General features: G+C 41.0%; 1 protein-coding gene and 1 long non-coding RNA gene across 2 annotated transcripts; one reads left to right on the top strand and one right to left on the bottom strand.

The window, feature by feature from the left end:
* Positions 1 to 30660: 30660 nt before the first annotated feature.
* On the bottom strand, positions 30661 to 103558 carry LOC131239571 (uncharacterized). The gene is made up of 3 exons (XR_009168271.1): positions 102853 to 103558; positions 102423 to 102669; positions 30661 to 30774 (listed from the first exon to the last, which is right to left on the bottom strand). It is a non-coding gene; the product is annotated as an uncharacterized LOC131239571 (long non-coding RNA).
* An 11779-nt stretch (positions 103559 to 115337) lies between these two features.
* LOC131238811 (uncharacterized) lies at positions 115338 to 116769 on the top strand. Its single transcript, XM_058236407.1, has 3 exons — positions 115338 to 115356; positions 115439 to 115896; positions 116056 to 116769. Exons 1-3 carry the CDS (start codon positions 115338 to 115340, stop codon positions 116767 to 116769), a joined length of 1191 nt encoding a protein of 396 aa, XP_058092390.1.
* Positions 116770 to 144179: the final 27410 nt, after the last annotated feature.

The raw sequence follows: 144179 nt of genomic DNA, 5'->3' as shown, positions 1-144179 counted from the left end.
GACTTGATGTAGGGTCCACTGGGGCTTAAATTTGATCCCAAGGTGTGCAAGATTATGGTAAAACTTGTGATGATCTTCATTATTGTGTTCGACAAGTTTTAAAGGGACAAAATGAAAAAACAACCTAGACCACTGAATCCTCCCTTATATGTTTCCTGGTTGAGGTGAAGCCATAGAGCACAAAATTGGTGATCAGGAGGAACCACAAGGGAGAAAGATGATAATACCCACACAAACCAATACGAATTTTGGACCTTTAATAAATAATATGAAAGGAGGGATGATTAAAAAGGTGAGGGTACTAATTGAGAGATGCAAGCTCAGAAGAGAGAAGAAAAAGAAAGAGACTTGGTTAGCCAGGATAAAAATGACTCTTGAGGTATTTCGACCTTAAATCTTTTTAAATAAAATGAAGTAAGAGGTATTTCAACGAAAGTTCCATAGTGGTGATTGTTGATGGACAACACACAAACCACTATCTGCATTGAAACAGCACACACATGTGAGCAAATATTGCAATAGACACACACACACACACACACACACAGAGACAGAGAGAGAGAGAGAGAGAGAGAGAGAGAGAGAGAGAATGTGTGTGTGTGTGTGAGTGAGGGTGAGAGAGAGTCAAATTGAAAATGGCATTGTGCCCATTTCTAAATTCAATATAAAAACAACCTTTCCTAAAACTCATAGTAATAAAGGCCACTGTGATCGTAAGCCTTTCCCAAATCAATTTTTAAAACCATGCCATCTAATACTCATTTTTAGCAAGAAATTAATCAAATATTTCACGATTAGAAATGATTCCTCTTTTACTCGAGCCTTTAAAATAGTTAAAGATGCACATCATAAGGGACAAAGCTTAAATTTTATTTTTTTTAAATCAAAAGAGATATAGGATGAAATTTTTTTTGTACACCTATATGCATTTACATGAGAGAGAATCTAGTGCTACAAATACTATTTGAGTTAGCTATCATGCGTCAATTATTTGTACATGAGGTATAAATTTAATTCAGACCTTTCATCTGTTGGGCCATATCATCGAAGGGTCAAACCCCAAAAAGACACCAATATCATCGAAGGGTTAGACCCCAAAAAGACCAATAACGTTATCCTAGGCATGAAAAGGAACAATATTGAATATCAAAGATGTGCAGTTTGAAACGTCCAAGTAACAAACAACAATCAGCGGGTTAAAATCTTCTGCAAGATGGCTATGATCATTTGATTGTACAATTTGTAGCATGTTTCCTATTCTGACTGGAGTAAATTTAATGAATAGTCCAGATCTTGTACATATGTGCCATTATGTACAAAAACCGAAGCCTGATACCTAACTTAGATAGCATTTAAGGGTGCTTCTCTTTGTATATATGATCTTTCAAACTTGTTGTCGAACACTCAAGTTTCAAATGGAAAAATCATCTTGCTAAGAATAATAATGCTTAGGAGCCCCCTTCTTACTAGTAAAGTTGGCTAGTGCACAAAATCTACAAGGGACTACCGAACATTTGAAGATCTAATGTATAGCATCAACATAGTTTGAAGGTTAGGGTAGGGATTTTGTATGTTTATTTGGCCATTTTGTTGAGGTTGTGTTAATCATCGGGTGGGGGGCTCAAAAAGATTCGTGCCTCACCTATCATAAACTCTACTAAGGAAAACCTTTACAAGTTGAACCAATAAAACCACCTCAAATTGTACAATCAAATGATCATAGCCATCTTGCGGAGGATTTTAACCCACTAAATGTTGTCTGTTGGTTGGATGTTTCAAACTGTACATCTCTGATTTTCAATATTGTTCCATTTCATGGATACGATAATACCCGCACAAACCAGTAGTAATATAGCAGACAAGTTCCCTTCATAATGATGAGCTTGGTTATCATTATGGAAATTCCTAGAGGAGGAGTTTGGATAAATGCATGGCCATGCATGGCCACATAGAAACACCCTTCAAAAGAAGTCCCATTATGGATTGCTTTTCTTTCTACCCTACTTGTGCCCAAGTCCAAGGGCTATAATTGGTACAGTTGTATCTAGTTGAGAAGAGAAGGTGCATCTAGTAAAGGTTATGAGCTCATAGGCTCAACTGTTCCAATGATAGACAATAAAATATGAGAACAAACTATAAATTGGAATCAAACACTCAATTTTATGAGTGTATAGAGGTAGGAAGGTTAAAGATGAAGAAAGTACGAAGATAATTACAGAAGTGGGTCTTCATAAATCTTGAAAGGTTAATAGTTCTAAAGATTCCTCTCCCCCATTAAAGGGTGGGGGTTAGTGGAAGTGACATCTCCATTGGATGTGAGTTCTCTGAACAATTCAATGACACTCAGTCTAAAGCAGCCAAGTTGTATGCAACTGATGGGGACATCCCTTGATCTACAAATGGTTATGAGTTTACGCTCGATCCAACGAGAGGCAAGATTCCCTCATAATGCATCGGCACATTAAGATCTTTTCGGGCCGTGGAGGGAACAAAATAAGAAACAAAGCTTTCAAAAAGGTAATGCGTGGCCTGTAGCAAAGCTACTTAGATTACTCACTACATACGCCATCATAGACTTGTAAGATTTCTACATGGATAGAGAATGGATGCAAGTCCTTCTAAGGCCTAAGAATCATTATAAGCACAACCATGATAGAAATAATATGAAGGGAGCGAAGATTAAAAAGGTGAGGGTACTAATTGAGAGAAGCAGGCCTAGAAGAGAGAAGTACAAGAAAGAGACTTGGTTAGCCAGGATGAAAATGACTCTAGAGGTATTTCAACATTAAAGCTTCTTTAAGAAAATGAAGCAATAGGTATTTCAATGAAAGTTCCATAAAGGTGATTGGTGATGGACACTGCACAAACAACTATCTGCATTGAAACCGCACACACATGAAAGCAAAGATTGTAAGAGAGAGAGAGAGAGAGAGAGAGAGAGAGAGAGAGAGAGAGAGAGAGAGAGTCAAATTGAAAATGGTCATTGCATTCAATCTAAAAACAACCGTTCCTAAAACTCACAATAATAAAGGCCACTGTCATCATATGCCTTTCCCAAGTCCTTTGTGATTCATACTGTGGTTTTCCTCAACGAGTTACTCAAGGAAATCATGCTTCCCCTAGTTGTTGGCTTTCCTGCTCTTGAACACTTGTTGGGTGCCAAAACCTCACCCGAAAGACGTTGAATTGTGCATAGAAACTCATTAATTTTGGAGTTTGCTTATTTATCGATGACTTTTTCATTGTTCTCGCTTCATTTGCCGACATCCTGTCTATCTCGACATACCAATCCCGACGCAAGGTATTTAATAACAGTAACAACCAATGTAACAGCCAAAATTTAAAAAAATAAAAAATAAAAAATAAAATAAAAAGGAGAAAAAAATACAAGAAAAAATCACTAAAATGAGATAAGGTTTCAACTGTGTAATTTTTTCTGGTTTTGAACATGTTTATGATGGTGTAATAAGCCATTCTTTTGTAAGAATACTATCTCAGAATGCCTGATGATATTATTAACCTAAGTGGCTTAAACTAACTTCAAAACTCCCATATAATATTATAAATATCTAACATCAATGATTCAATGTAAATTGGAGAAAAAAAAAAGAGTCAAAAACTAAATTCAAATGAATGGTGTCAGGCCGATTTGGATACATACTCGAATGCCCCAAGAAGGTTTGAAATTCATGCAATATATGAGTTTTGAGGAAGAATTTCGTCAACGCATATCCCTAACAATTGACAACATTTTCCAAAATTTTTTAAGAAAAAGAATTAATATTAAATTTGGATGAATAGTGATGGGCTAATTTTGGACCCACTTGAATGCCCTGGAAATGGGCCAATATTCATGCAATCCAAAGGATTCATCACACTATTGAAAATTCTTAAGCATTTGACATCATTCACCTAAAAAAAAGTTGGAAAATGAATTTTTAAAAATCCCACTATTTAACTAAACAAACACCTGAATTTTTTTATTTTTTATTTTTAAAAAGAAGAAACAAAAAGACAAAACATAGAAATGCATGCATACATCTAAACTTTGTACATGTATTTGAACAATCTTCAATCCAAGTATTTTACAAAATACTAGATAAGGTGGGGCTGGGGGCGATCAGAGGGGTTTAGAGTAGTTTTGGTGTCGGTTAATGTTTGCTTGGCCGGTTCTTTGGTTTTCCTTTTGTGATATGATAGGCTTCCCCAGGTCCTTTTTCTCCTGGGGATGCCCGAAATCAGGCCTTCTGTAATTACCTTTTCACATCAATGAATCCGCACTAAAAAAAATAAAATTACAAAATAAATGAAAATTACCGAAAATTGTATAAAACTCGAAAATGTACAAAAAATGATAAATTATATTGGCAGGGCCAAATCGACCACAAATCTAGAAAGATTTGGTAGATTTGGTAATATATTGTTGAATCAATACATTTGCAATAATAAAAAATAAAAAAAATAAAAAATAAAAAGAAATTTTCCTTCATCTTTTTTCCCGAATTCAACACTGGATCAATCTTGTATATTCATCTTTACAAAATGCACAAATCTATTCCAAAAAGAAGGAAAGTTTGGGGAGAAATTTTTTAAAAGAAAAAAAAAGATAAAAAAAGGGACTTATATGCATAACAACCTTGAGCCATTAGGCATGGCCATAACAATCATTATGGGCACATAATGCCCAATACTGTCCATCCCATTACTACCCTATATCGCGTAACAGCCTATGTGGTTACCGTTATGTAACATACGGTACATAACCATTTTTGTGCACCTTGACCCTGATGGTCTACATCATTTTGAATCATGTAGTCTTATATAGTAAAGAGAATTCTAGAATAGTCTAGACTATGATATAGTGGTGTACAGATCTCTAGGAGGTTTCGGTTTCTCAATTGAATTTTGGTAGCAATGAGAAATGTCTAAAAGTCTAGAAAGATTCTAAAGGATTTTTTACCAATGGATGAATGCTGCATAGCACCATCATACTCATTAATGTCTGGTTGTAAAGATTTCATAAATTTATGTATAGGGGAGTCATCCTCATTTAGGATTCACTCATAGTTGCCATCTTCCCTCTTTAGTGAAATGCAATCCTTTTCCCATGCACTTTCTTACATTCTCTTGCATATCATACTATGCCCTTACGTTTACTTGGGGGTGTAAGTGGGGGTTGAGTTGTCTTGAATAGTGATGAGGACGTGGACTACCTAATGTTGATGGATCGGTAGATTTACTTACCGAGGAGTTTTGGTATGGATTAAAGTGTGGGAAAGGGCACAAATGTCATGCAAACCTGTAAACCCATTAATGGACCACGCATTATGGTACTCATGGTGCACTTTTGGGTCCACAAAAGTGTTTTGTTGGTATTTTCCTTTAGTTACGAGTTTTTCTTTGTTTTTGGATGAATTTTAGTTTATTTACCTTTGTTTGTCACAATTTACTTCCCTTTCCTTAAGTTAAAGCTCGACTTGGAGAAGGCAAATGACAGTGTCCACTGAAAATTCCTCCAAGCAATATTACAGAAATTTGGGTTTAGTGAGCAGTGGATCTCACTTGTGGAAACGTGTTGGGCTAATAATTGGTTCTCGATTTTGATTAATGGAGAAGCATGTGGAATTTTCAAGTCTTCTTGTGGCCTTCGCCAAGGTGACCTGATCTCCCCATCATTGTTCATCATGGTTGTTGAGGCCTTCAGCAGAGGGTTTAGGTAGCTTGTGGAGACTGGTGCTTGCAGGCCATTTTGCCTTTGGTGAGGCTGCCCGCTCATAACACACTTACTCTATGCAGATGACACAGTGATTTTTACCAATGGTATGACCAGTTTGCTAAATGTAGTCACAAACTTCTTGCAGAGTTATAAGGTCATCTCAAGTCTGAAGGTTAGCAAATAGAAGAGTAGAATCTACACTGCCTCTTACCAGCCGGTGGTTAGAATTCGTACTACGGAGAAAGTGTTGGGAATCCCCCATTCTCACTCGACTCTACACTATATTGGAGTTCCCATTTTCAGAGGGAGGGCTACGAGCGTCTCTTTCATGCTACTAGTGGACAAGATTAAGAATCGAAAGGCTGGTTGGAAGGGAAGACGGGTTGGCCACACGGGCAAATTGGTGTTACTCAACCATATTCTTACAAGTATCACAGTGCATACCTTAGCGGTGGCTGATGTTCCTTCAAGTATGCTGCATTTTTTGTACAAGATCCTCGAAAAAATTTCTGGGTTTGGCAGGATGGGAGGAGGAAATGCAATTGGACCTACTGGCATCGGGTTTTTAAGCCAAGGTCCGAAGGGGGCTTGGTAGTGAGACTGCTCAAGGACATCATAAAGATCTTCAACATCAAATTAGATTAGGTGGTTAGATACGGTTCCAGTAAAAGTGTCTAGGCATCATTCATGCATCTGAAATACAATAGGGACATGACTTCTTCAGGCACTATGCATCCCAACTTTTTCTTCTCGCCTTTCTAGAACAAAATTAGAAAATTCTTCCCGCTAATTGACATGAATTCTCGCTGCCTAATTGGTGAAGGGAGAGGTGATTTCTGGAGTATGGACTAGACAAGGTTGGGTCCTATGTTGGCCTGGAGGCTTCAAAATACTCTAGATAGTATGATCAACATCATGATGAAAGATGTGATCGGCCTAGATGGAGTGTTAATGGAAGCCCAACTCGAGTCGTTTCTTTTGCAGGTGGTGATTGCACATATAAGGGAGGAGGGGTTGTGCAATGCAATGGGGGAAAGAAGGATATGGATGGGCTCATCGACAGGCAAATTCATGGTCAGTTCTGCGTGGAAGATTTGTAGAACTCCATGAGAAAGAAAAGAGTGCGCTGACTGGGTTTGGTACAACAAGCTGTTATCGAAGATCGAATTACTTACCTGGAATGTGCTTCATTATTGTCCCGGTTGATCAAAGGGTGCAATCAAGGGGAATTCAGATGGCTTCAAAATGTTGTTACTGTGGCCCAACTTTGGGTTCTGCTTTTGACGAAGAAACGTTGTGTAAGTGCTATTATATTAAGCACACATAGATTGTCAAATTTCGTAAGACAAAAGAGCTTCAAGGTAGAAACATAAGTATGGAATCACAACTACTTTACATGCCTAAAGATCAGCTCAAAATTGACTTATGATCAAGTCAAGATCGACACATCTTCTTAAAGAAATCGTCGCCCGTATTCAAGACAAAGTCAAGTCAAAGTTCAAGACAAGGTGACTTAGATATTTGCTAAAACACAGGTGGTATAACCCTAGAAAGACCTTAGGAATATGTGTATTCAAAATTTCATTATATTAATTGGGTTTTTATATGTATTTTTGCCCTGGAATTCGGCCAGCCTATCTTCTGGTTCGGCCAGCCTAACTCCTTAGCAAGCCCAACTTTAAGCTCGAGCAAAATAACCAATTCTGTTGTAAATTCGGTTAGCCTAAGTTTTGGTTCGGCTAGCTTAAGCTTGAAATTCGGCTAGCCTGAGAAAGTTTGGGTGAAATTCCAGCAACACAAATCTTTGGATTTTGCAAGAATTCGGCCAGCCGAGTAGCAATTTCAGCCAGTTGAATTTCAGATAAATCTTATCTCGCACAATCCGAGAGTTGTTGGATCGAATCCGGTGAACTCCGGCCAGTTGAATCCAGTCTTAGGCAAGCCGAAGATTCAACCTTCTTGCCCATAAATTGAAGCTCTCTCATCCAAATTCCTTCTGTAAAAGAGAGAAGCTCAAGTCCTCAGCAAAGCTATAAGTGTGGTATTTATAAAATTTATTTTATAGCTTATTCAATTCCCTTATCTCTAGATCATTTTAATCGTATTCTAAGAGGGTAAACTATACTCTTCTTTGAGATCTAAGAGAATTGAATCAAGTAGCGTTTGGGTTTTCCATTTTTAAAATCTATAGAATCTTAGACTCTTTCTGTCTGATTGAACACCGTGACATCTACGTTCAAGAAAGAAGTTCTTCTGCTACAAGCATCTGCCACATCTTGTACATTTGTAGATAAATACATTTACTGTTTTCTTATTTAGGTTTTTTTGAGATAGCCTATGAAAATCTCAGTGAGGTTTTATCTGAGATAGCCTATGAAAATCTCATAGGTGTTTCTATTTGTGATAGCCCGTGAAAATCACAAAAGGGGTTTTTATTATGACCCTGTGAAAACCTTATTATAGTGAAAGCCAAAATTACGAGGGGAGTAATTTTAAGAGTAAAATAGGTGTGGTTGTTTTAACTTCTTGTGCCATGTGGTAAATACTTTATTCTTTTTGGTGATTGGATGCTATTTATTATTTCATTCCTCTGGTGAATGTTGTATTATTTTTATATTCTCTTGCTAGTTTGAAAGATTGATTTTAAAAACATTCGTTAAATAAGGTTGTCCTGCCTAATATTTTAGGTGAAGGTTGTCCTACGAATTATTTCGAATCAAGGTTTCAATATTCAAGCGATTGAGATTTTTGTAATATTTACATATTATACATTTATTTCGATTATTTCGCATTGTCCTATCCCCCCCCCCCCAGGACATCGCTAGCTCTCCATTTTTTTGGTATCATAAAAATGAAAGCAGTGCAAATGCAAAAGCCTTAAATGCAATAACTTACACTCTATCGCTAGATGAATTTAAAAGAATCATTTCGTATGATACAACTAAACAAGCATGAGATATTCTTGAAATGACACATGAAGGAACTATTGTTGCTAAAAAATCTAAAATCCAAATCCTCACAACTAAATTTCAAAAACTTTGTATGGAAGAAAATGAGTCTTTTATGGACATCGCTAGCTCTCAATTTTTTTGGTATCAGAAAAGTGAAAGAAGTACAAATGCAATAACTTACGCTCTATTGCCAAATGAATTCAAAAGAATCGTTTCGTACGATACAACTAAATAAGCATGGGATATTCTCGAAATGACACATGAAGGAACAACTATTGCTAAAAAATCTAAAATCCAAATCCTCACAACTAAATTTGAGGAAATTCGTATGGAAGTAAATGAGTCTTTTATGGACTTCTATACGAAACTGAATGATATAGTAAATTCCATGTGAAATCTTGGAAATAAAATCCGTATTTATTTCGATTACTGTAATCTTTACATATTCCGCATTTATTTTGATTATTTGGCATTGTCCTATTCACCCCCCTTCGAGGACATCGCTAGCTCTCCATTTTCACGTTGCACCACCTATTCTCGAAGGGAGCACTAACGAACCAAGTATGAGTCCATTTTAGCACTCTGTTTGAATTTCTTGTGGGTGAAGGCCCATCAATGGTGGATGAGAGCCTCCAATACTGACTCTTTCAAGATTCTTTGGGGATTCGCCCCTTGTCTGATCATTTGGTAGGTTTGGGGTGGGCGGGACGGAAATCGGTATGAGGGGAAGGATGTAAATGTTGCTAGCGTTATATTCAAAGTCTATATCTGGATGAAGAAGATTGGGACTCCCCTCCCACCTCCAAATCACGTGAAAGTGGCAGGGCATATTACCCTTCAAGCAATAAGGATTGCAACTAGCCACCAAATGAAACACACCTTGATGATAGTCAAGTGGTAGAGGCCCAGCGAGGGTTGGGTTAAGATGAATGTCGATTGCTCATCTCGGGATAACCCGGGGCTATCAAGGGGTGGGAGTGTTTACAGGGATCATGAGGGAAGATATATGTTTACGTTTTCCTCATGATACGGGTTTAGCACTAACAACTAGGCCGGAATCAAAGCATTGGTGGAGGGACTATCTACCTGTGTGACTAGGGGCTACTCCAAAGTGGAAGTGGAAAGTGATTCTTCTTTAGTGCTGGACATGATAAATAGAGTGTGGTCGTCCATGTGGAAGATGTGGTACTAGTGTCGCCGAGTAGATTTAATCAGGACACGTATCTAGGTTAAAGTCAGTGCAGTTCCAAGAGAGGTTAATATGGTGGTGAATGGCCAGGAGAGATTGGGCAGTGACTCCAAGTCAACCATCTCATCCACTCTTAGACTAACCTCCCTCCTCAGATTAGAGGGATTCTCCTTCCAGACAGAGCAGGAGTGGGTAATTTGAGGGAGAGAAGAGGAGGTTAATGCAGATAGTAGCTTTATGATAGGCGGGCCCCGCTCTTTGGTCTGTAGGAGTCCTACCCGAATGAGTCTACGTTATATTAAAATTTTATTTTGTTTTAAAAAAGAGAGTAGATAGTGTATTTTAGTCTTTTCCTTTTAAAATATGATTGTAGGGTTGAGATTATAACATCCAACCCATAGTTTATGCTTGATATAAGGCTAAATTTAATTCCAAGACTTTTCTTTTGTTCCCTTTCATATAAAACTCAATACACAAAATTGTCTAACAACTTACGTAGACATTTTTCTTCTCTTTTCTGCAACACTTAGCTAGGGTTTTTGCAATTGCATGTTTGCACCTGTGAGGCATATGATCCAGGCCACCAAAACTGGTGATAGCTGGAACAATATTGGGCGATATCATTGATAGTTTATACCCTAAAATGACACCAGTCAAGTTATCCTAGCGCGAACTGGAACAATATTGAAAATTTAAAAAAATGTGCAATTTGAAACGTCCAACCAACAATCAACATTTGGTGGGTGAAAATCCTCCACACGATAGCTAAGAACGTTTGATTGATACAATTTTTAGCATGTGTCCTATTCAAATTAGTATAAAATTTATGAATAGTCTGGATTTTGTGCATGCGTGCGATTATGTTTGGAGACTAAAGCTATGTATGGAGACTGAAGCTTGATACCTAACTTAGATAATAGCATTTTGGAGTGCTTCTCTTTGTATATATGATCTTTTGAACTGGAGTCGTGGTCAGGTCAGGATTGGGCATGCCTTTAGGGAGGCGAACGCCCCGGCAGACGCACTGGCCCACCTTGGTAGTGATTCCCAAATCAGCCGAATTTTTGAGTTGCTTGCTGATCTCCCTATCCTTGTGAAAGGGCTGATCTTTCTTGATAAAACGGGTCTCGGGGCTATAAGGGGCAAAAGTTAACGTCTCCCAGCTTTGTATAATTTTCGTCGTTTCCGTTTTTCCTTTTACGATAGGTCTGCCCAGCCTTTTTCCTGGGCAGGCCCGAATGTAATTTGATCCCATTGATGAATGAATTTTAAGGTTCAGTGCCTCTTTTGGTAAAAAAAAAAACTAGTTTCAAATGAAAAAATAATCTTAATGAGAAAAACAAACTTCAAGAGTATTCTTCTCACTTGTAAAGCAGGTTAGTGCACACAATCTATAGGGGAAGACCGGGCTTAAATCCCACTTGAAATTCATTGATTTATACGGGAATGTGGGAAGGGAGAAGAGAGGAGGATTTCCCATAATGTAAAAAAAGACTATTGATTTACTGTTGTCATCTCTAACAAGTTCTTGATAGTGGTACAATCCTCCTTTGCTAGGGGAGCATCTGGACAATGGAATAAGAAGACTTGTAAAATTAGAAATTTTTAGTTGAATAAGAGATGCATTGATTAAGATGGAGGGCAACAAGGGGGTGGAAAAATTGAACATAACACACCACATACTTGTTAGACAGGCCACATGCCTTGTATAGCCGATTCTATAGATTTTGTATTTATCATTTTACCTTATATAGTCGGTGTAAAACTCTATATATTCAACCCTTCAGGGTTGTCTCAAATACACAGAAAAGCAAAGGAGAATCATTTTCCTTAAAGCCTTCATTGTTTTTGCTTTCTGACATGGTGTCAGAGTAATACCGATCCTAATCCGGCATCTTCTTCATCTCCGGCGCTTCCCTATTAGATCCGGCTACTCCCCTGTCAGATCTGGCCCTGCCCTTTCAGATCCGGCCCTCACCAAGATCTGTCCGATCGTCCCAAGCTCTGCACGCCCATGCTCATCCGGTCGTCCCCTGTGCACGCCCCTTTTACACATCAGATCGTCCCCTGCGCACGCCCCTGCTACACATCCCATCCTCCCCTGCACACGCACCTACGCTTGCTGCATCATCTCCTCCTACATCCGATCCTTACTCCCTCTTCTTGTCCTACTGCATCTGCATCATCTCCTGCTGCATCTGATCCCTGCTGCATCATTTCCTGCTACATCCGATCCCTACCTGCTAGTTGTTGTTCTGATCTGTGGCTATAAGGTACTTTCTTCTTTCGCATTGTTCTTATCTTGTCCTCTCTATGGATAAAGACTCTCGTACAAAGGCCCCACGATGTAGTTTCGATGACACTAACTACAATCAATGGGCCATCCATTTTCAAAGTTTTCTCAAGGGTCGAGGTTTGCGGGGACTAATTGATGGATCTGTTACTATCCCCGCTTCCATCGATGCCGACAAAATGGTTGATTGAGAAATGAAAAATGGATGGATTATTACTTGGATTCTTGATTCAGTTGATCGATCAATAGCTGTTGGCCTCACGCTGCATCGTACTACTAAGGCTATGTGGGATCATCTCCAGACAATATATCAACAGAGTAATGCGGCTCCGTTATGCCGTCTGGAACAAGATCTGGTACACATTACTCAGGGTGACAAAAGTATTCAATCTTTCTACTCTACGATGGTTACAATTTGGACAAAGATGGCTATGATGGATCCAGAATTCCTAAATGACTTTAAAATATTTCACACAATGCGCGAGAGTGCGCAAGTTAGACAGTTTCTTACGAAACTCTGTTCAAAATTTGAGCATTGCAGGGCTGCTCTTCTGAACCATAGCCCAACTTCTTAAATGAATTCGGTTATTAATGATTTATTACCTGAGGAACAATGACTGCAGGCCCTCTCTCAGGGGACATCTCAGGGACCATCTGACCTGGCACTTACTGTATCCACCTCTGCACCAAACCGTGGTTCCACTACTTTAACTTGTCGCGGCTGTAACAAAGTAGGACATGTCGTCGCTCAGTGCAAAGATTGGTGTGCGTATTGTCGAAGGACTGGTCATGGTATTTAGGACTATCGTTCATGTGCTTACGTATCCTCATTTGGCCGTGGACGTGGTGGTCGAGGTCGTGGCCGTGGTCGTGCTCTTTCTGCTACTTCAACGACTACTTCTTTCGAGCCTTCTGTTAGTGATACTGCATCCACTGGTTCTGTTGAAGGTCTTTCCTCACCTCTGACTCCTGCGATGCTCTAACAGATTGTGCAGGCCCTTTCTGCGGCCGGTATGTTAGGTACCACCTCATCTTCTCTATGGTTCTTCGATTCTGATGCTTCAAATCATATGACTGGTGATGTATCACATCTCCACAATACTCGTCCCTATACTAGCAATCAGGCTATTTCTACTGCAGATGGTACTAAACTACCCATTCAGTCCATTGGTTCCTTGACTTTCTCTCCTTCTGACCATTGTCAGTTTACCCTTCGTGATGTGTTCATGTCCCTAAACTCTCCTCAAATTTAATTTCTGTTGGTCAACTTACATCCAATAACTACTTGGTCATCTTTCTTCCCAATTGTTGTTTTGTGCAGGATCTGGCAACGGGGAAGGTACTTGGGAAGGGTAGGCGGTATGGATGTTTGTACGTGCTGGACTTTCACACATCCGTTACTCCAGCTCGTCGTTTCTTCTCTCCATCTTCCTCGGATATTTGTTCAGCAAATAAAATGTGGAAACTTTGACATTTTCGCCTGGGTCATTCACATTCTGATCGTTTGATTCAGCTTTGTTCTTCTGGCATGTTAGGGAACATTTATTTTAATAAACGTGATTTGGATTATTCTTGTTCTACCTGTTGCCTTTCAAAAAGTAAGTGTATTCCCTTTCCTCTCAGTACTACGAAATCATCATCTATATTTGAACTGGTGCATACGGATGTCTGGGGTCCTTCCCCAATTATGTCTCTATCTGGACTACGATATTATGTTATATTCATTGATGATTTCACCCGTTACACCTGGATTTACTTTCTTGCTTTCTAACAATACCAACTTCTTAGATCCCTGCTGACACCACAATGGAGCAACATTCAAGAACAACACATAATGACAAGTAATTTTTTTTAAAAAAAGAAGACCAAATAGAGATACATTCATGAGTAGAAAACCAGTCCTTATGATCCCTTAATCCATACAGTCAATAGGGGCTAACACTTTTGGGTATGGCAACCTTTCTATGCTCACTTTTTTTTTCAACAATTCTCTACTTACCTTAACTGTTAGGAAAGCAGCTGTATGTGCAGTTGTACGTAGGCTAGATACATTAACTAGATCATATACATGCGCATTCTACATGTATTGCTCATGTATATTACTTATAAAGTGACATCCTATAAGTAAAGGAGTCAATAGGTTCCCCTTTTACACTAGCACAAATGGTCTTAAAAACATCCATTATAATCACATTTATCTTTTATTGCTTCTCACCTAAGAGATCATCTCCAAATTCACCAACAGTTGAAGTACAAAAGTCGAATAAAGATTAAAAAAATAAAATCAAACATTGGTCAATTACTAGCTATTAGACACATTAATGTTTGATCAAGAATTGATGGCGAGGAGCAACACAAAGGGAGTCGTTGAGAGAGGACTAGACTGAAATGTACATTCTGATCCTCACCATAACCAACCAGATTTTTTCAACTCACTCGAATGAGTCATTGTGTCAAAATCCAATCCAATCAAGGGCGTGTGTTAGGATGTTTGATCAAGAATTTGACAAATCTTGAGTGGACTTGTTTAGTTTTTAAACCTTGACATTAATGATGCTTTCTCTCTCTTTCCACCATTAATGGTCCTCTCAACAACCCTTCACCTTCTTCTTGTAGCACTATGGTTAAGGTTAGGATTTTCACCACTTCTACTTATCATCGTGGTGCCACCAACTCTTGTGAGAATATCCATGGCTTAGATGCAAACTACATGTGCACAAGATCCCATCTACAATTTACATAGGACACACTATACTAACTTGCAAGTCAACTTGGCCAAGTTGCCAATCCACTCGACTCTCCAAGATTTCAAAATTCCAACAATTCCAATGTTTTAAATACTGCTCAAGATACTAGGAAAATTTTAATTTGAGCAATATACTGGAATGATCTAATAGTCTTATTGCATGGGAAAATTCCCTTACATTTAAGCACTGGGGCCTACCGCGTGTGAGTGAGAACTAAACTGTGCATCAGAAATACCCTTTCATGTTGGTCAAGAAGCTCAAAAATCAACAGTCAAAAACTCAATTGGGCCACACTACAAGGAATAATGTAGAATAGTGCATAAACCTCTACATATTGTTAAAAGTATCGATATCACTACAAGTTTTGTTTGTCGGAATTTCAGAAACAATATCGATATTGTCGATAATAACGTCGATAACTAGAAATGCGGAGAAACATTGGGGAAACATGGAGAAATCGGTAGAACTTTTCAGTGAAACTTAAGAACATGCTAAAATACACATATTTGTATATTTAATAATAAAAAATTTTGCAAAAAGAATGCATACAAAATAAATCTCCATTTAATGGGGGCCTAAAAGCATGTATTATCATAAGAAATTAGTCCAACCATCTAAACTTCCATACAAACACCCATCAATATTTCAGAATATCGACAACACATGATATTTCATCGAAAAATTGTCAATAACTAGAAAGAAAATGAAAGATTGTGGTCCCATGTTGCAATAATGATAATATCGTGATATTATCATTGACAATTTGAACATTGCATACAACCATGTGCCCATAAAAAAATTGAACTGGAATTTTTTTTTAAAATTATTTAAATGAGCAGATTTTTTATGATAATGATACATTGGCGATATGATCAAAATATTGTTGATACATTGGCGATAGAAGTGACACCTGGAATTTGCTTAATAAAAACATTGTCGATACATTAGCGATATAGATACATTGGCAGTACATTGCCAATACCTTGAATTTTTGATATTACCAGTGTTATCAGTATCGCCAATCTAGAGATACAGATAATATTGGGGATACTATGATCAACCACTATGTTCAGGTGGTGTAGCCCACCTGATTTTAGGTCAAGCTAATTTTGAAGGCCATATTTAATTTTAGAAGTATAAGATATGTAATGTTGGTAATTTATGACTCTTGGATTCAGTTATCTGTTAGATTTCATAGTTAAGTCGAATTGTTAATACATGATTAGAAGTTTTAAAAATTGATTAAGTCCTGATTTCACATGTCACATCTAGCTTACACATTAAGGTTTCAATTCGATATTAAATTGTTAACCTGGAAGTCACTAGACATGGAAGGTGCCAACCTAGGGAATTTGTCCGTTCAAAGAAAAAAATAATACCTAGGTAAAAAAAAAAAAAAAACAGTTATCTTCGGAAAGAGTTGGGCGAATAGTTTTCACCATGGGTTTGCTCCCTATAGGTGAGGGCTTGTTTCCCCTCCTTGACTTTACCTTTAAAAGTTTGACATATCGTGAAAGCCATCAATGTAAAAAATCAAAAGCTTGAAGAATGAAAAGTTGAACTGTAAGTCAAGTTTTGGTTTAGGTTATGGTTGTCTTGAATGCTCTTGTGATTATCAATGTTATCATGAAAATAAAGAATTGAACCCTTTGATTGTGATGAGTTTAGGTTTCACTATACACCCATGGAACTCAATGTTTAGAATTTTTCTAATCAATGGATTAATACTTTGAACTTGACTATGAAGTTTACCGTGCACTTAAGTCCAGGAGAAAGTAATGCCCAACATTCGTGAATCTTAGAATTCTATTGACTGGATTGTTGTTCAAAAATCACTCGAGTTTATAGAAAATATCCTATAGTTCTCAACTTATTTTTCGCATACTTTATTCGGGACTCCAAAATGTTGGTTGGGGATTATGTTGAGGGTCAAATATTGCATATCAGACCCCAGTTATTACCTGAATTTACGAACATAATACTGTTTAACGGCCCATTTTAATCGTGTTTGTGAGATTGAAAAAGGGTACTAAAAGCATGGAATTAACACTCATAAATCACCAAGGCAAGGGATGGACCCCAAGGGACCAAGATCAAAGAATTTACACACCAGAGATCCGAGAAAATCATGCCACTCACATTAAACAGGCCTGAAAATCGTCCAGAATGCAAGATCATAAGGTTCCCACCATCCGTTCAGCTCGAAACTTTATACATGACTTGAGGACCATAAATTAACCGTAGACGTCAAGTTTTAGACATTAGATTCTTGTGGAAGTGGCCCAACGGACAGATCAGCCACTAAAATCCAGATTTGGGGTCCGTCGGCCGTTTTTGGCTTGTGGGCCCCACCCATCATGCATCTTGATTTCTACAAGTGGATCCTTGGCACCCTAGTGGCCCATATTTGAAATTTCCAAATTTTAGTTAATTAAATTCACAATTATTCCCTTAATTTTCTTTGATTTAGTTTACATCTCCGCCTAGCTCTAATTCTAGTTACTTTCAGATTACGTACAAGGTTCAGCCCTTGCGGATTCGACCTCGGTCTTACCGAGATTATTACTACATCGCAACCCTATACTTGGGGTGTGAACACTTCCACATATAGGAATGCTTAAAACCAATTTCCAAATTCTCCCTTTACTTTCTTCTTTTCCTTCATTACTACCAATAAAAGCTCTTAAACTGAGAGCGGACAAAGTTCCAAAAAAAGTAAATCTAGATTTATCTCAATCTAGGATCCTAGGAATTTAGAGTCTCTTTGGAACTAAAGAAAACTCAAATAAGGCCTTTGGCCACCACTAAAGAAATTGTCAGTAATTTATCAGCTTTGTTGTTCCATCTTTTTTTTTTTTTTGGAAAACCTATATGCATATATATCATTCTGAACAAATCTTACATTTCGGGTCTTCCCAGGAAAAAAAGGACCTGTAAAAGACCTATTGTAAAAACATCCGGGCTAATCGGATATGAAAACCAAAAAAATCAAGCACACAGCTAAAAGGAAACCTGAAAATCACTACCTCTCCCTGATGTTTCCTAGACCCACCCTGTTTAAGAAAATAAGCACATGCACCTACTGGGCTCAGCCCATGAATTGAGTGAGTCTCAAGTCTCAAGTGGAAGAGTTTTATAACCTTGGTTTCAACTAGGTTTGGAGAGCTACCTTGGTCGGGTTAGTTTAAAACTAATAGAGCATGTGAATTAACTAATACTTGATGCAAAGCCTATTAAACTATCTACATCCATTGCACAAAATAATCAAATTGGGTATGTTAGCAGCATGGTAGTAGAGGTGCAGGCTATTCTTGATGATATTAAACATTAAAAAAAAAAAAAAAAAAAACCTTGCCTATAGAATGTTATTGTGGAGTCGGACTCTAATGTGATGACAGAATGCCAAAAGATGCCTACCCGTTGCCATCCTAGCAAAGTCTAATACGAACTAGGGAAATCAAAAGAGAGCTAGCTAGCATGAAAAATCAACTATTGTCTAATTCAGTGGATGATGGCTTGGCCAATGTAGGAGGTAATATTGTCTAAGAGAAGAGCCAACCTCCCTAGAGAGGGTTTGCCTGACAATGGATGATGCAAGGATTGGAATCATGCATTGCAATTAATCGGATCCCTGAAGCAAGGAGAGGATCAAGTTTTCCTTCCATTTTGTGAATCCAGGCTTGATTTATAGTTGTGGTGTTTCTTTTGAAATTCACTTGTCATGATTGGATGTATAAATTTGGTTTCATATCAATAAAATTGCAAGTGATTTGCTCTAATCTTTCTGCACAAACAAGGGGATGGAAGAAAGGTACTAACGGAGCACGTTGTCCATACTTCATTGATGAAAGAACAACATTTAGGTGCTGTCTAATGTCTTAAATTTGTCCGTAATGGAGTATGTTGATGTCATCAACAGACAACACTCGATCTCATTGAGCAGATGTCGATGCCATCGACAGATCCTTGATCCCATCGAGAAAAAAAAATCCTAGTTGATTGATGGACAGTTTTAAAGGTTGCTACTCGACGGCATCGAAGGATCTTTGATGTCATTGACTGGTCCTTCATGGCCGTCAATGTCATCGAAGGAGCACTGAAAATTGCATAAGAGTGCTATATATTTGTTTCCTATTCCGATTGGGTAGTATATATAGTGGATGTAATCGGGATTAGGGATTTCTAAGTTGTTCTAAAGGGTTCAAGGGAATAGCTAGCGATTCAAAGGAGATTCGAGGGTTGTTCGAATTGGTAAGATCATCTATCTCTTCTAATATTGCTTTCATAGTGCATTACTTGTCGCTTTGTGCTGTGGGTTTTTCTCACAAGGATTTTTCCACATAAAATTCAAATTGCCTTCTTATTGGGTTTGTTTGTGCAATTGTGATTACTTTGCTTGATTGCCTACCCATTTCCGTCCTGGCAAAGTCTCATACGAACTGGGGGAAATAGGAGCTAGCTAGCATGAAAATTCAACTACTGTCTAACTCAGTAGATGATGACTTGGCCAGTGTAGGAGGCAATATTGTCTAAGAGAAGAGACAACCTATCTAGAGAGAGATGCTTGACAATGGACAATGCGGGGATTGGAATCATGCATTGGAATTAGCTAGGTCCCTAAAGCAAGGAGATCGGGTTGAGGTTTCCCAGCATTTTGTAGATCCTGGCTTGAATGTACGGTTGTGGTGTTTCTTTTGAAATTCACTTGTCATGCTTAGATGTAAAAATTTGGTTTCATATTAATAAATTTATAGGTGATGTGCTTCGATCTTTCTGCATAAATAAGGGGAGGGAAGAAAGGTACTAACGAAGCATGTTGACTGCATGCACTTCATTGATGAAAGAACAACTTTTACAATAATGGTAGAAGCCTATCCCCCTTTCAACCTCTCAAAAGTCTATGTAGAAGATTCATTAAGAGACTAGGCAAAACAACGAAATAAACTGACCACAATAGGGTACCAAAAAACCCCAGCCTAAAGATTATCTTCCCAGAATATTGCCAATGCATGACCGATCCACGACCATGAACCCTGGTGATCATTGAACACAAGTTCAATTTTTCTAGGGAGCATCTTGACAACAAATAAGGGTGTAAAACAACATAATATTCTCAAAGGAAAAGAAAGAAAGAGGATCGTAGGGTAATTCATTGATCTATATGGGAAAGTAGGAAGGGAGAAGAGAGGAGGATATACTTAAATGTAAAAATTAAAAAATTAAAAGACTATTGACTTACTGTTATCATCTCTAACAAGTTCTTGATGGTTGTACGATCTTAAATTGCTAGGGGAGCATTTTGATAGTGGAATAAAAAGAAGTGCAAAAAATTAGACAATTTTACTTGAATAAGAGAGACATTGCTTAAGATGGAGGGCAACAAGGAGTTGGCAAAATTAAACATATCACACCACATACAATAGCAACACATTATGATAAATACTAAACAAAGACCAAATAGACATACATTCATGAGTAGAAAACCAGTCTTTATAATCCCTTAGTACACACTATCGGTTGGGGCCAACACTTTTGGGAATGGCAACCTTTCTCTGCTTACCTTTATATATATATATATCTGCTTATCTTAACTGTTGGGATAGCAGCTGTATTCGCAGTTGTACATAGGCTAGATAAATTACCAAGATTATCTACACCTGCATTCTACAGTTATTGCTCTTGTATATTACTTAATTATGAAGTGACACCCTCTATGGGAAAAGTCGGGAGGACTCCTTTTACACTTACATAAATGGTCTTAACAAGCATCCATTAAAATCACATTTATCTTTTATTCCTTCTCATCTAACAGTTAAAGTTCAGTCAAATAGTATACACAGAAGTTGAATTAAGAGTTAAAAATAAAATAATCAAACATTGGTCAATTACTATCTATTAGTAATATATTAAGGTGAACAGTCATAGCAAAATCAAACTAGTGGTCAAATTTCCCTTTTTCTTTGTAAATATTGCAATCTCTTTATGTTTCTAGATCCAGATTTTCTAGAATTATTATTGGAGTGCATGAGGTTTTTTTTTTTTTTTTGGTGCATGAGGTTTAATCAAGTACCATTTTACAAGTTCAAATATGTAAAGAAATGTGATGAGCTGATCATTCTCAGCAAGTTGCCCATTATACAGAGGTCAACAATTTAAAGGGAAAATAATAAGAAAAATATCAAGCTTAAAAATATTTAGAAAGGTTGAAGAAATTTCAAAGACAGTAAAAAATGCTTTATAAACAATTGCACAATAATAATCCCAAAAGCTTGTCAGATCTACTGGGAAAAAGATGGAGTTTCATTGTCTGATACAATGAAAATACACACACAATAAAATCAACAGTCTCACTCAACGATCAAATCCCTAAACTGGTTAGCCTACAGTGAATTAACCATACACCAAGCTCTAAAAACTGAAATTTGAGTTATACAGCCATAGCCCTCAAGACAGTTTTTCAAATTTAGCAAACCATAATTATTTATCATTGGAATGAATGTGCAAGACACACACAAAAAAAAATAAAAAAAAATAAATAAATAAAATAAAAAATCACAAAGATTTAAGTTCATCATGCCTTCTTTTTTTCTTTTAAGGGATAGGTATATCATCACCACCAGCAGTATATTGGATGAAACTTCCAAAGTACATTATTTAGCCAGAGTAAGGCACATTGGCACAAGCCTGCCCCTCACTGCAGGACTGTCCATATACTGGAGGAATAGATACAAAATTCCCTTTGAAGGTCAAAAACTGAAACATGCCCAAAATCAAGAATAACAAAAGTATACAAGGCCTAGTCTATCCACTATCAATCTGTCTCTAGCTTCTCTAGGAAGCTCATTCAAGGACCAATAGATGTGATGAAGATCCACTTCCTTTCCTAGCCACCAATCTGCAAGCTATCTCTGAGCAAATGCCTTGCTTCCACATTCAGCTCCCTAAGAAGCAGCATTCCACTCCACCAACATGACGACACCAAGAGGCCACTAGAGCCAGATTGAATTCCATGGATAACCATTTGGGAATTGCTTTCCACAACCATATCACATAAGCCCATGTTCTTGCAAATTTTGAGTCTATCCGGGACTTCCCAGACCATTGCCACTATGTTAGTTCATATGCCATAGATATGATGGAATGTGAATAATAACCTCCCCTCCCAAGAATTGTTGATCTCATAATGTCAAGGTAGAAGCATGTCATACAACTGCTGATCTGATACCATAAATCGTGGGTGGGAACTATCCACATATAACTATATATTGAGTTAGCAGAACCATGACTTCCAAATTTTTGAGTGAATTCTGGTAAGACCTCCAAGCCCAAATGGTTTTCTTCTTTTTCTTCTTTTTGGTCCTTTGTCTTTGATGACTTTAGCCTATTACAACATATAGAGAAAATACGCAACACCATTGGAGAAAGTAACTAATGGGCTAGCATTCGGTCCCAAATCGCTGGACAATAACAGAAAACACAGAATTTTGCTTATCAAATGGAAAACTATCTTCTTCCTGATGGAACATGGTTTCTGTAAGTATTCTTATGACTTTTGATCTACTCTATACTGGAGGTCTGCTTGGTGTTAGTCAATTGGTAATGACATGATCTCATAGTGTATTTCTTCCATTCTACCTTATGAGCATCTAGAAGGAATCAAAATCTGAAACTTGTGTTGGCTTCATTATGCATTCAAGAGTGTGGTTAAAACCCAATTCTAAAGAAAGCAATTTTCAAGTGGGATGATACGTAGAGCTTGATTTAGTGGAGCGGCTTTTAATGATTAATGTGACATTGTGCCAGCAAATTCACGTCCAGCTTGTAACCTTCATGCAATTGAAACTGAAACCTTGGCATAGAGAAAGATTTCCAATTGCACACCTCTTCCATTGATATGGAATATTGAAGGATATGGCTCTTAGCAACCTGTTGCTTAGGAAAGGAGTCTCGACCTCCTTGGCATTCTTTGCAGACATATCGAGCTTTTTGGGTGATCCTAATGCATGTCATATTTTTCAATTCAAATGGAAGAAAACTTGAATGTTGATTGATCAAGAAATTATGGTGTTTCTTCTAAGAGTTTAGGATATGTTTGGATATCACAGTTTGAAATGTTTGGATAGCGAACAACAGCGAGGATTCCACAAAACTATTATTGCACTTGCCCATAGTTTGGATTCTTTGGCACAAGAAACTAGGTGACCGGTGTCTCAGAAATATGAGAATTCCACTTGTTATCTAAACGAGACCACCAAAAATGGAATCAATATGTCACAAGTGATCATGGAAATAATCTTTGCATAAAGAGCAACATTGGCATTAAACAGTGGAAAGTAAAATTTCATAGCATAATGATAAAGAACAACAAAGAGGTTGAGACTTCCATCGTGTCAACAGATTGCTAAGAATGGGTCTCCTTTTTATGCCTCCAACAAATTCTGCCATTCTGGTAACCCTCTAGATTTGACTCCTGAAACCTACAACCAACTGGATCTACTGGCGGATACCTCTCCATTTTTGTCAAATCTGCCCATCTTTGTGTGCTCGCAACACATCGAAGAACCGTTGTTGGCACATCACCAAACAACCCATCTTTGATTACAGCGTCATTAAAGCCCCATTCCTGCGAAGTATGGATCTCTCGAGGAAGAATTACTAGGAATTTGTTGTCTACATTCCTCAAAAGTTTGGAGATGTCAAGGATCATGCTTGGGATCCTTTTGTAAAGTGTTTCGCGTCTCATTTAAAAGTAAATAAATAAATAAACTAACTAGAGAATGAGGATACTCAACTTTCCTTGGCTGGATCACTCACATAAAGTTTACAGTAGTTAACTTTCTAATATTGTTATTCTTTGTAAAATTATATTAGTAAATTTTTCTAACATTGTTTTTCTTTGTAAAATTCCAACTTTTATAGCTTTCAATTCAAATACTTAACATGTGACATTCTTTGAATTGGAAACTCACATGTTAAAATGGTCAATCAAGTAAATTGGGAGGATGGATATAAATTGAAAAACAAGTAGAGGCTTTGCTATAAGTTCGAAAGTGTTTAACATAACTTTTTTTGCAGAATAATGGAGGGTTAATAATGCTTCATAAGATTTTTGACTTCAAATCTAAAGTCCAAGTCTGATAAAAGAGGCAAACGATCTTCAATGGTGGTTGGGACACCATATGGATTTTCCATGTTGAATAATTGGAAGCCAATCCTTGATTTCTTCACAGGTGGCTTGAGATATATGATTCACTTTGAGTGGAATATTTTCTTATTATTTGATAAGGAATGCATTGTCCCATGATATTCCTTTTAGCTATTCATTCTCCATTTGCAATTAGGAGAGCACTGGATCGATATGCCATAACGAGTAGCTATATTAACTTTATGGGTCTCGGGTTTTGTAGTCCTTGACTAGACATATTGGTTTCTTGTGCCATTGCTTCCAAGCAACCAGTTTTAGGTTTTAAAAAATAAAAATAAAAATTATGGAACATTTAGATACTATCGTGCGTGTGAACATACAAGTTTCTCTATCAGATCTTTTAACTCTCTAATGACCTTTAAATAGCCTTTTTTTTTTTTCCCATCACTCTGGCACCCAGCAATATTCATGGCGGGATGTAATTCTCTTGTGCTATTTAAGAACATATAGTTCTTACATTGATTGAATCATTGTGCAAGGACAATATCCTATAATTGATTTTGCTCTTAGCATTGATTTAGAAGAATCAAGTTCCATTTTCTCGTGAGTGTCATTTGGGTGACACGTATATGGATATTTTTCCTTTAGTTGCTTAACGTAGTTATTAATTTTTTACTTTACATCTTTTGGTGAAGGGAAGGGCCCTACCATTCTCTAAAGGAATTATACTGAAAATTCAAAAGAACAATGCCTTTGCAACAAAACGGGCGAAGGGATAGAAAATCCGATATCGCTGGCACGAGTTTTGAAAACAATATCGATATCGCTGATAATATCATCGATAATCGAAAATGCAGAGAAACATTGGGGAAACAAGGGGAAATCGGGGGAATTTTTCAGTGAAACTTCAAGAGATGCTAAAATACACATATTTGCGTATTTAGGAACATACATACATACATACATACATACATACATACATACATACATACATACACACACATACATACACACACATACATACACACACACATACACACAGACATACATACAGACATACATACAGACATACACACACACATACACACAGACATACATACAGACATACATACAGACATACATATAGACGTACATACATACATACATACATACATACAATACATACATACATACATACATACATACATACATACATACATACATACATACATACATACACACATACATACATACATACATACATACACACATACATACATACATACATACATACATACATACATACACACATACATACACACATACATACATACATACAGACATACATACATACATACATACATACACACATACATACATACATACATACATACATACATACATACATACATACATACATACATACATACATACATACATACATACATACATACATACATACATACATACATACATACATACATACATACATACATACATACATACATACATACATACATACATACATACATACATACATACATACATACATACATACATACATACATACATACATACATACATACATACATACATACATACATACATACATACATACATACATACATACATACATACATACATACATTTTGCATTCATAAAAAGTTTCCATTAAATAGGTCCATAAAAACATGCGTTGTTGTAAGAAATCAGTCCAACTGTATCATTAATCCCATCTATTCATCCAACCATCCAAACATCCATCAATATTATAGAATATTTACAATCGAAAAAATTATCGATACATTTGCATTACATTGTCAATACCTAGAATTTATGATACCACCAGTGTTACCAGTATCGTCAAGCTAGAGATACGTATAATATTGGGGATACTCCGAACAATACCTCTACATGCATGTGGTGTGGCCCACCTGAATTCAGGTCAAGCTGATTTTTGGGATGTCCCTTCATCCTAATTAGGTACACTTAATGAATGGTTTGCACAGAATATGCACAACACGATGGGGCTGAATAACACAAGTTTCAATGATGGGCACCAACCTCCCCATTATTACCTTGCTCGTGGCCAACAAGCTTTCTGGCCATTCACTCCGTTTGGAAATTTCTCGATCAAGTCGGCTTGGGGCCTTAGTAGATCAAGCCAATCCTGTAAGAGTTGGGCCAGATGGGTGTGGCACATCTCTCTCCCTCCAAAAATCTCCGTGCTGGTGTGGAAAATCCTGATCAAAGCCAAACCTGTCGAAGCTCGTATTCAATGCAGGGGTGTTCATCTAGCTTCGAGGTGTGTGTGTTGCATGACTGATCCGGCCTTGGTGAGTCCCGATTATGTTATTGAATCAATTAACCATCTTTTCCTTACTGGTAGTTTGGCATCGGCGGCTTGGGAATTTCTGGGGAGGAAGTTCCAAATTCAGATTCAACAGTCTGCTTCCTTGGAGCATAGGCTTCTTCAGTGGTGGTCTGGGTCGGCAGCAGGTCACCCCAATTCTACTACCAAAAATCTAGCCCCTTGTTTTCTTCTATGGGAAATTTGGATTGCAAGAAATGCAGCAATGTTTAACGGGTCGATGCCTTCGAAGCCCAAAGTTAATGCACGAATTGAGTGGTGGATCGCCTTCTACCTCTCCAGCCGAATGCGATCTAAGTCTCGGCCAATGACTTCGGTGGGACCTTTGCCTGGTCATTCTGATTCCCATGACCACTCAACTCCATCTCTCTGCTCGGTGGTGAAATGGAATCGGCCCCCTACTGGTTAGGTCAAGGTCAACGTTGACGGATCAGCCTTAGGGAACCCAGGTCCATCTGGTGGTGGGGGCATTTGCAGAGGAGATTCAGGAAATTTTATTTTCGCCTTCTCTGAAGGTTATGAGTTTGGGTCTAATATTCATGCGAAGCTTAGAGCCATTCATGATCGTATTCAGAGGTGTCTTGACAAGGGGTTGAACAAGATTATTATTAAATCTGATTCTCAACTCATGGTCAGTTTTTTGCAAGGTCATTCGGATCCTAGCTGGAAATGGAGTTATTGGCTAGCTAGGATTCGACTGATGATCGGTTCTGGGCAAATGGTGTTCTCTCATATTCTCAGAGAGGGCAACGCCCCGGCGGATGGGATGGCTAGGATGGGAAGTGGAAATTAAGATTCAACTATCTTTTCCAATTTCAGCGATCTGCCTCAGCAAGTCAGGGGTCTTCTTTTTCTGGACAAGCTGGGATTAGGCTCCATCAGAAACTGTTCAAGACATACAGATAAGCCGATTGCTCTCCTCTTCTCATTTTTTCTTTGGTTTTCGTTTGCTTTTCGATAGTGGTTGAGAGTTATTTTTGTATTTTTGTTGGCTCTCAGTCTCAGTCCCGGTTTTTTGTCCCCGGGGTTGGGTGTAAATTTTGGCAGATATATACAAAGATCAATATTTTTGGTTTAAAAAAAAAGTTTTGGTTTAGGCTGATTTTTGTGCTCTTGTAATTATCTCAGGGTTCCGAATATGTGGAGTTGTGTGTGGGCACTCTATATGCGGTTGAGTTGTGGGGGGCTCACTATGATGTGTGTGTAAAACATCCAAACCAGGCATCAGGTGTGCCCCTTGTGAAAATGGGAGGCCCTAGAAATATGGCTGGTGCAAGACTCTAGTGGGCTACATTAAAGAAAATTAATGCCACACCATGGCGCTAGCAACCTACAGATTTTAGTTGTGGAGCCCGCCTGATGAATATGTTGGCCTGATTTTTGGGGGTCATGTTTTCATGGTGGGTGCACCACTTGGATGTTTGGATGCCAAAAAATGCATACAATGGATGTCAGCATAAAATAGAGCTTTCAAGTGGTTGTCTTTGTGTGGCCCACCTAATGATTGCATTGGCTAATTTTTGGGACATCCCCAACTAATGATTGGAACTACTTGCAGGCAGGTTGGATGGCATACACACAGAAAGGTGGGCTCCACATGTTGATTGTCCCAACTCGCTATATGTATACATATGTGTGTACATATATGCATAAATACATAAACAAAAATAGGAAAAATTAGAACTAGATCAAATTTATCGTTTTCTTCCTTTCTCCTTCCATAGGAAAGCTTAAAACCAATTTGCAAATTCTCCCTTTACTTTCTTCTTTTCCTTTGTCACTACCAATAAAAGCTGCTAAGCTGAGAGTGGAAAAAGTTCCAAAAAAATCTAGATTTATCTCAATCTAGAAACCCAAGAATTTGGAGTGTCTTTGGAATTAAAGAAAAACCAAACATGGTTTTTAGACACCCCTAAAGAAATTACAAGTAATTTATCGGCATTGTTGTTCCATCTTCCAACATCAATCAATGATGTAGTCACCAATGGTTGTTCTTACATTTTTTTTTCTCCAATATTTTTTTAAGGAATGAAGATTTTAGTAAAAAGGAAACAGATGTACATCCTACAACTTCGGGCATAACCCACATAAAAACACCAGGTCTAGCCTATCATATAACCCCACTGTACAACCCACCTAAAGAAAGACACGAAACCAAAAGCCACAACCTTATGACTTAAGCATCCTAATTGTTCCTAACCCAGCCGCATCCATAGTCAATAGGCTACAAATGTGATGAGGAAGATCCGCTCAGCTATAATAAATGCGATTGGGATAACCCTGACTGCCCATCTTAGCTAACGCATCTACTATCACATTACCTTCATGGAGCGTACAAGAGACTTTGAAATTGATAGCGGATTTTATTTGGATGATTTTACCCAAACAATACCAAATGCTCCATGATGTCACCCCTTTTAAGTTGGAAATCGCTTCAGCGACAACCTTAGAATCCGATTCAATCCAGATATTAGTCAGACCCATTTCAATGCTTATCTCCAACCCATACACCACAAGGTCAACTCAATTATGTTGGAATTGAATTATGGAGAGGGTGAGATAGCATTTCACATTGGTAAGCTTGTCGATTGACAACAAGGTCAACTCAATTATGTTGGAACTCTAGGGTCGAGCTTTGGGCTGTTTACAATGGCATGTGCCTTTGTTTGCAAATGGGCTTCCATCGTATTGAGATCAAGTCAGACTCCACGTTGGTGGTGTCAATTTTGAAAGGTACTTCCAAGCCGAACTGGCATTGCAAATACTGGTTACGGAGGATTCATAGGTTACGTATGAGGGTCGTTGTGTCCATTGCTCACATTCTCAGGGAAGGTAACAGACCGGCGGATAGGATGGCCCGTAGAGGTTCGGAAGTTCAAGATTTCTTCTTCTCTTCCTCTTCTGGAGACTCCCCTCAGAGATTAGGGGTATTTTGTTCCTGGATAAGGTTGGGTTGGGAGATTTTAGGTAGGCCCATTCACGTGGGTGTGGAGGGTAGGTGGTTTTTTGTAAGTATTACGATAGGCCGTTGTCCTTGGGTCCTTTTTTTTCCCAAGCGGGCCTGAATTGTGGGTGTGTTGTATAGTTCATTTCTGAAATGAATATATCTTCACTTAAAGAAAAAAAAAAACTCGATTATGTTGGAATTGGTCAATAAAACACAACAGAACAACTAGAATGAGTCTCCTTTCAACTCAAGAGATTCACCAAATGAAAAAACATGATGAAACTCGGTTTGAGTCAAGTCCTTTGTGTGTGTGTGCGCGCGCGCGCGAGTGCATTGAGAACATCCTCTCAACATCCCTCCGCTTTAGTTATAAATGGAACCACTTGAGTGTATCTAATGCGGAAGAATTTTATAACATTGGTTTGAACTAGGTTTTCAAAGCCACTTTCTTCGGGTTAATTCGTAACTAATAGAGCATGGGAATTAACTAAGACTTGATGCAAAGGCTATCAAACTATCTACATGTATTGGACAAAATAATCAAATTGGGCATGTTAGCAGCACAGTATAGCAGAGGTGAAGGCAATACTTGATGGTATTAAATATAACAAAAACCTTGCCTACAGAATATTGTTGTGGAGTTAGACTCTAAGGTGGTGAAGGAATGCCTAAAGATGTCTACCCCTTGCCATCCTAGCAAGGTCTAATATGAAATGTGGGAAATCGAAAGAGAGCTAGCTAGCATGAAAAATTAGCTATTGTCTAACTCGGTAACTAATGGCTTGGCTAGTGTAGGAGGTAATATTGTCCAGGAGAAGAGCCAACCTCCCTAGAGAGGGGTTACCCGACAATGGACAATGCAAGGACATGAATCATGCGTTGGAATTAGCTGGGTCCCTAGAACAAAGAGACGGTCAAGCTTTGCATCCATTTTGTAGATACTAGCTTGATTGTATAGTTTTGGTGTTACTTTTAAAATTCACTTGCCATGCTTGGATGTATAAATTTGGTTTCATATCAAAAAAATTATAGGTCATGTGCTTTACAGGGGGGAGGAGCTACTAATGGAGCACACTGCCTATAATTGATTTATGAAAGAACAACATTCATAGAGATAGAGAGGGGTGGGGAAGATGAAAGAGGCCTTCCGGCCTCTTGTCTGTTTGGATTGCTTTCTATATGTTTCAATTCAATTTTGTTCTTTTGATAAAAAGAAAAAAGAAAAAGAAGAAAAAGGAAGAACAACATTCACACTAATGGTAGAGGCATGCATGTATCCACCATTCAACCTTCCAAAAGCCTATACACATGATCTATCAAGAGACTAGGCAAAGCAACAAAACAAACTGACCTCAATGGGGTGCCAAAAAACCCCCGGGTGAAAGATTATCTTGCTCGGATATTGCAAATGCATGAACTATCCACGGCCATGCACCCTGGTGATCAATGAACGTAGTTTGGATTTTTTTAGGGAGCATCTTGACAACAAATAAGGGTGTAAAACAACACGATATTCTCAAAGGAAAAGAAAGAAAGAAAATGGATAATAGGGAAAGTCATTGATCTATATTGGAGTGTAGGATGGGAGAAGAGAGGAGGTTGTTATCATTGCTAACAAGTTCTTAATAGTTGTATGATCCTACTTTGCTAATGGAACATTTTGATAGTGAAATAAAAAGAGGTGCAAAATTAGACATTTTTTAGTTGAATAAGAGATGCCTTGATTAAGATGGAGGGCAATAAGGAATTGGCAAAATTGAAAATAACACACCACATACCAACTTCTTAGATCCCCGCTGACACCCCAATTGAGCAACATTCAAGAGCAACACATTATGATAGTAATAAACAAAGACCGAATAGAGTTACAATCATGAGTAAAAAACCAGTCCTTATGATCCCTTCAATCCACACAGTTAGCTGGGGCCAACACTTTTGGGTATGGAAACCTTTCTCTGCTTACCTTTTTTTTTAATTGTTCATTGTTTAGTTTAAATGTTAGTCTGCTCCTCACTGTGGGACAATACGTAGACCGGAGGAATAGCTACAAAATTCCCTTTGAAGGCCAAAAAATTAAAGAAGTCCAATATCAATAATAGCCAAATATTTACAAGGCCTAGTCTATCCACTATCAATTTGCTTCTACCTTAATAAGGGAGCTCATTTGAGAACCAATAGATGTAAAAGATCCCCTACATTCCCTATCCTCACCAACCAATCCACAAACCCATTTCTCTCTCTAATCTATGCTAGAGGGAAATTCTGGAGGTGGGGGAATCTGTAGAGGAGATGGGTGAATTTATTTTCGCTTTTTCTTCAGGCTATGGCGAGGGTTCGAACACCTTTGCTTAGCTGCGAGCCATCCATGACGGTCTTTCCCACTGTCTTCAAAAATGTTTCTACAATGTCGTTGTAGAATTGGATTCACGGCTGGTTATTAATGTTCTGAATGGGGACTCACAACCAGGCTGGAAATGGAGCTACTGGCTCAACAGAATCAACAGGCTAACGCTCAGGGGACAGATTCTTTTTGCGTATATCTTCAGGGAAGGTAATTCCCCCGCGGATACTATGGCCCACTTAGGTAGTGGCTCCCAATCCTTCTCCTGGTTTGATCGTTTTGCTGAGCTCCCCCCTTAAGTCAGAGGGCTTCTCTTCCTTGATAAGTTTGGGCCGGGTGTGATTAGAAAAGCTTAATGCTTCTTTTCTACTTCATATTTTGTGCAATGTTTGTTTTTTTTTTTTTTTTTTTTTTTTTGCCTTTTGCCATGATAGGTTCCCCCTGGCTTTTTGGTCCTAGGGTAGCCCGAATGTAAATTTTGTTGATGATATAGTGAAATGAATAGCAGGCCTTCGTTAAAAAAATAATAAAATAATAAAATTTAAAAAACAAAAAGCACGTGCCTTACTTCTGCAATTAGCTCCTAGGGAGAAGCATTTCTCTTCACCACCTTACTGACACCCAAGGGCCCACAGAGTCAGATTTAATTCATTCGATAACCATTTTAGAAACACTTTCCACTACTATATCACACAAGCCCTTGTTCTTACAAATTTGGAGGATATCAAGTATTGCCCAGACCTTTGCCACTATGTTAGTTGATATGCCATCGCTGTGATGGAAAGGTAGAAGTACGTCATACAACTGTTGATATGATATCATGAATCTTGGGTGGAAATTATCCACACATAACTATATATTGAGTCACAACAACCATGACTTCTAACAACCTCCAAGAACTTTTTATTTTTATTTTTTTGGCCTTTGATGACTTTTTTTACCAACTCAAGTGACGTATATTTCATATGGAGAAAATCTGAACAATACACATTCGGGTCAGACCCCCACCACTAAAAAGAGGAGGGGAGGCAGCCTATAGTAAGCATACGCGAGACAACAAGAAAGAAGAAAAAACCTATGTATGACCCCTAATTGAGCTCAGGCCTGATCGGTCCAAAACCAATTCCCCACAAATAGGGGGCAGTAGGTTTGAAGCGATCGTGATAATCGAATCCGTTTGAGTGGAGCTACCCATGTGAGCCAAGTCATCTGCTACTTTGTTCACTTCCCGAGGAATGTGCTTCATTTTGATGTTAATATTGGCCCTTATCTTATCAAAAGAAAATTTCCAGCAATGGGCAGCCCATGGCACTCCACCCTCGGTAGAAATAAGGCCACCAACACCTTGGAGTCGCTCACTACTTCAACTCTATCATAACCTTTCTTAGAGCATAGCTGGAGTCCGTTGACTACCGCTTTAGTCTCCGGCCTTTGATGACTTGAGTATATTACAACACAGAAAATAGGCGATACCCATATTGGAGAAAATAACAAATGGCCAATATTCAGTCCCAAATCTCTAGATAATAACAAGAAACACTGAATTTTTCTAATCAAATGTAAAACAATCTTCTTCCTAGTTGAACATGGCTTCTAAAAGTGAACACGGATTGGGTACTACCCCCACCAGGACCTAGCTAGAGACGAATAGTCATGACAAGTACCCTATGGGGCCCACCATGATACATGTCTTTTACCACAATGTCCATCCATTTTGACAGGGCATTTTAGGACATAAGCCTAAGAAGGAGGCAAATCAAAAGCTCAGGTAGACCGGGACATAGGAAGCAATTGGTATTGAACGTATGCCTACCATTGAAAACTTCTTAGGTGCCACAAAGGTTTTAGATCAAGTTGATATTCATGTTTACCCTTCATCTAAGTCTATGCAATGTTCGAATTATCTCTAATATTATTGAAATATCTCCGATATTATCTTTATCTCCAGCTTAGCGATACCGATAACACTGCTAGCAATATTGATAACTTTGGTAGTATAAAAAATTTCAGGTATTAGCAATGTATTGCTAAGTATCACCAACGTATCAATATCGCTATTGTAATCACCAATATTTTCAATTATGTAAATTCTAGGTGTCACTTGTATTACCAATGCATCAATATCGCCAATGTATCACTAATATTTTCGACTATGTAAATTCTAGCTAATGCTTGTATCATAAGTGTATCGACGATATTTCAATAATATCGCTAACGAATTGATATCATTCAAATTTTGTTTATTAGAAAAAATTTTATTTCAATTTTTTTTTATGGGCACATGGTTGTATGTAGTGTTCATTTTGTCATTGATAATATTGATAATATCTCGATATTATCGATATCATAACACGTGCAATATTGAGACCAAAATTTTCTGTTTCCTTTCCAATTGTTGACGATTTCTTGGTGAAATCATGTGTTGTTGATATTTTGCAATATTGATGGATGTTTGGATGGAAAGTTGGATGGTTAAATAGGTCGGATGGGATGGTTGGACTGATTTCTTACAACAACACATGGTTTTAAGGCCCCATTAAATGGAAACTTGTTATGTATGCATTCTTTTTACATTTTTTTAATTCCTATGCTTTTAAGGTCCCATTAAATCATTAAAAATTCCACCATTTTCCCCATGTTTCTCCGCATTTCTGGTTATCAGCAATATCGATATTGTTTCTATATCCCTTGCCAGAGAAACTTGTAGCAATACCGATACTTCGAACACTGGGTCTATGTGACCCCAATAATAGTTTGGATGGCAAATAAACTTCTTGGTGGGCCTTAGGAAGGTTTTAATAGTGGAAATCATTATCACCACTATTTCCTATGGTGTGGTCCACTTAAGCGTTTTGATTTGTCAAATTTTTGGGCTCATGCCTTAAAATGACCAGTCAAATTGGATATACAGTGCGGATAAAACACACGCAGTAAGGTGGGCCCTACAGAGCCCATCTCATGAACTCATTAATTTATTAATGTTTTTTCCTAAAAATATACCAAACTCCATATTTGGTTTAGGAGAGAGGATTTCGGAAGGTGTATAGAGGAAAGTAGAAGAACTCTTAGGTTCCTTACAAACTTATGAACTATACTTTAAGGCCTCCTCTAGAGCAAAGAAACTGAACGTCCTAAAAACATCTCATAGGCATTCACATAGGCTTAAGGTTGTCAAATCCGAAAGTGATAGTGATGATGAGGATGAGGATGGGGTGTTGACTTTGAAAGAAAATTTAAGAAAATTTCTCAAATTGAATAGAGGGAATAGTTGTGACAAAAAGTACAAGATAGTTGAATATCATAAAGGTAAATCTGCTAAACCACATAAGTAGGTCCAATGTTACAACTGTGAGGGTTATAAACATATTGCCATCGATTGCCCTAGCAAAGTAAGATCTAAAGGCAAGGTTATGACGGCGACATGGGATGATGCAGAGGAGTCTGAATCCACTTAAGAAGGTTCCTCTAGTATTGAAGATCTTAGTCACTTACGTGTCTTAATGGCCTACACCACGGTATCCCTTCTTAGAGACTTAAGAGACCATAACACATCTGATCGGTGACTTTACAAGGTCCCTTTAGGCTAAATTGAAAATCAGAGGATTTCAGCCTTAATCTCGTGCTCTACAGTTAAATCAAAGGATTAAGCCTCATTAGTGAGCAACAAAGGAAAATGTAGGGATCTTGGCCTCATCTTGTGCTGAATAGTAAAATTCAAGGATTTTAGCCTCATTTATTTTTTCTGGTTTTATTTCTAAAATTATTTAATTTTAAGTATAATATGTTATTGATAGATTATTATTGGTCATTCCTAACTTGGTTGATATATCTTTTGAATGACCATAATAAGCATGTTCCATGTTTTAATGTTCATATAAACCCTTTAAATCCCCTGTTAGTATGTGCTTTATAGTTAAATACATTACTTAATAGAGTTTTTCCATTATATATTTTTATTGGTATATCTATTAGAATTAATTCTTTGTCAAATAATGAAAAAAAAAGGAAAGAAAAATCAAGTCTCACCAAAACAATAAATTATGTTTTGCCATTGTTACGTGTCTCGGGTCCTGTATTTAACTTTGTCAATTATTGTAATCTTGGACATGTAATATTTGAGTTGTTTTGGTATTTCATTGGTATGAACCAAGACATTGTCTAGATTAGGTTTTTGTCACGTAATTGACAAAGGGAGAAACTGTTAGTACACTCATTTGTGCATCTTGTTTGTCAGTCACATGACTTTGTGTGTCATGTTGTCGATTGAGCCCTTGGAAGCTGGAGACTGAAGATAAGTTTACATGAGCATCAATGAGCAAAGAACTGTAAATGAGGTGCGTTGGCGACCCTAACCCTTGACGCAAAACAACCCATTGAATGTCTTAATGATCATGGCTTAATATGTAAACCTTGTTGATCATCCTGTAGCCTTATAAGCCTAATTGAAACATGATTAGTAAAGCTAGAAGATGTGCTTAGTTGTTGTGAAATCATATGCCCGAAACAACAGCTTTTAGTGGACTACAATCTCATCGACAGGCTGTCTATAGGACTCGATCCGATCGAAACACCACTCGGTCAGATCAAAGAATGAGTCCACAAACCATAAGAGAAAATTCTGAATTTTCTCAATAGTGTCGATCCTATCGAAGGTCCTTCGATCCCATCGAAAGAGCCGTTAACTAACTATTTTATAGTCGTTGCAAATCGGTTTCTTATAAAAGGGGATTTGGTTCTTAGGCATTTGGATGAGTTTTTTGAGCAATAGAAGACTAGGTGATTCCATGATCATATCCCTCATCCTAAGTCTCTAAGTTCATGAGATCTAAGTTGTCTTCCTTGTAATTTATTACTTGAAATAGGATTCCAACCTCAATAAAGAAGTTGAACTTGATCTCCACCTTTTTCTAAAGATTAGACTTGAACCAATAGTCAAATATTTATCTAAACCCTCTAGAACACGCATCTAGGTGAATCTTCTAGGATTACAACCTTCCATTAGATGTAGGAGATTCACCTAACCTCTCATCACCTTGGTTAACTTAAAGGAGTACTTCAAGCAAGGTGTTTGATCTTGAAGCTGAAACTTTGGCAAAGTATAGGCATTGTACACTCCTTCCTTATGTAGAATTGAGTGTAAGAGTTTGATTGCCAAACTCAAATAGGTTCATGCGTAGGACTTTGGTTATTGTGTAGGACCTAAATCAAGTACTTGTGTAGGCCTGTAGGCCACCAACACATGTGAATACAAGTAGAGTGGGACCAAGGTTGGCAGCAAGCATATAAAGAAAACTACATAAGTCTCCGAAGGAGTCAATCCTTCTGTAGGATTGTATAGGTTGAAACTGATTTAAAACCTCTAATAGTGATATCCAGTACACTCTTGAGTTAAGTGCCTCCACCGGGAGTGGATTAGGGAAACTGAACCACAATACATGCTTGCATTTGGGATTGTTATTTGAGCACTTAATTAATTATGTTTATGTGATTAATTGGTCGATTATATATATGCATGATTAGATGAATATTAGGATTTGATAGTTAGCACATCCCACACACACATGTACACTATCTTACATATACTAGTTACTTCATAGGAATATGATTTGTAGTTTATGTGATTGGACCCATTAATGGCTTAGAAGCCTTAGTGTTAAATCGTGTTACTTAGGGAGAGGCGAGAGGCGGCATCTCTGGCATAGGTGTACATGGGAAGATGATTTCCTCATAATGGAGCAAAGAAGCAAACAAGATAAGGTGCCCAAAGAGGGTGAATGGCAGACGGTTCGCAATAGGCATCAGAAGGAAGAGTAATGCAGTCTATTCATCGAAAACCTTTCATTCAACAATGCAAAGGATGATCTCAGAAAGAGATTTGAGCAATTTAGGGACATTACTAATATCTATATTCCGACCTTTGCATCATCAGGAAGGGGTAGGGGCTTTGCTTGTGTTCGATTCAGACGCAAGGCGGATGCCCTAACAATAAAAATTATGTTGAATGACCGATTCTTGGGTAGACGCAGAATGCAAGTTAACAATGCCTTCCAGACATTCGAACCCAAGAAGCCTTCAGCCGATATAACAAAACTGAGAAACGAAGCTGCTTGCCAAAATATGGAAGCTCGGATCCCCAACCCAATCCCATGAACATGAATCTAAGCAACCAGGAACAAAGAGACTGATCCCAGAAAATCGTCATTCGGAACAGGCCAAAGACTTATGTGGATGCGCTCAACCCGCTCAATCCTCCTAATCCCCCTTCCATCTCAAAATCCATTATTGTCCCAAAATGGATTTATGACAAAGGAAGGACAAATCTATCCAATGCGCTGGTATTGGAAGTGAAAGGAGCTAATGACGCCTCTACTGCTATCATCAAGGCCCTCCGCTCATGTCCGCTTCACAACTCTTAGGTTGAAATTTACAGAATCTCGGCTTCAGCTTACATTCTCAGTTTCAATTCCAGGGAAGGGGGAATTGCTTTCTCCAGGGACAAAATTCTCCATCAAAGAATGTCATTGGAAAATACCAGAATGTGGGGTCCAACTATGATGGTTTCGGGCAAAGGAATTTGGGTTCGTATTAAAGGCATCCCCATTCACGCTTAGAGCGAACACACTATCGGGCATATTGCTAAACAATTGGGTTCAGTTATTAAAATAGACAAGAACTCAATGGAGGGCCCAAACCATTGGTATGCTCGAGCGAAAATCTTTCCTCACTAAGACACATCCAAGATGATCAATCTCCTAGTGGAAGGAAGATCATACCAAATTTTAGTGTTCCCTAATATTAGCAACCAGCTAGGATCGAAATCAAAAGGTTCAAATCAATAATGTTAAAGAAGGAACCAAACAATGGGTCGTTCGGACATCTGCGAATCATCAGAATCATTAGGATGACAAAGCAGATGATAGCCGAAATCATAATTCTGATGAAAACCATGAGACAAGCAGCAGAAGAGGACATCACCCAACTGTTTGACGAAATGCCTCACAGACTTTGCTGGAAGTCACTGAGGTCCACAACACTAGGAATTCTCTTGGTCAAGGTTTACATGATGTAAATGGCTATGATCTCATGCTGATTATGGACCATCAAACTTTGGACATGCTCCCTCATTAACGATCGCCTCTCTCCATTTCGCAGCCCGAGCTACCGAGAAACAGAACAGAGGACAACCATGATACGATTGTTATTACAAGCTCCCAAGAAATTAGATATCTACTGCCATGTGATCCCATTGCAGACCTCAACAACCAACAGGCCATGTCACAATATACGAATGAGATGAATCAGGAAATTCTCCTCAGTCCACGAGGAGGGGACTAGGAGCAACTACACACCCAGAATCTGCCTTGCCTTCACCCAAGTCATCCAACCACTCCTCTACAATGGATCCAACCAACACCAGATATGATGGTAACTTGGGAAGGATGGCTCTCAAGGGTGACGGATATGTTTAAAGAAAACTCAGGGGAGAAGGAAATGTTCAAAGAAAATTCTGCGAGATTGAATGCCATGAGTCCTGCAGCCCAAATTCGAACTTCAGTGGACCACAATGAAACAAACCAGATTCTTCTCTCAACATGATCCGTGAACCAAGGACCATAGGCCATCAGCGAAGATAGAGCAGAGGAAGTAGAATCAGGCAACGAACCAGGGAAGACTGTGGACACAGTGATAGCAGAACAAGGCCACCAAATAGGTAAAAAAGGAAATAGAAAAGCTCAGGGGGCTCTGAATCTATGGGAGGACATTTAAGAAAGGACTAGAGTCTTTGAAACAAGCATTATAGGATCTAGTTGCAGCTCTCAGGATGAAGGATCAGATAGAATTGAGGAGAAAAAGAAAAGGAAAAATCTGTTGAAAATGAACTTCATCAAGAGGAAAAGTCAGAGATTGAAGAGCTTGTAGAAAAGGGCTGGGCAAAAGGGTTGGGTTACTAATGACTAGTATTCTATCGTGGAATGTGAGGGGGGTAGGCAATGCTCAAACTAACCAATTTTTGAAACGGTTGATTAGGAAACACGACATTGGGATTTTGCTACTGCAGGAACCAATGATCAGAGAGTTTGAGAGAGTTGTTGTTGCTGCCAAGCTGGGGTTCAACTGTCAGATTGCTAAAGAGGCGGTGGATAACAAAATATGGATTTTGGCAAAGAGTCACTTTCAAATCCAAACTATTCGGGCTACTAGGCAATGCATCACAATTAGGATCTCCAAGGACAGTCTTCCTCACCCAGTCGTCATCACGGCAGTGTACGCTAGCTGCTTTAAAGAGCAGAGAAAGACTTTATGGGACGAATTGAGAAGTATATTCAATTCCTTAGTGGGCTCTTGGATGGTTTGTGAGAGTTCAATACCACAATCAGTCCAGACGAGCGGTTTGGAGGTCCTATGCAGATGACTGTAGTAATGACGGACTTTCAGGAGGTTATTAATGACACGAGGCTGATGGACGCAGAATTCTCAGGTTCTCCCTTTACATGGTGCAATAGCGAAGTGGGCAGAAGCCACGGATGGGCAAGATTAGATAGGATATTGATTAACTCAGAATGGATGAGAAGCCTCCTAGGTTGCTCGATCATCTAATGAGGTCTCACTCCGATCACTCTTCGATTCCTCTTAGCTTTCAAATCGATTCAGCAAAATTTCCCCGCCCATTCGGATTCCAGAGAATGTGGATAGATCATGATGACTTCATGTCGACTACGAAGGCTAGTTGGGACAATGAGATCGCAGCTACGCCTATGTACAAGTTTTTCATGAAATTGAAAACATAAAGACAGTGTTGAAAGCATGGAACAAAGACATCTTTGAAGATGTCAATAGAAACGTCCAAGAGGCTGGGATAAAGTGACCAAGGCCGAGTTTAATCTCCTCAACACGTAATCAGAAGTTGACACACTCAATCTCAACCTGGCCCACGCAAAATTGAAAAGGGCCTATCTTCAAAAGGAAATATTTTGGAAGCAAAAATCCAAGAATAATTGGCTAACAGAAGGAGATAGGAATCCAAGATTCTTTCACGATTCAGTTCTAGACAATCATAGAAGATTGGCGATTATGAAGCTGAAAAGGGCCTCGGGTGAAACAATCGAGAAGATCGAGGATATTGGCAAAGAAGCTGAGAGATTCTTTAAAGAACTATTTTCCTTTGAAGTCTACAACTATAATGAATAAATAGTCAATTGCATCTCATGAATTGTGACAGATCAGATGAATATTGGTCTTATGAGACCCCTTTCAGAAGAAGAAGTTAAAGAAGCGGCTTTATCCATTCCGATTGACAGTTCTCCTGGCCCAGACGGATTTGGAGGAGCCTTCTATTCATCATGTTGGGACATTATAGGTAAAGACTATTTGAAGCAGCCAAAGACTTTTTCCAGGGAGGTCCGATCCCCAAAGCCTTCCAATGCACCCAATCTACCTCATCCTAAAGAAAAAGAACCCGGAATACATCACAAACTTCAGACCTATCAACTTATGTAATTGTATCATGAAGATTTTCTCCAAGATCATGGCATCGAGGTGGCCCACATTCTCCCAAATCTGATTTCCAATGAGCAAGGCACGTTCGTCAAAGGGAGATCAATAACCGAGAATATTTCCACAGCCAGAGAGATGGCCCATGAGATAAATAGAAAAGTTTTTAAAGGCACTCTGATCATCAAAGTAGATATGGAAAAGGCATATGATTGATTGAAATGGGGATTTATTGTTCAGGTTCTTCAGCAATTCGGGTTTGATAGTCTTTGGGTCACCCAACTGCAGCGATGCTGGAAACAGATCTGGTTTTCCATCCTTATAAATGGCAGAAGCTTTGGCTTTTTCAAATCGAGCAGAGGTCTAAGGCAGGGAGACCCACTATTGCTATCCATATTCATCTTGCGGCTGCAGTATTCAGCAGGGCATATCCAAGTTGTTATCCTCTGGGAGTTGCCAACCGTTCAACCTGCCTCAAAACTGCCCCACAATCACCCACCTTTTTTTTGCTGACGATGTTATTTTGTTTTTTAATGGCATGTTATCTAATGTGCGTATCCTCCTTAGATTCATCCACGAATACAAAAATGCATCAGGCCAGAAGGTTAGCGCATCGAAAACTTCCTTCATTGCTCTAACGAAATCATTCAGAAGCAAAGCACAAAATCTGGGCAATCTGATGGGTTTCAGACAACCCCTTCTCCCAATTGTATATCTTGGCATCCCCCTTACCAAAGGAAGAATTCAAAGTTCGCTTCTTCACCAACTCGTCCAGAAGATTGTCAACAAGATTGATGGTTAGCAAGCCAACCTTCTTAATCCGGCAGCGAAATTAGTGTTGATCAAACATATCCTATCCAGCATTCCCATCCACATGCTATCAGTTATTAGCATCTCAAAATCATTAAGTAAAATGGTGGAAAGATCTATTGTAACTTCTTCTGTGGCAATTCAGATTGAGGAAACAAGAGACATTAGGTCAAATGGTCTAGATTATGTACCCCTATCCACGAGGGAGGTATCAGCATCAGAAGTTTTGATGAAATTACGCGTGCATTCAAAGTAAAAATGGGCTGGCAGTTGTTACAAGGTACGTATCTATGGGCCAATCTCATTTCAGCAAAATACCTTCAGAAGCTAATATCAAATAAAGGAATGAATAGATCGGTATCTTCTTTGAGCTGGAAGGAAATCTTTAAAGTTTTGCCTTTTACATCACATCACTCTAGATGGCTCGTGGGAGAAGCCAACATCAATTTTTGGACCCAGAATTGGACAGGAGGAGGCCTACTCGCTGGCATGATTGTGAGTCCCATTCCGCATCATTTGTTAAATGCCATGGTTAGGGATTTCTTCTCCCAAACTGGTAGAAGTCCAAGACATCATATCTCCAGTAGCAATGCAGATTGTTTCAGCTAACCCAGTTGCTCTATGAAACAGAGCAGATAGGATGATCCGGGACCTATTAACCTCAGGTAAATTCACTATCAAATCAGCATGGAATGGGTTCAGACAACATCAACCTAAACTCCAATGTCGCCTACGGCTTCCAAATTTGCTGATTACCGGCCGATTAGCCTCTGCAATGTAATATACAAGATTCTTGCAAAGATCCTAGCTGATCTTTTGAGTTCGGTACTTCCCAATCTGATCTCCTCGGAACAAGCTGCCTTCATCAAAGGAAGATCGATTACCAAGAACATCGCTTTGAGGCCCTAAGAAACATTGACAGAAAATAGAGAGGTGGCAACATCATTATGAAGCTAGATCTAGAGAAAGCTTATGATAGGGTGGATTGGAGCTTTCTCAAACAGGTGTTGAGGAAATTTGGTTTCAGTAGTAAATGGATCAATTTGATGGAAACGTGTTGGGGAAACACTTGGTTCTCAGTCCTTATAAACGGGGAAGCAGCGGGGTTCTTTAAATCTTTAAGAGGCCTTCGGCAAGGGGACCCCCTATCGCCGGGTCTTTTTATTATCGATGTCGAAGTCTTTTCCAGAAATTTCAAATCTTTGATTGAAAGAGGTTGGTTATGTCCTTACAAGCTTCAAAGACGAAGCCCGCCTATCTCTCACCTGCTATTTGCCGATGATACGCTTCTGTTTGCTAACGGAACCAAAGAAATGTTGAGTAAGGTGAAGACCTTCCTCTCTTCCTTTCAGGCTGCCTCAGGTCAAAAGATCAGTTGCAACAAGAGTTGTTACCTCTGTCCCTCCAAGATGTCTCCAGGTAGGATCAGATCAATTGAGCGCACGCTCGGGTTTCCTAAAGCTAGGTCGGATGTTCATTACCTCGGCGTTCCACTTGTCAAGGGGAGAATCAAGCCGGCTTCTTTTCATCTACTTTTAGACAAAATCAGGAATAGAGTCAATGGGTGGAGTTCCAGACTCCTTTCTCAAGCAGGTAGGCTGATTCTTATAAGGCATGTGTTAGGGAGTATGCCTTTGCATATCATGGCCGCCACTAAGATTCCAGTCCAAACTCTAGAATCCATGGAGCACTGCTTTACTCTTCTTTTCTGGGGCTGGGCTGACAGTAAGAGAAAGTGCCACTGGATTGCGTGGCACAAGATTACCAGGCCCACAGAAGAAGGTAGGCTAGGTATTAGGAAGCTAAAGGATGTTCTGGCAGTGCTACGATTGAGAATGGCTTGGAACGTCAAGTTTACTAAGAGGGGTGGACCTTGGGTATCTCATATGAAACTCCAGCATGGGGGTGAGCTGTCCACCAAGAACGGGTTGCAGTCGTCTGTTAGAGCGTCGCCGTTCTGGAAAGAAATTAGAAGTGTGTTTCCCCTACTCGAATCAGCTGTTCAGTGGCAGGTAGGCTCAAGGGATCTGAATATGTGGTCGACAAATTGGACCGGGTTGGGGCCTCTCCAATAGTTTATAACAGCTCCCCTCCCTCTATCCGTGCAGCTGCTCAAGGTGAGAGATTTCCTTGGTGAGTTTGGCCCCCTCCCTCCCTCTTCAGTTTTTTCTTTCTTACCACAGGAGATTATAAACCATATTTTTTAAGGGGGCTATGTGACGTCTGAGAGTAGAGTAGAGATATTCTGGCCATTAGACCTGTCGGGTTCCTTCACGACTAGATCTGCCTGGAAGCTAAGCAGCAACCTAGAGCAGTCTGCTACCAGGTGGTGGTTCTCGTGGATTTGGCACCGATCTATTCCTCCTAAGATGTCCCTGTTCATATGGAAATTGCTTCAGGGTGCCATTCCGGTTGATGAGCAAGTGAAGACCAAAGGTATCCAGATCGCGTCCTGATACTCTTGCTGCCCCCCTTCCAGCTCATCTAGGCCTGACCATGAATCTATTCAGCTTCTGTTCATTGACGGGAAGGTAGCAGCAGAGATGTGGGCCAGATTTTCTGCTTCCTATGGCATCTCTCTTCTCTCGTCCCTTTCGATGGAGTATCGACTCCTTCAATGGAAAAGACCAGGAGTGCCAGGCTCAGCCCCTGCTTTAGATAGGTTAGTAATTCCTACTCTTATCATCTGGGAGCTGTGGTGGTCAAGGAACGAGGCTAGATTCAGTAATAACCTGATGAACGCTACCAGATGCAGTGCTCGAATCCACTGGTGGATCAATCGCCTTCTTAAGAACCAGCCAGCCAGGGCTAGGGATCAGTGCCCGCTCTCCTCTTCCTCGCCTATTGTCAAATGGTTCAAACCCGCTTTAGGTAAGGTCAAGCTCAATGTGGATGGATCTGCTAGAGGCAATCCAGGCCTTTCTGGAGGGGGTGACGTCTATAGGAGGGCCGACAGAAGCTTGGTGTTTGCTTTCCGTTCAGCCTACGGGGAGGGGACAAACAACAGAGCGGAACTCAGGGTGGTCTATGATGGTCTGGCCCTTTGTTTAGAGAAAGGTTTTTATAACATTGAAGTAGAAACTAACTCCAAATTTGTGGCGGACCTACTCTTAGGGAAGCATGCTATTCCTTGGTACTGGAAACCAAGGGTAGGGAGAATCTTGAATCTGAAGCAGAAAATGTCATTTTTCGTCTCTCTAATTCTGAGAGAAGGGAATGGGCCAGCTGATGGGATGGCAAAAGAAGGTAGTAGAGAGCAGACGTGTCAGGTTTTTGAGCATCCATCGCTGCTCCCTCCCCACGTTCGGGGTCTCCTTTTCCTTGATAAGATTGGTCTTGGCTCTATCAGACTATCACATGTATAGCTATATAGATTTTGGTTGATGTTCTTTTGTTTGAGGCCGAGTGTGGTCTCCTTATGATAGGCGCCCCGGCCTTTGGTTCCCGGGGTGCCTGAAGTTTAGAGTCTCTGTAAAGTTCTACCTTCAATGCAATTTAGGAGTTCTCTTTAAATTTTTTTTTTTTTTTTAAAAAGACCTAAACTCCAATGGACTAAGTGGATCTGGAACAAGGCTCTCCCCGTGAAAATGGGTATTTTTGTTTGGAAAATTATCCATAGAGCAGTTCCGGTGGATACGACAGCTCAGAGATTTGGTATTTCACTAGCATCAAGATGTGGATGTTGCAGGTTGAACCTCATACACCAGCAGGCCCATCCTATCCCCCTTAATGATGCTCAATGAGGGACTGGGACCTTCATAGCGGCCAACAGCTTAGATAGCAGAACAGGGGACATCAACCACTGGCCACGATCATAGCACGATGGAGGACTTAGACCACCTGTTTAGTCTCAGCAGCATTGTAGATAATGTTTGGGGTTTTTTCAATTAGCTCTTTGATATCGCTTCGCTTCCTAATCAGTCTATCTTCCAGAGAATTCATCTGTGGACCTCCAGCGCAAGCAAGAAATCTAGAATATCCTTTCTCACTGGACTCGTCCCCTACCTCATCATCTGGGAGATATGGATTAGCAGAAATAATGCACGATTTGAAGGCCACACCATGTTAGATACACAAATCATTTTCAATGTTTCTAACTGGTTGAGAGAAATTGGATCTTTCATCCCTGAAACGGATAGGAACACAATGGCAAAAAGTATCATTCTTCAGACCCTAAGGATTTCAAAAGCTGACTTACCTCTTGCTGGCAAACCCACCATAGTCAGATGGACAAGACCTCCAAAAGGCTGGCTAAAACTAAACATGGATGGCTCATCGAGGGGGAACCTAGGAGAAAGCGGAGGAGGGGGAATTTGCAGGGACCACCTTGGTAGGATCATTTTTGCATTTCACAAATATTATGAGCATTCCATAAACACGGTTACTGAAGCCAAGGCCATGTTAGATGACATAACAATATGCTCCAACCTGGGACTTACCAACATTATTACGGAAACTGATTCCAAGATCATTGAAATGTGGTGGGCGAGCCTCTGGCCTACAATGCTTGGAATATTTGGTATAAGTTGGGAGCTATCCAACACTTTCGCCAAAATCTCAATCTCATTGTCAATCATATCTTTCGTGAGGGGAACTCAGTGGCCGACGCGTTGGCAAGAATGGCAAGCGATGGATGCCCAAACAGAATTTTTGGGACTCGTTCAGACCTTCCGAGGTTAGTGAGGGGTGCTTTGGTATTAGATAATGTTGGCCTTGGAGCCATTAGGTGCTCTTGATCGAGGTCATTCTCTGATGCCTTCCCTCCTTTCTCTGTCTCGGTTTCTTGTTGTATAGTGGCAATTGCGGTTTGGATTGGGTGGGGGATTCAGTTTTCTTCTTTGTCGGCTTTTTAGCTTAGTGGAGTTTGTGCTTATATGATGGGTGTGGTCCAAAACCTTTTTGTTGGGACCCACTTGAATGGCTATAAAGTTCTGATGATTAATGAAATTCTCGTGGCATGAGTCCACTTTATTGGGAAAAAAAATTGTGTTACTTAGCTTTAATTGGAAATTAGTTTAAGTAGGCAATTGGATTTAATTGGCATGAATTTTATTTGGTCCTAATCATCCGCCCTCTAGGACATGGCCTTCATTCTATTTCTCCGCCAAGCTTCCACACATACAGACTGCGTGGCCCACAGCCTTGCGCAATTTCACCATCATGGATAGAAAAGACTATGCGGATCACAAATCGACAAAGCATCGGTTTCATGAACTAGTTCAACAAATCGAATTAGCATGGGCCCAAACTTCCTTTGTCAACGAAAGGAGCTTAAGCAAGTGAATAAAATGGATACAATGAGGCCCAAGTCTATGAAGCCCAACCCACATGCATGCACACCCTGTGTACTTCTTCAGCCATAGGGAAAGTTTCTACTACTCATGCTAGCATCACTAACCCATGCAATAGAATTGAGTTGGGTGATGAAGTAAGTGGAACCCATGATTGGTTCCAATCACTCCAATCTAGAATTTTTGTTCTTTACTCTTTAGGTGTCTTTAGATTTCCATTGGTTATTACTTTTAGAAACTCTAGTTATTGGAGGTTTGGGATTCCTAATATTTACTTTAAATATATGATTCTCAAGTAGAAGAAAGATAGTTTATGAGTTGTGAGAAATTGCTTGCATCCTTGTGTGATTTTAAGAATGTGGTTTTCCTCATCAAGTGGTTTTTCTAGGCATTCCTCAAAAGGAACAAATGAAGATACAATTGGTTCCAATTTGACCAACTGAGATATTTCAGAACTTAATTATTTCTTCATTCGAAATGGACCTTTATTCTATTTCTATATTCTTTCTAGATCCAAAGGCTAAACAACTAAAAAGAAATGGAATAGATCCAATCCAAAGGTTCCGTACTTTGTTATAGAACTCATGCTTCATAGAAGTATTAAATGCTTCTCAAGTAGTAGAAAGATAGTTTCTAAGTTTTGAGAAATTGCATGCATCCTCATCTGATTCTGAGACTCTGGTTTTCCTCATCTAGTTTGTCATAGAAATATCAATTTCACAAGTTCATGGTTTTCCCATCGCTAAAATGCTTGATGGGTTGTGACATGAAAGTTATTGAATCATTGTCAAGCAACTCACCCATCACAAAGCTTGTTTGCCCATTAGTGACTTTTGCCATCATTCCTGCTTCATTGACAATAGCATGTGCGTGTCTACTTATTGATCCAGACAGTCTACCTTGGTTGGTTCAGAGGGAAGATCATACCCAACGCTTCCAATGCTCGTAACCATTGCCTCCACCTTCCTCTTCCCATATCTTAGTTCCATCACAACTACCATTACTATGTCCCCACCATCCATCTACTAACTACTCAACTTGTTCAACGTCCTCCACTTATGTTGTGAGTGTCCACAACAACCTCCATAACCCATCTAACCTTCAACTCAACCAACCCTCTAATACCAAAACCCATCATGTCCAACATTGAGGTCCTCAACATATCTCTCAGGCTAATAGCCCTTAATGTTCTACCTCACTCATCTCCTAAATCACCAAACACACTCTCATACTCATCTACATTAAATCTCCCCACCCATCTATCTTACTAATCCCCAACCGTCATTCCTTTGGTCTTTGACTTTTTTTTTTTAAACTGTCCAAACCACAAAGCTAATTCCCAAAAGTGTTGTCTAGTGAGTCTTTGTTATCCACCACCGATCAACCCAAAAACCATCATCATCATTGACTAGTTGTCACCCCCAATTGAGAACTAAGTGGGTGCTTATATTTGTAGTGGGCACAACGACCATTTTGGATGGTGCTAATGCAAGTCATATTTTCTTACTCATAAGGAAGAAAACTTGAGTGCGATAGAATAAGAAATTATGGTGCTTCTTCTAAGAGTTTTGGGTATGTTTGGATATCACCGTTTGAAATGTTTGGATAGCAAAGAGCACAAAGGATTCCACAAAGTAACCATTTCATTTGTACATAATATGGATTCTCTAGCACCAGAAACTAGGTGAGTGTTGTCTCACAACTAAGAGATTCCACTTGCTACCCAAACAAGACCCCCTAAAATTGGAATCTCTGTTTCGATAGTGCTCAAGGAAATAATCATTGCCTAATCTTTACCGTTCCTTTTATTGTCGCTTGGAATACATCTATCCAAGAATGGCCTTAAAGATTTGGAATCATGTTAAAGATTTGGGGTCAAGTACCATTTCATTGTTGTAGCACATCTTCTTATTTGAATAAGTTAATATTTTATTAAAAGCAACATGGCAATAACCAATGGAAAATCAATTTTTCACAGCATGATGACTAGAAACACCAAAGAGGTTGAGACTCATCTAGTGAACAGATTGCTAAGAACATGTCTCCTACAATCCATAAAAAGGGGGGATATTCAATTTTAAATCTTAGTTCATACCATAGAGCCATGATCATAGCATGAAAGTTACGAGTTGTTCTTATATGATAAGATGATTTTGACAAGTCATTATCTATCTCTAAACCAATTTTGATAAGATGATTGGGCCCTTCCCCTTACAGGTATATTTCTTTTTTAATACATGCCCGTCCCCTTATAGGTGTGTTTCTGTTTTGATTTCTAATAAAAACCATAATTGTACTGAACCACCACACTGAAAAAAGAAAAGGCATGCTCATATAGACTTCAAGAACAATTTTTTAAACCACATCCCCTGAATAAATTATAAATTCCAACAAAGTTTCTAGCATCCCTATCCTTCCAGATACATGGTAGAAGTAAAAAAACAAATATGCCAACATGAATTTAATCATTGCAAAATGAATTTAATCATTGCATAAACAATTAGTTGTCACCAATCAAACCAAGAGTCAACTGGAAGACTCAAATTAAAAAGTTATAACTACATTGAGCAACTAAAGGAAAAATATCCATACATGTTTCCCATAATTCACAATCAGTACAAAATGGAACTTGATTCTTTTAAATAAAACTGAAAACAAAATCAATTATTGGGAATGGTCCATGCTCACGGCCTTGGTTGTAGTAAGAATTATATATATATATATATATATATATATATATATATATAAGGCCAACCCGAGAAATGCATAGAAAGTCCAAGGTGAAATCATGGGAGTAAATGAAGTCTCTCATGAAGGAGGCATGCATTTCTACCCGTTGACTACGTACAATATCTTTTCCAGTGATTACAAGATATCTAACAAGGGGACATGACTATTGAGGAGTACACGGTAGAGTTCCGTAATCTGGAGACCCAAAATAATTTATCCGAGACCGAAGAGAAATTGGTTACTCATTGCATGGACGAGTTACAACCCACTATTGTAGATCAGTTGGGGATTCAACCAATATTTACTGTTGTAAAAGCATGCAGGCGAGCCACCTTAGTTAAAAAGAGGACTAAAGCTAGCTATGGTCACATGGAAGGTTTTAATCGACAAACTAGTGTTTTGGGTAGTAGTAGTAAGGTTGTAGGGGATTCAAGTCAGGAATGTCACTCTATCGTCTAGGCCACAAATTTTGAACAACATACCAGCACTACAAACAAGTCAAAAAAATATTCCATGCTATAAATGCAATTGGATTGGGCATATTTCTCTAATTGTAGGCAGCGGCAAGTCAATTTGGTCGACAACTCCAAAGTAGTGGTGGAAGAACAGTTAGTTGCAGATGAAGGTGAGACCATAAAGGGAACACATAGTGTGGATTATGATACTCACAGCGGAGATGAGAGGAAATATGGTGATGGTCTATAAATGTTGGTGATCCAAAAGGCTATTCTCATACCAAAGTTGCCTAAGGAAGATGATTGGTTCCAGATCAATATCTTTCTACACGAGCTCACAGATTATATGAGGTGATCGTTGATTGCGGCGTCACATACTGTAATTCGCTAGGTTTCACAAGAATTTAGTACAATATCTACCCTCCATATACCTTGCCTAAATAGAAGCCCATTTTCATTCTGAGAATTTTCATGGCATCCCTTAGTTGCCTAATTCCCAGTCCACCTTTCAACGTGAAGAGGCATATTCTCGACCAACTCAACCAATGTTTCTTCAATTTGACTTCATTTTCTCTCCCAAAAGAACTTTGCAAATATCAATTCCCTCTTCTTGCGCGTCGTGGCTAGGAGGTCGATGGCCACAATGGAATGAATTGAGTAGTTCACAAGCATGTGATTGTTGAGTGGTGAGTGTTAATCTTCCCACAAAGGAGAGGAGTTTCGCTTTCCATCCAGCAACTTTGATGGCTATTATTGGGACTAAGGGTGGAGATGAATGGTCCTCAATTATCCCTTAGGGCCTGTTTGAGTTTCTAATTACAGAGGTAATTCAAAGTAAATGGGTAATAATTATTTACCATTGTATTTTTGATTGGATTTCTAGTGTGATGTTGACTGCCACCTTTCATTTATAACACTCCTCACGTCACTTGAGGAAAAAAAATGTTAAATCATGGGGCCTACCATGATGTGTGTGTCTTATCCACACCGTCCATCCCTTTAGCCAACTCATTTTAGGGTATGAGCCGAAAAATGAAGCAGATCCCAAGATCAACTGGACCACTACACAGGAAACAATGGGAACTGAACTCCTACCATTGAAAGCTTCTTGAGGACCCCAAAAGTTTTGGATCAAACTGATATTTTTGTTTCCCCTTTATCCATGACTGTGTGACCATATGAATAGGTTGGATGACAAATAAACATCAATGTGGGCCCTAGGAAGAAAACAGGTTTCAACCATTGACGTCTTAATGATCATTGTTCTATAAGGTGTGGTCCACTTGAGCTTTAGATTTTCTTAATTTTTGGGTTCATGCCTTAAAATGTATTTTTTAAAAGGATGGATGGTGTGGATAACTCACATATATCATGGTGGGCCCACATATTTAAATAAGTAATAACAGGTATTGTATGGATCGCTTTTCGAAACGTAACTCGCGGTGAATTTCAAACAGGTGGGGTAAGTAATAATTACTTACTTCCCTGTATTTACCAGGGAAATTAAAAATCAAACAGCCCCTTAGTGATTGGGACCTCAACTATATCAATGGAAAATTGCATTGTTAGAACATTGTTTCTTATTCTATCATTCACAAACAAGTTGGGGATGCTTTCTTCAAAGATACTAATTCTGTGAATTTTGCAATTCAAGTAATTTGATTGTTCTGTCATAATGGAATAAAAAAAAAAAGAATGGGAGAAGAAAACTATTTTTTTAACATGTTATTCCATTCGTACTAATCTTATCATATTAATTTCTACTCTACCTTCCTAGAGGTCATTCTCTAGAGAACTTCGTTTAAATCATTCCGTTGAATTTCTTCCAATCTCTTTATTTGATGATTTCATTGGAAATCATGTAAAGACAATTCCTATTTGATATAGCTATTTGTCCAGGTATTTTACAATTAAGAAGCAATTGCCTCGTCTACAGATCATGTATTTATCAACTATAACCGTAGAATACCCTATTCTCACAAGTTACTGCATTTATTCGAGTGATCCACAAACGACGAAATCTATCTTTCGGCTGCCTCTATCCCGATGAGTGCACACTAAAGCTCTCATTTTCTGTTAAGTAGTAGTTCAAGTAAGTCTTAAATGAGCCCCTCAAAATACTGATGTAAAGAAATGATTTTTTGTTTAATGTCTCCGAGCAATATATCCTTGTCTAACTCTAGTCATTAAAAATAGAGGAAGTCTTGCGAATTAATAACACAATGATACATTTATACAAAACTTCTACCCCAAACACACGAATGGAGCTGTAGACGATGAAGTAAAATCCAGTTCACAAAATAATTTGATCTATGGACAACATCATTGTGGTAAAGGTCGTAATGCCAAAGGAACCATTACCATAGGACATAGGGGGGAGGGCATAAGTATCTATACCATAAAATTAATTTCAACAGAATGAAAAAGACATATGTGGTAGAATTGCTTTGTTACCTATTCCATTAGGAATCACATATTTTTTGGTACATCACATTCATGCATTTACGATCCAAGTGACTGTGTTTATACTACTTAAAGGTGTTCTATTTTCTTGTGGCTCACTTTTAATACCTGATAAAGAAAATCTTGGTTTTCATTTCCCTTGCGACAAACCTAGAAGAGGAGGGACATATCACGTATCTACCTAGTATATGTAATCTTAGGTCTATTCTAGATGTACGATGCAAATTTAATAGTCATATTCCATTTTAGTTGGAAAATGCAGATAGACGTTTAGGGCAGTATAAGTAGAGTTGTACACAAACTGAGTTAGCTCAATTAACTCGCTCGACTTGACTCGAAACTGGGTTCGAGCCGAGTCGAGCTGATTTTTTTAGCTAGAAAAAATTTCGAGTTGAGTCCGAGCTCGACTCGACTCAGAACTTGACATGAACTTGACTCGGTTCGAATCGATTCGACTCAAATCAAGTTCACTTAATATATTTATTTTGTAAATATTTATATATTTAAATAAATTTATATATATATATATATATATATATATATATATATTAAAACCCTAAAACCTAAACTTGAACTCTAGTCATAGGCTCAAAATCGAACTCGACTCGAAAGATTGTGTTTGAACTTGGCTCGAGTTGGCCCAAGCTGTTGATCGAGCCGAGATGACCAATCAGGCTCGAAGACTAAGCCGAGTTCGAGCTGAGGTAGCCTGCTAGACGAGCCAAGCCGAGCTACGCCAAGCTCGACTCGATTCGACTTGTGTACTACTCTTAAGTATAAGCGATAAAGGGTTGGTAACTCATATCACGAGAGGAAATTTTGCACAACAGTTCCATAACCATTAATGGGTGACTCCGAGATTTTTTATGGGCATAGGCATCTTAGGTAATTCAGTCTTATGATTCTTCATTATCTGCATATGGCCTCTTCTACCTGGGATAATGTAATCGTATACAATGCTCTTGGCTCTTAGCTAATTAGTAGGAGAAACTTTTAATTTGTTATGAGCCCAAACAATGGATTCAATTAATTCTTGGTTGACATTTATAAAAAGTATATACTGAATTGTGAGTTCAATAGATCCTGATTAGCATAAAGGCAAGATATTATTTGCTCGTTATTGGACAATCACTAATTCACAAATCTCATGCGAAGGGAAGGCTCACACGATAACCATATCAATTTTTCAGAATTTATCTCAGATTGGGCGGGATTTTGAATTTCTGTCGTTTGTTGGCATGCCTTCCGGCGACATTCCTCACTCTCTTTACGGCAGCCCTGCTGTCGCTGTCTCGCTAGCAGGGGGTTGGGGAGTCGATGGACCCTTGGTAGGGTGCTTTGTCTCCATGGTTGAAGCCGACGGGCTCAGGCATTCGGTCCCCATCTCAAGGGGCAATGGAGGAAGGGGTAAGGGAGAGCCCGTGGGAGAGAGTTTCTTCTAGGTGGAATCGCAATCGGCATCCTCCCTTCACCATTTTTGTTGCAAACCTAACTTTCAATTCGTCTGAAGACGACCTTCTCCGGATCTTCAGCAGGTATGGGAAGCTAGGGGGTGTTTACATGCCTTAGGACCGTATTCGAAGGCGACCTAAGGGGTATGCATTTGTGACGTTCTGCTACGAGCAGGAGGCCCTGAATGCTGCAAACTGCCTCAACGGGAGAAGAATTGATGGGCGATTTATCTTTCTAACTTGGGCCAAGAGCTTGAGGCATAAACGAAGCCATGAGTAGAGGCATAGCCTTGCTCATCATCTACATCTTGTTCCTCAAAAATGTTTCACTTCGGTTACTAGGGCAGTTCAACATCCTGGTAAGAGCACTCCTCTGCACCCTGTCACTCATCCATCTTCTAAGAGCCTGAAGCCTCTCATCATTGAGACCGATTCTCAGCAGGTCGCTCAGCTGGAAATATCTCTGTCCTTGGCTCTTATAGCCTTCTGTCGTAAAGAAGTTTCCATCCTGCATATGGTTGATGAATTTCGAAAATCCCCTCAGGCAGCGTCCCTGGTTGATTTCACCCGACTAGGTCCGATAAAGTTTCTTATCAAGTTCTAATCGAGGCAAGAGTTGGAGTACTTCCAAGCAGATCAGGATATGCAGAGACGAATGTGCATTGTAGAGGTTTCAGTTTGGACGGCCTGTGAACCTCCCTTCGTAGCGAGGAGTGAATTCAGCTGATGAGAATCCCTTCAAACGCTTGGTATGCAGTGACCATTGAGGGGCTAGCTAAATCTTTTGGGGAGGTCATGCAGATTGAAAGCATCGCTGCTTTAGGCATTTTTCAGGCATTTGCACGAGTTTAGATTAAATTATCCAATCTCACCGACTTGCAGAGAGTGAAAGGTCAAGATTATCCATTCTATGGAGTCCTTGAGCGACCCTCGATTGAGGGTGGTCACACTCCTCCTAGGGAAGAGGCTGCTAGCGGCAAAGAGTCGACGAGAGCTTGGGTAGAGAAGGTGTTCCATAGTGTGAAGGACGTCTCGAAGGTTCGCTTTCATCCTGTTTGTGGTAACACCGTTGAAAACTCTTCTCAGGAGGTGAATGGTCCCAACTTCCACGAGGCAGTCCAGTATTATCTCCCGAGGAATGACTTTGTCTCCATGAGGGGAGGAGATTGTGACCAAGTTACGGTTCATAGAGCAGGTAATCTCCAGTTGAGTGCATAGATGTCCAGAAGTAATGCGCCGCTGCAAATCACAACTAGTCTGAATACAGGGGCAGCGGTGTAGAGATCAAAGAAGAATGTACCCAAGGACAACGACATTGCTATGAATCACAATTAGGACAAGGATGATATGAGCGTGTCAGTTCCACCCCAGGTGTGCTATCCGATTGCTTTTCCTGTCAAGTATGTTAAATCAATCGGGGTTGATAGAATAATCGAGGAAGGTATCAGTGGCATAGAGCAAGGTGAAGAGCAGAGCCCCGTCGTTCAAACGTTACCCAGCTCAGATACCAGGCTGACTGTTGATTCAATCTGTCTGATAGCGTCTGTTCAAGTGGAGAAGCAGCAGGATGGAACCTTTAGCAATCAGATTGAAGGGGGTGAGTTGAGTAGGCAGCAACATTGTGACAGCCAGACTCTGCTCAACAATGTCAAGTATGCTTTCTCCACACCAAACGTTGTGCAATTTACTAAGGATTGGAGGTGGGGACACCTCAGGAGAGCCAGATTCATTAGCAACTTGCCTATTCGAGCTGACCAGCCTGCCTATGTGGAGTGTAGAGTCCAGGGGCAAGAGGAGGAAACTGAGTGTGCTCGTGGAAGTGGCTAGAGGCAGCAGAAGGTTAGTCAGAACCACTCCACATCTCTAGAGGAACCAGGTCAATTCCAAGTGGATTTTTCATCATATTTCAATGCAGGGGATCAGGATGGTAGTCCTAAACAAGAGTTAAATCCGGTTATGTCAGGCTTGTTTGACTACAAGGAGGGGCTGAAAGACCCCGAAAAGAAGAACAATCGGCAACAAGGGGGAAAGAAACATACTGTTAAGAAGAAACTTGGGGGCCAATCTCTGCAAGCAGGAGTGCAAGTTAAAGGAAGAAGAAGATTTGTTTCAAGTAGTAAAATGGCCAGGCTGATGGAAGAAGGCAAATGGTTTTGTCGGTTGCGGCCGTTAAAGAGGAGGTCAGTAAATTCAGGGTGTGTTACGGATGGATAGCGCAATATTTGGAATGCACGAGGGGTAGGCAACAAACCGACAATTACATCTTTGAGAAAGATTATTCGTAAGCATTGGCCTTTGTTGGTTGCTATATTGGAGCCGATGGCAAGAGAGGATAGAAGAATAACCATAGGGCTTAAGCTGGGATACCATTCCTCTTTCTCTAATTGTGACTCTGGGGGAAAGATTTGGGTCTTTTTTCATAGTCAACTTTCAATTTTCATTCATTCTTTATCGAATCAAATGCTCTCATTGAATGTCTCTTTACAGACTAGCAGGGTGCCGGCCCTTCTAACTATTATTTATGCCAAATGTTCCCATATCCTTAGGAGAGCGTTGTGGCAGGATTTGGAGACCATGAGCAGAGGTGTATCTGGACCTTGGGCTGTGGGCGGAGACTTTAATGCAGTTGTTGATACTAGTGAAAGAAGAGGTATAAGTGTGGCAAGGAGGACTAGCAAGATGAAATTTGCAGCGGCTATTCAGAATTCAGGTCTTTTGGATGCAGGGTTTGTTGGGAATTCTTTCACTTAGAGTAATAACAGAGAAGGTCAAGCGAGAACTTAGGCCAGATTGGATCGAATTCTGGTGAATGACAGGTGGGCAGCGACATTTTCCTCCTTTAAAGTTAAACACTTGGCTCGAGTGAACTCTGATCATTCACCCCTTCTGCTCTCCTTCCTAATTCTCAATCAGCCGGTTATCAAACCTTTCAGGTACCAGCGAATGTGGTCGTTGCACGACTCTTTCCAGCTTGTGGTTAAAAAAGCATGGGAGGGAGAATGCTCGTATAACCCTATGATCAATGTTCATCTCAAGTTAAAGAAGACCAAGCAACTCTTAAAGGTATGGAACAAGGAAGTGTTTGGGCATGTTTTTAATCAGATTAATTAAGGAGGCAAAGGAAGACTTAATTCAGGTGGAAAATCAAATGCAAAATGATGGGTTTGAGGCGTTAATGATGGAAAGCTTGTCTATTAGAAGAAGATTGGCTCGGTTGGAACTTATGGAAGAGGTTTATTAAAAGCAAAGGGCAAGAAATTCGTGGCTTAAGTAAGGTGGCAGGAACACTAATCACTTTCATGCTTCAGCCAGCGAGCGCATTAGGCGAGCAACTATAACTGAGATAAAGGATAGCAACAAAGTGTCTATCATGGATGCGGGGCAAATGAAAGCAGAAGCGGTTGATTATTTTTCTCGATTATTTTAGGCAGAGCAGAATACCCATTCTAAGGATCTTTTTTCCGCTATTCCTCATGTGATTTCTCATCAGGAGAATGCGGATCTTCTGGCTACTCCCACTAGCATTGAGACTTATGAGGTGGTCAAGGCTATGCAGATGGATAGTGCGCCGGGCCTGGATGGCTTTCTAGTGTCATTCTACACCAATTGCTGGTAGACGGTAGGGGAGGATATTCATAAGGCGGCATGCTATTTTTTCGATGAGGGTCAGATGCCCAGAGCTTTTACGGCGTCTTTGAACAGTTTATCCCAAAAAATCTGGCGGTGGCAGGTTTTATCGACTATCGTCCGATTAGCCTCTGCAATGTTATATATAAAATCTTCTCCAAGATCCTAGCTACTTATTTAAGCAAGATTCTTCTTAGGCTTATATCCATAGAGCAAGGGGCTTTCGTGCAGGGTAGGTCCATCACAGAAAATATTGCGATGTCGCTTGAAGTGATGCTCAATTTGGACAGGATATCTCGAGGTGGTAACCTCATTCTCAAGCTTGATCTTGAGAAAGCCTATGACAGAGTGGATTGGCTCTTTCTGAAGAAGGTGATGATGCACTTTGGTTTTAGTGACAAATGGATTGGTTTGATGGAAGCTTGTTGGGGCAATTGTTGGTTCTCTGTCTTATTCAATGGGGAACCCACGGGTTTCTTCAAGTCATCTAGAGGTCTCCGATAGGGAGACCCCTTATCCCAAGGGCTGTTTATCCTAGCGACGAAGGTCTTCTCTCGAAATTTTAAGCAATTGGTGGAGAGAGGCTGGTGTATGCCTTTTAAGTTGCAGAGAGGTTGTCCTGTCATTTCCCATCTATTATTTGCTGATGACACCTTAATGTTTGTGAATGGCAGCCATGATTCATTGCGAGAAGTGAAGTCCTTTTTAGTTGCATTTCAAGATTCGTCAGGCCAGCGTATTAACTTCAGTAAAAGTTCTTTTCTATGACCATCTAACATGTCTACAGGCAGAATCAGGAAAATTGAGAGGGAATTGGGATTTTCCAAGCTACATCGTGTGTGCAATACTTAGGGTCCCTCTCTATAAGGGTAGGGTATCCTCAACATCTTTCAGAGCTCTAATGGACAAGGTGGCTAGCAGGATATTAGGTTGGAAGTCCAGATTTTTGTCACAGGCAAGTCGGATGACGCTCATCAAGCACATATTGGGCAGTATTCCTCTTCACACTATGGCGGCTACTAAAGTTCTGAGGAATCTGCTAGCAGTGTTAGAGAGTAGGTTTGCCCAATTTTTTTGGGGCTGGGCGGATGGAAAAAAGAAGGTTCAGTGGGTAGCTTGGAGCAAGATCAGCAGGCCTATTGAAGGAGGGTTGGGTATTAAAAGATTGGAAGAGGTCATGCAAGCACTTCGTAGAAAAATGGCATGGAATGTAAAATATGGGTAGAAGGAAAGCCCTTAGGTGTTGTAAATGAGAGCAAAGCATCGGAAGGACCTTGAGGTGGGTAGTGCGGCAGCCATTTCCTCTTTGGCTTTCCCATTTTGGAAAGAAATAAAAATCGAGCTTCTTGTTCTTGCTAATAATGTTCAATGGCATGTAGGGAACGAAGAGATTAATGTTTGGTCGATGAATTGGACGGGATTGGGTCCTCTTCAGTCATTGGTGAGCTCGTCGATTCCGCAGGAGCTCCTATCCCTCCAGGTGAAAGACTTTATAGGTCCAGCAGGACCTCTCCCTACTTCTGTTATCAATCTTTTTCTGAATCAAGAGATTTTCAGTTTCATTGTCCAGGGAGGCTTTGTGACTTCAGTAGATCCTCCCACCTGTTTCTGGCCATTTGATGCTTCGGGTGATTTTTCTATTAAATTGGCATGGAAATTAGGGAGGGACACAGTTCAGGGTAGTTGGTTCCATAACTGGATTTGGAATGCTAAGATCCCTCCTAAAATGTCTCTGTTATGTTGGCGAGTGTTGAAAGGAGCCATCCCAGTGGATGCCCGAGTGCAAGGCAAAGGAATTCATATGGCATCAAGGTGTTCTTGCTGCCACGACAGTCCCAAGTCCAGCCCGCAGGTGGAGACGTTGCAGCACATTTTTTTGAACAGTCAGCAGGCAGTAGATATCTTGTGCTTTTTCTCAGATTTGTGGTATCTCATACATCCCCCATGTTGAAGTAGAAGACCGGCTCAGATAATGGCGAAGCGCGACTGCGCCAAGTGCAGCGTCTAACATTAACAGGTAAGTTTTTGCTCTACTAATATTATGGGAGCTGTGGAGGATCAGAAATCGAGCAAGGTTTAACGACCGCACTTCGTTAGTTTCTCAGTCTTTAGTACACATCAGGTGGTGGGCGTCTGCTTTGTTGGAGGACCACTTTGCTGATAGGCATTCACAGGATGGGATCGGTTTAAGAGGCCCGTCCAATCTCACAAATTCCTGCACAATTGAGGTGATCAAATGAGAGAAACCACCCACTGGTTGGGTGAAACTAAATGTTGACAGCTCTGCGTGTAGTAACCCAGGCCGTTCAAGGGGTGGTGGGGTCTGCAGGAGCGATGATGGCAAGCTCATCTTCGCATTCTCTGCCAATTATGGAGTGGGAACAAATAACAAGGTGGAAGTGAGAGCAATATCTTATGCCTGGAGCGAGGATATGGGAATATTGTGATTGAATCGGATTCCACGGTGGCGGTGGGCCTCATTGCTAGGAAAACCTCCATTCCTTGGCAATGGAGGCCGTGGATCAACAGAATCAACAATTTGGGGCATTTTGGTTCATTAGTTTTTTTGGTGATTTGCAGAGAAGGTAATGGTCCGGCCAATGGGATCGCAAGGGAGGGTAGTCAGAAGCAGCAAACGACAGTATTTGATCATATCTGGGACCTCAATCCTCATGTTCGTGGGCTCCTTTTCCTTGACAGGGTCGGGTTAGGTACTCTGAGATCTTCTCATATGCAGTTGTATAGCTTTTTCGTGTTTTTTTGGTGATTGGGGAGGTAGCGGGTGGTCCTCCTCTTCTTCGGCTTCCCTATGGTTTTTTGGCCATGGGTCGCCTGTTTCGTATGGTGCTGTTAAGATTATCTCATATATACAAAGCTTTTAATAAATAAATAAATAAATAAATAGATAAATAAATAAAGAAAATAAAGAAAAAAACCTCATGTGGGGCTAATAGTTCTCATTTCCCTTCTCATGGAAAACCCTTTTTTTCTATTAGCTCTATCCCCTTCTAGGGGTATTTTAGTGATAGGTATTATAGGAATTGGATGATCATATTCGATGAAATACCTAGAGACAAACTCTTATGTTCCTTTCATTATAGTATTTGTGAACAACTTCTTGGATGACAAGCCTAAATCTTACTGACGATATCAATATTGATGATAGTGACGGTATTGATGATGACCTTAATACGAAGTTACCAACTATGAAGAATGTGTTAGCTATCTATACGACATCGAAAATAACTTGATTTGATATCACCTCTCAATTAGAATCAGTAAAAGCAACATCCCGGGCCCTTGCATAATATGGATTCTAAACATTCATGATTTGAAAGTGAACGAGTCAAATTACATATGCTTCAGAATATTAGTGAACTATCTCCCAATCTATTAGTGAATTATCTCTCCAAAGATTGTGAAAGATGTTTCACTAGAAAATTTCTTTGGCTAATGGAACTGATGGAGTACTATAACCAATATCCTTATGATCAGTTCAATGGGTAGTTTCTTTTACAGTACATATTCTAATTTACACTCATCCCTATAGTAATCAGATGGACCGAGTTGTAGACATGAAAAAGTAAGAACTCTATAGGACCTTAACCCTTGAATCAAATAGAGGGGTAAGGTCATGTTGAGTTCCTAAAGTGGTTAGTTGTGACCATCGAATAAGTCTCTTCAGCTTGAGTTGGGTTAAAAGCAATGTTATCAAATCACATATGCAATTTTGTATGGTCCACCATGTGTGAACACCTATGCGATTGCACATTGCTCGTGATTTTTTAATTAATTTTTTTAAAAAAATAAAATAATTTTTTATTAAAAAAACTAGTAAAGAGACTAGGTAATCCAAATTGGTTTTCTTATCTACTTCAATCTAACTTGTGCACTACCTAAGTTATAATAAGTTAATAGCCATTAACCACCATGCAAAAATTAACAACATGTCAACAACTTACTATTAAAAATTTAAACATTTTATTGACAAATGAAATCTTGAGGAATAAAGATTGATGACTATTGTATACATTATTTACAAGTCACAACTTAGAAATTATAAATTTTCAATACAAGTAGACAACTTCCAATTACGTTTATAGGTTACAATTTACAAAATATACAAACTACAATATGCATTGATCTCTTTCCCGTTGTGGCACATCACCACCATCATCATTGTTAGAGTCATCTCATTCTTCAATGTATACTTTATCCTTTTCAATTTCTTCATCATCTATCTGCACAAGTTACTCATCCACGTCCAATGGTCGAGCATGTTCTTGTACTTATACAATATTAATCTCATCTTCTTTGCCTTTTTTTTTTTAGGAAAACTGAAATTATATTAAGTGAAAATGATAGGTACAGATATTTCGGGCCACCCGGGGAAGCAAAAAAGTCTCACCAGGACGCCTTTCCTATCTAATTACAGACATCCACCCAAAACCCTTAAGAACAACATGTTCAAACTTCACAAAAGAAGCCCAGACCTATCCTATCTAACATATACAAACCCCTGATAATTGGTGGAAGGTCCCAAGATGAATGGATCCTCGCAAAACTTTGGTTTAATGCACCCGCTTTAGCCAGCCCATCCGCGGGACAGTTGCCTTCTCTTGGAATGAGAGAGATAAAAAAAGTCACCTCTTGACTGCAACTTGACGATCCTAGTCCACCAGTGTTTCCATTTCCAAGCTATGGAAGAGTTACCACTAAAGCCATCCACCACCCATTTGGAGTTAGATTCCAGAACGACTCGAGTAAACCCAAACTCCACACACAGAGACATAGCATCATACAGCACTTGGAGTTCTGCCCTGTTGTTTGTACCAACTCCATAGCCAATGGAGAACGCGAATAAGAAATTCCCAGAGGAGTCTCGATAAAAACCTCCACCCCCCCAGGGGCCCGAGTTGCCCATAGCCGCGCCATCGACATTCATCTTCACCCACCCTGCATGTGGTCTAGACCACTTAACCGTCTGCCTGATTTTCGGTTTGGGAGGCCGGGGTGGGATCCCCAAGAGTTCGAAAAGGAGGAGCTCAGAACCGTAATTGGGTCTGGGCCTAGGTAGATCAGTAGAAAGTTTCGACAGCCACCATTTGATACGGTCTACCACCTTGTCCACCCTTAGATTGGTTACCTCAAAACGCGTGGCATTTCTGGCTTTCCATAATTCCCATAAGAGCAAAAACGGGGTCAGACAGCGTAAGCGAGACGAGCTACCGCACGGGGGCTGATCATTCCACCATGAGCTGATTCTGTCGGAAATGGAGCTCTGAGGGGGAGTTTGGATGTTGAAAAAAGCATTAAACTTAGACCACACACCTACAACTAAAGCCCTGGTAAGGAACAAATGGGGAAGGGATTCAGTTTGGGGCGTAGTGTGAAGAGCCGCCTCACTACAGATGCACTTGGATGCAATGCTGACCCCCTAGACTGGATCCTGTCATCCACAGGAATAGCACCCTGAACCAATCTCCAAATGAAGACAACGATTTTAAGGGGAGATTAGCACTCCAAATCCTATCAGTCCATGCCCTATCTTGTCCGCTCGACCTGCAAATTTTCCACCCAGACTTGACTGTGAAAGAACCCGAATGGTCATGCAGCCAAATCAGCTCGTCCGAACAAGCGGAGGTGCAAAAACCCCCAGCCCTGATATGTTCAACGGCCTCAAATGGCAACAGGGCAATAGCTGGAGAGTGAGGATCTAGGCCGTCCTGGAGAATAACTTCCCTAACTTTGATATGTTGTATGTCAGGAGGAATCGGCTGGGCAGTCCATGCATCGAGCGGGCCAATCCCTGACCAGTTGCAGGTCCAAAACTCCATCTCACCTCGCCCAACGAACCAAATGGCGTTATTTATGATGTGCGGCATCATCTTCACAATCTGTTTCCAAAGAGGGGAGGGGATTGTGAGCAGAACGTTGCCAACAGCATCCAAACGAGGAGGGCCATATTTGGAAAGCACGTAATCTGCCTAGAGGCTAGAACCATTTTGAATCGACAACGACCACGCCATCTTTAATCTGAACGCCTTCAAAAGGTCCTTAAGTCTTCGCATACCCAAGCCACCCTCTTCTTTGGGCAAGGCGATCCTACTCCATTTCAGCCAGTGCAATTTCCTTTTTCCATCATGCCATCCCCAAAAGAAGTTTGCCATTTTAGTTTCTATTTTTTTCAAGATTTGAGCGGGGATAGCAGATGCATCCATAGTGTGAACCGGAATGCTACCAAGAACGTGGTTGATGAGAGTGCTTCTTCTCGCCTGGGTCAAGTAACGCGCTATCCAACCTAGGATTTTGGCATCAATCTTATCCATCAACGGCTGGTAGAAGGAAGCGCTGACCTTGCCCTTGATAAGAGGCACACCTAAATAGCTAAAGGTTGCCGCTGAACTGGGAATACCGAGGATACGCTTAATCATATTAATTCTGCTAGCAGGGAGAGATGACGAATGGAAAAAACGGCTCTTAGAGAAACTGATTTTCTGGCCTGATGCTGCCTGGTATGATGCAAGAAACTTTACCACTGTTGAAATCGTAGAAGTGAGACCATTAAGAAATAGGACCGTGTCGTCCGCGTACAGAAGGTGAGTGATCTGTTTGCACCCATGTTTAAGCTTGAAGGGGGTGCAAACCCCGCTGAACATTAGGTTTGCAAAACCCCGGCTGAGGACCTCAGTTGCTAAAATGAACAGGCTAGGGGATAATGGATCCCCTTGATGTAAGCCTCGGGAGGATTTGAAGAAGCATGTGCCCTCACCATTAATCAAAATTGTGAACCAAGCATTGTTCTAAAATTTCTCCACCATCCGAACCCAAGGCAGATCAAAGCCGAAACGATGCAACACAATCTTAAGGAAATCCCATTCCATTCTATCATACGCCTTCTCCATGTCTAATTTGAGGATAATGTTTCCTCCTCGGACCTTTCTGTTGACCTCTCTGTAGATCTCTTGACCCAGTGCAATGCTTTCAGCTATTGATCTCCCTTTCACAAACGCACCTTGCTCTGACGAGATCAATTTTGGAAGAATCTGAGCTAGCCTCTTAGCAATTACCTTAGTGAAAATTTTGTAGATGCAATTGCATAAGCTGATCGGCCGAAAGTCAGCAAACCTCTTAGGGGTTGCTACTTTTGGAATTAAACTGATCGTCGTGGTAGTGAAAGATCTAGGCATGTCACCGCCTTGGAAAAGGTGGGAAGTAGCCTTTAGTATATCTGCACCAATAATATCCCAACTACCAGCAAAGAAAGCTCCTGAAAATCCATCTGGGCCTGGGGCCCCGTCCAATGGAATCGCCAAAGCCGCCTTTTGACTTCATGCATGGAAGGAAGCTCCATAAGATGTCTATTATCCTCACCTGTTAGCAGACGTGGGATGGCCTCCAAGAGCTGGTCATACTGCACCTGAATCTCCAACTGAAAAACCTTCGAAAAAAATTCAACTGCTGCGGACTTGACCTGAGCTGGATCAGAAGTGAGTTGCCTTAACTCCAGCTGGATCTCACTAATAACTGCACGTCTGGATTTCTCTGTGACTGTCAGGTGGAAAAAATTTATTTTTTTGTCCCCTTCAAGCAACTAGTTGTTTCGGGCTTTTTGTTTCCAAAATATTTCTTCTGCTAACTCCATTTGTGCCAGTCGATTCTTAGCTTCGGCGATGGTGCCCTAGCTGATCTCAGACAAACCTCACTGGGCCTAATTTTTGAGCTGCAACAAATTGTCTTCAGCCTCTTTGAGTGTTGAAAGATATTCCCAAAGACATTTTTGTTCCGGGACTTCATTAGGAATTTCACTTTTCTGAATTTTTGCAAAAGGTTTGTCATGGGCTAATTAGAAAGATCGACCGACCAGCCCTCTTTGATCAGTTGATGGTAACCTTAGTGGAGTTGCCACATACATTGGAAGCGAAAAGGTTTTGCAAACGTAGGGCTGGTTCTAGGAAAAGACAGGAGCAGCGGGGCGTGGTCAGAGTTAATGCTAGGCAAATGTTCGACTTGAAAGTGAGGAAAATGATTAACCCAGTCCCCATTACATAGCACTCGATCTAGCCTCGCCCAAACCCAGGCGTTCCCAACTTGATTGTTACATGAGGTAAATCTGTTGCCAAGGAAACCCACATCCAGGAGAGCTGCATTATCAATTACTTCCGAGAATTCTAGCATGCTAGCCCTATCATAGTTCCTACTACCTCTTCTTTTTGAATTGGTAAGGACTGCGTTGAAGTCACCTCCAATGGCCCATGGCCCTGAAACATTTCTGCAAAGAGAGATAATATCTGTCCATAATTCCCTCCTCTGCAGCTTAGAACATTTAGCATAAACAATCGATAGAGAAGCATATGGGGGAGTTGTTAACTTTAACATTGAAAGAAATCATTTGGGAGGAAGCATGTAAAACTGAGACATGTAAAATGGAGTTATAGAAAAACCAGATTTTACCCCCATCCTCCGCATTGGAGGAGGAGTGGAAGCCCAGCTTCAGCCCGACGCTAGCTCTTCTCTCATCCCTAGCCATCGATTCTAGGATAGCCAGCCACCAAGGATGGTGAGTGCGGGTAAGCCTACAGGTAGACCGCAACATCGCAGAATTGGCCACGCCTCTGGCATTCCAAATGATCGCTTTATCCATCAGTCACCTTTTCTGAGTTGGTTGCCTGCTTCCTTGGCTTCCTGAGTCTACCATTCCACTCTATAGCTAATCCTGCCCTGCTTATCATAGCTGGTCTCCTTCTTCCTGTGCGTTTTTTGCAGATCATCAGGGTCTTCCAAGAGCCGAGACCGTCCCAATGATGAGGGATTGTGGGAAGTGATTGGGCTTCCAAAGAAGAGGGAGGGAGAGGATCCAGATCGGAGTTATGATCATCGTTGTCCTGTTCCATTTGTATGAGTCTCTGGTTCATCATCTTCTTTGCCTTGACTACAGGTAGGCCTTGTGCTTCTACTCGTCCCTCTTCCCCGCCTTTGAGAACATTGACAACTTGAATCTCTTGATAAAAGACATGAATAACACTAATACATAATACAGAGATACAAACGAATACAATAAAACAAATTAATGTTGGGTCATGACTCTTGAATCTTAACTTGAATATCTTAAGACTTGGCTCTAGAGTCTTAACTTGAATTTCTTGAGTCTTGACTCTTTTTTTTGTTTCTCAAAAAGTTACTTCTATATCTTTTATCAAAAAAAATTTGCACCTATACAAATGGGGCACCCCTTTACTTAAAATAGGGGGCCAGCCATGAGAAGCACATAAAAAATACAAAAGACTCTAAAAGCTTATTAGATCATCTTAATAGATCCTAATCCAACCTTATCAAGGAAAATGGAACCTCTAACCTATGGAGGAAGCTTCGATAGACGTTTGAACCATGCATTCGCTTGAGTAGCACTTCTTAACCGGGCCATCAAATCCGCAGGCGAGTTCCCTTCCCTTAGAACATGTGCAAATCTGATTTGACCTCTGCATTGCAACTGATGAATCCTATATAACCACATTTTCCATTTCCAACCCTGCTTAGCCACTCCAGTAAGCAAATCAACAACCAGTTTTGAATCCGATTCTAGAGTGATTTGGCTATAACCCCTTTGAATTCCGAGAAGGAGGCCATCAAATACCGCACGCAATTCTGCAACCGTGTTAGAACCGACCCCATAACCTGCAGAAAAAGCGAAAAGGAAATTACCTATCTCCCCTCTGCCGATACCACCTCCTCCCAAACTACCCGGATTGCCTCTGGATGACCCATCAACATTAATTTTCACCCAGCCCGACGATGGCCACTCCCATCTAATCAGAACTGCTAGGCCGCTAGATCAAGAGGCAAAAGGCGAGACGACACCTACTCTAGTATGATCGGTCCTTCCTGGACCAGGCGCGCATCTGTCGGCGATAGAATTGGTGAGAAGATCATCCCACCACCTGATTCTGGCAAGAATACGATCTAACGATATCGACACACCGTCGAAAACCGCACCATTTCGTGCTTTCCAGATCTCCCAAATAATTGTGCATGGAATAAGCATTCGACTCATAGAGTTGGACCGCATTGAAGAGATAGCCGCCCACCACTGAGATAGTCGAGATTCAACCGATAATGCTGCCATAACAAAAATGCCAAACCATCTGCCCACAGTTTTCCAAACTGTCTGAGCAATGTCGCTATTAACGAACAGATGGAGCAAAGTCTTTATATGATGGGGCTGGGAGCCATGAGTGGAACAGCAAACACAACTAGAGGCAATTTAGATGCCTCTGGATTGAACTACACTGTCAACCGGGACCGCGTTATGAAGCACCTTCCAGACCAGAAGCGAGATTTTAGGTGGCAGATTGGCATGCCACACCCATCTTGACCAGGTCCGACCTAAACCCGGATCCCTGCTCAAAGACCACGCAGATTTAACTGAAAATTCACCTAAAGTCGTGAATGGCCCAAAAGGGACGTCAGCGTCTTCAGAGATGCTGAACCCTGCCTGAAACACATGATCAATAACTGTCTTGAGTCTTGACTCTTGAGTCTTAACTTGAATCTCTTAAGTCTTGACTCTTAACTATTGGAATGGGAAAAAATTTGAGAGATGAGAGAAAGAAAGTGAAAGAAAATAGAGAGATAAGAGTGAGATTGAGAGAAAAATTAAGAGGAGAGAATGAGAAATATAGATAAGAGAGAGAGAGAGAGTAAGAGAATAAAGAGATTAGAATAAAATATGCATGAGTCTTTATTTTATATATTTGAATGCTTGAAGTTTTTCTTCTTGAATCTTGAATGAGGAATTAAGAATTGGTAATTGCTTTGTTTCTTTCCTTCTTGTCTTATTGCTTCTTGCTTCTTTGCTTCAAGTAAACTAGTGAAGTGAGTGAGACTTGAGAGAGATTGTGTGTTTAGGCTTTAGAATGCTTTAGAATGAGAAAAATAAAGCATTGGAGAGTATTAGAAAATGTATATTGCAAATGGAGAGGGGGAGTGCCTTTTTATAGGCTAAAGCTTGGATTTCAAAAAAAGAAACAAAAAAAAAAAAAAAAGAAGATGTCCAATAGTCAAATTTCTAACTGTTAAAGCATTGATCACAATGCCAATATGTGATGCATATGTGATTATGTGATTGTAGATGCATCGAATTATGCCATATGCGATCACATATGGGCCACATGACATATGAGACCATTGCATATGCCATGTGGCCATGGCTATGCATTTTGCGATTGCATAATCACATTATGTGATTACACATGACAACAATGGTTAAAAGCAAGAACTAAGTATCTTAAACTTGAGTTGAGTTAAAAGCACGAAATGGTGACAGTCGAATTTCTAACTGTTGAAGCATCGCTCACAATGCCAATATGTGATGCATATGTGATTATGTGATTGTAGATGCATCGAATTATGCCATATGCGATCACATATGGACCACATGACATATGAGACCATCGCATATGCCATGTGGCCATGGCTATGCAATTGTGCGATTGCATAATCGCATTATGCGATTACACATGACAACAATGGTTAAAAGCAAGAACTAAGTCTCTTAAACATGAGTTGGGTTAAAAGCACGAAATGTATTTGCACTGTCACCATCTTTGAATCTGAATTTGATCGTTGTAAACAACTTTACGCACTATCCCCCTTCAAGCCTGTGAGAAAATTTTGGCAAAAGAAAGGTAAATCCATGGACCAACCCCAACATCTCCACCCTAAGAACTAAGAGATAACCCAAGGACACCTTCAGCATCTAGGAGTCACAAACCGAACATAGACCCTACTTAATAAGTGGAATGCATTAACAATTCGTCCTCTAATTGTTGCTTACCTTCATTGAATACTAATAAAACTTTTAAATTTCCTTTTCAAATTAAAAGATTCACTACTTGCTATGGGGCCCCTCACATATTACTTCCGTTCAGAAATTTAAGCATTGCATGATTTTCGTTGATGATTTTTATCGATTTAGTAGGATCTACCCCTTAAATTTTAATTTTTGACCTCTATGACTACTTCATTAAGTTTCAGAAATTGGTAGAAAACCAATTTAATTCTAAGATCAATATATTCCAAAGTGATGACAATGGAGAATTTACCTCTTATGATTTATTACCCATCTAGAATATTGTGTCATGAAGGGGTTTGTTTGGTGCATAGTATTAAATGTGATTAGGTGGTACAAATTTGCATTTGGTCCCATGCAAATTCCATCTAGTGTTTGGAAACAACGGGAAGGATTGGATTAATCTCGATATCACATATTAGAGAGCTAATGATGGATACTGCATGATTTTTGGTGGATTTCAAAATCCACTACATCTGTGGGGCCCATGTTAATGTGTGTGTTTTATCCATTTTCTCCATCCATATATGCCCTTTAAACGTGATATTCAAGTTGAATATGTGTACAAGTGACTGACATCAGTTATGAAATGTGGTATGTTGATTACAATTCCATGGTCCACCAAACGCACGCTTCACTTAATATAGTGTATTTCCCAAGGGAAGAGTCTAATCCCAATTGTAGGATTGGATAGTGAAAATACCATGGTATATATTCCCAAAAAAGTAATCATTATGCAATAATGGTGTTAATTCCATCTAATGCAATTCCATGCCATTTAATATCGTTGTCCAAAAGCTCACCTACTAACTTGTATTATCCGATTCAAGTTGAGGGCTCTGTGACCCCCTTTCTTTGACTAGGCAAATGGTTCAATGGAAAGCCTATAATGGACCTCACAAGCTATATTACCTCTACACATAGTCAAGCATCCAGTCTAAAAGTACGCCCATTCATTGCTTAGTTGCGCCAATAGATCCATCCAATGTTTTGTCTACCTTGGATAGAGAGTTTATTACTTCTTTTGGGGATGGGTTAGGGAAGAAGGATGGTGCATTGGGTCGACTGGAAGTGCTTAGCGAAGCCAAAAGAGGAGGGCGGTCTTGGCACCAAGAGGCTGAAGGAGGTGCTAAAGAGTTTCATAATGAAAATTGTGTGGGCTGCCCAATTCTCCCAAAACAAAAGCCTCTAGACAAATTTCTTGAAAAGAAAATACTTTACGGATTTCATGGAAGGAAACGGTGATCAACCACAGCTCTCTAGGTCTCCGATATGGAAACAAATCTCTAATCTCTTTCCCCTGCTTCAGTCTAAGTCTCACTGGCTGATTGGGAAAGTAGATTGCAATGTTTGGACAATTGATTGGAAGGGCCTGGGTCCTCTTAGTCAGTGGTGCTTTGAGTTGGTTCCATAAGCCCTCCAATGACTAAAGGTCAGGGACATCCCGAACAACAACGACCTTAATTATGATTCCCCCATCCCCCTTATGATACCTTAGCCAATGCTTCTTCATATCCTCAAGGACAACTTTTCCTTGTCGACCTTGAAAGATCGTAATGTCTAGAGGCTAGAAAATTAAGGGAAGTTCACGATTAATTCAGCGTGGAAGTCTTGTCAATCAGAGGCAAACTGCAAAATCTGGTCCAAATGGGATTGGCATGGTAGTTTACCTCCAAAGTTGTCTATTTTTACCTAGAAGTTGTTGCTCAGGTGGTCCCGATCAACAAAAGAATCCAGTCCAAAGGCAACTCTTTGAGATTAACAATTTAATGAGAATTCCAACCTCCACCTTACAACCCAAGACAGCGCATCAACATGGCTTAATTCGACAAGTAAGTGTCATTGAGTGAGACCATACTCTCTTTCCTTGTGTAGAATTGAGGGTAAGAGTTTATGACCCAAATTTAACAAGTTCTTGTGTAACACCTAGGCTCTTGTGTATGCTCAAATTCACCAGACACAGGTGTGTAAGTGTTAGTCTCTGTAGTAGACTCCAACAGGATTAAACATAGGTCTTTAAATTAGAACCGAGGTTGTTGGTTAGCATATAGAAAACTAACTCAAGTCTCTTGTGGGAGTTTCCGATGGAAGTGTATGGTTGTAGGTTCTTATGTAGGATAAAGGTTCGTGGCGAGCCTATAAAAACTACATAGAATCTCTTATGGGAGTCAATCCTTATGTAGGATTGTAAAGATTAAAAGTGAACCTTTTTTAAAAATTGAGGATTGTATTAATATATAAGGAAAATACAGTGTTTGCGGGACACCCTCGTGGCTAAAAACTGCACCCGAGGCTACCTATCATAAGGGCCTATACAATGACTGATTCTCTAATGGAACCTACCCCTACCCTGTCAAGAAAGATCTAACCTCTGATAAGAGGAGGAAGCTGTAACTCCTCGCTATACCAGAGGCTGCCTTGGAGCTCACTACCTTTGTGCGCCAGCCCATCAGCCGACCCATTAGCTTCCCTCTTAATGAGCATAAAACGGAACATGCCTAGACGATTGAGGTCCACGATCCTAGAGATCCAATGCTTCCATTTCCAGCCTGCTTCGAAGGTGTGATTCAATACACCCACCACTAAACTGGAATCTGATTCAACCACCACCTTCCCAAGAACCTTCATAGTGCAAGCTAGGATGCCATCGTGAATGGCTCTTAGGTCGGCATAGTTGTTGGATCCCCGCCCATAGCCGATGAAGAAAGCAAACAACATCTTGCCATCAGCTCCCCTACGGATCCTGCCTCCTTCTGATGGACCCAAGTTCCCCCTAGCTGACCCATCTACATTCATTTTCTTCCAATTTTCATGAGGCCTAGACCAAGACACCACCTCTCTTCTCATAGATGGGTGGGGCGGATGGGCGATGCCCAGAATAGACATGTGGAGACAACCCACCCAGGCTGAGGAGGACAGAATATCGTCCTCTTTTCTTACCCACCTCAGCCACCATTTTGTTCGAGCAATGAATGCCACTGGAGACGCACAAAAACCTTCGAACTCAGCAGAGTTTCTAGCTTTCCAAATTTCCCAGATCATAAAATAGGGAACTAGCCCTCTCAGCTGGAGTAAGGACTATCCTGGCATCATAGATCTCCACCACTGACCCAACCTAACTTGGATAGAAAGTGAGTCCGCTAGAAGAATCCTAAAAACATCGTTAAAAAAAATGCCAAATGTCTTTGGCCAGCGACTCGCTGATGAAAAGGTGGCCCAACGATTCCAGGCTGGGGCAATGGTTGACGCCCTAGGGACAGTAGCTACAAATGGAAGCCATCGAGATACCTTTCCCCTGAATCCTCTCATCAACTAGGAGCACGTTGAACATCAACCTCCAGATGAAGGCCAAGATCTTTGGAGGCAGCTTTGTGTGCCAGACCCATCTGGCCCAGCCTCTCTTCTGACCGCTGACTCTGAGACTATCCCAACTTGAATTAATTGAGAAGTCGACTGAATGAGAGAATTGCCAGATAATTAAATCAACCTCTTCAGACATGTAGAACCCCGCTTGAAAAATAAGGAGGATGGCTTCCTGAGAAAGATAAATCGAGCCCGAAGAAGGAGGGAGTGGGCCTTATTTCCCGATGAAGTCCCTGACCTTGAGGGAAAGAAGGTCATCTGGGATTTGATTGATTGCTATGTCCTCAAGAGGACCAAGACCCATCTAATCTCCAGACTAAAGGTTACACTCACCTTTACTAATGAGGCAACGAACATTGTTATCTAGAAATGAGAACAGTTTTAGGATGCTTTTCCAGATAAGGGAAGCCGCAACTGTGACCTCTCCACTCGAGGTGCCGCTTCTAGCTGAGTTTGGGCCGCCGAATTTTGTCGACATGAAATTTGCCCACTAGCTATTCCTATTCCCATATTTCACATTCCAAGCCAACTTAAGTTTGAAAAGCTTTCATCAATTCCTTAAGTTTCCTAATACCCAGCCCTCCTTCCTCTGTTGGGATAGTAATCTTCTTCCAGTCTGTACAGTGGAGTTTCCTTTTACCGTCAGCCCAACCTCAGAAGAAGTTGGCGAAGATCTTCTCCATGTCTGTCAAAATGGGAAGCGGGGGAGGATATTCAGCCAACAAGTGAACTGGGATGCTGGACAAGACGTGCTTAATTAAGGAGGCTTGGCCTACTTGTGAGAGGATTTTTGCCTTCCAACCATTGATCCTAGCAACCATTTTTTCCACAAAAGGCAAGAAAACTACCCTGGAGAATCCTCCTATGATGGGGACTCCCAGATATTGAGCTCCCACTAATTTAAAACCTCCGATAGTAAAATTCGACGCTCTCATTGGTTGAGTGAGCAGTCCGCAGGGAGTGGAATAACGAACAATTATACATACATGTCTTTGGGATTGTCTTTGACCATTTGTTTAATTATGCTTATGCGATTGAATTCTTAATTATATGCAATGTTTTAAATATCATTATCAAGTAAAGTATCATACCCTTAGGATACCGATAAATATCGGTTATTGCATGAGATATATCGGTTATATCGCATATTGTATTGCTGTTGTTGGGAAAGATGGAAAATTTGTGAAATTGGTCGAATTTTTCAATGAAACTTCAAGGATTGTTGAAAAGGACATCAATACACACTTAGAAATCAAAACAATACAAAAAATATATATAATAAGGGTTTCCTTTGTATGGGGTCCTAATATTTGTGCTTTCCAACTGAACTGATAGAAGTATATTCAAAGTCTATTCATTCAATTTATAAACGTAAGAAGACATGTATGGAAACAAAAGCAAAAGAAGAAACACTAGATCAGGTTACATACATGTTTAATTTTGGATTTGGATATAAATAATATAATAGATTTGTGAGAAATTGAGAAATTTTAATTTATCTCAATTTTTCGCAACTTGACCATCTCCCCTAAATCTCGAAATCAAAGTTCTAAATCCATGATTTTTCATGGAAAGCATGAAAAATAATATATTTGCAACCATTTGACACTAATTTAACATGGTTTACAACAAAAACATGGATCAAAAAGTGAAAATGTTCATTAAATCGAATAGGCGGGATATATTGGAACCACTTGTGTGTTTCATATCGCACACGTGAGATAAAAGACACATCGTGGGATACATTGGTTGATATCGTCGATATTTAAAACACTGATAACACATATACATGATTAATGAATGCTAAGAGTTACATCACACACAAGCATGTACATTATCATGTTTATAGATTAGTTGAAGTTGATGGATTATCTATTTCCAGTTTTGACATATTTTGACCAAGCATCAATGATTCAAACAGGCAAACAACTGGTGTTATGGAGAAGCCAGCAAGTGTGGGCATAGGAAGGTACCAAGGAGTGGATCCTCATGACATATATGAGGGACGGGGAGGGTGACTGGGGATGGTGGTGTCAACTCTAAGATTAATCAAGACCATTCGAAAGTCTCGGAATTGAGGATGATTTGATCACTGGGTGAGACACATGCACAAAATATACAATCCATTAGAGAACACTGAATAACGGTATAGATTATATGTACGTGTGTAATTCACTTGCTGATTAACTTGGAATAGTTTTAGAGGTGGTATTTGAAAAGTAGGTATAACTTGATGAGCGACTTCGATCTTAAACACGTGTTCATTTTTTTTCACTTGAGACATAAGTGCACTAGATCGGGTATTCTCACCCAGTCTCAGTTACTCTTTTTTTTTCGAAGTGCTTCTCATAGTCGTATCTTGTCTACGGGACTTACTACCACTAATAGTAGTGGGCCAAGATAACAAGGTTGGGGTCCTTCACAGCTGATCATGACTGTTGATTGTTCCTCTACCATTCCCTAACTCAACATGGGGATTGTCTCCCTCCTTGTCCTTAGGCATAATAAAGAAGCTCTCCATCTCTTCTAAGGTTTTGCCTCGAGTCTCCGGCAAGGTGTAGAAGAAGATCTATGACAACATCGCCACTCCAGCAAACAGGAAGAAGGTCCCACCTATTGTGATGGCATTGGATAGTGATAGAAATGTCATTGTGGTCACCCCACTCATTATACAGTTCGCCGCCACTACCCAACTCATGCCCTGAGCTCGTAGCTTCAGCGGTAAGATATCTGGGCCATAATGGGGCATCGTCGCCGCATGAGAGAAGATTTAGGGCATCGCCGCCGCGGCCACCCCCTGCTAGTAGAGGGGGGAACTGGATCTCCCCCACCAGACATTAAGTTAGGCCGCAAGATCGCAGAGGGGGATTGAGTCTATGTCAGTAACATTCCCTTCGATTGCTCGTCGCTTGACCTGTGGAAAATTTTCAGCAAATTCGGTAAACTCTCATATGTGTATATTCCCTCGTTCCTGGGCACCAATCGCCCCAAGGGCTTCGCCTTTAACAGATTTCTATACGAGCAAGAGGCCATCAACGCCAAGGGGACTCTGAACGGTTGTCGGGTGGAAGGTCATATCATATCCGTCGCCCCTGCAAACCCTAAGAAAGGATCAATCAGTCGCCAGAGATCGATTACTCCTGCAGAACCCGTCTCTAGGGTGCAGGTGTCCCCTCTGCCCCGATCCTATGCAGGAGTCACTTCAGCTGCCATGCAGGAGAGGCCACAAAGAACAGTCCCCAAAGAGGTCTTCTCTATAACAGCAGATCCTCTCCAGGTTAACCGAAAATTATAGGATTTGAAACCGGCGATAGTTGGAGAAGCATCTGCTCTGAATGTTTCCATCATCCGGCTGTTAGATTCCATCAGGAACTCCCGCTTCGCCGCTTCGGCGATCGACATTGCTAGGTTAACCCCTTCTTCCTTCCTTTTCTTCTTCAAATCTAGATCGGATCTTGCAGATTTCCAGGACAACACCCACTTGCTGGCCGAGATGGATCTCTCATCTTCAATCCCCTGGTCACTGGACTCTGTTCCTGAAGATGAAGGTACCTGGATCCAGATGCGAGGAATACCAGTTCATGCCTGGTTCGAATCGGTCCTATTCGACCTTAGCAGTACCCTCAGAAAGGTGGTCCAGATCAACCCTCACTCCAGGTCAGGCGAGTTTCTGGTTTTTGCCAGAGTCAAGGTCATCCTAAGGTCTGGCATTGATCTATAGGATATGTTACAGTTGAGAGTAAAAGATAAAACATATCCAATCCATGTCGAGCTAGATACAACCCCTTGCCCCCCGGTCCCCAAGTGGCAGCGTCAAACCACCAGAGCATGGGTGGAAGAGAGTTTTCATAGGGGAACCATCCTTCCATCTTCCCGATCAGTGGGTGTTTGTGAAAATGCCTCTGAGAGGGTGACATCTAGATCAGTGGGTGTTTGCGAAATTGCCTCTGAGAGGGTGACCACCCTTACATCTTCCTGATCAGTGGGAGTTTGTGAAAACACCTCTAAGAGGGTGATAGCTAGAATCGAGTCACCTAAGGAACCGCTAACCGATCTTCGTGAAGACCCTGAGTCATTCCGTGACCTGGCACAACGGATAACCTTTGCACCCATCCTGGTTCTATCTGCTTCCACCAGTTCTCCTCAAATGGACCCTGCCCATTTGTTGGCAGATCCCCCTCTTTCACACCCTTCTTCTGACCTACCTCCCGCTATCTCAATCCTTCCTTTTTCTCCTCAGCTACCCCCGTGAGAGGTCACTATGCTTCGTAACCCCCCTGCCCCCAAACACTCCTCTCCCTTACCCCGCATTATAGATGTTCGATCCAGGTCTGCGGGAAACTCCCCCTCTAGACTGGACTACCTTGTTTTGGATCAGAATCTGCCCCCTCCTCCCCTGCCCCTCCATCGATCCCCCCCTCCCCCCTGGAGATGTTGAGAAACCTTCTCTCAGCTTTCGAGACCCCTCTTCCGTTACAGCCCCATTCCACCCCCTGTGTTCTCCCTCCTGATTCCCAAGATCGAAGCTCCTCCTTGCATATTGATTCATCCCCCTACTTTAATAGGGCTCGGTATGTAGATGAGGAGGATAATTGCTCCTCTTTAGAAGGTGATTCCCAGGTTGGCAGACTTCTGGCTGAGGACCCTCCTGCTGAAAGGACGTCCTTAGAACCTTCTGTTATGGGCAATGTAGCTGAGCACCATAGTGAATCTAGTACCATTGGAATGCCTACTTCCTTGTTTAGCAGCCCTAGTAAGAAGGGAAAGGAACTCCCTACTCCGGCTAGCCCCAGTCAGCAATTGAATCAGGTGATCGAGACTTCCGATCTAGGAGCCTCCAAGAATCAGAGACTTAAAAGGAGAGACGAGCTGACAACTGGTGCATTTAATGGATAAGATTTTAGTTTGGAACGTTCGTGGTATCGGTAATTTGAGAACTATCAGGTCGGTTAAGAGGTTGGTAATCTCCCACAACCCCTGGTTGGTGGCTTTATTGGAGCCCATGCTAGGGGATGAGAAGAGGACTGGCATCGGACACAAGCTTGGTTTTCACTCTTCTATTTCCAATGCTTCAGCTGGAGGAAAGATTTGGCTATTCTTCAATAGTCTTATCACGCTTTCTGTTTATAGCATATCCTCCCAAACTATCACTGCTGCCATCCATCTTCAAAATTTTCCTACTCCTATTTATTTGACATTTGTTTATGCTAGTTGTGACAGACGTGCGAGAAGAGTTCTTTGGCAGGAATTGGCGGATATATCTACTTCGATTCAAGGTCTTTGGGCGGTAAGCGGTGACTTTAATGTGGTTTCTAATTCGGCTGAAAGGAGAGGGAAAAGACTGATGGACCTTCCCTGCTCTGAGGAGTTTGTGGAGGTAATCAACAATGCGAACCTCTCGGATGCGAGCTACGAGGGCCCCAGATTTACCTAGTCCAACAACCAAGCAGGGTCTTTAAGAGTTTGGGCCAGGCTTGACAAGGTGCTCATCAATGACGCTTAGAGTTCTGCTCTCCCCTCCTTTGTGCAGCACTTGCCGCAAATCAATTCTAACCATGCTCCGCTATTGCTAACCGCTCCTAGTCAGCCCCCCTCCATGCCCCGGCCGTTTCGATTCCAGCGAATGTGGACCCAGCATGAGGGATTCTAGCATGTCGTCAGCCAAGCTTGGAATTCGATAGAATCTTTTCATCCAATCTCCAGCATCTTGCTCAAGCTGAAAGTGGTCAAGAGGGAGATTAAGATTTGGAATGCAGATGTCTTTGGAAACATTTTTGCTCAGGTCAAGGCTGTTGAGCGTAATCTCGCTGACCTAGAAACGCAAATGCAAGACGCGCCTCTTTTAGATCGTGCAGACAGTGACTGGTATCTGCGGTTGGCTACGGCTTCAGAAAATCTTAGGCGCCTTGAGCTAAGGGAAGAAATTTACTAGAAGTAGAAAGTCAGGATCTCCTGGCTAAAAGAAGGAGACAGGAACACGAAGCTCTTCCATTCCTCGGCCATCGATAGATAGTGAAGATCCTCTATTAGATTTATTCTGTTAGAGGATGGTACTCGTCTGGAAAATTTACAGGATATTAAAGATGCTGCAATCCGTCACTTTGGAGATCTTTTTTCGACTGATAGTGCAGCCGCTGACCCAGAGTTGCTGAATGTAATCCCTCATTCTCTTTCATGTGATCAGAATGAGCGGCTAATGGTGCTGCCTACCCTTCAAGAAGTGCTCGATGCAATCAGGTCAATTCCTCCAGACAGCGCTCCTGGCCCTGATGGTTTCACCGGTAATTTCTTCCTGTCCTGTTGGAACACGATTGGCCCTGACCTCCTCAAAGCTACGATGCACATATTTCTTGGCAGCTCCTTCCCCCGGGCAGTCTCTGCCACCCTGATTTGTCTTATTCCTAAGAAAGTGGCCCCATCTTCATTCTGTGACTTCCGCCCGATTAGTCTCTGCAACTGCCTTTACAAGGTCATTGCAAACATCATCTCGGCCATGCTTAGCGAAGTCCTCCCCGGCCTTATTTCTCCCGAGCAGGGAGCTTTTGTTAAGGGCAAGTCAATGGCAGAGAGCATCACTCTAGCGCAAGAATTGGCTAGGGATCTCAACTGGAAGGTGCATGGGGGCAACATAATCTTAAAGTTGTATATGGAGAAAGCCTACGACAAGCTGGACTGGAACTTCCTAAAGTAGGTCCTACTTAAGTTCGGATTCTGCCCTCCCTGGGTGCAAATGGTGGAAAAGTGTTGGAACAATGCGTGGTTCTCGATTCTCATTAATGGAGAAGCAGGAGGCTTTTTCAAGTCAGCTAGAGGCATCCACCAGGGGGACCCCCTGTCCCCCAGTCTCTTCATTTTGGCAGCTGAAGTGCTAAGTAGAGGCTTGTTTCATCTAGTGCATCAAGGAAGATGCACTCCTTATAAGCTCAGGAGAGGATGCAAGCCTATTTCCCACCTTCTCTATACAGACGATACTTTAACCTTTGCCAACGGTGGTTTGAAGTCCCTTAGAGCGCTCGTAGCCTTTCTTGATTCATACCAAAGCGCCTCGGGCCAAAAGATAAATTTGTCTAAGAGTTCTTTTTCTACTCCAACAATCTCGCGCTATCAAGAATCATAGTCATTGAGAGATCGTTGGGGATCATCAAAAGTACCTCTCCTTTGACATATCTTGGAGTTCCAATTGCATTTGGCAAGGTAAAGCTGAGCGATTTCTATCCGTTGATCAGTAAGATTGAGGGCCGTATCAGTGGTTGGCGCGCCAAATGTCTATCTCAGGCTGGTAGGCTGATCCTGGTTTGCCACGTTTTGGCTAGCATTCCCGTCCACTCGTTGGTTGCCACACTTATCCCAAAGCAAGTGCTAGCAGTTTTGGAGCACCACTTTGCAGATTTTCTATGGGGGTGGTCCGAAGGTAAGAAGAAGCTCCATTGGATTTAGTAGAAAACAGTCGAGAGGCCTAAGGCAGAAGGTGGCTTGGGTGTTCGAATGCTGTCTGATTTTATGCAAGCGCTCAGGCTGAAGCTAACTTGGGTAGTCAGTTGCAACGATACGGCCAGTCTTTGGAAGGACTTTATGCGCTCCAAATACTCCTTAACTCGCTAGCCTCCCCCAGCTGTTGCCTCCCCGTTGTGGAAGCAAATCTAGGTTATGCTCCCCCTGTTGGAGCGTCAGTTGCGCTGGAAAATTGGTCGAGGTACGTGTAGGTTCTGGGTCGATAATTGGACAGGTCTGGGGCCTTTGGTCCTTCACGCGTCTCAGCCGGTGCCTCCTCATCTCCTGACGACCAAAGTCTGTCAAGTCATTGGGGCGGCTGGGCCCCTTCCCCCCTCCTCTCTGTATAACTTCCTGCCCCAGAATATAGTTGATTTCATCTTCCAGGCCAGTTTCTTCAGCTCAGACAACCCAGATACCCGGATTTGGCCGCTAACTCCAAGTGGCGATTTCTCGATAAGCTCCGCCTGGGCCCTTTGCAGAGTTCCAAGTCCTCGTAAAGAATGGTCATGCTGGGTTTGGCAAGTTCAGAAACGAGGTGTCTCTCTCACCTCCTGCTGCAACTACGGCTCAGATTTCCTCCCCTCTTGCCGCTCGCTGGAAACTCTGGATCATATCTTCGTCAGCCACTCTCTCGCGTCGTCGGTGTGGGTGCATTTCAGCGAAATTTTTGGGATCAAGCCAAACCCAAATCAAACAGTATAAGCCTTGTTGACAGCATGGTGGAACCCCACCCTAAATATCATCAAGCCATCGCCGATTCAGAAAATTGTTCCCTGCCTAATCATGTGGGAAATCTGGAAAGCCCGTAATGCGGCCAGATTTAACAGTAAACGAGTCCAAGCTCCGTCCATCATACTTTTGGTAAAGCGATGTCTCGTCTCCCTCGCTAGTAACTTCCCTTCTCTTCTCTCCCCACCACCAGGTACTTCGGCTATGACTACTCTGGGGATTCGCCCGGCCGCCTGCTCTAAAACTTCCGTATCTGTTGTCAGGTGGATCAATCCGCTTCAGGGATAGGTCAAGCTCAACGTTGACGGGTCGGCTAGAGGCAACCCTAGCCTCGCTGGTGGAGGAGGAGTCTGTAGAAGCAATAGGGGTGTTTTCATTTTTGCTTTCACGTCCAGGTACGGGACAGCTTCCAACGTCTATGCAAAGCTAAGAGCAATCCATGACGGATTACGCCATTGTGGTCAGTTAGGCCTCCTTAGCATTGAAGTTGAATTAGATATAAGGCTTGTAGTGGACTTTTTGAATGGGACTGCTAAACCCAGTTGGAAGTGGTCCTACTGGGTAGCCAGGATCAGGAGGTTGGCCTCAGCTGTTCAGGTAAAATTTTCTCATATCCACAGAGAAGGGAATGAGCCGGCCGACGGTTTGGCACGAATGGCCAGTAGCTCTCAAACTGATTCCTTCGTATAACATATTTCTCTCCTACCCCGTTGAGTTAGGGGTGGCCTCTTCCTCGACAAGGTGGGGCTCGGTGCAGTTCGTCTCGGCTAGCATGGATCCTTTGTGCGTTACGCGATCCAGCAAATATAATTTTTCGAGTTTCTTCCCGCCCTATTTTCCCTTTGTCCCTTTAGCCCAGTCATGTATTTAGTAGCTTCACAATAGGCTTCTATCCAGTCCTTTTTTCCAAATGTCACCCAAATGTCCGTCTCCCGTAAATCAAAGCTGGTGTAAAGGCTTTCTTTAATGAATATATCAGCCACTTTTTCCAAAAAAATAATAATAAAATAAAATTTAAAAAAATCAAGACCCTCCGTGTCAACCATGTCTTCCATTTTTTTCAAAATCATTATATATTCCAAATTGGAAGAGAGCATAAAGGTTGTACAATGTGCGGTTCGGACAGGGGCAATGACAAAAGGGAGTCACCCCCTATCATGTATGAAAAGAAAAGAGAAGAAAGGATGGGTAAGGCCTCACGAAGGTAGCCTAATCCAACTCTGTCAAGGAAGAGCTGGCCCTGGAGAATGATTGGATGGACTTTAGCAATTTGAATGTTGAGTTTGTTTGGTTCAAGCTGCCTATGCGCGTCATCCCATCAGCCACTGCGTTGGCCTCCCTAGGAGTGTGGATGATCCGAACTTTCATGCGACCTTTCAAGGCTTTAATTCTCTTCCTCCAGTACCACAAGGACCAAGATCCCAAGGTTTCTCTAGAGAGGGTAGCCACCACCAAGTTGGAGTGCCTAGACACTTCCCAAGCTCGAGTTCCCTCTCACCAAGCCGTCAACGTTTACTTTGATCCAGCCCAGCTAGGTTCTAAACCACTCACTACCGATGAATTTGGCAATTTGGACGAAGGGACTTTGATCCCTAGAATGTTCAGGGTGAGGAGAAAAGAGAGTTATAGAAATTTGGGCATCGACAGGATGGGGCCCACTAAGCTGATCCAGCTAAGGATGTTGGAGATGACCCTGGAGGCGCACATCTCACGGTTTTTGAATCTCATATTGTTCCTTGCAATCCAAAGCTCCCAAAAGATAAAGGCAAGGATGAGACCTTTGAGGAGTAGGATTGAGGTCGAGGCTGGAGAGGACGCCCACCATTGATTGGCTCTGATCGTAGCTGAGGAGCGAGGGGCGAGGCACGCGTTGAAGCTAGTGTGCTGAGGAACTCCCACACATGAGTGGTTGTGTTGCTCAGGGGGAAAACATGATCGATAGTTTCAACGCTTGGCCTGAGTGAAGGGGAGAAGCAGGCACATCTTAAGACGAGTTGAATGCCCTTTTTTTAAAGGCTGCTATCCACAAGGATTTCTTTTTGGATTATCTTCCAGGACAGAAGAGCATTTTTTTGCAAGAGTTCAGCGTGCCACACCCACCTGGACCATGGTTTTTCTTCCGCCCTTGGTTTGATACATTGTCAAGCTTGACCAACCGATAATTCCCCACTATCTGAGCCCTTCCAGATACATATGTCCTCTGCTAAGAAGGTGCAAATACCCTCATCTGAAATGTGATTTATCACATGCTGCAGCAGGAGGTTTCTGACTTTCGATGCTAGCCCAAATCATATCCTGAACCCTGAGATTTTAAAGACCAGTGTGGGATGGGCCTAGTCTCCAACTATGGAGAGGGCCAAGGCCCGACCAATTCCTATCCTAGAAACTGATATCTCCTTAGCCCACTAGCGGGTAGGTGAACTTAGTCACTATTGGAACAACCCTGCAAACTTATTTAAACCTCCATGTTGCACATGAGGGCCTCTATTCTCGCCTTCCAGTACCACAAGGACCAAGATGGGGTATTGTTGCTAAAGAGAACCTTCACTACCGAGGTAGAGTCACTAGCCACCTCCACTTTACCATAACCGAGCCGAGCACACAGGGCCAGTGCATCCAGAATGGCCCTAATTTTAGCTCTGGAGTTGGACCGTAGATTGTAGCCATTGGAGAAGGCAAATAGAGCTTCCCCTTTCCAGTTTCTCCCAATCCCACCCCCACTAGATTGGCCTGGGTTCCCTCTAGATGACCCGTCCACGTTTAGCTTGATACACCCCTGTTTGGGTCTTGCCCATTTGACGACTTTGACATGGGGCAGCTTGGGGGAAGGCATTCTGATACCCAAAAGGTTGAACGGTTGGACCCATGCTCTTGTAAGCCTATTAGGAGAAGGCAATAAGGGGGTGATGAGAGTGATCCACCCATGAATCCCTTTGATAATCCATGATGTACACATGTCGTTGTTTTCAAATTTGGCGAAGTTTCTAACCTTCCAATGCTCTCAAAAAATGAAGATAGGGATGAAACCTCTTAAGGGGGGTTGGGTGTTTCCCATGACAGGGGAAGCGGCTCACCACTTGTGGCATGATCGGTTGCCGAGACGGGAAGAGGAAAGTGGACGTTGAAAGCACAACAGAAAAAATTTCAGACCTGCATTGCAATCCTAGATGTAGAAAATAAGTGGTCAATGGATTCAATGTTTGGCTCAGAGGGAAGCTGGCAGCAATGGCATTTGGAGTTGATGGAGACCCCTTTTCGTTGGAGACTGACGTCTACAAGGATGGCTTTATGGATGATTCTCCAGACGAGGAGCGAAAGTTTTAAAGGGATCTTCGGATGCCACACCCACTTGGCTCAAATTTTCTGAGGGGCCGCTAACCTTATTTAAGCTTCGCCAACCCAGGCCCACAAAGAGCTCTCCATCAACTGAATCTAACCAAACGCATCTGTCTTCAGTTGGGGAGGTACATATACCTTCCATTGAGACTAAATCCATGACGGACTGTGGAAGAATGCCCCTAGCTGTGGGAAGAGAAGACCAGCCCTTTGGTCCTATCAAATCTCTCACTTTGGTAGGCTAGGGTGCTGGAGAGTTGGGCTTACTCGTCTAGTCTTGGATTGGGCCTAGCCTCGTCCAAACATCTTTCCAGAAGTCCACTTCACCATAGCCAATCAGCCACCAAGTGAGGGCAGTAACATGTGGGCTGACCTTGTAACTTTTTCTCCAAAGAGGAAAGGCAAAGGCTAGACAATTAGAGTCGCCCGCTGGTGTGAAGTTTCATACGGAAGGCCTTCAAAACTGACTTAAGGCTCTTGAGGCCCAATCCCCCTTCCGATTTGGGGCGTGAGACAGATTTCCAACTAACCCAGTGAGATCATTTCCTGTCACCTTTCCATCAACAAAAGAAACTCGAAGCAGCAATCGTGTAGATAGGCACGCTAGAGAGAACATGGTTGATGAGAATTAATCTACAAGCTTAAGAAAGGATCCTATATTTCCAACCTGAGATCCTATTCAGAATTTTTTCAATCAAACCTTGAAAGTATATCCCCTTGGGTCATCCCTGGAAGATGGGGATCCCAAGATATGTGAAAGGAGTGCTTGACTTGTCGAAACTGAGGATGTTTCTAACTGTAGAAATTCGATTTTCAGCCAACCTCAGGATGAAAAAGCTTTTGGGCGTGTTGATTTTTTGGCCCGACGCCAACTCATATTTCTTCAGGAAGTCAGAAATCTTCTTGAGGGAATCTCAGCTACCGTTGGCAAAGTGGATTGTGTCATCAGCGAAGAGGAGGTGAGAAATGAGTGGGCAGTGTGAGTGCATTTTGAAAGGTTAACAGAAACATCTTTGCATCAACTGTTTGAATCCCTGACGAAGGACCTCCGCTACTATAATGAACAGCCCAGGAGAGATTGGATCACCTTGTTGAAGACCTCTAGACGATTTGAAGAAACCTACCACCTCTCCATTGAAGAGGACCGAGAACTAGGCATTTGCCCAACATTTCTCAACGATAGCAATCCACTTCCCATCAAAACTGAACTTGGCTAGCACTTTTTTAGAAAGGACCAATTTAGCTTATCATAAGCTTTCTCCATATCGAGCTTCAAGAGAATATTGCCTCCTCTCGCCTTTCTATTGTTGTCTCGAAATGCTTCTTGAACTAGCGCACAACTTTCCACAATAGACTTACCTTGCACAAACATGCCCTGTTCGATGGAGATAATATTTGGGAGAATATTACCCAATCCAAAGGCGATGATTTTAGATAGGATCTTGTATAAGCAGTTGCACAGACTGATGGGCCTAAAGTCAGAGAAGGTTACTAGGGGCTTATCTTAGGAATAAGACAAATGAGGGTAGTTGTGAAGGCCCTTGGGAGGTTAATTTCCTCTACTGAGGAAGTGCGTGACAACTTTGAGGTCTTGTCCCATAGTTTTCCAGCAGGCCTGGAAAAATGCTCCTAAAAATCTGTTAGGCCCTGGCATGCCGTCAGCCAAGATAGCCATCACAGTCGCATGGACTTCCTCGAACGAGGGGGGAGGAGAAGATGACTGTTATCAGCTTCCAATACCAGAGGTGGAATGATATCCAGCAGCTCACGCATTCGACAATCTGGCGCGTCTTATAGGAGATGCTGAAAATTTTTTGTAGCTGCCTATTTAATATCTGCGTTGTTAGCAAGCACAGTTCCATCATCTTGATGAATTTGTAAAATCCTATATCTTTTGGTTCAATTAGTAGCTATAGCGTGGAAATATTTTGTGTTTTGGTCCCCTTCCTGCAACTAGTGGGCCCTCGATTTTTGTTTCCAGAAATGTTTCCTCATGGAGTTCTAGCAGGGTCATTCTATCTCTAGCATTATGAAGGGATTGGATAAGGGCAGGGTTAGACGAACCTTGGACAAAGCTTTCCAGATGATACAGGTCTGATTTTTATGATCTTAAGTTTTCCAAGCAACACTTGTAAAGGGTCCCCATGTACATTAGTGCTCTAGGCCTTGTTGATCAGATCCTATAAGCCTTTGTGGATGGTCCACATCCGTTGGAATTTGAAAGGTTTAGGAAGGGAAGTTGGAAGGGGCAGGAAGGCTAGAAGCAGCGAAGCATGATCGGAGTTGACCCTTGGGAGATGCTTGACCTGGAAGGAAGGGAACGATTGCAACCAATGGTCGTTACAGCACACTCGGTCCAACCTAGCCCAAATTTTAGGAAGACTTTGCTGGCTATTACACCACGTGAATCTACTACCTATGAATATGGCGTCCACGAGGCCCGCATTGGTCAGCCCTTCAGCAAATTCTGATGCATTGTGGGCATTAAAAGAGAATGTCGTAGATCCCAATCTTTCAGAAGTCCCCACATACAGCCCAGAGGGCCACACACCCTATCCCAATCTAGGCCATATCTTCCCACAGTTGCCTACCCAAGATCCTTGAACATTTGGCGTCGACGCAGGAGATCCACACTTTGTTTGGGTCTCCAATTAGGCCAACCTTTTTTTTTGGAAAAAGGTTCATATTGTATTGAAGTAAAAAGAAACAACTTTACATGGACTAGATAGGATTCGGGCTCCCATCCAAAATATAAGAGAAGAGCCTATCATATGAAGACCGAAGAAAAAGACTACCCAATGAATCCTTAGGATTTCTTTTTAATGGCCCCTAACCCAGCTTTGTCAAGCATGATTAACCCCCTAATCTCAATGGGAAGATCGGACAAAGCCCAATAGACCTCATTGCGCTGCGAACCGCTCTCCATGCGAGCCAGGCCATCGACAGGCCCATTAATCTCCCTCGGGATATGGCGAAAAGTGAAAGACCCCCAGCTTTTGAGCGTCTCGATTCTCTTGATCCAGTGATTCCAGACCCAGCTTCAATTTGAGATCCCATAAAGGAGGCCGATAACAAATTTGGAATTAGACTCCACCTCAATTCTGGATAGACCTAGGCTGAGACACAAGAAGAGACCATTCCAAACCGAGCGAAGTTCCACACTGTTGTTGGACCCTTCACCGAACCCCATTGAAAATGCAAACAAGAGGTTGCCTTCAGCATTTTTGTAAATCCCTCCACCACCCAAAGGCCCCGAGTTCCCACAAAGGAACCCATCCAGATTAAGCTTAGCCAAACCCTTCATCGGCTTCACCCACCCGACGACCTCAAAGCCGACTCTCTGAGGATGCTGCCAACCTCGATGGACAGCAACTGGCTTATAGTAGCGAGCACCTTAGTTACCATAGATGAGGCAGAGAAAACCCAAACTTTGCCCCCTTAGGCGGCGTTAGAGCAGGAAGCATGGTACCTCAATTTTAACCCGATCAAAGTTCGTTTCTCATTTAGAAGCATAGGCTATAAAATAGCTAGGATGGTAAGGCAATGGAGTCTTACCAGTCTCTTTAGAGTTCGGATAGTGGGAGCATTACACACCCCGTGCACGTTCCAAATTAGGACACTATCCATTTTCTCACCCCGACGTTTCAGCCTCCTGAGTCTTCCATACCAGTTGACCTCACTAACCCCTTTTGACATTGTTTTCCTTGGCTTGACCTGAAGAATATTGAGCAGGGGGCAGACGAGCATGGATTGATGATGGAATTGGAATCCTTATTGAGAAGAACCTCTAAGGGATCCAACGAAGGGGGCTTGTTGTCCACCATCCCTGGCATATCATCCGCTGAATAGCATGGACTAACATCAGGTCTGTTGACTAGCTAAATGATGTCTTTATACTAAAGCTCGTGACTAGTTAAATGATGTCCACCACACACTTTGCCTCTACTCATGACTAGCCTGTCCACTGTTTGTGATAATGCTAAGTTGATCCAGACGACTATAACAACTGTTGCAATCCCCCAAGAGACTGAGCCTAGCCATAATCCCTCTATACAACTCGAACCAATCCAATCATCCCCTCAACCCAATCAGAGACCCATTCCCTTGGCCATGGTGACATGCATCCCAATCAGGCCACGTGCACGCCTCTCCCGGAGTTCAGTCTTATGGTCTCCAAATATGGGGAGCTAGAGGACCCATATGCAAACATTCCGAGAACTTTGACTCCCGAAACAGAACATCCGCAGCATCACAACGACAATCAGCATTCTGAGGGTCATAACGGTCGTCCAGTAGCAGGTATTTTGGCTGTAGATCCTACAGGTCCCCATAATTCTGCCACTCCTCACAACAGAGATGACCTGATCTCAGCTAACCCCCTATCTCGACAAGTCCTAAGTCTCCCGAGAGTGGAGATAGCCCCGTTGCATACTGCCACCAACACCCCAGTAGTTGATGGCACTAGAACAGATCGAGTGACCCAGATTCAAGGCCAGATGAAGGAACTTACAGTAACTGCTAACCCAGACTCTCTAAGGGCGTAATGCTACATTGCTACCCCTGCGAAGAACCTTCATAGAATCAGAGTCAGATCAGTTGGAGCTTCTCCACTGAGGCTACAACATGATCCCGAGCTATGGATGGACCCTCCATGGCTTAGAGGTCAGCATGGGGCAAGGGAGAACTAAATTACAGAGCAGCAAGAGGAGCATACCAGTGAAGAGGAGAGTGGGGGTTAGATCTTAGTGAATCTTTTACTGTATTTTCCCAAGTCTCCCAGTCTCTTCAGAGTTCAGATAGTGGGAGCATTCCCCACCCTGCGCACGTTCCAAATTAGGACACTATCCATTGGCACATTGAACTGTTTTCTCGCCTCAACGTTTTAACCTCCTTAGTCTTCCATACTAGTTGACCTCACTGACTCCTTTTGACATTGTTTTCCTTAGCTTGACCTGAAGAAGATTTAGCAGGGGGGCAGACGAGCATGGATTGATTCTGGGATTGGAATCCTTATGGTCAGCAGCCTTTAAGGGATCTAGAGAAGGGGGCCTAATGTCCACCATCCTTGGCATGTCATATGCTAATTCACATGAATTGACATCAGGTCTATTGACTAGCTAAATGATGTCTTTATACTAAAGCTCGTGACTAGTTAAATGATGTCCACCACACACTTTGCCTCTACTCATGACTAGCCTGTCCACTGTTTGTGATAATGCTAAGTTGATCCAGACGACTATAACAACTGTTGCAATCCCCCCCCCCCCCCCCAAGAGACTGAGCCTAGCCATAATCCCTCTATACAACTCGAACCAATCCAATCATCCCCTCAACCCAATCAGAGACCCATTCCCTTGGCCATGGTGACATGCATCCCAATCAGGCCACGTGCACGCCTCTCCCGGAGTTCAGTCTTATGGTCTCCAAATATGGGGAGCTAGAGGACCCATATGCAAACATTCCGAGAACTTTGACTCCCGAAACAGAACATCCGCAGCATCACAACGACAATCAGCATTCTGAGGGTCATAACGGTCGTCCAGTAGCAGGTATTTTGGCTGTAGATCCTACAGGTCCCCATAATTCTGCCACTCCTCACAACAGAGATGACCTGATCTCAGCTAACCCCCTATCTCGACAAGTCCTAAGTCTCCCGAGAGTGGAGATAGCCCCGTTGCATACTGCCACCAACACCCCAGTAGTTGATGGCACTAGAACAGATCGAGTGACCCAGATTCAAGGCCAGATGAAGGAACTTACAGTAACTGCTAACCCAGACTCTCTAAGGGCGCAATGCTACATTGCTACCCCTGCGAAGAACCTTCATAGAATCAGAGTCAGATCAGTTGGAGCTTCTCCACTGAGGCTACAACATGATCCTGAGCTATGGATGGACCCTCCATGGCTTAGAGGTCAGCATGGGGCAAGGGAGAACTAAATTACAGAGCAGCAAGAGGAGCAGACCAGTGAAGAGGAGAGTGGGGGTTAGATCTTAGTGGATCTTTTACTGTATTTTCCCAAGTCTCCCAGTCTCTTTAGAGTTCGGATAGTGGGAGCATTACACACCCCGTGCACGTTCCAAATTAGGACACTATCCATTTTCTCACCCCGACGTTTCAGCCTCCTGAGTCTTCCATACCAGTTGACCTCACTAACCCCTTTTGACATTGTTTTCCTTGGCTTGACCTGAAGAATATTGAGCAGGGGGCAGACGAGCATGGATTGATGATGGAATTGGAATCCTTATTGAGAAGAACCTCTAAGGGATCCAACGAAGGGGGCTTGTTGTCCACCATCCCTGGCATATCATCCGCTGAATAGCATGGACTAACATCAGGTCTGTTGACTAGCTAAATGATGTCTTTATACTAAAGCTCGTGACTAGTTAAATGATGTCCACCACACACTTTGCCTCTACTCATGACTAGCCTGTCCACTGTTTGTGATAATGCTAAGTTGATCCAGACGACTATAACAACCCCCCCCCCCAAGAGACTGAGCCTAGCCATAATCCCTCTATACAACTCGAACCAATCCAATCATCCCCTCAACCCAATCAGAGACCCATTCCCTTGGCCATGGTGACATGCATCCCAATCAGGCCACGTGCACGCCTCTCCCGGAGTTCAGTCTTATGGTCTCCAAATATGGGGAGCTAGAGGACCCATATGCAAACATTCCGAGAACTTTGACTCCCGAAACAGAACATCCGCAGCATCACAACGACAATCAGCATTCTGAGGGTCATAACGGTCGTCCAGTAGCAGGTATTTTGGCTGTAGATCCTACAGGTCCCCATAATTCTGCCACTCCTCACAACAGAGACCCGTTGCATACTGCCACCAACACCCCAGTAGTTGATGGCACTAGAACAGATCGAGTGACCCAGATTCAAGGCCAGATGAAGGAACTTACAGTAACTGCTAACCCAGACTCTCTAAGGGCGCAATGCTACATTGCTACCCCTGCGAAGAACCTTCATAGAATCAGAGTCAGATCAGTTGGAGCTTCTCCACTGAGGCTACAACATGATCCCGAGCTATGGATGGACCCTCCATGGCTTAGAGGTCAGCATGGGGCAAGGGAGAACTAAATTACAGAGCAGCAAGAGGAGCAGACCAGTGAAGAGGAGAGTGGGGGTTAGATCTTAGTGGATCTTTTACTGTATTTTCCCAAGTCTCCCAGTCTCTTCAGAGTTCAGATAGTGGGAGCATTCCCCACCCTGCGCACGTTCCAAATTAGGACACTATCCATTGGCACATTGAACTGTTTTCTCGCCTCAACGTTTTAACCTCCTTAGTCTTCCATACTAGTTGACCTCACTGACTCCTTTTGACATTGTTTTCCTTAGCTTGACCTGAAGAAGATTTAGCAGGGGGGCAGACGAGCATGGATTGATTCTGGGATTGGAATCCTTATTGAGAAGAACCTCTAAGGGATCCAACGAAGGGTGCTTGTTGTCCACCATCCCTGGCATATCATCCGCTGAATAGCATGGACTAACATCAGGTCTGTTGACTAGCTAAATGATGTCTTTATACTAAAGCTCGTGACTAGTTAAATGATGTCCACCACACACTTTGCCTCTACTCATGACTAGCCTGTCCACTGTTTGTGATAATGCTAAGTTGATCCAGACGACTATAACAACTGTTGCAATCCCCCCCCCCCCCCCAAGAGACTGAGCCTAGCCATAATCCCTCTATACAACTCGAACCAATCCAATCATCCCCTCAACCCAATCAGAGACCCATTCCCTTGGCCATGGTGACATGCATCCCAATCAGGCCACGTGCACGCCTCTCCCGGAGTTCAGTCTTATGGTCTCCAAATATGGGGAGCTAGAGGACCCATATGCAAACATTCCGAGAACTTTGACTCCCGAAACAGAACATCCGCAGCATCACAACGACAATCAGCATTCTGAGGGTCATAACGGTCGTCCAGTAGCAGGTATTTTGGCTGTAGATCCTACAGGTCCCCATAATTCTGCCACTCCTCACAACAGAGATGACCTGATCTCAGCTAACCCCCTATCTCGACAAGTCCTAAGTCTCCCGAGAGTGGAGATAGCCCCGTTGCATACTGCCACCAACACCCCAGTAGTTGATGGCACTAGAACAGATCGAGTGACCCAGATTCAAGGCCAGATGAAGGAACTTACAGTAACTGCTAACCCAGAATCTCTAAGGGCGCAATGCTACATTGCTACCCCTGCGAAGAACCTTCATAGAATCAGAGTCAGATCAGTTGGAGCTTCTCCACTGAGGCTACAACATGATCCTGAGCTATGGATGGACCCTCCATGGCTTAGAGGTCAGCATGGGGCAAGGGAGAACTAAATTACAGAGCAGCAAGAGGAGCAGACCAGTGAAGAGGAGAGTGGGGGTTAGATCTTAGTGGATCTTTTACTGTATTTCCCCAAGTCTCCCAGTGGAAGGACCGAGAAGGAATCAGATACCAACAAGGAGACAGATGAGTTGATTGAAAAACCCCATATCCACTCTTCTGTTGATGATGGTGCAGGTACAAGAAGTCAGGATTAGAACAAGGCAGTAAATGTGGTCATTCCAGTCACAGAGAAGAGGAAAGTGAGGAAACCTGCAGGCATGAAACTCCCCAGACAGCATGTAGGAGAGTGGCACAACAGACTTAGAAGACTGAAGCATAGGGCCGTGAATTCGAGATGTGTTACAGATGGTTAGAGCCCTCATATGGAACACTCGAGGGGTGGGCAATGTTTCTACCATGAGATCTTTAAAGAATCTAATCAGAAAGTTCAATCCTTGTTTTATAGCCATTCTGGAACCGATGTTGAGAGAAGATAGAAGAGCAACCATCGATTTGAAGCTCGGCTTTCCATCCTCGCTGTCCAATAGCGAAAAAGGGGGTAAAGTCTGGGTCTTCCACCAACCCTTCCTAAATGTATCTTTAGTTAGTTCTTCTAATCAAATGCTTAGGTTAAGCTTGTCATTGTAGGTCCATAGTGAGTTGATATGCATCTTCATTGTTTATGCTAGCTACAGTAGAACACATCAGAGATTTCTATGGAGTGAGATGGCTACTCTTGCCGGTAGCATTCAAGTCATGTGGGCTGTTGGAGGGGATTTTAATGCGGTCTTGGAATTGGAAGAGAGATTGGGGACTCGGAGTCCAGACAGAACAAGTATGACTGATTTCTCGTAAGCAATGTAGAACTCTTTATTACAAGACGCTTGTTAATTTGGAAATAGATTCACATGGTGTAACAACAGGGTAGGGAGTGCGCGCACATGGGCCAGACTTGATAGAGTGCTCTTCAACAAGAGATGAGGGTCAATTTTCCCTACTTTTCAAGTGGAGTATTTGTCGTGTAGCAACTCTGATCACGCCCCTTTGTTACTCTCCTTCCCTAACCAATTCCAGCCTAGGGTGTAGCCCTTTCGTTTCCAAAGAATGTGGACACTTAATGAGTCATTCTAGCTTTTAATCAAGAAGGCCTGGGAGGGGGAATGTTCTCTTCAGCCCATGATCAATGTTCAGCTCAAAATGAAGAAATGCAAGTAATTGTTAAAGGTTTGGAACAAAGAGACCTTCGGGAACATCTTCCATCAAATTCATAGGGTTGAAAAGGACCTAAAGATCATTGATTCTTGGCTGCAAGATGTCACCAATGATGAGCTAATACATCAAATTGTGGCTATCAGATAGCAGATAGATCAACTTCATCAGATGGAAGAAGTCTTCTGGAAGCAAAAAAGCAAGAAATACATGGCTGATGGAAGGGGATAGAAATACCAAATTCTTTCACACTTCGGTGAGGGAAAGAACCAAGCGAGTGGCTATCACTTCCATTAAAGATGAATCCGGGAACACCTTAACAATGCAAGAGGAGATTAAAGAAGCTGCAGTGCATTTCTTTAAGGAGCTTTTTAAGGCGGAGTGCACCTCTTGACAGTCTGATTTCACGCAATCTATCTCTTGCCTGGTCATGCCCCAAGACAATGTCCATCTCTTGGCCCCTCCATCCTTACTTGAAGTTCATGAGGCAGTTTTCTCCACTCCGAAAGATGGGGCTCCGGGGCCGGATGGCTTTTCTGCTGCATTTTTTGCAGATAGTTGGGATATAGTTGGGTCTAACATCCATAGGGCAGCAGTAGATTTCTTCGCTGGCAGAGAAATGTCAAGAGCTTTCTCCTCTTCCCTGATCTACCTCATCCCCAAATCCCCATCAACCTCAAAATTTTCTGATTTCAGGCCTATCAGCCTATGTAACGTCATTTATAAGATCATCGCAAAAGTCCTGGTCATCAGACTAAGAAAAATTCTGCCTAAGCTGATTTCGCAAGAGCAAGGAGCATTCGTGCAAGACAGAGCTATCTCAGGGAACATCGCCCTGGCTCAAGAGGCGATGAGAGAACTAGATAGAAAGTTGCGTGGGGGGAACATCATTATCAAGCTGGATGTTGAGAAAGCCTATGACAGAGTTGATTAGAATTTTCTAAAATTAGTTCTTTCGAAGTTTAGTTTTAGCAACAGATGGATTTCCTTAGTGGAAAAGTGTTAGGGAAATAACTGGTTTTCGGTGTTAGTGAACGGGGAAACGGCAGGGTTTTTCAAATCCTCGGGAGGCTAGCGACAGGGTGATCCTCTTTTGCCGGGCCTTTTTATTCTCACAATGGAAGCTTTCCCAACAAGTCTTAAAAACATGGTGGAGAACAGCAAGATTCAGCCCTTCAAGCTTCAACGGGGGTGCCCCACCCTATCCCACCTACTCTACGCGGATGATACTCTGTTATTCCTCAATGGGAACCGAAAATCGCTCCTTACGGTTAAAGGCTTCCCTGGATGAGTATCAAGAGACTTTGGGTCAGAAAATCAATTGCAGGAAGAGCTGCTTCCTTGGGCCAAAGGGGTTACCGGTGGGTTGGGCCAGAAATATTGAGCATATCCTAGGTTTTGCTAAGTCGTCAGATGGTGTCAAGTATCTAGGAGTGCCGCTTCGCAAGGGTGGAACCAAGGTAGCTGATTTTCAGTTTCTGATCGATAAGGTAAGTAAGAGAGTCTGCGGGTGGAAGTCTGGGATATTATCTCAAGCAAGCAGAATGACGTTAATCAAGCATGTGTTGGGAAGTATTCCTATTCACATCATGGCAGCAATGCATGTGCCAGGGCAAGTAATTGGGAGATTAGAGAGTATGTTTGGTAGTTTCTTTTCGGGTTGGACTGAAAGTAAGAGAAAATTGCACTAGATTGCATCAGACAAAATCGCCATACCTATAGGCGAAGGTGGGCTGAGCATCAGACACCTTAAGTGATGGTTGCGCTCAGAATGAAAATGGCTTGGGAGGTGAAATTTGGGAAGATAGTCCCTAGGCATCCCTCATGCGGGCCAAGCATCATAGAGACATGCTGGGGGAGGTGACGAATAGATTTTTGGAGAATTCATCTCCTTTGTCGAGAAAAATCATAGCACAATTTCCTTTCATTTTAACCAATGTTCAATGGAAGGTCGGTTCAGGGGAGTTGAAGCTTTGAGAAGACAACCGGTCAGGTTTGGGGCCCCTTCAGCGGCTCGCATCCTGCCCAATTCCAAACCAGCTATTGGCCCTCAAAGTCAATGATTTTTTGGGTGCCACTGGCCCCCTCCCTCCGTCTTCCGTCCTCATCTATCTGCCTGATCAGGTTCTACCGCATATTTTCAATGGAGGCTTCACAATCTCAGTAGAAGATTCAGACTATTTCTGGCCCTTCGACTCGTCGGGGCGGTTCACTCTCAAGTTAGCATGGAAAGCGAGTCGTGCCTTGATTCTGGACATCAGATGGAGCAAGTGGCCATGGAACAAGCATAGTCTCCCCCCCCCCCCTCAAAAAAAAAAATAAATAAATAAATAAAATCTCGGTCTTCTACTGGAGGTTGCTGCTGCAAGGGGCCATTCCGGTGGACGAGCGTGTCCAGTCCAAGGGGGTACCGCTAGCCTTTATGTGCTGCTGCTGTACAGGTTATGTTCAGGCTCCCACAGTGGCCACAGAGTCCATTGCTCATCTCTTCCTTTTCAGGCAGCATGCAGCAGCGGTATGGAACCATTTCGATCTCATTTTCTAGATTTCTCCCATGCCCCATCAGTCTGTAGAGGGGAGATTGCTGCAGTGGCATCATGCGGCTGACTCTGGATGTGCGCCAGCCTCCACAAGGTATCTGCTCCCCATCCTCATATACTGGGAGGTTTGGCGTGCTAGAAATGAATCTAAGTTCGAGGATAAAAAGATGAAGATTGCGTCCTCCATTGCCCGTACCAAATGGTGGGCTAGAATGATCCTCCAAGATGCCTCATGTGATAGCTTGATGTCAATGAGGTTCAAGAATGAAATGGGGATCTCATCTCATCGGCAACAACGTTTTTGCTCTCATATCATCAGATGGATCAAGCCGGCAGCAGGGTGGGTCAAGTTAGATGTGGATAGGTCAGCAAGAGGTAACCCAGGTTTGTCAAGAGGAGGTGGTGTTTGTAGGGAGGAAAAAGGAAATCTCATTTTTGCCTTCTCCATAGGCTATGGGGTGGGCTCTAACAATCTTGTTGAGCTGTGGGTAATCCACAATGGGATCATGTTTTGCTTGGCAAGAGGATTGAAGAAAATTGAATTGAAACTAACTCTGAAGTCGTTCTCAACCTCCTCCTTGGGAAATACCGCATCCCGTGGCCGATGAGAGGATGGGTCATGAGGATTAACTCCCTCAAGCAGGGTGGTTCATTGTCCTTTATTCACACCTTTAGAGAAGGGAACGGGCCGGCAGATGGAATTGCCCGTATGGGCAATGAGTGTCAATCGCCTTCCTTCCATGTGCACTCGAGCTCCCTCCCACGGCAGGTGCGAGGGCTACTCGTACTTGACATGGCTAGATTAGGGGTCCTTGGGACCCGCCATGTAAAAAGTTAATGTCCCTGGGTTCTGTTGAGTTTTGTTGTTCTTTTGTCGCCTTTGGTGCCGGGCTATAGGAGCTGCGGCCCTGGGTTTTTTGCAGTTTTGTGGATAGTTAGGAGATATGATAGGAGAGGCTCGAGATTTTTTGCGAAGTCCTCCTGAATTCGTGGTTTCCCTGTACATTTGATGTTCAGTCTATCAATAATACTAGGACATTTTTCCCAAAAAAAAAAAAAGACTAGCTAAACGAGGTCTTTATACCGAAGCTCTATTACGTAACCGTTTTCAAATGCTAAAGTCAACTAAAATCCAAGTTGAGAGTTCTCCACCTTGATCGGGTTAATTCAGAACTAATAAAGCATGGGAATTAATTGACAATTGACAGCTGATGCAAAGGCTATCAAACTAAGATGCGATATGCCTATTGACGACTTACTACTAAACAGTGCTCTGTGGGGCCCACTATAATGTGTGCATTTTATCCACGCCATACATCCATTTTCTCATATCATTTTAGTGCATGACCTCAAAAATGAGGTAGATCAAAACCCAAAATGGACCACACTACAGGAAACAATGGTGATTTAATAACCATAACAACCACGATTAAAAACCTATTGGAGATCACAAAAGTTTTAAATCAAGATGATATTTTTTTCCCTTCATCAAGGTCTTTATAACCTGATCAAATGGCAAATAAATAATACAATGAGCCCTAAGAAGTTTTGAGCACAAAATCACTATTGTTTTCCTGTGGTGTGATCAACCTGAAATTTAGATTTGCATCATTTTTAGCTTATGATTTAAATACACATCTTCATGGGGCCCATATAAACGAATAGACAATGTGGATAAAACAAGCATCTTTGTGGGGCTCATATATAACCATCCAGTAGCAAGTTGTTGCTTACAGCAGTAAACAATCCACATCCATCATATCTATATGTATTGCACAAAATGGCTCATGCTACACTACAAAACATCCAAGCCTCACAATTTAGTTTGGATCTCTAGGAATTTTTGTTTCTGTATTTGACAAGTATTTAAATTGGGATAAGGCTTAGATGATGTTGATGATGATGATGATGATGGAATCACTCCAGTCATGAGTGGAATAATTTATTACCTTAGTTTGAATAAGGTAATTTTGAGAGTCATCTTGGTGGGTTAATTCAGAAGTAATAGAGCATGGGAATTAAGGGCGAATTCGGGTCACCTAGGGGTAATCGGGTCTCTTTGGAGGTGGGGGTGTATGCAGAGGTTATAGGGGTGAATTTATTTTTGCCTTCTTAGAAGGTTATGGGTCTGGAACTAACACTAGAGCAGAGCTTAGGGCAGTGCATGGCAAGCTAACTTTTTGCTTCTTCTTGGGTCTTTCCAAAGTGGTGGTAGAATCAAATTCCCAGCATGTAATAGCAATTCTGAATGATAACGTCCTCCCAAGCTGGAAATGGAAATATTGGTTGGCCAGAATCCAGAGAGTGAAGCTCAAAAGGCAGGTTCTTTTTGTAAACACATATAGGGAAGGTAATGGGCTAGCAGATGGCATGGACCATTTGGGTAGCGAATCCTAATCGTCTGCATTCATCCACAGCTCCAGAGATCTCCCGGCCTAGGTAAGGGGCCTCCTCTTCTTGGACTTTGTTGGGCTAGGGGAAGTGAGGACGAGCTCTAGTAATTAGAGCCATTTCTGTCTTGCAGCCTCCTCTTCCTAGACTCTGTTGGGCTAGGGGCAGTGAGGACAAGCTCTAACAGTTAGAGCCATTACTGTCTCACACCATGAGTGTTTTCGGGTAAGGGCCCTACTCCAGATTTTATTTCCTTTTGTTTTTTTCTTCCTTCATTCCATAGATGTTTATAATAGGCTACAGCCAGGTCCTTTTTTACTGGACAAGCCCGAATATCCTCCTCTTGTACATTTTGTTCTCGATGAATGAAGGAATCCTTTTAAAATAATAATAATAATAATAATAATAAAATTATATATATCACCTGATGGCTAACAAAAAGGCTATCAAACTAGGGCACAATGTGCCTATTGACAACTCGATACTAGATAGTGCTCTGTGGGCCCCACTATGATGTGTGTTTTATCCATTGTATACATCTATTTTGCCAAATCATTTTAGGACATTAGCACAAAAATGAAGTAGATCAAAATCTCAAATGGACCACACTAAAGGAAATAGTGGTGATTGAACGACCACCGGGTCACAAAAGTTTGGATCAAGCTAATATTTGTTTTTTTCCCTTCATCTAGGTCTTTGTGACCTATTCAACAGATGGCAAATAAATATTACAGTAGGCCCTAAGGAATTTTTCAATGGTGAGCGTTCAATCACCACTATTTTCATATGGTGTGGTCCACCTGCAATCTGGATCTGCCTCATTTTTTTAGCTTATGATCTAAAATAATGAACCAAAATGGATATACAGCATGGATAAAACATATACAACATTGTGGGGCCCATAGAAAACCATCCAATAGCCATGTTGTTACTGATAGTAGTACTCAATCTGCATCCATCAAACTATCTATATGCATTGCACAAAATGGCTCATGCTAAACTACAATAACATCCAAGCCTCACAATTTAGTTTGGATCTCTAGGAATTTTTGTTTATGTATTTGACAACTATTTAAATTGGGATAAGGCTTAGCCAATGATGATAATGATGTGTTTGACAACTATTTTCCAGTTACTCTTCATAAGATCTACATATTTCTCCCTTTTTTGCCATTATTTTTATCAGTGTTTCAAATAGCGCCCGTAGCGTAGCGGTAGTGTACGCTACGTAATGCAGCGTGGCCGTAGCGCTACGTAGCGTCCCAAATAGCATAAATCCCTTGTAGCGTATGCTACATGGGTCGTAGCATATGCTACAGCTATGTAGTGCATAACGTCCGTAGTATAAGCTACGATGTATTTTTTTACTATTTTTTTTTTTTTTTTCACATTTTCTTCATTTTTAATGTTGAGAAATGTGACACTTGTATTATACTTATACTTTTAACCTATGAAACTTGTATTTCTTTTCATAATTGTGACTTGTGGTTTCAATTAGACATTATTAATTAAAGTAGTTTGCTTAGAAAGTTATTGATGTGTTAATTATTTGATTTGGCTTATATATGTGGATTGGCTTTTGATAAATGATAACTAATAACTTTTTTGAACACGCTTATAATTGATCAAATGAAAAGTCTTATATATATATATATATATATATATATATATATATATATATATATATATATATATATATATATATATATATATATATATATATATATATATATTCACTATTTATTATATTTGTCCTATTTTTAAATTAAAAAATAGAAGTATTATGTAGCTTATGCTACACGCTACATATTTACACTACACGCTATATAAATCGCTGAGCGCTACGCATCACGCTACTGCTATTTAAAACACTGATTTTTATATACCAAGAAGAAACGATGAGTAAGCCATTACCAAACAACAAAAGCTTGAAATTTCAAGCGTTATTCAAAAGAATCTTGATGAAACCAGAAATCCAAATATTGCATCCTTAAATTCGGACTAGGATTATTACAAGAGAACATGCAATCTAATGGCAAAGCCTGTTCATGGTTAATTGTTCCAACAGCAACAATATGGAAAAGGCTAAAAGATAAGAACAAGTCCTACAGCAAGAAAGTAATAAACTATCTACAAGAAGACACACAGACATTTAGACTATCATATTCTGTAGAACTTGGAACTCCCAATCTTTTTTCTTTCTATTTTTTTTTAATTGCAAACTGAATTTTCATATAACAAAGGGTTTTACAAGACTCTAAAAAAAAAAAGAAAAAAAAAAAACAAAACAAAACAAAACAAAACAAAAACAAAACAAAACAAAATTTAGATGGAAAGCATAGATACACACGTACAGCCAAATGCAAAGCAACACCCACCATTCTATAAATTACCATTTTTTTAATGGATTACATTAGCATGCCTTTATGAAAATTGATTTATGCAATGTTCCCCAAGTAAACCATTAAGTAAATCTACAAACATTGCCTGCAAAAAAATAATTTCCCACTAGCAAAAATATAGATGGGATGATGAATATTGGGATAGGGATGCGGAAAGACATGAAGGACTTCAGATAATTGAACTCTCTTTCCATAATGACTGTCTTCAAGCGAGAAAAATCAAAGCACACACCCAAATCAAAGATACAAATGAAATAGAAACAATCTAATAAACTAACAGCATGTTGTCTTTGATGATCTAACACAGATAATAGACAACTAAATACACAAATACCCACTAAAACCTCAGTCCAGCATGGGAGAACGATGACCTGTGCCATCTGGTCTTAGACAAGACCAATTCAACCCTCAGCTTCAGCTCAAACGGATCAAATTGTATGACGTTTTAGTTAGTTCACAAAGACACATCAAAAATTAGTAGTAATATATTATACTTGTAATTTGCAAAATATTGAATTTGATCGGTTGAAGGAAGAAAACTACAAATTGGTTATTTACGCTTTATCAAACAACTAATCGCAATTGAATTTTACTGGGGAACAAAACACATATACAAAGCAATGGCAGTTTGAAGCCTAATCCCTCTATGAACGTAAGTAAACGATAATTCTTTTACTACCATTGATCGGAGATCCTATCGTAATTCAATTTGACAGTGCATCGAAACATGCCCTAATATGGTTTTGAGAAAACCTTAAATGTATTAAAGATGACAATATACCAAAACTGTCTCATTCCTTCAAGCAGGCCCCCCAAATGATGAACTGCTCCAATAGTTGGCATTTCATGCACATATGCAAAAGAAAGAAGAACGAACAGCTTTGCCACTGCTTTGCTGAAAAAATTGAATGACGACGAGAGACAGCACGCATGTAAACAGCCATGTATGCTCACTTGAATGCCAACAAGCGTGCTCTCTCTCGTTGTCAGGCAATGCCAGGACAAAGCAGAAGAACAAAGGGAAAAATCTGCAAAAATAGAGAAACAAGAACAAGAAGGAAACGTCAAAAATCAAGCAATGTCAAGACAAAGGAGAAGAACAAAAACAAATCTACAAAAGTAGATAAACAAGAACAAGCAAAACATTAAAAAAATCTAAGTACAAGAAAATATAATAAAATCCTATGTTTTCTTGTGAGAAGAGACATTACACAGTTCAAATTCAGCACTCCAAGTTCTAGATCCGGCAAGGGAACATCCTAGAAGCTCCTTCTCTCCATAAACAAGTCCTCTCCTGCAAAATCGATGGGCCCATACGGACGATAAAGAACAAGATGGCCCATCTAATGGCTACAACTACCAGAAATTTAAGAAAACAAAAGGCCCATCAAAAGATGAAGAATAGATTGGCCCAACAGATGGCTGAAAATACCAGAAATTCGACAAATTCAAATAAAATCTACAAAAAAAAAAAAGAAAGAAAAAGTAAAAAGTAGAAGAAAGAGAAAGAGAAAGAAATCCGACTATCACGAAAGATAGAAAAGAAAAGAACAAAAGAAATTTCAAAAATCAGGACCCAAAGATTTTACTCAAAACTACCTATATTCCAAGGACATGAAAAACCCACAAAAACACAACCTTCTTGTTCTGTCAAGACATTAAAATAATAATAATAACAGCAACAACGACAATAATAATAATAATATATTTTAAAAAATATTTATCTTCTTTCACCACAAAACAAACAAAAAAAAGCTTCTTCTTCTTCTTCTTCTTAAATATAAAAAAGAAAAATTCTAATATCAAGCAGATCTCTCCTAAGAAAATTTTCAAGATATAGAGAACAAAACCAAGATATTAAAAAGAAAAAATATATATATGAGAAGCTTTCGACCCAATAAAAAAATAATTTACAAAAAAAAAAATAGATGGGAGAGAGATTGCCATGTTCGTGGGTATTTATAGAATGGCACCTCATTTTCTCGTTAATTACAGCCTTGAAACGGATGAAATACTATTAAATGTCAATTAACTTTTTACCATTTACGGAAAGACCCGTAGGGACCAAGGAGACGTGCCGCCAGAGAAATAGCAGAATTACCGTGAAGTACGCTGTCCTGAGGAGTATTCAATCGCGTAATCTGAGCCGTTGGTCTAGTTGTACCAAACTCAAAGACAAAAGACGAAGATAGAAGGACCCACATCAACTAGGGAACCCACTACACGTGCAAGTGGCACATGGCAGGTGATCCAGTTCGTTGGTATAGTGTGTGTTCCCAAATGTGAAACCGCTAGGATCTTTCCACTCTCCGAACAGTGGCCCTTCCAATCAACGGTTTTGATCATTTGTGCGCCTCAGGACGATTCTAAACTCATCGGCCCAGGACCAGAAACTTCGTCCGATGCAAGATAAATACGGAGTGAGGGTCCGTTCCACGCTCGAAGGGACGCGGATTGTGTAGTCAGTAACTCATCACGTTATCGCGTGGTGAGTAAACTCTGTGGGGATAACCTTGATGTATTTGTAATTATCCAAGCCGTCCATCCGTTTTTCCACATCATTTCAGTTTATGATCCTAAAATTGAAGAATATATAAGGATCAAGTGGACCACACCAAAGAAAAAAGTGAGGATAATGACTATGGTCATTGAAACCTTCCTAGGGACCACAGTGATGTTTATTTGTCATCCAACATGTTAATATAGTTACAAAGATATGGATGAAGCGAAAACAAAAATATCATCTAATCTATTTTTTTGTGACCCGTCAAATAATTTCAACGGTAGGCTTTTAATTACCATAGTTTCCTTTCGGTGTGGTCCACTTGACCTTTGGATATGCTTCAATTTTGGATAACTTCGTAAACTTATATGAAAAAACAGATGGACATCATGGATTATTCACATACATCACGGTGGGCCCCACAGAGTTTAGCATGATGAGTTACTCTCTACACAATCCGCGTACCACTGGACGCCGGGAGCTTTCATGGCTGGTACTCGTCTCAGACTGCTACTCTTGAGCCCGCTAAGGAGACTCGCGCGCGCGAGTACACTTTCAAGGAATCGGCATCTTACACGTCCCAAACGCTCCCGGGCATGTATCCAATCAAACCATTAGGGCGTGTTTGGGCGGTGGGATTAGAAGGGATTTGGTAGGATGGGATTAAAAAAATATAATTATTACCTATGGCAGGGATTGTCCCTGTTGGCATAGGATAAGATTAATGTCATACTTTTTTGGTAATACGGTGGTATATTGAATGGATATATCCATCATCATTTCAAATTACTTAGAATAACACACATATGTTATATCTAAACCGTTAATTTGTTTTGTAACCTCATTTTATGGCATGGGCCTAAAAATGAGGTAGATCCAGAACTTATGTGGCCCCAAAGAAGTTTTCAACGGTAAGTATTCAATCCCCATTGCTTTCTATAGTGGGGTCTACTTGAGCTTTAGATTTACTTGATTTTTTTGCCCATGCTCTAAAATAATTTAGAAAAATGGATGAACAATGTGGATATAGCCCAGACATCATGGTGAGACCTAAACAACTTGCTAACATTGAGTGAAATTGGCACGGGACGCAATGCAATTCCATCTGATCGAATTCCAAGCTTTTCCATTCTTCACTGGAGTGGAATTGGCACAGGACCATAAGAATCCCATCCCACTGCCAAAACACGCCCTCAGTCTTTTGCCAACTATGCATCGCGGGATTCAGTTTCGGTAGTGATCCCTCTAGTACCGAGCTCGGTGCTGGTCCTCACTGGAAAAGTACTACAAGCCCACCCTAATATCTGTATTTTATCTACACTTTAATCCACTCATTTTAGGGCATTATCTCGAAAATCCACACCATCGGAAAACAACGGTGAATCAACATCCACCATTGAAAACTTCCTAAGCCCGATGTAATATTTATTTGTTACCGAACTTATTATGTCACGTAGGAAAATAAATATTTACTTAGCCTATAACTTTTGTGACGTGAGGAAGTTTTTAACGGTGGGCGTTCAATCACCGCTGTTTTCTATGGCCTGAGATTTGTATCTGCGTCATTTTTTATATTATGCCGTACAATGATATAGAAAGGTGGGTGTACAGCCGTGTATAAAATAAATACAGGGCTGACAAAGCACGGATCAGTACTGAGCTCTCCCTAAAGGAGGGGTCACTTCCGAATCCGAGTCCCACTGTAGCGTGGGAAGTGATGTGTGGCCCACAGAGATGCAGTGAGAAATTCATTCCATACATCAGTTTCTCATGCCCACCATAGGATAAGAATCTTAAATAATAATAAAAATATCACGTCCAGGACCCAAGATCCTATGGCGGTAGACCACACCAACTTGCGGGGATTAAATGCCCACATGGAAACTTTAAAAGGCCACGTGAGTTTTGGATCAGGATTATATTTCTGCGTGCGTACTGATTATCGATTTGGATGGTATTTAAATAGCATAGTCAGCTTCAAGAAGGTTTTGGTGGACGTCAGTATTCTCATGGTTTCTAGGTGTGGCCTAGCTGAATTTTAGATTTATTTGCGACTTTGGATTTGGATCTGTCTGATTTTTAAGTCCTATCCTGTTGTGAGCTTGAAACTTTGATGGATGGACTGGATTTCTCAGGGTATATCTATTGGCCCCACGTAATTTCCAAGCAATTCATGTTCCTAACTAGGAAGGATAACTTCCTAACATTCAGTACTATTCCCTAATCCTTGGTACAGCAAGTCTCCCACTAAGGGCCCGTTTGGCCGGTCGGATTGGAAGGGACTGGAGGGTATTGGAAGGGTTTGGAAGTTAAATCCTGGGATTGGCCGGGCGTGCCAAACAGAGTCGGTGGTGTGATCCCAATCCCATGGATCTTAAGACAATCCACTGACAACACCATCATTACCTTTAAATCCCATCCAATCCACCCTAAACCGTTCAAATTTGCCCCGGACGTGTTTGGTTTGAGGGATTGGAAGGGATGAGAAGGTTTAATCCCGGGATTAGCCGGGCGTGCCAAACAGACCGGATTTAGCAATCCAGGGATATAGCAATCCCATGGATCTCCAGACAATCCACTGACAACGCCATAATTACCTAGAAATCCATGCCATCCACCCTATTACCATTCAATCCCTTCCAATCCACCCGGCCAAACGGGCCCTAAAATGTGACATTGAGGGATATTTGGATTACCAATTAGCATTGATAATGTGAAAGAAAAATGTAATGATTATAAATCTTTTTACCTAACATTTTTATTTTATCATCATTAATTTTGTATTTAGTGTATGATTTATAGAATTATATCGATGATATTTTTTTATTATTTTAATATCCAATCATGGTATTGATATACTTGAAATTGTGTGAATTGTCCACAACGGTATGCGGAAGCTTGGCAAAGATATATAATGAATGATTATTTCATTGAGGGGATGATTACGACCAAATCAAAATGATGCCAATTCAAAACACAAAATTTTTTAACAATGAAGAGTCATTGTTATCATTGTTATAAAATTTAGAAAATAAAAGTCATTGTTATCATTAATTTAGAAAAGAAAAGGCATTGTTATCATTTTAAATTACTGATACAAAGCAAAATCACAATTTTATTTTATTTTTAATGAAAATCGAGAGTAGAATGTAAAAATTTGGTAAAAATCAAAATTAAATACTTAATTATGTAGATTTACTAAATGCCTTTTTTTTTTTTTTTTTTTTGGGTTAGCTTGTTAGTACACACCCATGTCAATTCACACACTCCATGTTAGCCACCCCCGCTAGGGATCGATACCAAGACCTCAAGTGTTGAAATGAGGTATCTCCACTCAGTCTACCAGTTGAACTATGGATCTGGGTGTAGATTTACTAAATGCCTTAAATAAGATAAAATCACTAAAAGTAGCGAAATTAAGTGACGAGTACTTGAAATATTTTTTATCAAACAATTCATTTTTTAGTTATATTTGGATGAAAGTAAATGAAATTCATTTGTAATCTAAAATTTCTATTTTGAATGGTAGTAAATGGGAGAAATTAAAATGTATTGGAATTTTTCAATATATTTACAAGAACATGTTTGAAATCTTAAATCAGCTTTAATATTTTAAATTAGTGTACATAGGTGATATTTAATATAATTAGTATAATATGCCTATGGAAATATATACATTAGCTAAAAATAGGAAAAGCCCCGGGTGAGCCACAAACATAAGGATCACAAACAAGCAACTTGGCAATATTTTTAACTACCCATTTAGATGACCAGTCTTTTTTTTTTTGGAAAAATGGCTAAGCCCAAAAGCTATGGGCCCGCCAATCCATGGATTAGAGAGAAAGATATAACCAAGATGGGATTCGGGCGGGTTGAAAACAAAACAAAATCAACCCGCCTATCGTTGGCTACACACAAATATGCAACCCCCTAAATACAGATCCAATCACCAGGCCCACCTATCCTCCATAACATAAGAAACAGGAACGTGGTTTTTCCAACGGAAAGACCTGAAGAGCATGGATTCAGCCAACCTGCTGGCAGCTAACAAAGCAAACGCAGACTGTTACCTACTCGAAGCAATCTAATCTAGGTTAGTGGGGGGCCCTACAGAGGGGGGGGATAGCTCAGACCTACTTTGTCTAGAAAGATCAACCCTCGGATCGGAGTAGGCAGATCTTTCACAAGGTGATACACATGATCAGCTTAGTTCATGCTACCTTCTCCGGCCATACCATCAGCTGGGCCATTTCCTTCCCTAGTGATAAAAGAAAAGATGAACTCGCCCTTACGAGCCAATCTTGCAATCCGTTGAACCCAGGGTTTCCACCGCCTTGAAATAAGAGATTTACCAGAGATGCAGTCGATGATAACCTTTGAATCTGATTCGACAATGACCTTGTTCAGCCCTGCTTCCAGACACAATTGGATGCCGTCGTGAATCGCACGGAGCTCAGCTCCATTGCTAGAGCTCAAACCAAAACCATGAGAGAAGGCAAAGATGAGATCCCCGGAGGAATTACAACCCACACCCCCACCACCTGAAAGGCCTGGATTCCCTCTAGAAGACCCGTCCACATTAACCTTGACCCAGCCCGAGGGAGGCTTAGCCCATCTGATAATGTTGGAGTGGGCGGGAGTAGGAGACGAGAACCCCATAACACCCCGGGATGGGTGACGATGAAGGGCATCCCCCAAGGAGTAGCCTAAAAGCGTTTCCGCTAATAATTTGATATGGGTTATAATGGAGAGATCCCTCATCGGGATGTTGTCGAACCTGGCCGCATCCTAGCTTTCCAAATTTCTCAGAGGATGATGATAGGGAGGAGCTTATAGATGAGAGCAAGGGTACTAACCGGAGCCAGGGCCCTACGCCATTGTAAAAGCCTACCCTCCAGCGAAATATGATTCAGCAGGGGGATACTGAAGAAAGAGCTGAAGAATTGCCATACCTTAGAGGCCTACTACCCCTCTAGGAATAGATGAAGGATGGATTCCCGAGCCGGATGCAGGGAGGGGCCTGGAACGCAGTAGTTGCGGCGGGAAGCCAACTGAATTCCTCTGCTTTGGACTCTCCCATCTACTAGCACCGCACCCTGCAAGAGCCTCCAAACGAAGATAGACATTTTGGGCAGCAAGAACTTATGCCAGATCCAGGTAGCCCAGCCGATGGGCGCGCTACGAGCCCTCGATAGAGACCAAGCCGACTTGATTGAAAACATGCCTAAGGGTTCATCAGGCCAAAAACAGATAGGGGAGCTGACCAACGTGGCAAAGCCACCTTGGAGCAGACGATCGAAGACCTCCTGCAGTAGATAAGCACAAACAAAGGAAGGAGGAAGGGGGCAAGCCGGCCCTAAGAAATCTTTGATTTTCAGAGCACGCAGGTCAGCTGGAATGGGAGCTAAGGCTAGACGATGGAGAGGGCCCTGTGTTGACCAGTTAACCTCCCACAGATTCTGATCGTCATTCCCAACTTCCCACTACGCATTTTTGTCAATGATTGGGATAAGTTTTCTGATTTTCTTCTAAAGAAAGGAGACATTGCTGCACCTGCTACTCTCTTCCGACAAATTAAGATCATTTAGATGACCAGTCTTTATATGATTTAAGTTATTTTATTGGTATGATTTTAGTGATGTGGTCGATAATTAGATTATTTCGAAGTATCATCAATGTGCTATGTGTATGGTGGACATGTGCACAGTGACACCTTTGTTTACTTATGCGATTCTCCAAAAAAGCTCTAAAAGTCATTTCACCTCATTTACTTCTAAATTATTGGGGATTTAGACTGCGAAATCACACAAATCTAGATCTAGGATAGCAATCCAATGACACCAAGCACACACAAAGAGAACACAGATTTAACATGGAAAACCCTTGCAAGAAAAAACCATGGCACAAAGCAACAGATCTCCACTATGAAAATATAGATTACAAAGAGACAGGACTTACCCGATTCGAATAACCTCGAATCTCACCCTTGCTGCACCCTTTAGAAACCTTAAAATCCTTTTAGGAACCCTTGGATCTCCTTTGAAAAGCCTTAGAATATCCTGGAATACCTCTCAATCCCGCATAATCCCCTTTATTAGAAAGAAGTAGAATCGGAATAGGAAATAAAAATCGCAAAATCTGCGTTTCCACAAAATTTGCGTAAAATCTTCGATGTCATCAAATGTCCATTGATGTCATCGAAAACAGACCAAAACTATCCAGCGACCAGGGGTGAAAATTTTTTAAAATTCTCGATAGCATCGAGCAACCTTCAATGTCATCGACGACTGGCTTCGATGTCATCGATACCTGATCGATATCATCGACAGACCAACAGACAGATTTAAGACATCTATCCATAACAATCTCCACCATGTCTTCAATCTTCATCCGTGTAGCTTCTTGACCTCTTCTCTTATCTCTGCATTACATCATAGCTTCTCGTGCACACTCCGTCCTTCTTTTATGCCATTGCCAAGCCCAAAGAAGTTAAACAGAACTTGAACTTCTCTGTAGGAACGATAAAGGTGAGCATGTCTGCCGGATCAAAATCCACGTGCTCAACCACCTTTGCTCCTGTCTTCTCAAAAGGAAAGACGTAGTCTTCTTACCATCTCACAGCTACCCAATATTGTTTGTCAGGGTACTTGCTCACAATACTGATAGCCTGTGGAATAACCGGTCTAATCCATACCATGACATACACTGTCAACCGCATTCGAATAAGGCTCATGAAATATCCTACTTTTTCTCATCTATTTTGGGACATGTTCTGAGGAAAACTTGAGGAGAGACGCGTAGAGAATGCTTTCCGGCTTTATCTAGCCCATCACATCCTTAATCAATACTTACACAGAAAGTATTCCTCTTGTTATTACCAAAGCCTACTCCTCCTTCAATCTCAATGCCAAGAACCATCTTTACAAACCCCAGATCCTTCATCCTGAATGTCCCACTTAACCAAGTCTTCAGTACATTGATTTCAAATATGTCATAATTAGCGATTTACATGTCATCAATTCCTAACTCATCATGAAGGAATTAAACCACTTCCTAGGCGATAGGTCGAACCACGACCTCTTGCAAAAAAAAAAAAAATTTAGCCCCTTTAACTTCGAACTGTTCTGGTTGCTTTATGTAGATCTGCTCTTCACTTTTCCTTACAAAAGTGCAGACTCCACATCCATCTTCTAGCTCAAGATCACGTTGGCCAACCAGTGCCAATCACGGATCTAATAGACACATGTTATACCGTTGGCGTGAATATCTCTGAGAAGTCGATCCCTTCTCTCTGAGCATAACCCTTCGCTACCAACCTCGCCCTATATCTATGCTATATCCACCTGAAGATCCACTTGCATCCAACCGCTCTCTGGCCCAATGGAAGCTCCACCCGCTCCCATATGTCGGTCTAGTACAACGAATCCATCACATCGCCCATAGTCACCTTTCACTTTTCAGCACCAGGCTCACGTAGAGCCATCTAAATAGAAGATGAATCCCCTACGATATTAGAGTCGTCCATGTACCTTACTGATATCCTGCGATCATGTCGTGTGATTCTTCTCACAGGTGGCTGCTCCACCTGCTCTGTATTCCTGTCCACACGTCTCAGCCATCTTGCCCTTCCCGCTCGTGTGGTCATGCCCAACTTGCCACACTCGTGCAGAGGTGGAATCCTTTACATGCACTGTAGCTCCACCTTTTGAAGTGTTCCCGATCAACTTGTACATGTTACCGAGTCGTTGCGCTTTCATGACTACCCGTGCCCCCTTAGATACCTTAAGAGCGCTATCAATACCTGTGTACTTGCATCCTTTTACCTCAATTACACCAAGAGAAATTAGATTTTTCTTCAAATCAGGAATATGCCTAACATCAGTCAAGATACGCTCCACCCCATCAAACATCTTGATGCGCACCAAACCAACAGCCACAACTTTACAGGCAATGTCATGGCCCATAAAAACCTATCCACCATCGCACTCCTTGTACCTGGTGAACCAACTCTGATGAGGAGTCATGTGAAAAGATGCCCCTGTGTCTAGTATCCACTCGCCCTTATGATCATTGTATGGTCGTTTGATCGTAGACACAAATAAAACATTATCATCACATCTACTCAATCCATCTGACGTGACAGCATTAGCCTCCCTGTATGAAGCCTCAGAATCTTCTCTCTTCGATTTAGAATTTTCACAATTCTTCTTCACATGTCATTCCTTCCCACAATTTCAGCACTTTACCTTTCATTTGTCCTTGCTCCTTGGATTTGGATCTATAACCTGAAGAACCTGTACCTTGCTCAGAATTTGTCCCTCGTAAATAGTGCATCAAAAGTTATCCCCATGTCGTCGTTTAACTTTCTCACAGCCTTCCCTTAAAGGGCTGTATAACGGTGTCAACACTCAGGGTTTTATTCGTGCTGCACATAGTGTCCTTAAATGACTCATACGACGCCGGAAGAGAATTCAGCAACATACATGCGTGCTCTTCATCTTTCATCACTTCCTCCATATCCAGTAATTTGCAAACTAATTCATTAAAGTTGCTGATGTGAGCCTCCAGATCTCCACCCTCTACCATCTTGAAGTTATACCACTGCCGCTTCAAGTGTAGGCGATTTTTCAAGGATTTTTTCGCATAAATATCTTCTAACTTCGCCCATAACTTAGTCGCGATTTTCTCCCTCATGACGTTATAGAGAACATCATCTGTGAGACATAAACGGATCGATGATAAAACTTTCTTATATCAAGAGTATTCCATTCATCATCAATAATATTAGACTTTCGCTCCTCAAGAGCACCATCTTCGCCTTGCTTGATTAAGGAACTCATCACCTTGATCTTCCATAACTCAAAATTATTTTTCCTTGAGTACTTTTCAATATCATACCTGGTGCTTGCCATTATTACTAATTCCTCACATTCAGATCTGTGCCCCAACGATCGCTCTGATACCGCTTGTTGGGAATTTGGACTGCGGAATCACACAGATCTAGATCTAGGATAGCAATCCAATGACACCAAGTACACACAAGAGAACACAGATTTAATGTAGAAAACCCTTGTGGAAAAAAACCACGGCACAAAGTGACAGATCTCCACTATAAAAATAGAGATTACAAAGAGAGAGGACTTACCCGATTCGAACAACCTCAAATCTCACCCTTGCTACACCCTTTAGAAACCCTAAAATCCTTTTAAGAACCCTTAGATCTCCTTTAGAAAGCCTTAGAATACCCTGGAATACCTCTCAATCCCGCATACACCCCTTTATATAAGTTTAGAAAGAAGTAAAATCGGAATAGGAAACAAAAATTACAAAATCTACGTTTCCGCGGAAAATCTGCGTAAAATCTTCGATGTCATCAAAGGTCCATCAATGTCATCGAAAACGGACCAAAATGGTCCAGCGACCAGGGGTGAAAATTTCTAAAAATTCACGATGGCATCGAGCAACATTCGATGTCATCGATGACTGGCTTCGATGACATCGACCTGGTCAACGTCATCGACAGACCAATAGATAGATTTAAGACATCTGTCCATAACATAAATTCCCTTTTATAAAAATGATTTCATTTACAACTTCATCTACTCTATTTTAATTTCATTTTCATGCATTTGCTTCCTTTTTATATTACCATGATAATTAGTAATCCAATCATCTTTTTTTTCTTTTTTACACATGCACTCACACCCCCACACACCCACAACTCAAACCAAGGCATATGAGTAAGGACCCAATCAAATCATCTCACTAAAATAATTTAATGAAGTGTATATGGTAAAATCGCAACGATAATACTTTTTTTTTTATTTTTTATTTGGTACTTAGTAATCCAATCGTCCCGTTACAATAACTTAGAAAACTTTCCCATTAAATTACCAATTGGAACTTTGAAGAGTGCATGCTTGCACGTATAAACGACAAGTGCGTTAGGAAGTACATGCGTGCAAGTGTGTATAAGTATCTTCCAATGATTGAGTGTGCGTACCTGGGGCAGACTTGATTGAGTGTTCTTCAATAATAGGTGGCTGACAACTTTTCCTAACTTTAGGGTTGAGCATCTGCCGCAAAACAACTCGGATCATGCTCCTCTTCTGCTCTCCATCCCGAACCTGTTTCAACCAAAGTTCAAGCCCTTCCGCTTCCTCATAATGTGGACTCTTCATGACTCCTTCCAGCAGCTTATCAGCAAAGCCTGGGAAGGTGAATGTTCCCTCCACCCTTTGATCAACGTGCAACTCAAGATGAAGAAAACTAAGCAGCTTCTAAAAGTCTGGAATAAAGAGACCTTTGGCAATCTTTTCCATCAGCTCCCTAGGACAGAAGAGGATCTGGATATCATCGAACACCGCATGTAGGAAGATCTGGATGTCGACCTGATGCAACAGAGTTTTACTATTAGGCAACGATTAAATCATCTTGAACAGATGGAAGAAGTGTTCTGGAAACAGAAAGCGAGAAACTCTTGGTTAGAAGAAGGAGATAGAAATACAAAATTCTTCCATGCTACTGCTAGAGATAAGATCAGACGCGCCTCAATTTCCCCTATTATGGATGACGAAGGCAACACTTTCACTAATCAGGATGGAATCAAAGGTGCTGCAGTTAAGTTTTTTGAGTCTCTTTACTAGTCGGTTCAAACAAATTCTCAGGACAAATTCCCACAGTATGTCCCTCTGCGGGTCTCTCCCCAAGATAATCAAAGTTTTTTAGCCCCCCTTTACCTTGCTGAAATTCACGCAGCGGTATTCTTCATCTCGAAAGACGGGGCCCCAGGCCTAGATGGCTTCATAGCCGCTTTTTTTATTGACTGCTGGCAGATTGTGGGGGCTGATATCCACAAGGCTGCTGTCTCCTTCTTTCAAGGGGAAGATATGCCAAGGGCTTTCTCATCCACGCTGCTATGTCTTATTCCTAAATCCCCATCAGCTGCCAAGTTCTCAGACTTCAGGCTGATCATCCTGTGTAATGTCATATACAAGATCATCTCTAAAGTGTTGGCTGTCAGATTAAGCAAGATTTTGCCCAAGCTGATTTCAAAAGAACAAGGGGCCTTCGCTCAAGGTAGAGCCATCATGGAGAACATAGTCATGGCGCAATGAGAGAGACAGATAGGAAAGTTCGAGGGGGCAACATCATCCTCAAGCTTGATCTAGAGAAAGCTTACGACAGAGTTGAATGGCCTTTTCTGAAGCAGGTATTCTATAGATTCGGATTTGATGACAGATGCATTCGGTTGCTAGAAAAGTGTTAGGCTAACACGTGGTTTTCGGTTTTAGTTAATGGGAAAATCGGGGGGTTCTTCAAACCCACGAGAGGGCTACGCCAGGGTGACCCCCTGTCGTCAGTGCTTTTTATTATGGCAGGGGAACCATTTTCTTGCAGCCTGAAACACCTTGTGGAGATCGAAGCTTGCCGGCCTTATAAACTCCAACGTGGCTGCCGGCTTGTGATGCATCTTCTGTATGCAGATGATACCCTAGTGTTCATGAACAGCTGCCGCAAGACCCTCATGAAGTTCAAGGTGTTCTTGGACTCCTTCCAGAAGGCTTCGGGACAAAAGATAAAGTGCAACAAGAGTTGTTTCATTAGGCCCAAATCGATGGCGTCATCTAGAGCTCGGTCGATTGAGAGACTTCTTGGCTTTGCAAATGCTAGTGATGAAGTCAAGTACCTGGGCATCCCTCTCTGTAGAGGCAGAGTAAAAATTTCAGACTTTCAATTCCTCATTGATAAGGTGAATAATAAAGTTAACGGATGGAAAGCAAGACTGTTATCCTAAGCTGGCAGAATAACATTGATCAAACACGTTCTTGGTAGCATCCCATTACATATCATGGCCACAGTTCATGTCCCAGTTCAGGTTATTTCCTGTCTTGAACATAGTTTCTCTAAGTTTTTCTGGGGCTGGGTGGATGGCGCCCAAAAACTTCATTGGGTGGCTTGGGAAAAGATTACGAGACCCATTAGTGAAGGAGGTCTGGGTATCAGACGGCTTAACGAAGTTTTGTCAGCCCTCTGTATGAAGATTGCGTGGGAGGTTAAATATGGTAAAAAGGCCGGGCCGCGAGTGTCCCTCATGCAAGCAAAATTTCACACTGACATTTACAGGGACACTGTCAATAGAGTACGGGATAAGGCTTCACCTTACTGGAAAAAAATTAGATCCTATTTCCCTCTCCTCGCAATGAAGGTGCAATGGCAGGTTGGTACGGGGGACCTACACCTGTGGACAGAGACTTGGACGGGCCTGGCCCATTGCAAGATCTCACGTCTGACCCCCATCCCCAGCCACATTCTGTCCCTCAAGATCAGGGACTTTCTGGGAACTGCTGGCCTGCTCCCGCCTTTAGTCATCCTTACATATCTGCCCCAACATGCTATAAATCACATCTTCAATGGTGGTTATGCTACTTCAGAAGATCGCCCATCCTGTTTTTGGCCCCTCGACCACTCAGGCCTGTTCACGGTAAAGTTGGCCTGGAAGATTTCTAGATCCCCTTCTTCATCTCCAAGGTGGAGTAAATGGCTATGGAACAAGACTCTTCCTCCTAAATTCTCTGTCTTTTGTTGGAGACTGTTGCATGGGGCTATCCTGGTGGACGACTGAGTTCAATCCAAAGGGATTTCGATGGCTTCCAAGTGTTGTTGCTGTGAAGCGGATTCACCCGCCACCTCTGCCAAGTCTGAATCCATCTCCCACCTTTTCCTGACAGGTATTCACGCCTCCTCCCTTTGGACGCATTTTGGTTCCATTTATGGGATATTTCTTCCACTGCCCCACCTATCCGTGGAGGGCAGATTAGCTTAGTGGCATGAAGCTTCAGCCCCGAGCAGTGCCCCTGTGCTCACCTGTTCTCTAATTCCAGCTTTGATTTTATGGGAAATTTGGAGGGCGAGAAATGAAGCCAGATTCGAGGGTAAGGCGATAAAGGTTCGCGTCTCCATTGCTCGTATTAACTGGTGGGCTAATACCATTCTTGGTGAGACACCCAAGGGGAGCCCTCTGAGCGCCCACCTCTTGGATGGTCATCGGCCCCCTTCCCCCTCCCTTCCTCGTCAGTTTCATGTATGCTCCCAAATTGTCACATGAAGAAAGCTGGTGAAAGGATGGGTCAAGCTTAACGTGGATGGGTCTGCAAGAGGTAACTCGTGATTGTCTGGCGGCGGTAGTGTTTGCAGGGATGAAAATGGGAATCTTCGTTTTGCTTTCTCAGCTGGCTACGAGATGGGTTTGAATAATCTTGCCGAGCTACGCACGATTCATGATGGGGTCAGCCTCTGTCTGGAACGAGGGTTGAAAAATATTGAAATTAAATCTGACTCCAAGATCACCCTCAACCTCCTACTTGGGAAGGCGTCCCCATGGCCTTGGAGAAATTAGGGTTTCCAGGATTACCCCCTTGACCCAGAAAGGAACTTGCTCTTTCAACCATATTCTCAGGGAGGGCAATGGCCCGACTGATGTCATGGCCCGTATGGGTAGTGAGCTCCAAACGTCTTCCCTTATCCCCCTCGCATCTTCCCTCATGAGATAGGTCAGGGGGCTGATTTTCCTTGATAGGGTCAGTCTTAGAATGATTGGAACCAAGTCGGCTAAGTCTTTTTAGTGGCTGTCAGTTCTGGGCTTTTGTTTTGTTTTGCTTCTTCCTTTTGGTTTTTTCTTGATGCGATAGGAGAGGCCAAAGCTTTTTGTGGTTCGCTCTCCTGAATCTCCTGTTTGTACATGCTCTGTTTATAAATAAAAAGAAAAAAAAAGTATCTCCCAATGAAAAGGAACGTTTATTGCTCGGAATACTGACCGACGTATAAAAATAATATATATATGGGTTGGGATTTTAGCCATTCAATATAGGTTTCCTTAGTGATAGACGACTTTCATACCATGACCCCCACCTTTGATTGGGAATACCCAACAAATAGAAACCTCTATGATTGAAATATTTGGACCTTATATTACAGATAGGTTGCTAAAACCGTCCATATTTAAAGGACAAGAGTAAGGCAATCAAAAGTTCTGAAAATTTTCCGTCTAAAAAATTTATGATTTTGATATTGTATTTCCAAGATGAGGTCCATCATCTGAACGGTTGGGATCATTTAAATATGAACCGGATTCAAGGTTAAAGTACCGAAGTATCTCACAGTGGTGGGTGAGGATATATTGTAGCCAACCTCCTTATCTCTTTACAAATGGCAAAGGTAGTGGACCGATGTCGTCCACGTACCAACAGGAACACGATGCGCGTCCTTGCAGTGACACGATTCCCTATGCAAACCCAGTTTTACCGAAAATGGATTGCGTGGTGTGCCACACACTACCGACCTCGGTGGTGTGTTCACGTCACTAAGTTATATGGGCCATTTGTGTGTTATATTTACGAAGTACATCAATTTTGCCAGGTCATTTTAAGTCCTGCGATTAAAAATAATGAGACAGATGCAAAGCTAATGTCGACCGCCCCACAGAAGGCAGTGGAAGTTGAATTCATATCATGAAAGAGAGATTATTGACTGTCTTATGATTCTCTTGGGACCTATATATATATATATATATATATATATATATATATATATATATATATATATATATATATATATATAGAATTTTCATAGTGGTTGGTAGAGTTGTACACGAATCGATTCGAGTTGAGCTTGGCACAACTCAGCTCAGCTAGGGCCTGCTTGGCCAACTCGGCTAGGTTCGGTCTGGTCAGCATCTTAGGCTAGTTCTAGCTGAGTTTAAGCCTGTGTGGCATTTTATCAAATACCTGAAATGTTCTTTAATTTTCTCATATAATGCAAAACAGTAACGATATTTTACAGGTATTTCATCAAATATCTAGGGTACAACATCAAAATCAAACACCTGGCAAGCAGCATCAAAATCAAATAAAATCAAACACCTAACAAGTAGCATTAAAATCAAAGACTCAACAAGCAACACCAAAATTAAACACCCAACATATCCATTCTTTCCTCTCCAACACTTCGTTAAGTCATTGATGGGGATTTTCTCCTCATTGTTGGGTTCGATGAAATCGAACTAGCTTCGATATCATCGATAATTTTTGGGATTTTTCACCCCTGGTCGTTAGATAGTTCTGGTCCGGTTTCGATATCATCAAAGGACCTTAGATGATATCGAAGGTTATCATCGAAGGACCTTCGATATCATCAAAGAGTTACACAGATGTGATTGCGGAAACGCAGATTCTGCAGAATTTGTTTCCTATTTTGATTTTACCTCTTTCTATTCTTATATAAAGGGGTGTATGCGGGATTGGGGTGTAATTCCAGGGTATTCTAAGATTTCCTAAAGGTTTTCTAGGAGGGCTTAGGGCTATTAAAGGTGAGAGAAAGAGAGAGAGGAAGCTTGTGGAAGGGAGATTTTGCTCATAGAGGTGATCTACTTCGCAGTCCATGTCTCAGCGCTTCTATGTCCTCATGATCGGTGAAATCTCTTCGTTTTTCCTTTTCTTCTCTTATTGTTTATCCACTCCTGCGTGAGTGAAGAAGGTTTGATGCAAGCGGTGTGTGCTTGTGATCTGTTGTAACGTTCTGCTTTATAGTGGATTGTTGATCTGGACGAGGTCCTGTGGTTTTTACCTCTTTGAGGGTTTTTCACATTTTATACTTTGATTTATTTCATTGCTTTATTATCCCATAATTCTGGTTTGTTTCAGGAGACTAGATCCTAAGGCTTTGTGTAAGACCCCCAATAAAGTGGTATCAGAGCCAAGTTCATTGAACGGAGTGGGATTGGTTCTGAATTATGGAAGGTGGCTCATCAAGGATGATCAACCTCAATGGTTCTAACTGGACCATATGGAAGGCTATGATGGAGGACTTGCTTTATTGCAAGGACTTATATTCTCCAATTTTAGACATATCAGCAAAATCCAAAGATATGTCTGATGATAATTGGAAGAAGTTGGACCGGAAGGCGGTGGGGTTTATTAGACAATGGCTGGATAATTCTGTGTTCCACCATGTGTCTACGGAGACCTCAGCCGTTAGTGTTGAGGGTCAACTATTGTATATTAAACCCCAGTTGTTACCTGAATTACGAACATGATAATGTTTTAACCGACTATTTTAACCATGTTTGTGATGCAAGGAGAATTGACGAGCATGGATTGAAAAGGATGCTAAAGGCATGGATTTAACGCTCAAGCATCACCAAGGCATTGGACGAGACTCCATGGGACCAAGATGGAGGATTTACATGCCGGAGATCAGAGAAATTCCAGCCACTCACTTTAAACAGGCCTAAAAGACGTCCATAATGCAAGATCACAGGGTTCTCACCATCTGATCGGCTCCAAACTTCATACATGGCCTGAAGACCATAAATGAACCGTACACGTAAAATTTCAGCTCCTGGATCCTTGTCGAAATGGCCCAACAGTCAGATTAGCCCACAAATTATCAAATTGGGGCCCACATGCTATGTGGATGTGCTTCAATTTTGGTCTCAACGGATTAAATGAGATGAAAACGTGGATGGATGGATTGGATTTTACATATACATCAAGAAGGGCCCACTTTAAGAAAAGTGGAGTGCAAAGAAGTCGTGCACTCGCTATGCACCGAATGGACCAAGTCGGTCAGCAGGCGCTGACCTGACTCCTCTTGTAAAACGGAAACTTCCATTTCCAACGGCGTGAAAACAGAGAGGGAGCATGATCTCTGTGGGCCACCATCATGGTCCAGATGACTAATCTGGACCGTCCATGAGATTCACGAGGACCATATTACTCATGCTTAGGTGGCAAATTTTCAAAAGGTTCCGGAGATCCGTTTTTTATCGTCCAAAAGCAAGATGGACGGCGAATAGATCTGGTACAATGGGTCATGCCGAATTTGAAAGAAACTCACCCTTCCTGACCAATTTTTTGTCAGGAATCCAATGAACGAAGTGGATTTCTCTGAAGACATCATTATGGGGCCCACCGAACACATCAGCCAACCTGCGTAAGGTTTACGCACGTCCAGAAAATTTGGATCTTTCGTGGAGTTGTGTGACCCCGAACGTGATCGTATCAGAGATCAGGACCGTCCATTATGACCCTGAGGTAGGGAAGACTCTACCCATGATGAGTTTTTGGACCCATCAAAACATACACGCGTACATGAAGTCTCAAACGCAGTCGGACGGCTGAAGCATAGATTTAGTGGGACGCATCATCAGAAATAAAAAACAGTCCATGTCTGACTGAAATTTCACTACAAAACTGATGGACGGTGTGGATTTCTTCACTAATATCATTTATGGGCCCCACCATCAGTCCAGTGCAGAAACTGCGTTGGTTCTGCGTCCGAGAAAACTGGCCGATGTGGGCCGGTTGCTTGAATGTGATCTTGGACGGATCATTGATCCAAACCGTTCATTTGATCAGGCAAGGGGTTCTTACACTCACCACGCTGGCAAATTTCAAATAGGGGAAGATTTCTCCTCTCAAACTCATTCCAAACGCAATCAGTCTCTACGTTTTCTTGCGCAGAAGCAGAGTTTCACGAGGAGTAGGCTGCGAACGATTTCGCACTCCAGCAGGTTCGGTTCTGCTGATCCTCCACCACCCCTCCTTGCTCTATAAAAGGAGAACAAAGAGAGAGAGAGAGAGAGAGAGAGAGAGAGAGAGAGAGAGAATTCATTCAATTCCAAGGGGATCGACAGCTTGAACGTACAAGAGAGAAATAGGGAGTGAAGTTCTTTTATCTTTTTATTTTATTTTTGAGGATTAGCCTAATCACAGTCCATTAAACCTCTTAGCTAGGGCTAAGAGGTGAAGCTTGTAGCGTGAAGGAGAGACTTTTTTGTACCTTTTATTTAGATTGAACTGATATTGATTTTAGTTTAATTAAGGAAATGTTTTTAGTTTTTAATGGTCTGTTGTGACTGAAATTACAATGGGTCTGCGATAGCTTTGAGCATCTTCCTTCTCTTTTTATGTTTATGATGTCAGGAAGCCCTGTTGTTCACCATCGTCTCCTTGGCATGGTCGGATGACGATACCCTTCCTAACCTTCATACATCGTTGATTGGTTGGTAATTAGTTTCATTCTGTTGGTTACTTTGTCTCCTGGGCATGGTTTGGTGATGGAATCCATTCTAATTCATATACCTTTCATCTCTTTAAAATTATATTAAAGGAAGATCAGTTTAATTTTCATGGTTTCACCTGTCAACTGGATGAAGATGGACTCTAAGTTCAGTTGAGTTTTTGATGCAGGCATAAGATCTCCCTGATCTCTACAAGTGGATCCTCTGAATCCCTAGTTTCTTTTCCTTGAATTATTTACGTTTTAAATAATTCATCATTATTCCGCAATTTACACTTGATTTAGATTTCATCTTAGTCTAGTTCTAGTTCTACTTAATTTCAGATTACGTACAGGTTTCAGTCCCTTGGGATTCGACCTCGATCTCACTGAGTTTATTACTACATCACAACCCTATACTTGGGGAGTGAGCAGTTAGCTTATGGCTGAAATTGAAAGGGCTGTATGAGAAGAAGACAGTCGATAATAAAATCTTCCTGATAAGACAACTTATGAATCTCAACTTTAAATATGGTGGTTCTGTGGCTGAGCACATGAATGAGGTCGGCAATATAGTGAACCAGCTCTCCGTTATGAAGATGGTTCTGGATGATGAATTGTAGGCTTTGTTATTGCTTAGTTCATTGCCTGACAGTTGGGAGACATTGGTGATGTCTCTAAGTAACTCTGCACCAGACGAAAAGGTATCCATGGAATAGGTAATCGGTTGTCTCTTCAATGAGGAGACAAGGAGGAAGTCTCAGGGGTCTACTCAGAAAGAGGCCCTTGTGACACAGGAACGGGGGAGAGGAAAGAACAGAAAGTACGGAAAGGCCCAAGATAAATCAAGAGGCAAGTCAAGTACCAGAAAAGATGTTGAATGTTGAAATTGTGGCAAGAAGGGCCACTATAAGCATGAATGTCGTAAGAAGAACGACAAGAAAGGAAAAGGAAAGGAGAAGAAAGATGAATCAGATTTAACTACGGTCGCTTCAGATGGCGACGTTGTAGTTATTCTTTTAGCAGATCATGATATTTGTCTCACGGCTACGAGTCAAGATACCGACTAGGTGATTGACTCGGGAGCCTCTTTTCATGCGACTCCACGCAGGGACTTCTTCACAAGCTACAAGTCAGGTAACTATGGGACCGTGAAGATGGGAAATTCTGGCGTATTGAAGATCGTAGGGGTCGGTGATATTTGTGTGAAGACCGATGTGGGCTGCACATTGGTTCTCAGGGATATGAGGCATATCTCAAACCTTCACCTCAACTTGATGTCAATGGGAAGGCTGGATGATGATGGCTATGAAAGCCGGTTTGCTGGTGGGCGCTAGAAACTCATCAAGGGTTCGTTGATCACAGCCAGAGGAAAGAAGTGTTGTACCCTTTACAAGGCAAGTGTCAGTGTGTGCAAGGGTGAGTTAAACGCAGAGGAAGATTCAGCTATTGACATGTGGCATAGGTGTTTAGGCCACATGAGTGAAAAATGGCTTCAAATACTAGTAAAGAAGCGGCTCCTTCTAGATGTGACAAGTATACCTCTCAAAACCTGTATTGATTGTTTATCAGGGAAACAGCATAGAGTTTCATTTGTTAAATCTGCCTCTCATTTTAATAAAGTGCATGCATTAATTTGGTTTATTTTGATGTTTGTGCTCCTATGAGGAAAAAAATCTTGGGTGGGGCATTGTATTTTGTCACTTTTATAGATGATGCATCTAAAAGGGTTTGAGTTTATGCTTTAAAATCCAAGGATGAGGTCTTTCATGTGTTTAAATTGTTTCATGCTATAGTCGAGAGAGAGAGGTAAATCATTGAAGTACATCCGCACTAACAATGGTGATGAATACATTAGTAACTTCCATAAGTATTATAAGTCCCTGGGTATACGGCATGAACAGACGGTTCTCAAGACCTCCCAGCATAATGGTGTAACTGAGCGAATGAATCGCACCATTGTTGAAAGAATCAGATGCATGTTATCCCATGTGAAATTGCCCGAGACGTTCTGAGAAGAAGCAATGCACAAAGCAGTGTATCTGATAAACAGGTCTTCATCAGCCCCATTGAATGGAGAAGTGCCTGAGAATGAGTGAATTGGACAGGATCCACCGTACAATCATCTCAGGGTATTTGGATGCAAGGCATCCGTTCACGTACCAAAGGACGAGAGGTCCAAGATCGATATGAAGATCAGACAGTGTGCATTCTTGGGGTACGGTGATGAAAAGTTCGGTTACAGATTGTGGGATCCGACCGACAAGAAGCTCATCAGGAGCAGAGATGTAGTTTTCTTTGAAGATCAGTGTATAAAAGACATTGGTAAGCTAGAGAAGAACCACCCTAGTTCAGGTGAGCTAGAGGACATGGATCCAATTATTCCTCCTGTGATGCTTGATGACAGGGGAGTACAGCAAGGTGCAGAGGACAAGAGAGTTCCTTCAAAAGATAGAGCAGGGGAACAGCCCCCACTTAATCCACTTGTTGAGTCATAGGTGAGGAGGTCATCTATGGACAGACAGCCGTCCAAGAGGTACTCGCCGCATGAGTACATTATGCTTATTGATAGAGGAGAGCCAGAAGATTATCTTGAAGCCCTGGCCGACGATCATAAGGGGGAGTGGTTGAAAGCTATGCAAGAGGAGATGGAATCCTTACATAAAAACCACACCTATGACATGGTGAAACTGCCTAAGGGCAAGAAAGCTCTGAGCAACAAGTGGGTGTTCAGAAATAAGATTGAGTAGAAAAATTCACAGACGAGGTTCAAGGCCAAACTTGTGGTGAAAGGGTTTGGTCAGAGGAAAGGCATAGACTTCAAGGAGATATTCTCACCAGTGTTGAAGATGACATCCATACAGGTGTTACTTGGGTTGGCGGCTAACATGGATCTGGAGATAGAGCAGTTAGATATTAAAACTGTCTTTCTTCATGGTGACCTGGAAGAAGAGATCTACATGCACCAACCAGAAGGGTTCGAAGTCAAGGGCAAAGAGCATATTGTGTGTATGCTGAGGAAGAGGTTGTATAGGCTGAAACAAGCTCCACGGCAATGGTACAAGAAGTTTGACTCGTTTATGTTAAAGCATGGGTATAACAGAACGGAGTTGGACCACTGTGTGTTCACGTGCAAGTTCTCAGATGGTGATTTCTTAGTTCTACTGTTATATATTGATGACATGCTCATCATGGAAAAAGACATCAAGAAGATCGATAGGTTAAAACAAGAGTTGGGTAAGTCGTTTGCGATGAAAGACTTGGGCCCAGCTAAACAGATCCTAGGAATGGAGATAACCCGTAACAGAAGCAGCAAGAAGCTTTGGCTAGCACAACAACAGTATATTGAAAAAGCTCTAGAGCGGTTCAATATGAATGCAGCGAAGCCGGTCGGTACTCCACTAGATGATTACTTCAGATTGAGCGACAGACAGTGTCCCAAGACGAAGGAAGAGGTGGATGAGATGTAGAAGATACCTTATGCGTCAGAAGTAGGAAGTTTGATGTATGCTATGGTATGTACGTGCCCAGACATATCTATGCGGTTGGTGTTGTTAGCCGGTATCTTGTCAATCCTGGCAAAGAGCATTGGGCAGCGGTGAAGTAGATACTGCGGTATCTAAGAGGCTCATCCAGGTTGAGCATATGTTATGGTGATGGAAAACTTGTGTTAAAGGGCTACATAGTTGTAGATATAGCAGGTGACATAAACTCCAGGAAGTCTACATCAGGGTTCATGTTCACATTTACAAGGGGAGCGGTTTCTTGGCAGAGCAGGCTACAGAAGGTCATAGCATTGTTGACAACAAAGGCCAAGTACATTGCAGTCACGGAGGCATGTAAAGAGATGTTTTGGATGAAGAGGTTCCTACAGGAACTTAACCTAAAGCAGGAGTAGCACGTGGTCTATTACGATAGCCAAAGTGCTATACATTTGAGCAAGAATCTAAGTCAGGACTCTAAGTCGAAGCACATAGAGGTTCGGTATCACTAGATCAGGGATACTTTGGAACAGAAGGTGTTACAGCTTGAGAAGGTCCACACGAACGATAATGGGTCAGACATGATGACCAAGGCTTTGCTCAAGGGCAAGTTTGAGGTTTTATAGAAATCAGGATGGCTTGAAGAAGGTGAATTCCTCCTGAGTTGAAAAGGGAGAGATTTGATGGGAATTTTTTCCTCATTGCTGGGTTCGATAAAATCAAACTAGCTTCGATATCATCAATAATTGTTGGAATTTTTCACCCTTGGTCGTTAGACAGTTCTGATCCGGTTTCGATATCATCGAAGGACCTTAGATAATATCGAAAGTTGTCATCGAAGGACCTTCGATATCATCGAAGAGTTACGCAAATGCGATTGCGGAAATGCAGATTCTGCGGAATTTGTTTCCTATTTTGATTCTACCTCTTTCTATTCTTATATAAAGAGGTGTATGCGGGATTGGAGTGTAATTCCAAGGTATTCTAAGGTTTCTTAAAGGTTTTCTAGGAGAGCTTAGGGCTATCAAAGGTGAGAGAGAGAGAGAGAGAGGAAGCTTGTGAAAGGGAGATTCTGCTCGTAGAGGTGATCTACTTCGCAGCCTATGTCTCAGCGCTTCTACGTCCTCGTGATCGGTGAGATCTCTCCGTTTTTCCTTTTGTTCTCTTATTGTTTTTCCACTCCTGCGTGAGTAAAGAATATTTGATATAAGCAGTGTGTGCTTGTGATCGGTTGTAACGTTCTGTTTTATAGTGTATTGTTGATCTGGACGAGGTCCCGTGGTTTTTACCTCTTTGAGGGTTTTCCACGTAAAATTCTCTGGTGTCGTGTGGTTTATGCTTTGATTTATTTCATTACTTTATTATCCCATAATTCTAGTTTGTTTCGGGAGGCTACATCCTAAGGTTTTGTGCAAGGCCCCTAACAGTCATTTCATCCAACACTCAACGAGCAACATCCATATCAAAATAACTGAGTCACCGATCTGATTCGATCAGAGTCGATTTGAGTAGAGGTTTGATCTAAGTTGAGTCAAGCTCAAACTCATATCGAATTTTTTTCGAGCTCGAAAAACCAGCTCAGCTAGGTCCGAATCCAACATCAAGTCAAGGCGAGTCGAGCTTTTTCAAGTCGAATCGAGCAAGCCGACCAAGCTAACTCGACACGTGTACAGCTCTAGTGGTTGGATGGGGCTTGAAAGGTGTCTTGAAGAGGCACTTATTTGATTGCAAAAGATCACTTCTATATCTTATAGTTTTTTTTTTTTTTTTCACACCCAACCAGGCAAAGTATCTTCATATAGTAAGATTGGTCTTAAAATACGCCAAATGTGAGACAGTTCCATGGGAGACCCGACTCAATTCAGCAGCAGCTCTTTTCTCAGCTAAACAAAAGCGTCATAGAGAAAAAGAACTGATAGAAAGAGAAAAACTAACCTCCAAAAGAAGAGCTAGACAGACTGCAAATAAATACGTTACATGAACAGATTAAAATACTCTCCCCCAAAACAAACATGAGCAAACCAATGCTCTGCTCCTCTCTCTCCCACATCTCTCTGATAACCGGCGAAGATCACTGTTGTTGCTGATAGTTCCCATACCCAGGATAAGCTCCATAAGCATACATATTAGGATCTTGCGCAGGTGGCGCATATCCATACGCTTCATAGCCCTGCCCATACCCATAATAACCACCAGTAGCAGCAGCACCACCACCATTCTACAAATTTGTTTGGACTACGGCCCCAAGAAAGACGAATATTTTGCCCTCCTAGCTGAGTTCCATTCAACATCAGTAAAGCCTTCTCTGCACAAGCTCTGTTAGCAAATTGAACAAACCCACAACGTTTTCCCAAAGGAATTTTAACATGTATCAATTCCCCAAACTGGCTAAAAACTTGTCTCAAATGATCATCAGTAACATTTCTATATCTTATAGTTTAAATTACGAATATTGTTATAATTTAATCATAATAGTCAACTTAACCACCTTGGTTAACACCCTTTTAAAGTACCTTGCCTGACTGTTATCCCAGCTGCCACCAGAAATTGCCACGTCATCTAACTGTACCCAACTATTACATGGGCCTACGTCATAAAATATAATGATCAACAAAAAGTCAACCGTTGATTGAGCCATCGATTAAGCTTTGGACCATAGATTATAAGCTAATGTATGATTAACAAAATTTTACTACTAACAAATTGTAAGGCTCCTTGCTCTAAAGAAGGTCTAGGAGTGGAGGAATCAGAATTGTCTCCTTGCTGATGGTTAGTGCGGTGGCGTCGTGTGGTAGTTTTGTATGCCTATTGAGGGGCTGTTTGGCATGTTTTTCTCCTTTTCTGTTTCTGATAAGTAGATATGGTAGGTGAGGCCTGATAAAGTTGTGTGGAGCCCACCCAAAAGTATTCCTTGTACATCGTCTCTTCTTTTAAACAAAGATGCAGGGGCAATGCCCTCCTTTAAAAAAAAAAATAAATAAATAAAACAAAATAATAAAAAGATCTTCTTGCTCTAACGTTAAGTGCTAAGTGCACCAGTAAAAGCGCCAAAAGGTGTCCAAGCTACTCTACTAGGGCTGGGGCAGGTTGGCCCACCTCGAGCCAGACTTGGGTTGGAGTGTTATGCCTGAGGGTTGAGCTGGGGCTTAAAATTCAAGCCCCTATTGCAATTGGTCCGGTTTGAGCCAAGTACAATAGCCCGGTCGGCCCATTAGGGTTTGTTAGGGCAATTTTGTAACACGAAAAAATAAAAAATAAAAAGTCCCAAATCTCCCCCCTCCTCAAACAAGCCATCCATCTCTCTCTCTCTCTCTCTCTCTCTCTCTCTCTCTCTCTAGCTGGATTAATGGGCTCGGCCCCAACATCAATAGTTCGTCTGGACAAGTGGGCCTAGGCACACTGAACAATGCAGGCACGGCTTTAACATAGCTTGGCCCGTGTAATTACTCAGAAATTTTCACACACATGTAAATATGGGAGCGACTATCCAACCGTACAACCATTTAAGTTCCACACTCAATCGATCATCAATTCAACCGTTGAGTGTACTATTTATGGGCAAATTAAACTATCCAACCGTCTACTCATAATTTTGAATCATCTCATCTTCATTACACGAATGAAGAATCCATCTAAGCCACTTATACCCAATCATCCATAACTCTAAATCTATCATCTTAACCCTAATATACTAATGAACATTTTACATCGTTAAAATTCAATTCTAATAATTGCAAGTACGCTATTGATCATCGATCTAAAGTTTTATCTCATATTACATGTTCTTACCCACACTATTCTTCAAAAAATCTATTTGTGGGTGTCTGATCATGATGAAAATTTCACTAATGCTTAATTAACCTAGTTGAACTATACATCTGTACCTAGACACCCCAAGGAATCTTATGGACGCTGGATTTATAATCCTAAAAGAGATCTGACCATTAAAATTCAAACCTAATCCTTTTTAACCATACAATCTAGAATACTGATTGGAATCGGCTTGTAAAGATCCAAAACCGCTTGATGGGTGGACCACTAAAATGTACGATCTATAATCAACTTGAGAGGCCAATAACATGCAAATCAAAGCAAAGGAATCCAACTCGTGTGCATGCGTGCGAGATTAGGAAACTGTCGTTTCCGCCAACGATTCAAAAACGAGTTCTCTTCCAAATCTCTTCGTTCGAAACCAACTACAATCCAAGAGAGGCCTTCTCTGAATGATCTGGACCATCCATTTGATAGATCACAACCGTTCAATTCTGAGGATCATTGTCAACAACCACCACAACCATCGTCGCTGCCTGAAAAGAAATCAATGAATTATCTTCTTTTGTTTTGATTGTTGTTTCCCAAAAACAACTTGTATCTGGATTAATCCAGACCGTCATATTGGCATCTGAACGATCCTAGGATTCTAGTTAGATTAGAAGGGGACCGCGTACACCGTTATTTCATGTTTTTAGTTGAGATTCTCGATATCGAGCGGTGGCAGGAGAAGAAAGTTCCTCTTGCGTGAACCACCAGCCAAACACATCTAGAGCTTCATTCTTGGGTATCCACAAGCTCTATAGCCTCAATCTAAGCCGTTCAAAAGCAGTTGAAATAAGAAATACAAATTGGGTTAAAATCTACCATTAACAACCTTCATCTTCTTTGTTGAGAAAACTTGATCGTTGCATCTTGTATAGCCATCAAATCAGAATCCAAACCATGCCTTTTGTGGGCCATCTAATCACAATTTGATCATGATCTTTCCAGCCAAGATGAGTGCAACGTGTAGCAACAACGAATTAACAAATCCATAGTCAGAACCGTCGCTAGAAACTTCCCATCGTGATTCTGTAAAGCATTCTTCGAGTATGATTCTAGACTTTCAGAATCAGAGAGAGAGAGAGAGAGAGAGAGAGAGAGAGAGAGAGAGAGAGAGAGAGAGAGAGAGAGACAGATGAGAGTGGTGCAGCTGAGTCTGCTCTTAGTCGATTCATTAAGGACGGAGACTCAGTCCGAGTCAGGCAGAGTTTGAGTCAGATTCGGACTCCGCTAGCAACATCGAGTATGTGAGTGATCCTCTCAATTTAAATTCCCTCCCACCTTGTTTTACTTTCTGAATTTCTTGTTCTATTTTTTAAATTGCCTTATTCTTCAATTTTTCAATTCTTTTTTGTTGTTAATATATAAGCTAAGATCCTAGGTAAGGGATCTTTCCTCATCTTTCTCTTCAGTTGGATTTTTTACATCTTTAATTAGTATTTTCTTGAATTTACCTATTTCACCTTAGGAATAGCCCTTTTTCTTTCTTTCTTTCTTTCTAAAAGATGATGGGGACATCACACGCACAAGCACGCTGCCCCCCACACACGTACGCAAGGAGAGGGAGGACTCCACCGTCGATCTGGCTCGATGACGATGTCCAAGGAGGGTCTTCTAGTTAGAAGACGGAGTTTTGGTTCAAGAGGGTGGGCCCGATAGCCAAGTAAAGCCCATCATGGGATCTCATGATCGTGGCCTACTAGTTGGATTAAGTTCATACTTTATATTTTGCTTATTTATATTATTTAGAACATCATCAACGCTTTAGATTTCTTTGATTATTTTTTATTTTAGTTTACTTCATCGTCAAGTAATAGATTGTGCACATGGCACGAGTTTTGGGGTATAAGGTTTTCTTATAAATAGGCATCCCTTATAGTTCTTTTTTTCATTCAAGTTTAATAAAAAATTTTGCAAGTTTTTTTTTCTACTCTCTGAGTTTCTGAGTTGTGAAAAAATTCAAGCGGGTGCGAAGCCCTCCTTTTTCGAAGGGTTACGAAGCCACGTTTATCCTAATCCACTCCCCTATCTTATTTAATACATCCTTCGATCATCTTCGCCTCAAATCCACTTGTTTTGCAATTGTTTGTCTTTGTACAATCAGTTTCCATTATCTGACCCTATAGGAAGGCTGAAACTTCGACGGAGCACCGCGCCTCAACCGTATGTTGGATCCCCATCAAATTTGGAGAGTTTGGAGACCCCCCTGGCTGACCAAGGCCAAGAAGTCCCTTTTGGGATTTGGGCCTCCTCCACACGTGCGGCCCCCTACTGCGCACGTGCGCCGGTACCCTGCCCCGTTGCCCACACGCGAGATCTGTTCCAAGTTTAGGATTTCCTTCTCTTTTCCTTTTTCTTACCTAGTTTCATAATTCTAGTCTTAGTTTGCATTATCTATAATTTGTTTTCAATTTTTTTCTCATCCTAAGGTTCCTCGAATTGAAATTGGGGAATCTCTTGAATTAGGGGCTGATTATTATACATGTGTGGCTGAATTCTATTTCCATTTAAGTATCGTTTGGCATATAATTTTTATTGTTCCAGCCTTAGCCTGTGTAGGCCTGGACCCGCATAGATTCCCCTTAATTGAATGTTTGGACTATCATGTGGGATATAAAATTTGTGTAGTTGCTTCTGAACTAATGTGATCTTAAGCCTGAATTCTTGCACATCATATTTAAATTTCATGTCTTACATCAAAAGAGTTTCCCTTTCCTACTTTTACTTGATTTTTAAGGGTTTGGATATGTTCATTGGGTTATCTATTTACTTTGGAGTTAGCCTTTCTGTTGAATATATTGAATGTTGAATGTTCGGTGTAATTCTTTTTGAAAATCTGACCCTTGTAATGTTTTCTTGATTTATAATGTATTTCTACATTGTATCATTTGATTGCATTGATAGTTCTCCCATTAAAATTATAATTGAATATCGTTTTCTGTTAAGTAGTCTAATCATAGAATCTACATGCATTATATCATAACGTGCTTGAAACTTGAGTTTTTTCGTTGTATTGTAATCATGGAATGCTTGAGGAATTTAATTATTTGCATCATCATCGAATATCTGGTATCTGGTTTAGATATTTAGAATTGAAAACTGTGAATATTTAAAATTGGATTTTAGTTGGATGACAGATCAGTGAGCATGTCGGGATTGCTCATATGCGTGCATGTACTCGGAATTACTCATCAGCGTGGGATTATATGCCTTGTTAGACTAATTAGGTTAACATGGATGAATTGCAATAGATTTTGAATGTCAGAGTTATGCGAGATCTGGTTGCTTCATTGGATCGGTGAGCATGTTGGGATTGCCCATCGACGTGTTGTACGCCTCGTTAGACAAATTAGGTGAGCATGTTGGGATTGCAACAAGTTCATAATGTCAGAGTTGTGCCAGATATTAGTTCACTACCAAAAAAATGACCTTCCCCGATGGATTTTAACCATCTGCAAAAGGCAATGCCGACGGCTATATTATAGTTGTCGGCGTATGTTAGGCTATGTGACAGACTAGACCTGTCGATATTTCATTACAAAGGATGACAACTTTCATCCATCCGTAAAAGCCTTTTGATAGCGAGGGTTTGAAGCTGTCACAATTAACCAATCAACCATCAATTTTGGAAGTACTTTTGCCAACGGTTAACATTCGTCGCAAATAGAGGTAAACCGTCACCCAAAAAAAATTTAAATTAAATGCTGATGGATTTAGACCTTCGATAAAACTAAATTTAAAAAATATGGCTAGCCGGTTGAACCTATGTTTGAAACCTGCTAATCATACACATGTTATTCATACACACATCCTATTAATCAAATATACACAACCTGCTATTCAAATACACACATCCTGCTAAGCAAATATACAAAACCTGTTAAACAAATACACAACTTGCTAATCAAGTACACACATCCTGTTAATTAAATAAACACATCGAGGTGGGCATTACGGTAATGACCGTACCTCAGATCCAAATCTCAGGTGGACCAATCTGTCCATCTGTTTTGCAGGACGATAATATAACAATGAAATTTGAAATAACAATATCACTAAAAGCAAAACATTTAAAGAAAATAAATGAATTGTACAAAAATCAACCTCACAAATCATGTCTAGTAGCAATGAGAAATATAGAGAAAAGGATGCCCCATGTAGTTCAAAAGAAATAAGCAAAGATCAATATGCATAATAATAGCTTATCATCCATAAGTGAGAAGAAAGGGACCTGATACATGGGAAATTAGATGATGATGATGATGATGATGATGTTGGTAAGCATCAGTTCAGAAATTTTGTTAGGATGTGTTTGGACACCAGAATCCATTTCCAAATCAAAATTGTTCTCCATTGGCAAGACAATTGGGTTGTTTGGATACATGGATTCCACAGTCATTGCTCTTATAATTGGTTCGAATTCTCTGGTACAAGAAACATGCACCCCATTTTTTGAATCTTATTTTCTATGGGACCATGAAAATTATCATTGGGTAATCAATACGTTATCCATGGAATCCAAATGGAATACACATATCTAAATACGCCCTTCGTATTTATTAATTTATGTTTCTTGTAATTTTAATGCGCCTTAAGATACCATACATTTTCTTGTAATCATGGATGCTTAATAAAATAAGGTTTTAGAGAGAGTTAGTCATCTCTAACTTACAATTTGAAATCTTCTTCATCTCTTTCACGATATGGCCCCTAAATAACAAGAAATATAAAGGATATATATATTACTGAAAATTTCAAAATGTGTAATATTTGGGTCAATCATTATAGGGGGCAACCGTTAACATGACATAGGCCACAGACACATCATCCAGCTCATTAGATTAGCCCATGAGCTGGTTAAATTTTCTCCCGAAATGACTATGATGTAACTCATATCAAAGACAATCAATCCATCAAGTGGGTCACACTTGCATGAAGAAAATAAACATGTAAGTGCTATGTTTTCTAATTCCTATGATTGTCAAATTTTATAGTGCCAAAACCTCTTGGAATCTATGTCTTGTGTAGCGCATATACATATTCAAGACTATGCATCTCATGTATAAGAACTAAGGTCTTTACCTCAAGAACTTCAAATGCAAGATCAAGAGATATACATATTCAAGTATAGCACCTTGTGATAGTTCACTCCTTCAAGCTTCGAGTTCAAGGTTTCAAAGATTGATCTAAAGGCAAGACAATAGTCTTTGCTCATGTACCTCAAGCTCAAGCTTCAATGTATTACAAATTCAAACTTCAAAATGTCTCAAGTTCAAGCTTCATCATATGTCAAGATCTCAAACTTCGTGAACTTCAAAGAACAACTATCAACTGAAGCAAAAGAAGATTCAATGTTCATACATCGCTTACAATGTATGAATGACCCTAGATTGGCCATAAGATAGGTCATTTTGAATACATAATTTAATTAGGTCATTTTATAAGTGTATAATCTGTTTTTCGACTAGTCTTAGAATAAGTTCGACTAGTCCTAGTACTAGCTCGACCAGTTCTAAGTTTGTTACTAATTTTCGAGATTTTTTATTAAAACTTCGACCAAGCCTACAGGCTCGACTCAAAGTCCAGCAACTAAGTTAAGTCCCACATGACCAGTCATGGACAGGACTCAACCGGTCGTGGAGGCCACTTGACCTGTCAAGCAAGTCCTTCGACCAGTCGTGGAACAACCTAATCTTATCGCGCCCAAATTTTCAAATGTTTGTTGGTCCTTCAACCAATCGAGCCGACCTCTGGACCAGTCGAAGGTGTGATTTCTGTACTTATAAATATAGCACGAATTTCAGAGTTTGATATCCAATTCAAGAAAAATCGATATGCCACTCTGAGAGAGAAGTTAGTGATATTCTTAAGCTATTTGGTGCTTATTTTATATTCTCTTTAATTAGCTTTCTTTACATTTAATTTTGAGTTTCTATATCCCAATCTTATTTGAAAGAAGGATTGAAGTTTTCACATTTCTTGGAATCAAAATCAAATCAAGCTAGCCCAAGGTGATTTAATCTAAAATCAATTTAGAACTTAAGAACCTTTTCATAAGTGAGTGTGAACATTGAACATCTACGTTAAACTTCTACTCTGAATTGGTTCTTCCGGGCTGCATCAAAAGGAGAATATCCAGATAAGTATTCTACAGTTTTGTAAATTCATTCTTTTGGTTTCATTGAGATTGTACCAGAAAAATCTCTTTCTTTTGGTTTGTCTGAAGTGATCCAGAAAACTCAAAGTGTGAGGTTTTTTAATTGTGTAAGCCCACTTGAAAGACGCAATTATGAGGGTTTTAGGTGAACCTTGAAAAACCTATTTCTTAGTGAATGCTAATATCCACTGTGTGAGGATATTAGGAGTGGAGTAGTTGTGTGGTTGTTTATCTAAACAATTGATGTATACACAAGTGAACCATTATAATTTCTGGTCTTGTAGTGATTGATTGATTATTTCATTTTGTGAATGTTGTAATTTTCCTTTATGTATTTGTGGAGAATGTTATAATTTCTTTTATGCAAGTATGGAAATGTTGTAATAGCTTAGTTATTTTCTTTGCTATTTATTTCTTTATTCCTCTGTATCAGTTTGAGATTTTGATACACAAACCGTTCTAGGAATCAGGTTATCCTACCATAAGCCATTGGTTTTTAGTGTAAGGTTGTCCTTAGAACAACATCTATATCAACCTCTTAATACTTGTACACTTGAGGTTATTTTACATTTTTGAATAGTCCGATTGTTTAATTGCTATCTTTGTTTATATTTGTTTAAATTTCGCATTTAATTTGTAATTTGACATAGTCCTATTCACCGCCTTGCCCCGCCCCCCGCCCCCCCCCCCCCCAAATGACTCTTGGCTCGGCCTTTTCAAAACATTAGAAAGAAAATCACCAATCGATGTACATTCTCAAACTTGAGCTTAAAATCACCAATCAATATATATTCTTGAAGTTGAGCTTACCAATATATTAGGCCATTAACTGCCAATTAAAAAATCAATTATAATTTATAAACAGCTAAAAGAAATTTCTAATAGTAACAAGAAATAAATGAATAATAATATATTGTTTATTATATGCCCAAAAATAGATTAACTATAAAAGACAAAATAGCAAAGATCAACCTGCCATGATGGCAAGAGAAGATCAGCACATCAGTATCTGTACGGATCTAAAACAACAAAAGGAACTATAAAAAACAAAAACTGCTCAAAAACCATCCGTACATTGAATATTAGAGACAATATATAACATAATAAAAATACAAAAATTGCTGAAAACCCAGTCATAGATTCAAGATTGGATTCAATAATATAAGAAAGCTACAAAAATTACAAAACCTTGAATCTATAATTTTTGTATAATTCAAGCTTTTCTGTAAAATCAGCAATCTACTTTACAGAGTATAGACATCTAACTAGTAACTAGTGCATCGAAACGCACCCCAATTAAGATTGCTGATTTATAGTAATTAAGCACTAATATTCATCCAAATGCACCCCAATTCAGCAATCGTTTGCATAAAAAATATTCACCTTTATAACATAAAGACTAATTAGAAATTAATTTGTGATTAAATAATAATATTCACCTTTATAAAATCTGCATAAATGTTTTTATCTTCAGCACCACCTTTCTAAAATCTGAGTGAGAGAGATTTGTTAGAATTAAATAGTAAAAAATAGAAGAGAAAAAAATATTTGAATAATTTTTCTCTCAAAAAATATCTCCTGGAATTTGTAAATTTTCCCAATTGTCCAAGCATTGTTTGGAAAAGAAACCGCAAATTCCTGAAGAATTTTGGAGTAAAAGTGCCTTTCAAGAAATGATCCAGTGACCTCATAACACTATAAATTACAGTGCTCCAATTAATCGATCTAGACTGTGCATTAGGTTCATCAACGATTTTACAGGCAACCATTTATAATTATTATTTTTTTTTAAAAAAAAAAGACACAAAAAAAAAAACGTTTGGACTTAATAGCCCCTTGAAAAGATGACTGGTCAAGATTGTTGTATATAAAAAGGGTCTAATAAACAATTGCAACAATCTAGCTACAAAGGTCCACAAGGGTTGCTTGTGGATCCAAATAATTCCTTTTATCAGGCAATCCTACCCATTCCATCCATGGTTAAAAATTGGACGGCTAATAAAAGGATTGGATTATCCGATTAGTTTGGTTTTTACATGATAGCCGATTACATGTATTTTAGACTTAATTATAGACGACCTGGATTAGTCGATTGGACTTACCAAGTATCCTAATGTAGCAAGGAGCACTGTAGATAATAATGCTCGAAGCACTAGATCCTATCTCGTTCGGGGAAAAAATAAAAAGAAGACAAAATTATAAAAAATAATAATCTTGTTTAGAGAGAAATGGTTATAGAAAAAATATGCCATGATGGCAAGCAAAGATCAACACATCAATATCTCTACAATGATCTAAAAACAACATAATCAAAACTGCTCAAAATCCATCCAAACATCCAATATTAGAGACAATAAAATAATAAACACAAAAAATGCTGAAAATCCAATCATAGATTCAGGATTGGATACAATGACAAAAGAAAAGTACAAAAATTACAAAACATTATCTATAAAATCAACAATCTACAAGACAAAGTATATGAATGACTATAAAATCAGCAATTAGCAATCCAAACGCACGTCAATAGAGAGCAATGGTTTTAGAAAAACAAATGGAGGTGGAACTTCGATACTTTGTCAAAATGTGATGGATGATATGCATGCACTTATCAATTATCTAATTATCAAATAGGTGGACATTTGCTGCCCGGTTAAAATGAAATATCCAACTGTCCTTACTCAAAAAACAAGTGGCCACAAATCGGAGGTTATCATTGTTCAAACAATAGGACGTTGGGACTGTAGAGGCAAATAGCTTTATGGGACCTTTAGTCCTCAAGCCCTCCATTGAACACCGGCTCCATGTTTCATGACTGGAACCATTCATCATGCAGAGCCAATATCCAAAAGCTATACATATGACTACACAGATGAACACACGCAACATTTTTTTTTCTTTGTGCTGCTGTCATCTAAAACCCTTACACAGTCCAATCCGTCAATCCAGACTATTACACAAAAATAGGTCCAAACAAAAATATGATCCATCTATCTGCAAGGAGCCGTCATGGATTGCTTATTGTTCTAAAGGAAATCACATGTAGAACATTAAGGTTGCTAATTTACAGTATTTCAAAACTAATATGCATCCAAATGCAAATTTACTTAATACCAAACCCATCTGTGGAGATTAACAAGGACTATAAACGATGGTTAATAAAGATAGTCAAAAGCCCTAATTCAATAAGGCCCAAATCAAATGAACCAAATAAATATCAAAATCCCCAAATTAAGAATTAAAACACCTAAATTATAACCTCAAATCAAATCCTATATCATAAACCCCCAAATGAAATACCCAAATCAACAATCCCAAATGAAATACCTAAATCAAGGTTCAAAAGAAAAAGAGAAAAAAAATTAACACGCCCAAATCAAATCCTATATCATAAACCCCCAAATGAAATACCCAAATCGTCATCTTAGACCGCACCCAAAATCAGAAAAAAAAAAAAAAAAAAAAAAAAAAAAAAAACCCACAAATAATTAAATCCCTTATTCTAGTAAGTTGCTTCAAAAATTCATGTCCTAACTCTTTCCAGGAGGAGCACAAAATTGGCCTTTATTAAAATTGTCAATATTAAGAGAGGCCAATTTCTTGTAAGTGCTTTGGAATGTCCATTACATTACATTGCAAATGATTGAGATGTAGACTCATCTAGATCGAGCTTTGAGTACCATGGATTTTTGTATCGGTTTGATCCTGTACTCTTATTCTAGCGAGTTGCTTCAAAAATTCCTACATGAATCATGAATGCATTCTAGAAATATTTGCTACTCAGGAATGTCACTATGGCAGCAATTCTCACATTGATTATGAACCGTTTTGAGATTTGAAGTATTTTAGTTATGTGAATTGTAAGTTTGACTAATTTCTTTTGATATATATGGCAACTCTCCAATCACTTTGTCTAACTACACTTTATTTTACTAACTATTTGCTCACTTTCATTGTAGTGCTCATGTATCCCTCTTTCTGATTTTCAATTCGGTAACTTTCTCTGCATTTATTGATTGTTACTATACAGTTCTTTTTCTTCTTTTTTAGATTTTCGAATTTTATCTGATGGGTATATAGGAGAGGACGATAAAGATTAATGAAATTTTCATGCTTAAAAAGAGGGTTTATCAACTGAATTGATAACATCTGCCCATTCTGAGTTAGAGACGAGTGTGAGATAGACAATCTGCTTCCAAAAATGTGTATATATTTTTAATATTATAAACGCCGACAGCTTTTAACCGTCTGTGTTACTCTTACGCCAACAATTATGGCACAGCAATAGCCGTCGGCATTTTCGACGGTTATATCCATCGGTATTTCAGCCTGCTATCAATCGTCAGCGAGCAACGCCACACCCCCTTTCCCGACGGCACTTCTAGCGATCGGGTAAATCTAATGCCGACGGTTTTTAACCGTTGGTGTTGCCCTATTTTTGGTAGTGCAATCTACTTGTTCGAAAACATAGGGAGAGAGTTTAGCATTTTAAAAGGGATTTTAAGTGCAGTCTAAGACGGAGAGAGAGAGAGAGAGAGAGAGAGAGAGAGAGAGAGAGAGAGAGACTAATTGAAGGGGAAGGGGATTTCGAGTTCAATCTAAGACGGAGAGACTAAGAGATTGAGAGAGAGAGAGAGAGATTGAAGGGGGGTGAGAGAGCTAGGGGGGGGGAGCGGGGATTTCGAGTTCAATCTAAGACGGAGAGACTAAGAGATTGAGAGAGAGAGAGAGAGAGAGAGAGAGAGAGAGAGAGAGAGGGAGAGGATCAAGAGAGAGCGAGGGGGGGTGCATGATGGGATTTAGGGTTTTCTTTCTTTCTTTCTTTCTTTCTTTTTTGTAAAATATGCCCATTCCTCGATGGTTTATTTTCGTCGAGGAATCATTTTATCGGCCATCAACTCATTCGTCGGCTATAATCCATTGGGGAAAAAAAGGCGAGACTGTCAGCATTGACCTTAGTTTTGGTGACAGTTTTCTATCTTCCCTCAACAAATTTAAGCCATTGCAGACATGTTAACGGTTTACATCCATTGGGGAAAAAGGTGGGACCGTCAAGGAAAGTCAATTTTTTACTAGCGAGTAAATTATTAAATTTAAGTACACACATCCATGGACCAGTTAAGTGAGCATGGATAAATTACAACAAGTTTCTAATGTCAAAGCCATGTGAGTTCATGGAAATCTAATTAATTGAATGTAGTTGTGATGGAATTGTACTATGGCTTACCTAATAACATTCATGGCATTATAGCACCATGTTTCATTCATGACATGTTCGCATAAATTTCATTCTTGATATTATTTCGTCGAGATCATACTTATTTCATGTTTGTTATTGAACCATTTCATATGGTACATCTCTTATGATTCAATTGTGGTGGATATGATCTCATTGGACTTCTAGCTCACCTAATTTTATAATTCTTCCATACTCAGGTGAGGAGAAAGGAGTGATGAAAACATAATACTTAGACAACTACTTTTATTAAAGAGCCACTTCTAGTTTTATTTTATTTTTATTTATTATTTGGACAAATGTAATAAGCAAGTAAAGAAACTTATAAGTGAGAGATGATGATAGTAGTAGTAGAGAATTGAATTTTAAATTTTAAGTTTGGATATTTTGGTCTGAAAGATTACATAGTTGCTTTGTTTTAAATATGTGATGAGTTGAATGTGGACGTGATAAGTGTACGCATATAATTTAGCTCACACCCTGGAACTTGAGATTGGGATCATTGATGTCGCATTCACAAATCCCTTAATGTCACAAAACCCAATTCCCTGTCATCTACCCATTATATCTCTAAACCATTTTTATAAAGAGATCAACTTCAAATCATAAAAAAGAACCTTTTTAACTTTTTAAAATATTTAAAATTTTAGTGGAGAGAGGGAGAGATATGCACCAGTGCTTTCATAGTATAAGCCATAATACTCCTGGTTGCATTTGGATACTTAGTCGAGTCAATTGACTTAAAACTATTTAAGTTCATAACACATTTCATGATCCAACGATCTCCATCATTAATTTGGCCTTATTTTTTATGGCCATCCTTTTCCCAAGCCATGGATAGGATGATTAGGATTCTTAACAAAACTTGCTCTAGATTCATAAGCAATCCATTATGTTTCCTAATAAGTCGATGAATTATATGTATTGTTTATTGGACCTATTTTGGTGTAAATGATCTCTACCATCCATATTAAAGACATTTGATCAAATTGTTAAATTTGTTAGATTTGTGTGATGTTTTCATGGTAGCCCATAAAATGTGTTAAACCTAAAATAAAAAATAAAAGTCTAGATCAATAGATTGGATTCTCCAGGCGTCCGAACACAACTAGGAACACCATAACTACTTATAGTGCTCTGAGAGCAATAGAGCATTTTTTCAATAAAAATACACCCAAGTTATATAATATTTTTAAAATATATAACTCATCTGTAATTTAGGTGTAATTTAGATCAAGGATGCACATTTGTAGGTGTCCATCGGCGGCATAAAAAACTTTTCCCAGAAAAGAGGATGAGGCGCGCTCGGCTTGGGTCGAGACCCGCGAAACCCTCCTCCTTCATGAGGGGTTTCTCCTTATTCATAGCTAATCTACCTTTTGACTGCAACCACGAAGACCTGTACAAGATCTTCCAGCGTTACGGGAAGGTAAATGGCATTCATCTTCCTTGCTTTCCCAACACCTCCAAACCTAAAGGTTATGGCTTTGTCAGATTCCAGTATGAAGATGAAGGTAGAGCAGCTATGGGGGTGCTAGACGGTAGAAAAATCGATGGCTGGATAGTTCAAATCAAGGTAGCTCGCCCCATACAGTCCCACCCGGCATCTATTCCCAAACCCGGCTTCAAACCCCAACCATTCTCCCCTAATCATCCCAAACCCTCATTTACAGACTCCCTCAGATCCAATCTACCCCCTATACACCCAAACCTATCCAAACCTTCTCTGTGAAAAACTCCCAAATACAATCCAACCCAGAATCCCCCTACCAAGACCTCCACCTCCGGTCCTAAAGCAGGGCTTCATGAATGCTTCATCACTATTGCGAATCAACAAGCGGTTCTCAAGAGACTTTCCCATCTCAAACTGGCCATTATGGCTCGGGCCAGAGCCTCCAATATCTCAGTTATGTCTCTCTCCTAACAACTGAGGCAATCTCGGTTTGCAGCCTCATCCTCGGATATTGTTCGTATTGCCCCTCCTAGATTCCTCATCTCCTTCAAATCGAAAGAGGAACTCCTCATCTTCACGGCGGATGCAAATCTCGACAACCAGATTGGAATTTACGAAATCTCGCCCTGGTCTATGGTAGACACTCTAGGATCGGATGGTTTTTGGCTTCGTCTGTTTGGCATCCCAGCTCATGCATGGATGGAATCGATCATGGTAGATCTTGTTGCCGCCTTCGGACAGGTTACCCAAATTGACTCCATCAGTGGCTACGGTCTGTTCCAGATGTTTGCGAGGATCAAAGTCAGGCTGAAACCTGGAGTTAACCTTAATACAGTGCTCAACTTGGTTGTGGGAAATGAAAACTATCCGATAGTGGCATGTCTAAAGCAAATCTCCATGTACTCAAACCCCCAGCCCACCCCAACAAACCAAACTAAGAAGGGGAATGTAGCTGAAAGTAGCTGGGACTGGGTCATGAGAAGCTTTGAGCCAGCAGATCTAGGTCTGACCCCTCGTAGCCCGAGTGCTCGTCAAAATGCCGCTCAGGAAATGGAGACTTAGCATCCTCTCCTTTTGAGCCAAGATTCCAGCCATCACCAGATCAGCTTGCTCGGTGAACCTAATCAGCCTCTCCATGTAGATCAGGTGAACAATGATAATCAGTCCAAGCTCCTCACCGGAGCTCACCCCTCCCATCTAGCCTTGCCCCTGGTTCCCGCTAATCCTCCTAGTCCGGCACCTCTTCGTCTTACCTACACTCAGACGAGCAAGCTCAAGGCTAGTCAGCCGTGTTCTGATCTCACATTGCTAAACCTGGAACTGGATTCACCTCCAGTTCTCCTGGCTCCTATCCCCAATCGTGATCACCCATCGCTAAATTCTGCTCTCCCTTGCAATGGCCTTCCACCCCCCCCCCCCCCCCCCCTGTGGCCCCCATCATCAGCCCACACCTCTAACCCCCTCCCCTTACCAGTCCTGCTCTGATCAGCCTCATCACTACCCTGAAGCCTCCTCCCACCCCTGCACCCAATCCTCCAACAGATTCAGCCCCTTCCAGAAAAAAGACGGGTGCTTCACACAGACGGTCCAAATCGGAAGGAGACTCTCCTTCGTTCAAGCACCATCCTTGGTCCCATCATCTGGATGACTGTTAGCAATCTATGTGCCCCCTTAGCCATTTCACCCTAATAAGAACATCCTCCATTCTCTGCTATCCTCACATGATCACATTCTTCCCTCCTTCAATGTTCTCGTATCAAGCACCAAAAGCCCACCAGCAACCCCCTCTCATCACTCCTCGATCGCTAATACCCCAGAACGAGAAGACTGT

Source organism: Magnolia sinica, chromosome 3 (genome assembly GCF_029962835.1).
Source record: "Magnolia sinica isolate HGM2019 chromosome 3, MsV1, whole genome shotgun sequence".
NCBI lineage: Eukaryota > Viridiplantae > Streptophyta > Magnoliopsida > Magnoliales > Magnoliaceae > Magnolia > Magnolia sinica.
This window is presented reverse-complemented; position numbering and strand designations above follow the sequence as displayed.

What these genes read in the sequence shown, in the direction of transcription:
- LOC131238811 (XM_058236407.1), top strand. An exon ending in TTCAATTCCTCATTGATAAG is followed by an intron (nt 115,897 to 116,055) that starts GTGAATAATAAA and finishes AGTTTCTCTAAG; the next exon opens with TTTTTCTGGGGCTGGGTGGA.